Source organism: Magnolia sinica, chromosome 8 (genome assembly GCF_029962835.1).
Source record: "Magnolia sinica isolate HGM2019 chromosome 8, MsV1, whole genome shotgun sequence".
Lineage (NCBI taxonomy): Eukaryota > Viridiplantae > Streptophyta > Magnoliopsida > Magnoliales > Magnoliaceae > Magnolia > Magnolia sinica.
The window spans coordinates 4278875-4423053 of record NC_080580.1 but is presented as its reverse complement, the minus strand read 5'-3'; the positions used below and the strand labels follow the sequence as shown (position 1 = coordinate 4423053).

At 39.7% G+C, this 144179-nt stretch overlaps 7 protein-coding genes across 35 annotated transcripts in view; 2 read left to right on the top strand and 5 right to left on the bottom strand.

Moving 5' to 3' along the window:
* LOC131252651 (uncharacterized) overlaps positions 1 to 11306 on the bottom strand; it is a 14933-nt gene extending 3627 nt beyond the window's left edge. Inside the window, exons 1-5 of one of the 2 annotated variants that reach the window (XM_058253307.1) lie at positions 11121 to 11306; positions 9448 to 9531; positions 5086 to 5202; positions 415 to 608; positions 219 to 324 (exon numbers count right to left, since the gene is read on the bottom strand). In XM_058253307.1, coding sequence (XP_058109290.1) covers positions 219 to 324; positions 415 to 608; positions 5086 to 5202; positions 9448 to 9508 — 478 coding nt within the window. In that variant the 5' untranslated portion in view covers positions 9509 to 9531; positions 11121 to 11306. Of the gene's footprint in view, positions 1 to 218; positions 325 to 414; positions 609 to 5085; positions 5203 to 9447; positions 9532 to 10113; positions 10139 to 11120 lie in introns of those variants that run through there. The other variant, XM_058253308.1, reaches the window with a different exon arrangement.
* A 6377-nt stretch (positions 11307 to 17683) lies between these two features.
* On the bottom strand, positions 17684 to 26228 carry LOC131252650 (protein GRAVITROPIC IN THE LIGHT 1-like). 2 transcript variants are annotated; one of them, XM_058253305.1, is made up of 4 exons: positions 26100 to 26228; positions 24325 to 24426; positions 20024 to 20556; positions 17684 to 18689 (listed from the first exon to the last, which is right to left on the bottom strand). In XM_058253305.1, the coding sequence occupies exons 1-4, from the start codon at positions 26150 to 26152 to the stop codon at positions 17983 to 17985; spliced, it is 1395 nt and encodes a 464-aa protein (XP_058109288.1). In that variant the 5' UTR covers positions 26153 to 26228; the 3' UTR covers positions 17684 to 17982. The 2 variants fall into 2 exon arrangements, with proteins under 2 accessions (XP_058109288.1, XP_058109289.1); XM_058253306.1 differs by lacking the exon at positions 24325 to 24426 and having other exon boundaries at positions 17685 to 18689; positions 26100 to 26197.
* A 24327-nt stretch (positions 26229 to 50555) lies between these two features.
* Positions 50556 to 56323, top strand: LOC131252648 (uncharacterized). Of its 2 annotated transcripts, XM_058253303.1 has the most exons (4): positions 50570 to 50882; positions 52156 to 52248; positions 54313 to 54450; positions 55910 to 56323. In XM_058253303.1, exons 1-4 carry the CDS (start codon positions 50655 to 50657, stop codon positions 55949 to 55951), a joined length of 501 nt encoding a protein of 166 aa, XP_058109286.1. In that variant the 5' UTR covers positions 50570 to 50654; the 3' UTR covers positions 55952 to 56323. The 2 variants fall into 2 exon arrangements, with proteins under 2 accessions (XP_058109287.1, XP_058109286.1); XM_058253304.1 differs by lacking the exon at positions 52156 to 52248 and having other exon boundaries at positions 50556 to 50882.
* A 1888-nt stretch (positions 56324 to 58211) lies between these two features.
* On the bottom strand, positions 58212 to 71294 carry LOC131252646 (uncharacterized). 23 transcript variants are annotated; one of them, XR_009174623.1, is made up of 6 exons: positions 70756 to 71294; positions 62999 to 63065; positions 62029 to 62180; positions 60700 to 60817; positions 60485 to 60549; positions 58212 to 58735 (listed from the first exon to the last, which is right to left on the bottom strand). XR_009174623.1 is itself a non-coding variant. In XM_058253302.1 (5 exons), coding segments are annotated over exons 2-5 (255 nt in total). In that variant the 5' UTR covers positions 63045 to 63065; positions 64921 to 64939; the 3' UTR covers positions 58212 to 58734. The 23 variants fall into 23 exon arrangements, 2 of the variants coding, with proteins under 2 accessions (XP_058109285.1, XP_058109284.1); XR_009174614.1 differs by lacking the exons at positions 60700 to 60817; positions 62029 to 62180 and adding an exon at positions 64921 to 64973 and having other exon boundaries at positions 58848 to 60549; XR_009174624.1 differs by lacking the exon at positions 60700 to 60817.
* Positions 71295 to 74121: 2827 nt separating this feature from the next.
* Positions 74122 to 107047, bottom strand: LOC131252645 (uncharacterized). 2 transcript variants are annotated; one of them, XM_058253298.1, is made up of 26 exons: positions 106623 to 107047; positions 105191 to 105250; positions 105007 to 105099; positions 100275 to 100503; positions 97967 to 98073; positions 96416 to 96475; positions 94285 to 94385; positions 94056 to 94150; positions 92951 to 92971; positions 91687 to 91782; positions 91478 to 91598; positions 91166 to 91342; positions 90766 to 90962; positions 87474 to 87748; positions 80231 to 80332; positions 79531 to 79707; positions 79201 to 79389; positions 78840 to 79081; positions 78602 to 78748; positions 77682 to 77898; positions 77379 to 77507; positions 77129 to 77272; positions 75489 to 75575; positions 75242 to 75412; positions 74670 to 74729; positions 74122 to 74559 (listed from the first exon to the last, which is right to left on the bottom strand). In XM_058253298.1, the coding sequence occupies exons 1-26, from the start codon at positions 106887 to 106889 to the stop codon at positions 74485 to 74487; spliced, it is 3639 nt and encodes a 1212-aa protein (XP_058109281.1). In that variant the 5' UTR covers positions 106890 to 107047; the 3' UTR covers positions 74122 to 74484. The 2 variants fall into 2 exon arrangements, with proteins under 2 accessions (XP_058109281.1, XP_058109282.1); XM_058253299.1 differs by having other exon boundaries at positions 75242 to 75400.
* Positions 107048 to 114151: 7104 nt separating this feature from the next.
* On the top strand, positions 114152 to 123209 carry LOC131252644 (serine/arginine-rich splicing factor SR45a-like). 3 transcript variants are annotated; one of them, XM_058253297.1, is made up of 7 exons: positions 114152 to 114283; positions 119663 to 119685; positions 119810 to 119911; positions 120016 to 120130; positions 121562 to 121711; positions 122142 to 122205; positions 122296 to 123209. In XM_058253297.1, the coding sequence occupies exons 1-7, from the start codon at positions 114281 to 114283 to the stop codon at positions 122931 to 122933; spliced, it is 1095 nt and encodes a 364-aa protein (XP_058109280.1). In that variant the 5' UTR covers positions 114152 to 114280; the 3' UTR covers positions 122934 to 123209. The 3 variants fall into 3 exon arrangements, with proteins under 3 accessions (XP_058109280.1, XP_058109279.1, XP_058109278.1); XM_058253296.1 differs by lacking the exon at positions 114152 to 114283 and adding an exon at positions 114810 to 114830; XM_058253295.1 differs by lacking the exon at positions 114152 to 114283 and adding an exon at positions 114810 to 114830 and having other exon boundaries at positions 119663 to 119709.
* A 2629-nt stretch (positions 123210 to 125838) lies between these two features.
* LOC131252643 (probable anion transporter 3, chloroplastic) lies at positions 125839 to 137870 on the bottom strand. Its single transcript, XM_058253294.1, has 8 exons — positions 137123 to 137870; positions 132255 to 132481; positions 130750 to 131098; positions 129728 to 129772; positions 129238 to 129384; positions 128663 to 128800; positions 127469 to 127502; positions 125839 to 126169 (listed from the first exon to the last, which is right to left on the bottom strand). Exons 1-8 carry the CDS (start codon positions 137552 to 137554, stop codon positions 125997 to 125999), a joined length of 1545 nt encoding a protein of 514 aa, XP_058109277.1. The 5' UTR covers positions 137555 to 137870; the 3' UTR covers positions 125839 to 125996.
* Between the last annotated feature and the right edge of the window lie 6309 nt (positions 137871 to 144179).

Genomic DNA, 144179 nt, shown 5'->3' with positions numbered 1-144179 from the left:
AAGATTGGATGGCTACAATTCTGGAATTATTGGGGCATCCCCCATCCACAGTGGGACCCATTATATCAATGGCCTAGATGATTGAACCACGCTTCCTACTTGTATAGAATGGGCATTTCGGGAGACTATTTACATCTTGCAGGATCCAATAATTCCTCGTCCCAGGGGACATGCAAATCAGTGAAAGCAATGGAAGGTGGAGTTGGAATGAACCAGACCAGTAGTTGTTTCTTCAACATGGTCAATAGGTGCGCGGTACAACCTCCTAAGCTTAGTTGTGCGTGTTGCCAGCAATGAATCTGGAAAATGGCAATAGAAAACAATCTGGAGGGAAGTAGACTATTATAACATGACTTGTGCACTTAATAAACCTCTTAAAAAGCTCATAACAAAATAAAAAATAAAAAAAAATACCTTGGTTGACTTCTTTATTTTCACCAGGGGAATTACAACAGAGACTTGGTCTACCAGTATAATGTCGAAAGTGGGCCACATGAGTAGCACACAAAGAGCAACAAAGATGCATCGCAGATATGCGCATACAGCATGGAAACGGTAGAAAATATGCCGTGGCAGGAAATCACCATATACTGTAACCGGGAAAGGCCCTGGAGAAAATACACAGAGAAATACCATTACTACCAAGTGACCCAATACAATCCGGCATATCCTGGTTGGTATCAGAACAAGAAAAAGAAAAAGAAAAAGAAAGAGAAAAAGTATGCTGGCAACCACTTATTTTACTAAAAAAATATAAAAACCAGATATAAACTAAATGAAACACATTAAGTGCAGCAAAGGTTAACAAGATTAGTTCATAAGGTTTGACCACTAGCCAAAAGATGACTCGTGCTTTCTGCACATATATTCATCATCATCATAATCTCAGCATTTCTCCCAACAAGTTAGAATCTGCTTTTAAATGGAAGATTGGCAAAAGTTCCGCAACCAACTGCCAACTAGACATCAATCTACCTCTTTTACCCATGATCTTTGAACTGATATGGCAGAGACTGTAACTGATTTAAAAAGGCTTTGCAATTTCACAGTTTGAATTGGTGCCTACTCACATGTCGTCTAAAAAGGCTTCGCAATTTCACAGTTTGAATTAGTGCCTACTCACATGTCATCGTCGTCATATAAGCCTTATCCCAATTAATTGGGCTCAACTACGTGAACATGAATCCTGTTCTGCCATTCCACTCTATCAAGGGATGGACCTTCAGTTAGACCATAGGTCATTAGGTCTTTTCTTACTACCTCCATCCATGTCCTTTTGGGCCTTCCCCTTGCCCTCTTGGAGCCTACAACTTTTACCAACTCACTCCTAACCGGCACAGTTCTTGGTCTCTGTAAATGTCTACAAGATAGAGGAGGCGGCACTAGCAGCAATCAGGGGGCCCCAGAACCAGGAACAACATCAAATTGAAGTGGGCCCGAGGAGACAGTGCACGTGGTCCACACGGTTTTACCAAGCAGAAAATGGAAGGAGAGAGAGAGATCAGATGAGGGGAAGAGAGGAGGAAGGGAAGAAAGAGATTGACAAAAGAGAGGAGAAGAGCTGAGAGGGGAAGTGAAGAGGAGCAAAAGGGAGATGTTGGAGAGGGAGAGTAAGAGAGGGGGCTGTGACGTCTCTAACCCTAGATGTCCAGTCTTGCTTTTATTTAATTAACACAAAGGGACCCAAGGCCTATTACAATGAGAATGTCCAAGTGGGCCCAAGTCCAAATAACACCTAAAAAGAAATATCCACATATAATAAAGCTATGTAAACTCTTTAACACTTTTCAACACTCCCTCTCAAGATGGAGCATATATATTGATCATGCCCATCTTGTTGCTGAAGTATGAGCTTTGCAGACAAGGTAAGGGCTTGGTGAAGAGGTCTGTTAATTGGGCTTAGAAGAAACATGTTTCATAATGATCTCCTTAGAAACGATCTTCTCCCTAATAAAATGGTAATCCACCTCAATGTGTTTTGTCCATTCATGGAAAAATGGATTGCTAGCTATGTGAGTTGCTGCTTGATTGTCATAATAGAGGACCATTGGCCCACCATGAAATAGTTGAAGCTCTTGGAGAGGAGCTGAACCCATGATAGTCCGTAGACAGTGTGACCCATGTCCATGTACTCTACCTTTACACTCGATCTAGCAACCACCATTTATTTATTGCTCTTCCAGGTCAACAAGTTTCCTCCAACGAATATTTAGTAACCAGACATACTTTTTATTTGTTACCAAACCGACTGAATCTGCATTGTCATAGGATTCGACCATAAGATGTCCATTGGACCTATAAACAAGTCCCTATCCTGCTTATGTATAAATAAGCTCACAACCCCAATTGCAAAAAAGATATCGGGTAACCATTAGGTAGATTAGATTTCCAACAAGCCTCCTATACCATTTCAGATCGTCAAGTAAATCACATGTATCATCTAACAATTTTCGATTCAAATCCATTGGAGTATCACATGGTATACACCCCATTAATCCAGCTCTTTCAATAGGTCCAAGGTGTTTTTTCATTAAGATAAGTTTACCTTGATAGTGGATCAGGTTGCTTTGATCCCTAGGAAATACCTTAGAGGGCTAAGGTCCCCGGTCTGAAAATTATTCTTATTGTGATTCTTGGCTTCCAATATACCTTCCTCATCATTTCCAGTGATAATTATGTTGTCTGCATAGACGATAAACACCACCATTCCATTAGAGCTCTGCTTCACAAACATCGAGTGATCCAAATTTGAAGTCCACCAACACACAATTGAATTTCTCAAACCATGCCTTCGGAGACTAACCCCATAAATAGCCTTCCGAAGCTTGTACACTTTACCATTCCTCCTCCTGAGCAACAAACCCAAGAGGTTGCACCATGTATACTTCTACAGTCAAGTAGCCATTGAGGAAGGCATTCTTGACGTCGAGCTGGTACGGGGGGCCACGACTTGTTAGCTACTACAGAAATCAAAACTTACAATGAATTTAGTATGACATGTGAAAGTTTCCTCATAATCCAACCCAACAGTTTGGCTGTAGCCTTTAGTGACAAGCCGTACCTTCAGGCATTCAATCGAGCCATTAGGTTGGTATTTAATGGTGTAGACCCATTGACAGCCAACTGTCCACTTTCTAGGGGGCAGAGAGATAAGGATCCACATGCTAGTACCATACATAGCTTCAATTTCTTCTTCCATGGCTCTCCGTCACCCAGGATAAGCTAGAGCATCATAGTAAGAAATAGAGAATGCCTCCCGAGACAAGGCCAAAGCATGAGCACATGAGGTATGGCTAAGATAATGGTGAGGTATAAAATTAGAGATAGGATGTAATGTGCAAGAGCGTATACCTTTCCAGAGAGCAATGCATAAGCACAATATTTGACGATGACTGTGTTGATGCAGGGACCTCATTTGAAGGCGAGCGTAGAAGACATGAATTGGATGGTCTTGAACCTTGGACTGTTGGAGCAGGAGTTGAGAGCATAGAGACTATTGTGCCTAGCGGTCAAGGTGTCGCACCAGAAGGAGCTAATCCCAACTCCTCATCACATGAAGTAGGAAAGTAGGGAATATCTTCAAAAAGGTTTACATTATCGCTAGTGTATTGACAGCTTGATAAAGGACCAAAGCACTTATAACCTTTTTGTGAACGAGAATAACCTAGAAAAAAACACTTAGTTGCACGAGTATCTAACTTATCCGATGGTAGACCATTTTTCTGGACAAAGGTTGTGCAATCAAACACTCAAACTGGCAATGGAAATGGTAATTCATTTGGGAACAACACAAATGATGTTTTACCATGGAGGGTGGTTGATGACTGATGGTTAATGACATGACAAACAGTAAGGACAACAAAACTCCAAAAATGTTTGGTGATGTTCATGTGAGTCAAAAGAGACCTAACCACTTCAAGGAGATGATGATTTTTCCTTTCCGCAACCCCATTTTATTAGGGTGTGTAGACAATTTCTGGCTAAAGAGCATACAATTTCTGGATTTCAAATTTTCAACACTTTCAATGGACATTTATTGGCTAAATCACTTGATACGTCTTGAATTTCAGGCAATACTCTTTCGACATCCTTTCACTGATTATAAAAGATGGTAGTGGATTTCTCAAGGGCATATCTTGGTACAGACTGAGATTATGGAGATGGATCATTTGTTGCTTTCCACATGAAACGAACTTTGCACACCTAGAAGGTAGTAGAGGGCTATGATACTTGAGTACTTCAAAAAAAAAAAAAATTTACTGGATAAACAAGTTGGATATTGGGATAAGAGTAAGGATATGGGATCTCCCCCTTCGCAGGACTTGAAATAGAAATTCACTATATTTTGAACTCAAAGGGTCATTTAGTCACGAAAATTCCTTATAAATCCTACCAAGTGGGAAACAAATTCAACTTGTGATATTGTTAGGGAAGTATCTTTGAGTGATTCTCTCTATAAAAATAAATAAATCGGATGATTAGACTTCTGAGTTGAGTAGTAACCAATCTTTTGGTATCTGTATCCTGAGAATTTGAATTTTAAGAAAACCCAATCCTTGCAGTATCTGGATACCCATACTCAAGTGAGCATGGGTGGAGGGAGCTTTCAACTTTGGAGATGCTCCCATTTGTCTAATATTGCTTCTTCTCGATGAGGCAAACATTTACAGTATAGTTTTTGCTGGTACAAACATGACTTTCAAAACAGCATAGATTCCTCCAACCGACATGTCATGGCTACGGTTGAAAAGAGCAAGTGACATGATTTTCTAGTGATTGTACTTCTTCCATCAAGATTGTGGATCTTGTAATGCACAATATCCAACTACTTGCAAATAACATGCTTTAAAAAGATTTAATGATCATAAAACATGGCATACTTCTGCTTACATCTTAACTACGAAGTATAACAAACAAAAAGAAAGAAAAAAAAGAAAAAACTGTCCCAAAATTCATTAGCAAGCCATCCTATCATTCAGATTCTCCATTCGTTTCCCGCTCGTTACATGAGATGATAGTGAGTGATCCAGGGTTCAATACCTGGTAGCATTACCTCTTCAAAAAAAAAAAAAAAAAAATCCTCACCAGCAAGGGTCTCTTCAAAACATCGATTTCGGTCATGGTGTGCTGTGAAAACATGAACGTCATGCCCATGGGATGAAAGTTCAACTGCAGCATCGACAATTAACCTTTCAGCTCCTCCTACATATAGCCATCATAGACTTCAGCACACCATGCACAAGGAGCACGAGATAGAAACAACAACAACAATAATAATAACAGTAATAATGATAACGATAACCGCAGCAGCAGCAGCAACAGTAACAATAACAAGTTATTATTAATAAACAACATAAAAATAGTAGTGGATTGAGCAGAGATATATTCATGCACTCCGTAACTACTGTTGAAGAAGACAGGTAAATAGTGGAGCAAGACAATATCCCATTTCGTGCAAAATTAATATTGATGTAGAAACCTGAAACTAATCCTTAGTTTTTTTTTTGTTTTTTGTTTTTTGTTTTTTTTAAAAAGGCATTATATGATCCTTGACCTGAGGACATGCACATTATACTTGGGTCAGTATTTACAAGTGGGCCCGGTGGTTTAATAATCTAGATCATTCGTCTGTTTGGCTCCACCTAGGATGGACCATGCCCTGAACATTAAAATGACAAACCAATAAGAGAGACAGCAGATAGGCAGCCTCATGCATCCAAATTGTATATTTTGCAAGTGAAAAATGATTGTCATTTTTGCTCACCTTCCATTCATATTCAAGTTATCAATCCAAAAATGGAAAGCCAACCCCTTTGACCCCCCAGAACAGAGGTGATATTCCAGAAACTATTGACATGAATAGCAGGAGTGCCATAAAATTCATTTTCTTCTACAATTCTCACTACCATGACCATATCAATAGATCACAAGTGTCAGGATTTTTTTTCAGAGAAAATATTCGTAACTTCTAAAAAATATTTGTGTCACTACCAAAGGCATTTCATGAATTCCTCATATCAGAACTTACATAAGTACACACACATGTATGTGCATATTACCCGAACTGAATACATACAAAACTTGCAAACAAATTTTGGTAGAATTATTGGGTGAAAATTTTAGAGAAGCAAATCAGCGAGGAACCACATAATCATGCTCTTGGCACCAAGAAAGAAACTCTAGGCTTTCCTAGTAACTTGATATATGCAATCGATGAAGTGCATTCTTTGACCTCTTTTATATAGCAATTGTGAGCAGAATAGAAGAATGAAAGGTTACAAATCACAGAAAAGAAACAATCGCCAACAAACAAATGGATAAAATCGTACTTCACCTTAGTTGACCATTCTAATCAACAGTTCTCCTAAAAGCTTAATTGTGGTGGCTGGTGGGTAAAAGAATTACTGTCTCAAAGAATTTCACACATGTGGAAAGGAATTATGGAAATGATGAAGGTTGTGTCGCCGAATATTGGCTTTGTCCTTGGCAATGGTGACAAAATCAGGTTTTGGGATGACATATGGATAGGTGAACAGACGCTAAGAAGCAGATTCCCCTTCTCTTACCAGATCGCTCTTTCCAAGAAATCGTACGTCGTCGACAACTACAATGAAACGGATGGAAAATAGTCTAGAATGTGAATTGTCGAAGAGGCCGCCAAGATTGGGAGATTACGGACTTTACGGGTCTGTTGGAATGTCTATATTCGTCCGCTCCTCCTTCGTCTCAAGACTCTATTTTCTGGAAATTAGACAAGTCGTCTGCTTTTTCGGTTCAGTCTCTTTATAATCAGATGCACAAACTGAAGCACAATCTAAAGCTAAATCCCTCATTCCTTTGGAAATACGATGCTCCCCCAAAAATCATTGTTTTCGGTTGGCTGGCTGGGAAAAAGAAGATTCTTACGGTGGACAATCTGAGGAAGAAGGGGATGATCTTACCCAATATCTGTTTATGTTGTATGTGGGCTGAAGAGACAGTGGATCACTTGCTGCTGCACTGCCATTTTGCTAGATTGATCTGGGTGGAGATTTTAATCGCTTTCAGGTTACTCTAGGTCTTTCTGGGCGAGTTTAGCCAGTTCCTTCAAGCATGGTAGGGTGTGCATTTGGGCAAGGTGAAAACGATTATTTGGAGGATGTCTGTTCTGGCGGTCTGGTGTTCATTGTGGGGGGAAAGAAATAGTAGATGCTTTCAAAACATTTCCAATTCGGCTGGTGTTGTGGCTTCTAACGCTAAGCGTCTCATGATTGAGTGGGCCTCTAACGTAGATGACCTTTACGGTCAAGATTTCTTCTTTCTTGGGGTGTAATGGTGTTTCTTTTTCTTTTTGTCTTTCCTTTTGTCTTTTGCCTTTCCTCTTTTTAATGAAATCCTTCATCTTTCGAAAAAAAAAAAAAGAAGCTTAATTGTGGTATTCAGCAAGGTGACCCCTTTATCCCCTCCCTCTGTTTCTCGATTGTGGCACATTCTTGGTCAAGACTCATTCACAGGGCAGATGAGGTGGGGCTGATAATTGGTATGGTGATGGGCAGTGAAGATGTTACAATCACTGATGTGCAGTAAGCCTATGACACTATTTTTTGGCAATGAGTTGATGCTTGAAGCCAAAAATTCAAAGGCGTCCTTTTTTTTCTTTTTTCTTTTTTAATAAAGGTGGTGTCTGGTTTGAAGGTAAATCTCACTGAAAGTCTGAAAGTAGCATTACTGGCATAAATTTTGGGTGATGATGAGGTGCAATCTATTGTGGGGGAGATTGCAACTGTTTTACCATTCATTCTCTTGGCATTCCAGTATGCAAAGGAAGAGTGGGCAAAGAATTAGGAACCCGTTAGTGGAGAAATATGTCAGTACATGGGCAGTTCGGAAGAGTAAAATCATCTCTTGGTGGGAGAATTCAACTGATTATATCAGTGTCGTCCTCTCCTGGTGCACCTTCTTTCCATCCTTGGATATCTAGTGAAGATCGCAGAGAAGATTGAGGCAATCATCAAGCATTTCTTTTGGAATAATTGGGAGGGTTCTCCTAAATTCAATTTGATTGCATGGGAGATGGTGGTGTTTGCTGGTCAGGACAGTCTTGGGATTAGAAGTATTAAAACTGCAGATTGGCTTTTTTGGGAAACTGATGGTGGACAATGGGTAGTGGGGAGAGCTCTTTGCTGAGAGACGTATCAGTGGCTAAGTACAAGGTGGTCACAAATGGCTGAGATGCTAATCTACCCTCCATCAGATCAGGCTCCTCCTTTTGGAGAACAATCTCCTAGGCTCAGTCCTTTTGCTCGAACCATCTGCATTTTAGGGTTGGTAAGGGGGACAGGATGAGGTTTGGGGACGATACTTGATGTTGGGAGGTTCCTTTGGCAAAGCTCTTTGAAGGTCTGTTTTCCATAGCCATTTGCAAAGGTGCTCCTGTGTCAATTTTCTATTAGCTCAGGGTTAAGATGGTATGGTTTCCCTATTTTCAGCACAACAATAAAGAGTAAGAGATTGAAAGACTCGCCAAATTGCTGGCCATGTTACAAGTAGTGCATATTCTGTAGGCTGGCACCAAGAGAAGGTTGTGGATTTGGAGGCGAACGGACTATGGAGTCTTTTCTGTTAGATCTCTGGCTCACTACTTGGGATGTCTTATGGGGACTGCTCTAGGGCACCTTTGAATATTTGGGCATCAAAGATTCCCCCAAAAATAAAGGCCAAAAAAAAAAAGCTTTATTAACGATCGTCTAAAACATTGAGGGATGGCCTAACGAATCAATGTTGCTCTTGTTGTAGCCAAGAAGGGACAGCTAACCATAGCCTCCTCCATTTTTTATTTTTAAAAATAAAAAATAAAAATTTAAAAACACATGTACACACACCCCCACACACTCACGCTAGTGGAATTTCACCACCTATGGGTACTCGAACCCTTGACCGGGCGTTGAAACTCTTGAGAGTCTACCACCCGAGCAAGAGTAAGGACCCCATAGCCTCCTCCATTGTACATTCCCGAGTACATGGGCTGCTGTTTTTCCAAACTTTGAAATTATGTGGACTGTGCCACATTCTGTTCGGGAGTTGATTGATAGCTGGGCAATCTTAGCATGGGGCCCAAAAGGGCAAGTGTCTGCGGAATAAGGTGTTGCATGTCGTGCTTTGGTCAGCTTGAAAGGAATAGAAGAGTCCATGACGAAAGGTCCGTATCTGACCAACTGCTTGTTAGGGAAATATTTAGCCTGTTGGGCTAGGGCTGATTCTAGTTTCAAGAGTGTGGCATGATTAAAGGAAGAAATCTAATAAATTTGCTAGTGAATGATTTCAATGAACAATGTCTAGAATGATAAAAGAAAGAGACAGTAAATCACAGCTAAAACATCTCTGTGTGTGTGTGTGTGTGTGTGTGTGTGTGTGTGAGAGAGAGAGAGAGAGAGAGAGAGATGAAGAGATAATGTGGGAAGTGAAAACCTATCCCAAGATCAGGATGAATGATAGCGATCCTCAGCTTCCGGGTTCCCGTTTTCTCCATTCTCTTTCCAGTGATGATCTTAACTGTCCGGTCAGTGGCACATAAAACAAAAATCGGTTTTTAAGAAATGGAGCAGAATGGATTACAATTAACTTCAATAATTTCAGTACAATACCCAGACTTCTCCATAACTTCAAATATTCAAAACAATCTGAATGAATGACCACATGTTCCTTGATCAGCCCATTTTTCAGTTCTGCATTTCATCGTTCTTTTTTTTTTCTTTTTTCTTTTTTCTTTCTTTCTTTTTTATTTTTTAATCCTTTCCATAACAAACAAGTGCATAATTCTCCCAAGAGCATATGCATTTCACCAACAAACTGATAGGATTGTATTGTGAAGAACTTTTACATTAGATTGAAAATCTAACACATGTCTGGATGCACTATTGAATTGAATTGCAATATCTAGTTAAACAGAGTGGAAATAAATCAATAACCAATTCACAATTTCCTTCCCAAGCCTACATAACGAGGATAAGCCTCAAATTGCAGTTACATAATTTCCAAGTCCAACTTGAAAGTACCATAACTGCAATTCAGGGCATAGCCATGGTTTTTAGATTCAGTCTCAACTGTTCAGTCTCAAGTCTAGTCACAACTCGCCTTAGTTGGGGGTGTACTGTCCCAACTCAGCCTGGTCGGGGCAACTTGTTGTTTCGAACCAGATCGGATAGTACCGAATCCGCATCCACTTAGACGAGTCGTATCAGCCTCGTCCGAATCTTCAAACCTGCCCAAGCCCCTCTATGCGGAGTGCTAAGAATCTTCCACTTTGGATGCTCTATCAAAATGAATTCTGATTAATAGTACAATTAAGTTGAATTAACTAAAATGCAATTTCTTTAGGCCCTGCTTGGCATCCACTCCTGAAATGAAGCAATTTTTTACAAAAATCAAAATTTGAAAACGTAGTTATAGAAATCTAATTTTATGGGCAATTGTTGCTTGGATTACGTTGTCTACTTAATCTATTTTTCTTATAATGTTGTTTGGCCATCAATTTTTGAAGAAAAAAAAATAATTTATAAAATGATGAATCATGAGTTATTAACATAAAGTGCACTTCAAAGACAATTCAAATCAAATATTGGACTCTTCCATAATCAATGTAGACTGTTCATTTTCCCACCCATTTATCGGATAGCTAGAATCATCCAATCAAGGCCCATTAAAAAAAACCAGCCAATGTTAAGAACTTAACCAATATGCCAAAAGCCACAGGACTAATGGAATGTGAAAAGTGAAGCAATTAAACCCTTGGGATTGTAACAGCCAAGCCCAAATCCAATTAAAACCCATTAAAAAGACCAGCCAAGCCCCCACACAAATCCAATAAAAAACCAATGAAAAATCAAAACCGCATTCAACAAAAAAATCGAACAAAAACCAAATTCAAAGATAAATGAAAGACTAAATACACGAGACAAAGGAAATTCCATCATTCGGCGTTCGAAAACCAGAACCCAGATCCAAAATCACGAGATAAAGCAAACCCATATTCCCTTTTCCATTGAAACGAAATGAATGGGAGAGATCTAAAACCGTGCTCAATGAAATGATAAAAATGGAGAATAAAAAGGCAAAAGGAAACGAGAAAATTTTTTTAATACCTGGCGAAGATGGGAATCAAGAAATTGTGCGGCGAGAGCAGGCCAGAGGGTTTTAATCGATCGTCGTTGCGTTGTGCAGAGAGAGAGAGAGTAGCGGCTGCCGCGGCTGCAGAGAGAGAGGAGACTGCGATTGCAGGGAGGGAGAGAGCAGCGGCTGCTGCCTCCAATTGCAGAGAAGCGAGTCGCGAGAGAAAGGGCAAAATCGCCATTTCATGCAGGGAGACTATACTTTGCGGACAAGATTGCGTACGGAGTAAACTCTGTGGGGCCCACTTAACGTATGTGTCTTATCCACGCCGTCCATCCGTTTTATCAGACCACTTTTGGGCATGACCCCAAAATTGAAGCATTTCCAAAGCTTAAGTACAACACACCACAGGAAACGGTCCGGATTATAATTCCCACCATTGCGCGGATTCGGAACCCTGGATTTAAAATCCCTGGGATTTGAAATCCTCGTATTGGGTTCGGCACTATGATTGGAAATCAACTTTAATTCAAAAGTAGCCATGCATGGTATATTTACATGGTTTTTTAATTAGTAAATCAACTTTTATATCTTTAATTAGTGACACCTATGGGTACTCGAACCCTTGACCGGGCATTGAAATTCATGAGAGTCTACCACCCGAGCAAGAGTAAGGACCCCATAGCCTCCTCCATTGTACCTTCCCGAGTACATGGGCTGCTGTTTTTCCAAACTTTGAAATTATGTGGCAATCTTAGCATGGGGCCCAAAAGGGCAAGTGTCTGTGGAATAAGGTGTTGCATGCCGTGCTTTGGTCAGCTTGAAAGGAATGGAAGAGTCCATGACGAAAGGTCCGTATCTGACCAACTGCTTGTTAGGGAAATATTTAGCCTGTTGGGCTAGGGCTGATTCTAGTTTCAAGGGTGTGGCATGATTAAAGGAAGAAATCTAATAAATTTGCTAGTGAATGATTTCAATGAACAATGTCTAGAACGATAAAAGAAAGAAACAGTAAATCACAGCTAAAACATCTCTGTGTGTGTGTGTGTGTGTGTGTGTGTGTGTGAGAGAGAGAGAGAGAGAGAGATGAAGAGATAATGTGGGAAGTGAAAACCTATCCCAAGATCAGGATGAATGATAGCGATCCTCAGCTTCCGGGTTCCCGTTTTCTCCATTCTCTTTCCAGTGATGATCTTAACTGTCCGGTCAGTGGCACATAAACCAAAAATCGGTTTTTAAGAAATTGAGCAAAATGGATTGCAATTAACTTCAATAATTTCAGTACAATACCCAGACTTCTCCATAACTTCAAATATTCAAAACAATCTGAATGAATGACCACATGTTCCTTGATCAGCCCATTTTTCAGTTCTGCATTTCATCTTTCTTTTTTTTCTTTTTTCTTTTTATTTTCTTTCTTTTTTATTTTTTAATCCTTTCCATAACAAACAAGTGCATAATTCTCCCAAGAGCATATGCATTTCACCAACAAACTGATAGGATTGTATTGTGAAGAACTTTTACATTAGATTGAAAATCTAACACATGTCTGGATGCACTATTGAATTGAATTGCAATATCTAGTTAAACAGAGTGGAAACAAATCAATAACCAATTCACAATTTCCTTCCCAAGCCTACATAACGAGGATAAGCCTCAAATTGCAGTTACATAACTTCCAACTCCAACTTGAAAGTACTATAACTGCAATTCAGGGCATAGCCATGGTTTTTAGATTCAGTCTCAACTGTTCAGTCTCAAGTCTGGTCACAACTCGCCTTAGTTGGGGGTGTACTGGCCCAACTCAGCCTAGTTGGGCCGACTTGTTGTTTCGAACCAGATCGGATAGTACCGAATCTGCATCCACTTAGACAAGTTGTATCAGCCTCGTCCGAATCTTCAAACCTGCCCAAGCCCCTCTATGCGGAATGCTAAGAATCTACCACTTTGGATGCTCTATCAAAATGAATTCTGATTATTGGTACAATAAAGTTGAATTAACTAAAATGCAATTTCTTTAGGCCCTGCTTGGCATCCACTCCTGAAAAAAAAAAAAATGAAGCAATTTTTTACAGAAATCAAAATTTGAAAACGTAGTTATAGAAATCTAATTTTATGGTCAATTGTTGCTTGGATTACGATGTCTGCTTAATCTATTTTTCTTATAATGTTGTTTGGCCATCAATTTTTGAAGAAAAAAAATATATATAACATGATGAATCATGAGTTATTAACATAAAGTGCACTTCAAAGACAATTCAAATCAAATATTGGACTCTTCCATAATCAATGTAGACTGTTCATTTTCCTACCCATTTATCGGATAGCTAGAATCATCCAATCAAGGCCCATTAAAAAAAACCAGCCAATGTTAAGAACTTAACCAATATGCCAAAAGCCACAGGACTAATGGAATGTGAAAAGTGATGCAATTAAACCCTTGGGATTGTAACAGCCAAGCCCAAATCCAATTAAGACCCATTAAAAAGACCAGCCAAGCCCCACAAAAATCCAATAAAAAACCAATGAAAAATCAAAACCCCATTCAACCAAAAAAAAAAAAATCGAACAAAAACCAAATTGAAAGATACATGAAAGACTAAATACACGAGACAAAGGAAATTCCATCATTCGGCGTTCGGAAACCAGAACCCAGATCCAAAATCACGAGATAAAGCATACCCATATACCCTTTTCCATTGAAACGAAATGAATGGGAGAGATCTAAAATCGTGCTCAATGAAATGATAAAAATGGAGAAAAAAAAAAAGGCAAAAGGAAACGAGAAAATTATTTTAATACCCGGCGAAGATGGGAATCAAGAAATTGTGCGACCAGAGCAGGCCAGAGGGTTTTAATCGATCGTCGTTGCGTTGTGCAGAGAGAGAGAGAGTAGCGGCTGCCGCGACTGCAGATAGAGAGGAGACTGCGATTGCAGGGAGGGAGAGAGCAGCGGCTGCTGCCTCCAATTGCAGAGAAGCGAGTCGAGAGAGAAAGGGCACAATCGCCATTTCATGCAGGGAGACTATACTTTGCGGACTCGATTGCGTACGGAGTAAACTCTGTGGGGCCCACTTTGATGTATGTGTCTTATCCACGCCGTCCATCCGTTTTATCACACCATTTTTGGGCATCATCCCAAAATTGAAGCATTTCCAGAGCTCAAGTAGAACACACCACAGGAAACGGTCCGGATTATAATTCCCACCATTGCGGGGATTCGGAACCCTGGATTTAAAATCCCTGGGATTTGAAATCCTCGTATTGGGTTCGGCACTATGATTGGAAATCAACTTTAATTCAAAAGTAGCCATGCATGGTATATTTACATGGTTTTTTAATTAGTAAATCAACTTTTATATCTTTAATTAGTGACCTATATAAGGGTTGCAATAAGCCTGCTGAAATATATGTTTTGCTTGAAAACGATGAAATTCTAAGTCTCGAATAGACCACAAGCACAAGATTATGTCCGAGTTACTAATCAATGATTTTTAACCATTGATTTGCATGGACAATGTTTGAACGTGTTTATCATCATATTAAAGTAATTATAGCGATGCAATTGATAATCTAATTGTTTTGAGATATCATAAGTAGGCCATGTGCCCAGTAGGATAATAGTATGGTGACACACATGTTACACGTAGGAGTGCACATTTTTGGTTCTAGAGTGTACCGGTTCCGGTTCCAGTTCCAAAAATCAAAGAACCGGTGACATTAGTTCGGTTCTCGGTTTGAGGGTATGTAAAATCGAACCAAACCGTGAACCGATCCGTAGAACCAAACCGTGGATCCGATCCGTAGAACCAAACCGTGAAACTGAACCATGGAACCGAATTGATGTATTTTTGCACACCTTATAATTATTTTCTCTAGAACAATTATTTTTGTAAATGTATTTTTGCACACTTTATACAATATCTAAACCATTCATCAAATGGACCACAACATGGATGGACGTGGGCTTGCAATTGGGCTAGATTATAAAAAGCCCAGAACCGTGGAACCGATTCGGAACCAAACCGGTTTTAACGGTTCGGTTCCGGTTCGGTTCTAGGGTGCCAACGGTCCAGTTCCGATTCCGAATTTCCTATAATCGTTAGGAACGGTTCGGTTCTAGTTTCACCCCAGAACTAGACCAAACCGAACCGTGTGCACCCCTAGTTACACGTGCAGTAACGAAAGTATTTTACATGTAATCCAAGCTCTCATCGTGGATTTCAAACCCCTCGTTGGAGGAGATTTTGAAACCCCGTTGCTTTTATGCCACCAAACAATCGGGATTTGAGATCCCTTTGAATCCATGGTGCCAAACGACTCCTTAGGTAAGCTCACCATGATGTTTGTATGATATCCACTCCACCATTAGGCGTGTGTTTGATTTTAGGCATTTATCCAGAACTTAGGTGGGTCACACCACAAACACAACAATGAATAATGCATAGGAAATAAAAAATTAGAATCGTAGACTCTTTCGTGCCGTGCCTTTTTTTTTTCCGACAATTGAAAGCTTTTGCTATTAAAAGAGGTTTTTAGGGTACGGACAAACCCATAAATACCAAAATACCCTTGGTCTTTAGGGTAAAGCAGCTGGAAAAGGTGGGGGTATTTTCATCTTTATGGGTTCGTCCATATGAGTAGAGGTATATTTTAGGTTAATAGGTTTTGTTCGGAACGAGTAAAAAATAGTGGTTACTCCATCAGGTCTATACTAAAAACATACCCTAAAGAGAAATGCCACTAATTGGTTTGTATATACATCCCACCATGGTTGTAGATTCCATCGCTCATTAGGTGTCTTTTACCATGATGAACCTGCTCTCCAAGTTAGGAGTAGATTAGGTGTGGCCTCGGCCTCACCTAAGGTGGTATGACCCTTGCCATGGGGCTCACTTCAGTGTATTTATTCCATGTTCACGCTGCCTATCCATTTTACCATGTTATTTTAGGGCATGTCCCCAAAAATAAAGTAGATCCAATTTTCAAGTGGACTACCATATCATAGGAAACAGTGTTGACTTATCACTAGCTCAAGCCAGAATTTGGTTTTCCCCTTCATTTAAGTTTACGCGACCTTACCAACAAGTTAAGATGGAAAATAAGCATCACGGGACTATTATAGTGGGCCCTAGGAAGTTTGTAATGGTTGGGTGTTCAATTACCTCTATTTCCCCATAGCATGGTCTACTTAAGATTTGGATCTTCTCTATTTTCTGGATCATGTGCTAAAATGACATAGCAAAGTGGAAAAACGGAATATATACATTAAGGTGGGCCCTATGGTAAGGGTTGCACCATCTCGGTGATGCTGGGCCATACTTAATCTACTCCTCTTTAGGGGCTATTTGGCATCTCTACTAATAAGAGTTTATTGGATTATTTTAAAAAATAAGTTTTTATTTTGAAGATAAATTATTTAGTAAAGTTTTAATTTTATCACTTATTATTTTGAAAACTAGAAAAAAAAAAAAAAAAAAGTCTTAAAAAACAAGTGACGGAGAGGCTATTTTTTTAAGGAGTTTATCTGGCTTTAGCATGTACTCATTTTTTTTTATAAGTTTGTCCTTAAACTTTTTAAATAATTCCCATCTTGTCCTCTTCTATTCTCTCGACCATCTCTAAAGTGGGCCTACATGATAAATGATCCATATTGAAGGTGGGGGCAACATGATGAATGATCCACATCGAGGTAGGCCCACATAATGCAAGGTGACATTAAACATGAGACTCACTTGATGGACGGTCCACATCAAAGGTGAGACCCACATAATGGATGGTGAACATTGAAGTGGGATCACATGATGTAAGGTTGATATCAAAGGCGGGCCCACATGATGAATGGCCCATGTTGAAGGTTAGGCCCCATATGATGGACGGTCCACAACAAAGGTGGGACCCACATGATGGATGGTGGACATTAAAGGCGAATCTCACATAATGGATGACCCACATCGAAATGTGGCCCTAAATGATGGACTATCCACACCAAGTGGGTCCCACATGATGGATGGTGGACATCAAGGGTGAGCCCACACGATGAACAACCTACATTGAAGGTGGAGCCCCACATGATGAATGGTTCATATCAATGTGGGCTCATAAAATGCACGGTTCACATCAAAAGTGGGCCCCGCATGACGGATGATTCACTTCAAAGTGTGGCCCAACACAATGGACCATCCACATCAAGTGTGCCCCACTTGATGGGTGGTCCACATAAAGGGTGTGGGACCCATATGATGGATAGTTGACATTAAAGATGGCCCCATATGATGAATGAGAAATATTGAAGGTGGCCCCCATGTAATGAATGGTCCACAACAAGGTGGGCCCATAGAATGGATGGAGTAGGTGTGGCCCCTTGTAATGGACAACCCACATCAAGAGGGCCCCACCTAATGGATGATCCACATCCAAGGTCTTACATGATGAACCACCAATATCCAAAGTGGCCGAACATCACGATGGATGGTAGATATAAAAAGTGAGCTTCACATGATGGACAACCTACTGTAATGGTAGGCCCCACACGATGTACGCATCAAATGCGGACTCCATGCATGTGATGGGTAGTGGACATTGAAACATATTTAAAACAAAGATAGAGTAATTCTACTTGAAAAGTTCTTATTTTATTAAATTAGAGTAGAGATGCTAATTACCGATCTAATTAATTAAAAACCATATGGCCGTAACAACAATTGATTTACATTCATCCATACGGTCTACTCTACCTAAGCATGTATCGGCCCAATTTTAGGGATGTAGAGGATAATTTCATCTGATAGTCAAAGTAGATGTCACAGACACAACACGGTGGGCCCCACAGATCTAACGTGCTATACACACCCCATACGACAGGCATTGCATAGACGATTTCTGGTTTCACGTTCACGTTCTCGAGACAGCATAAACCCGTGCTTTAACCACATCGCCATTCCCGAGTTCAAACCCAGGGCTAATCGGAAACCCCACGGCCATCTGACCCACCGGCGTCCACTGGCCGGGAAACCTGACGACACTTTCCATGAACTCGGGATGGAACTCCGCCCCTTGATTCGCCTCGAACTGAGTCGGCGTCGGGTCGAGCGCGAACGCTAGCTGGTGCAACATCCACACCGATCTCGCCACCGCTACGAACTCGGCATAGAACTCTGTCCTCGGGTGCGTTCCTGCTAAAATCAGTCGCCGATGCTCGAGACTCCCGAGTAGCGATTCCTCCATGCTCGGGTGGATGACGGCTAAATACTTTTTCATGCAAAACTTGCCAAAATGGGATGTTGGTGGGGCCCCTATCAGCTCTGTGGGTCCCATGGATTTGATGACTTTGAACTCGGCGAAGCGGTCGTGGCGGACGGGGTGGTCCATGCCAAACGTCTCGTTGTGGAAGTTTCGGTAGATCGTGCGGTTGATGTAAGATTCGACGGCGTGGTGGGGCGATTGGACGGTCTTGATGGAGACGATGGATCGGACGGCGGCGGTGATGTCCCAGCGGGCCGAGCGCATGAAGGAGAGGAGGAGGGTGGTGAAGGACTTGGTATCTTCTCTTACTTCGCGCATGCACTCATGGAAGATCTCAGCCGTTGGAGATGTTGATACTGAAATGAAGGGACAGAGATGGGTCAGATGAAGATCAGACGGTTGAGATTGACCAAAAAGAGATACGAAAGCTTCTAGTGCTCGTTGGACGGTGTATTTGACATGAATTAGATTCAAATAGGCTCTCCCAAATGCACCAAATACTCAGGCGTGCTGAGTAAACTCTGTGGGCCCCACTACGTATGTGTCTTATCCACACCGTTCATCAGCTCTCACGAGCCCGTGGACCACACCACAGGAAGCGGTGGGAATTGATTGTCTACCGTTGAAAAGTTCCAGGGTCACAGAAGTTTTGGATCAAGCTGATATTTGTGTTTTCCCTTCATCCATGTCTACCTGACCATATGAACGGGTTGGATGACAAATAAACATCGGTGTGGGCCCTGGGAAGGTTTCAACGGTGGATGTCATTTTCGCTACTGTTTCTAATCCGTTCGATTATCAGGCCTACGTCTCGATTCACAAATCAAATCATCCGAAGGGCCACATGTAAATATGTTTGGATAATGAGAAGCGTCCGTTTGGAGGAACTATTTTGAATGGACTGTGATCCAATAACAGAAGTAAAAAATGATTCTGATCATTTATTTATTAGCTTGAATCTGAGCCATTGAAAATATAACTTCAGCGGTTCACATTCGGCTAACATATCAACGGCTAGAATCATCCATTGAAAGTAAATTTCATATCGCACGTTCCTATAGTGTCACCCAAAATACGAACATTTAAGATCAACCGAACATCTCGTCATGTGGGCCCCAAGCGACACATGTTGTTAATCCTGACGAGTATGGACGCGAATTGCCTGTGCCCTCGGCGTACAGGAAGTTTGTACAGGCAGAAGCTACGTGGGGCCTACCACGATGATCCGTGAAAAATCGAACCCGTCCATCAATTTTTCATGCTCGCAATATGATAAGAATGAAAAAATGAGGCAGACCCAAAAATCAGGTGGGCCACACTACAGTGAACAGTGGAGATTAAACACCCACCATTGAAACCTTCATGTAGCCACAAATGTTTTGGATCACGCTGATATGTGTTTTCTGAATTCATCCCACTAGGAATGACCCATTAATGTTTTGGATTACATCAAAACGTATGATGGGCTTCGGGAAAGTTTCAACGGTGATCGCTTCCATTCTCACTCTTTCCTGTCGTGTGGTCCAGTTAAGTTCTGTATATAACTTATTTTTTTCCATATGTCTATTGTTATAATTTTGAAACTGATGGACGGAGCAGATTTTTCATAGACATCATGGTGGGGCCCACATTGCTTGGAAATTCCTGTTGTAGGGTCACAGCCAATTCGCGTCCAGAATCCAGTCCGTACCTCGACCGCTGCAACTGATCCTCCACTGCGACGGATGGAACAACACCTTCTTCCCAACCGTCGCGATGCTTGGAAGCATCTCCTTAAAGTCCACCGTCGCTTCATAGGGCCCCACCACTCCCTCGCCGTACGGACCCAATCCCTTCCCTTCCCCAAACCTCTCCATTAGCCACGTTAGTTTCTTCAGCTCCCCCACCACTGCCACGTCAGCGGCAATCACCTTCTCCGTCTCCCACGTGCATTGCGCAGCCTGCAGGCTAACGTACGCCCTCGTCATGGACGACACGGCATCGAAAACCTGCGCCATCAGACCCTCCATGCCCCTCACTTTCTCCAGAATCCCTTCTTTGTCCTCTTCTTCTCTCTCTGTTTTTTCTTCCCATTCCCGAGTCACTGAGTTCTCTTCTCGGAGTTCATGGACTCGGGTGTGTGGACGCGATAAGCAAGATGCAGCGACTCGGTGAATCAGATGGGAGAAATTGGAGGCCTTGTTCGCCATTTCCCGCTTCTTCTGCCCTTTCTTCACTTCAATTCTGCAGAGAGAGAGAGAGAGAGAGAGAGAGAGAGAGAGAGAGTCAGAGAAGTTACAACCTTTCATGTTAGTTTGGAAACCTAGGTGGGGCTACGGTGATTTTTTGCGCTTATTTTAAGACTTCAGACAAAAAGTGAGCATGATCCAAGACTCAAGTCGGCCGCACTAAAGGAAAAGGTGGAAATGAAAATTCCTACCATTGAAACCTATTTGGGTGGGATGAACTGATAACACAAATATTACCTTGATTCAAAACTTCCATGGCCCCACGAATATTTCAACCATTTACATTTAATTGTCACATTTTCGACCCATTTGAGTAAGGTATTTTTGAGATTCTTTGACCTTATGGTTTAGACTATTGTCGAGCAAGAATGAACGATACTCGTGAAATAAGTTATGGTTGATGGTAAAACCATTAACATTATTAAAGATAAAGATAAATTGAGTATTAATAAGAGCTCGACATGCCTATGATGCCAACGCTCTCAATGTGATTTACTGTTCAGTTTTTTCCAATGAATTCAAACGCATTTGTATATGTAAAAAGAGAAATGAAGTGTAGAACATTATAGAAACCACTTACGGGACAGTAGCACGGTAAAACGATCAAAACTTTAACTCTTAATCACACAATTTGAAAATATAAAGATGGAAGAGTCTGAAACTTTCATAGAGTTTTATTATAAACTTAGTGGCATTTATAATTCCATGTAGATTTTGGGAGAAAGAATTCCAGAAAGACTTATATGTAGAAAAATATGTATGTATAGGGTGGATGGTCCACATTGAAAGTAAGCCCCGCACGATGAATGGATCACATTGGGCCTGTTTGAGTTTTCAGCTCAACTATGATTACCTTGTAAACGGGTAATAATTATTTACCTAGGTAATTATTTCATCTTTCCCGACGTAGACAGTGATGGCTTACTTTTTTAACACTAATATTCATAAATTTGTAAAATAAATGTGGGGTCCACCGTGATGTATGTGGCTTATCCTCACCGCCCATTCATTATGCCAATTGAAATTAGGGCATGAGCCTAAAAATGAAATAGATCCAAAGCTCAAGTGGACCACACCACAAGAAACAATGGGAATTAAACATCTATTGTTAAAAACTTCTTGGAGCCTTTAGAAGTTTTGGATTAAGTTGATATTTGTGTTTTCCTCTTCTCCATGCCTATGTGACCCTATGAATTGGTTAGATGATGAATAAACCTCAATGCAGGTCCAATGAAGGAAACTTTCAACGGTTGATGAATTAAGGTCACTCTTTCCTTTCTTGTGGGCTATTGGAGCATTGGATCTGCCTCATTTTTCAGCTCATGCCTCAAAAATGTTTTGATAAAACATATGAATGACACTGATATATCATATACATTATGGTGGACCCTTCAACACTTTGGGACCAGTTTCCAAGGTGGAATTACTCACCCATTTTCAAATCAGGAGAAAAAGTAATAATTACTTATTTTTCAAAGATTTACATGTATCCTAAAAAATCAAAAAACCCCCAAAGACAAAGCCAAGGTAGGCTCAACATGATGAATCGATTACATCTAAGGTTTGCCCTACATGGTGGACAGTGGATATTAAGAGTTGACCAAATGAAACTCAAGGGATGAGTATTCATGTGATGTTGAAAATCAATTTTACTTATTAGTTGATAAGTATATATGTTATTTATCAAATGAATTTATCTATGAATATATAGAAATAATGATAAGCTACTTATGGTATGAGTAGCTTATGTAAAGTAACTTACCATTTAAATGATCCTAAAATCTTTTAAAGTTGACATAGACCCGTCTCTAACCTAACTTTTAAGTGAGATAGAAATGAAACTCCACGGACCAACCCAAACTCAGTTTAGAAGTGACCCTTGAAGTCTCTTCAATAAAAGGCATAAGCTTATTAATGAAGTGTGAGAATTACTTAAGGAAACTTCTCTATGAATGCCTGACCAGAATTCTATATTAGGGAATTTAAGATTAGACCAACCCAACATAGAACAAATCTAAATCAAACATGTATAGATGGGTTCCAACTAAATCATACCTAACTTATATGGACTTGGACTCAACTTGAAATCCAGATTTGTTTAAGTGCGTTTTAAAACTTCCCTCGACTCAACCAAATCCAACCCATTTGCACTCAGGATTTCTTTAGGGAGTAATCATCTTATTTTTCCTTTGGTCTGCTCACTATTTCACTTTCAACCATTTATTTTATAATTACAAATTGAACGATTAGGATTTTCTTAAAATTATACTGACGAAGTACTAGTTCCCATCTATTTTGCCCTTGGAATAAGGTATTTGATCACAATCATTTGGGTGGTTGGGATTTCTTGATCACCATGATTTTAGATAATTGGTCCATCCACAATGTGCCCAGAAATTCAAATGGTCTGGATCACCAAGTAAAGGTGTAACATGTGAGGAGGATGAGTCATCACTATTATCAAAATGGCGGCAAGTTATCATAGGAGCTAGGTCCCTCGATGCGCTAGGCTCGCCTGTCAGACTTTTACACAGGGTTCGTTTTAAACTGGACTTGCAGCTCAACCCTTCGACTGATAGTGGGTCGCGGACAATTTCATGGCCAAGATGGATAAGAAAAATGCCCGTCCAACGACAGAAGTGATCCGGACCATTAGACCTTAAATCTAGCATATCTCGCAATCCGGAATGAGTTATTCTACGTATCAATATGATTTTGGGGTAGGACGAGCTATTTTAGCCATCCAACCCTCCTATGTCGGGTTTCCCACACCGAATTTGAGAAATACCATCAGATCGACTGTGGAATTCCTATTTTATTTTTGTTTTTATTATTTATAGTAAGTTTTAGTTTGAGTGTAATTCTTCATCCGTTGGGCTTTAGGAGTTGCGCCCACCATGAAAATTTCTTAGAATAATTAGGAGAACATGGTTCAACCAAATGAGACACCTACTATTTTTGGCCGAAAACCATGCGCACTAATAAACATCACAATCATCTATAAATAGTAAGTTTACTATTTAGAGTAAGTTGCGATTTCTAGGAGTTTTAGTTGTAGTTTGAATCCGAAACTTCTCCCATGGCTTAGTAATCCTATTTAAAGGGTCGTGGATTGGTATGTCTCATTCATTAATCAAATTACAAATTTTATAGAATTTATTTTTTATTTTCTTCGCTTTTTCCTCGTGGATTTAAGAAGTCACTGTGAAGAGTCCAAAGAAGCTCCGTGGACTCAGAGTAGTTATCCTTGAGGAAGGCTATGATCGACCTCATCACGTTCATCCCAGCCTCATAGACCCTGACTTAAAATTTGAGTATGTTTAATAATAAGAGCCAAGTATAGAGGAGCTAATTTATAGATGCGCTGGGCTCGTTTGTCAGACCTTTAAGCCTCATCTATACTTGGGTACTTAAAATTTGAGCTGCTAATGCCCGCCTACTCAAGCTTTGTTTAAGAGCTCGTCGCCCCTGTTTAGGATTTCAAGGATGTTTTTGTCATATATCATGATGATGTGGTACGCTTAATGAACAGCCTAGATCTTGCATAAAAGTGGATGGCTGGGATCAAGCGAATAATCATCACTGGTTGAAGTCAGGCCTATTGGTTTCGGCCTGTCACATAGATGGGCCGGGCTCAGGCCTATCAAGCCCGGCCCGTTGACAGCCCAAATAGAAGCTTATCTCATAAATTGTGATTCAATTCGATAGCACATCCAAACGTGCTCTTAGATGATAATAAATGAAGTTATGATGAGAAGCTGACCTGGTGTGGCTTTCTATCGGTTTCCGTTGGAACGGAACGGAGTAGTGGTGTTGCCTCTCTTTCATTTCGTTTTCAATGTTCCACCGGTCGGTATTTTCCTGCCTGAAAAACCAGGTTCATCTGTTAATATGAGAAAAAAACCGGGTTTTGGGAACAGTGAGGCCGTTGCCAAGGCTTCTGTAAATCTAGGCGTGCTGGATCAGGAATGTACGTTCATCTCTCATTACCTGATTCGCTGCAAGAAGGTCAGCCAATCCAAGCCGCTTATCTAGTGGGTCCTATCTTTGGATGGCTCATGGTTAAAAATTACACAAAAATAACAGCTACAGGCTTTAATGTATAATTTTTTGAGTTTGTATCTTACTTTTGCCATCTTTTTCAAGGCCACTCTTCTTGTGGCTCGGATTGCTGGTTTGATGTGATTTTCAATTGAGTGTATATCCATGAATGGGACCCACAAGGTGAATGGTCTAGATCCACTACCCCACTGCCACATGTCGGGAGCGCTACCAAGCAGCTTTTGGATGCTATTCTGCTGAATTTGGGCCTACCCCACGATTTACATGATTATCCTGGGCCTAATTTTCAGGTCCATTTATTTATTATCAAAATTTTACCGAAAAATCCTCGTAAATTCAAAATTTATCCTTATGTTTTCCATAAGGCAAATTACCAAAGTACTCTTTCATATTGATTTTCTTTAAAAAGTTTGATAATTAGAAAAATTTGAAGCCCACATAGTGTGTGTTTGACATCTTACTTATCAAAACTTCTTACCTAACCAAAATAATCATGCGGCTCAAAGCTTTTCAATTGAATCACCGTATGAGCTGCACATGCTTTTTGCTGTTTTGAAGTGGTATATGTTATTTTTTAAGGTGAAACTGTACATCATAATGAAATATATCTATTAGATAGATTAAATATCGTAAAAATATCACGTGAGTCTAATAATTCTCTACTTAAATCACATCTCAAGGAAGAAGTGCACAATTGTATATGATACTTTCACTGTTAGAATGCAATTTTACGGGGTTTTATTTGAAAAATTTCAAATTAGAGAGTAATTTTGCAAATAAAAAATAAAAATCCCATGATTATGGGGCTAAATGAGACAGAGTTTGACCAAGATAAGTTGTACATGTTTTGCTTACTGAGCAAGTTAGCTCTAAAATTTAAAATTGATACTTAATACGTGCATGTAGTACGTATGCATGTTTCTTACTAATCCACCCAATTAATTTGCTCGTGGGGTCCGCCATGGTATTTTTACAACCCATGTAACAAGGTAGTCTCGTTATGAAGATTTGATGCCCAAAAAATCAGATAGAGGTTGGCCGGCTCACAGAAGGCAATGAACAACCATAAATTTTTATTTTTTTTAAAAAAAAACCCACATTATCTAGGTCCCATCTAATGGTTAGATCAACCCATGGTGAAAGGGTGAGATGGCATACAAACATCACAATTAGGTCCCACACACCAACTAATTAGACATATAACCAAGTAATGCCTGAGGAATTTCTCTCTCTCTCTCTCTCTCTCCATATATATAAATATGTGTGTGTGTGTCGTGATACCCGTTGCTGTTAAAAATGAGATTGTTTAATCATTTTAAAATAATCTAAGGATTTCCAAATGTTGGCCCAAAAATAATCATTTTAGAAATCTAGGGAAATTAATAACTCGAATACCAAATTTCTCTATCAAGCCAACTCTCTATTCAATTGAAAGAAAAAGAGAAGAAAAGAGAGCATTATGATGATGGGACTTACTGCCATCTTTTGGGCTGCAACTTCTCCTTATGAAAACAAACGTAAGGAAACATCTTAGGGAAATTTTATGGAATGGGCAGTTCTCTTTCGTGGTTGGCCTGCTTTGATGATTTTGGAATTTCCAGCTAGAATTGTGGGGGATTTAAAGCTTTTCGGAGGGTACCAACCAAACATATGTGGGTGCAAAAAAACAAATGGGTGTTATCTCGAATGGCCACGTGGAAAGATGATAGAGGTCACATGCCATGGCCCCTCCAATGCCAGTGTTCTTGATTTGTTGCCTTTCTTGTGTTGGTTATGCACTATGGGAGGATACCATTTTATTTCAATTGTCATATAGCTACTTGAGAGAGGGAGAGAGAGTAGATGATCATCAACCCATGGCATGAATAGTATAATCTAATTTTTAGGTGGGGCCCACCTTCAATGATCAAGACCATAGGGTCTCACTATGGATAAATCATTCCCCACACCATGGGATGATACTATCTTATTTCAATTGTCATGTAGAGGTGTACACAAGTTGAATCAAGTCGAGTTGGGCATAACTTGACTCGGCTCGGTCACTTACTAACCCTGGCTTGAACTTGGTTCGGCTCAGTCCTCGAGCTTGATTGGCTAACTTAGCTCGGGCTAGTTTGAGCCAAGTTAGATCCAAGATCGAGCCGAGTTCGCCCGTGCAGCATTTTCACAAATACATGGATTGCACCTTTGAAATTTCACTGCATGTAAAACAACAACAGTGGTTTTACATATATTTCATCAAACACCTTCTAATCAACATAAAAATCAAGAGGAGAAAAAAAGGTATTTGTTTCATATACATATATTCTTTGCCACCAGCCACACTTCATTGAGTCATTTCATCAAACACTTGGTGAGCAACATCAATATGGAAGTAACCGAGTTTTGAAATTTTTTCAAGCTCAAAAAATCAGTTCAACTCGGCTTGAGCTCAGTTTCCAACCAAGTTGAATTGAGCTTTTTCGAGTCGAGTCGAGCAAGCTAACCGAGCTAACTCGGTTCGTGTACAACCCTATTGTTATGATATCAACTTGAGAGAGAGTGAGATGAATTAGATGATCATCAACTGATGATATGCATAGTACAGTTAATCTGATTGTTAGATGGGGCCTATGCTTCAATGATCAAGATCATCGGTCCCGCCATGGATGGGTCTTTCCCCAAAACCCAGGTTGCAAAATCTTAGATCATCAAACCTTTTCCTTTCTTCAATTAATTGTGGACCACTGCCATATTTTTCTTCTTAATTGCCTATTTTCAGACCACAAGTTCAAAGGCTAGGATTGGCTTATAATTGATCTAGACATTGGCCCATTGGGCCCTACTATGATGAATCGTTGCCGAAAACTATTCCCTGTTGGGAAATCCTAGACGATCGTCGTTTGTTAGACTGAATGTGGAACTTTGCTCTATTTCTTTCTTAACGCTCTATATTTGCTGGCCACAAGTTGAAAGGAGCTTGGGATTGATGTATTAAGGAGATTTTTGCGTCATAATCAAGCAAAGATCAATGGTCTTGATCACTTAACCATGGCCCTTGCTACTAGAAACTAAGAAACTTCATCGCACATAGGGGTGCGCACGGAACCAGTAGAATCGATAAACCGGACTGGAATTGACCAGACCACACGGTTTGGTTTGGTTTTGAAGCGTACCGGTTCCGAAAATCAAAGGATTGGTTAGTTCGGTTCGGTTCTTAGTTTAGGATTTCATAGAACTGATCCGGACCGTGAATCAAACTGTAGAACTGAACTCTAGAACCAAACCCCATGGTCAATAAATATTTAAATTTTATTTTTTTAAAAAATATAAAAAACTAAACCATTCATCAATTAGATCATAACATGAATAGACATTGGTAACAAAATTATTTTGGGAACACAAAAGGATCATAAAAACAAACCATGACAAGATTACTCTCTATGAAAATTTTCAATAGAAGAGCTTGAGCTGAATTATAAAAAAATCATGCAATTGGGCTGGATAATAAAAAGCCTAGAACCGTAGATATGAATTGGAGCTGAGCCAGTTTTTTACAGTCCGGTTTTAATTCAGTTCTATAGTGCAAATGGTCTGGTCCGGTTCTAGTTTTTCTGAAACCATTAGAAACGGTTCGATTCCAATTTCACCCCGAAGTCTAACCGAGCTGAACCTGTGTACTCGTAATCGCACATCCTTCGGGTGAGGATCATGGGCTTCACTTTCAAATGTCTTTTCCTACCCTATCAAAGTTCACCTTTATGCATTTGGAGCTTAAAGAAAAATTTGTATTCCTTCCGTGCTAATTTAAATTTGAGTGTGAATTGTCGGTGTTGAAGGCAAGGTGAATTTCCGTGCCTCCTCTTATTAGTCAACGTCAATATACAAGGCATAAGCGATGTCGGATGAAAGAATAAAAAATAAAAAAACATATGTATTTACACTTTGGTGACACACATATCTTTACATTGGGTGTAAATACATATATATTTTCATTTTTTAATTTTTCAGCCGACATCCTAACGTCTTGTGCAGTGATGTGGTCTAATAAGAAAAGGTGGCAAGGAATTCACTGTGCCTTCAACACTGATGATCCGTGTTCGAATTTAAATTAGCAAAGAATGCAAATTTTTCTTTAGCTCCAAATGCATATTGCCAAACTTGGATACGGTAGAAAAGACACTTAAAAGTGACACACATGATCCTCGCCCCAAGGATGCGTGACGGGGTTTCTTAGTTTGTAGTAGCAAGGGCCATGGTTAAGTGATCAAGACCGTTGGTCTTTGAATGATCATGACCCAAATATCTCCTTGATACATCAGTCCCAACCTTTCAATTTGTGGCCAGCAAATATAAGGAGTTAAGAAAGAAATAGAGCAAAGTTCCACATTCAGTCTAACAAAGATTGATTGTTTAGGAATTTTCAACAAGGAATAGTTTTGGGCATTGATTTGTTATGGTGGGGCCCAATGGGCCAATGTCATGATCAATTATAAGAAAATCCTGACCTTTCAAATTGTAGCCTGAAAATAGGGAAATAAGAAGAGAAATAGGGCCGTAGCCCACGTAATCGAAAAAAGGTAAAGGTTTGATGGTCTAAGATTTTGGAACTTAGGTTTTGGGGAATGATTAATCCATGGTGGGACTCGATGGTCTTGATCATTGAAGCATGGGCAATGCCTAAAAATGATAATGGCTAACGATTCATCATGGTGGGGCCCAATGGGCCAATGTCTAGATCACTTATAAAACAATCCTAACCTTTCAATTTGTAGCCTGAAAATTGGAGATTAAGAGAGAAATAGGGCAATAATCCATGATACATGGACCAATAAGAGAAAGCGGCAAAAAAATTCACTGTTCCTTCAACACAAACAGCCCACGCTCTTTAAATTTAGTGTGAAGATTCCTTCCGTACTTCTTATTTCTTAGTCTATGTATTATTAATGATATTTCAAAATCGAAGGAATAGTATCATGAGTTCCATTGATGTGATGATGAATTGGCCCGCCTATGAAATGTCAATGTCATCATGGTTGTTAGTTAGGTGGCCACTAGTACCTCGAGAGTTTAATAAAATATCTCTTAGATGAAACGTCATGACCATATGATTGTATTGACTAATGAAGTCGGTGGTGGCAATAAAAGTAGAAAAAGATAAAATGGTTTTGTAAAAGATGGGTCTCTTTTGGAAAAAGAAATATATAGTTTAATTTTATTGTGTAACAAAAATATCATTTTGATTGCTAGCATGGTTTAATTTTAATGCATAACTAAAATATCATTTCAATTGCTTAAAGCCTCTCATCATGTCCTTCTATGTTTATGATTGATTGGTAGTTGCATGTAATTTCTTACTCGTGGCATTTCTTAGGCTATCTTTTAAGGTAGCATGACTTCGGAACCAAGGGTGCAACCCTGACCATAGGACTGACCTCAATGCATGTAATGTATATATATGCCATCCATCTTGTTTTACCAGCTTATTTTAAGGCATGGTTCCAAAAATGAAGAAGATAAAAATTCCAAGTGACCACATTAGGAAACAATGGTTATTAACCATTAAAACCCTTTCGTGGGCAACAAAAGTTTTGGATTAAGCTGATATTTGTTTTTTTCCCTTTCATCCAAGTCTTTATGACCTTATCAATAGGTTGGATGGTTAATAGACTCTAGGAAGATTTTAATGGTGGTTGTTCAATGATCACTGTTTTCCGTGGTGTGGTGCTTATGAAATTTGTATCTTCTTCATTTTTGGGACCATGTCCCAAAATAAGCTGGAAAAATAGTTGGACAGTGTAGATATACATTTCATACATTGAGGTGGGCCCTAGGGTCAGGGTCACAGCCAAGTTATGCTCATTTTACAGACACCAAAAATTGATTAATAATTATTATGTATTAGAGATCTTAGCCTACAAGATCTCCAATACATCCGGCACAGTCAACTAAAATAAGATGCCTTAGCTATATATAGTAGAAAGGACTTTTATCTAATACCATATGTTATAAATCTTACTAAAAATGAGGTTGGCTACTTCCATATGCATGTGGAGCCTTGTCCGTTCAAACATAGGCACACGTGCCAATATGAAATATTTGTGAGAGATCTATGCTTTCCGTGTTCATGGAAACAAGGCTTAGATCTTATGCCTAAAAAATAATCTGGCCAAGTGGTCCACATAACTAATGGTTGAAACAAAATATCTGGCTGTCATCTGTTTTTATATGCTGTGGGCCTCTTTGGGGAGTGAAATGGATTATTTTCAAGCCATGAGATATAAATGTCATAGCTCATTTGTTTTACATGTTGTGGCCTATTAAGGGTTAGATGGTTGCAGGATTCCAAGGATTTTGAGCTTGCCTGTCCAAACCTAGGCACACGTGCCAATATGAAACATTTGCTATAGATCTACGTACTCTCCATGTTTATGGAATTGTAAGGCTTAGATCATATGCCTTGAGAGAGAAAATAAAATCTGAATATTACACTCCGCCAGTGGTCCACATAAGTAATGGTTGAAACAAAATTACTGGCCATCATATATTTTACATGTTATGGCCCACTTCAGGAGTGAAATAGCTTGTTTTAAAGACATGAAATATAAATGTCAAAGCTCATTAATTTATTTTTTACATGCTATGGTTTGTTAATGTATCTCTACATGGTTAGATGGTTGCAGGATTTCAAGGACTTTGAACCTTTCCTGCCTAAACCTAGGCGCCTAAACCTAGGCACACATGCCAATATGATTTTCCATATTTATGGAAACAAGAATTAAATCTTATGCCCTAAGAAGGAAAAATAAATAAATTTCTGGCCATTACACTAGGAAAAAAAATTCTAGACATTACACTCCATGAGTGGTCCACATAACTAATGACGTTGAAACACAATTTCAGGCCACCATTTCTTTTACATGTTGTGGCCCACTCGGGGGGCAACTCCATGGCTCAGTGGTAGATGGACTCTGTTTCAACACTGAGATCATGGGATTAGGTGCCCATGCGATATGGGGGTGTGTGTAAGTGTGTGAAAAATAAAAGATATAAACACCTTATATAGCTCATTTATTTTACATAGTGGTTTGTTAATTAACACATCTCCACATGGTTAGCTGGTTGCAGGATTTGAAAGATTTCGAGCCTTGTGCGTCCGAACCTAGGCACATGGCATATGAAACATTTGTGAGAGATCTGAGCTTTCTATGTTCATGGAAACAAGGTTTAGATTGTATGCCTAGAAAAAAAAATCTGGCCATTTCAGTGCATGAGTGGTCCACATAAACTAATGGTTGAAATAAAATTTCTGGCCATCATTTATTTTACATCTTGTGTCCTACTTGGGGAGTGAAATGGCTTGAAACCATGAGATATAAATATCATAGCTCATTTGTTTTACATGTTATGGCCCACTTAAGGAGTGAAATAGCTTGATTTTAAAAGCCACGATATATAAATATCATAGCTTATTTGTTATACATGTCGTGGCCCACTTAGGGAGTGAAATGGCTTGATTTTAAATCCATGAAATATCATAGCTTGCTCTAGAGATATAAATATCATAGCCCGATTGATAGAAACCTCCAAACGAAAACGTGTGTTTCACACGGCATCTTTGATTGCATGTGGAAGGGCTCCTTATAGATGCAACCTTTTCTTTTCTGTTTGGCAATGCCTTAGTACAAGTTTGTACCCAACATTTAAAAATGGGTCCATGTATCATAAATATCAGTGTCCATACATGCCTGCCATTTTTCTGTTTAAAGGAAAATTAATCATCCACATCCAAAGTAACACAACCAAAGTTTAAAGTATCACGTGGGTGTGTATGGTACTAGTGCCATCCATGAACAATATAACTGAATTAGCCCAATGCATGGTCTAGGGCTTAGGGTTTAGGGCAAGACTTATGTAGTGGTGAATGAAACCTCATGTCAAAACAGATTTTTAATCCTTGACAATGACGTGTGGCATTGTGCCGACATACTACTTTTGTACAACATCTTTATCAAGAAAATGGTAAGCCTTGTGGGTAAAGCTGGGCATTGAGTTGAGTCGGACCGAGTTAGGGATGACCCGACTCAATCCAGTTTTGAAATAGGCCTTACTCGAACTCGACCTAACTTGGTACTGAGTCCAGCATGCCTGACCCGATCAGAGTCCGAGTTTGGCCTGGACTAATTCAGACCAAGTCCGACCTGGTCAAAAGTATCGAGTCAGGTCAAGTTGGCACTGAATCGAATCGAAAGATGAGGGAGGGAGGGAGTGGAGAGGAGGAAGAGAGAGAGAGAGAGAGAGAGAGAGAGAGAGAGAGAGAGAGAGAGAGAGAGAGAGGGTGGTGATGATGGTGGGTGGCTGACCGCCGGGCTTGGAAGAGGAGGAGGATGAGGGAGGCAGAGAGAAAGAGTTTGGGATCAGGTTGGGGTCGGGTGCGGCAGGTAGTTAGAGATACTTAGAAATCACAATTTTTTATTATGTATATACTCGAATTTTAGTTGAGTCGAATTTTGGATTGAGTCGAGTCTGACCGGATTGAGTTTTGAGTTGAGTTGGATCGAGTTACCGAGTAACTCAGACTCAACTCGATTTGAGTTCAGATTGGGTAAAGTCTATTAAGTTCGGACTGACTCACCCATTTGGTTTGAATCGAGTCAGGTCTGAACGAGTCGGACGAGTCGAGTCAGGCAAGTCAAGTCGTCCCCTGCCCAGCTCTACTTGCAGGGAAGATTACCCAGCACAAACAATCCTATCAGCTCATCAACATAAATATTAACATGATTCGAAACTCTTGCAACTCTAAGAAAGCTTCAATGGTAAGTGTTCGCGTCATCATTCTTTCTTGTTTTGAAGTTTATTTGAGTTTTAAAGTTATATAATTTTATATATTACATTCTAACATAAATAATGATATTAATAAGATTGATGAATAGAGTAAATGTCATACCAATGTTAGTAAACCTTGTTGCACTTCTACTAATCACATTAGTACGTACCAAGTTGATGAAAGTGTGAAATGTAACAAATAGAGATTGGGATTTCCCAGTGACTGGACCATTTGGGGTTTGTTGTGATGTACATGTTTTATCCATGTTATCTATCTATTTTGCAAGCTTATTTTAGGGCATGAGACTAAAATTGGAACATATCTAAAGCTTAAGTGGACACTTCTTACAGTAAAGGAAATTAGAAGGTAGCCAAGTAGAGCTATAATTACCTTGCGTTATTCCGAAGGTCCCTCTCTTCTCGAGACAGACCGTGAAATGGAAATCGAACCCACGGGCAACGGTCACAATAATTAAAGGTGCAACCATGCGTTTTTGCCTGTACTCGGAGGCACAAACGCCGCTACGCAAGCACTAAAGCAAAAAGGTAGCGATGGAGATGGACGCGGTTTGGCTAGTGACGCTGCCACAAGCGAGGTGGCTAGTGGTCGGTGCTGCGTGGACTCTATCATGATGTATTCATTTTATCTACTCCGTCCATCCATTTTGAAAGATAATTTTAGACTTGATTCCAAAAAATGAGATAGATATAATTCTCAGGTGGACCACACCACATGAAAACAGTAGCAATTGAAGGTCCATCATTAAAAACCTTCTGGGGCCCACTGTAATGGTTTTTTGACATCTAACCTGTTGATTAGGTCATACGTACTTGGATGAAAGGAAACAATAGATATCATCTTGATAAAAAACTTTCGTGGCCTCTAAGAAGTTTTTAATGGTGGGTGTTCAATCAACACTGTGGTCCTCTTGAGATTTTTATCAACCTAATTTTTGGGCTAATACCATAAAATGGTATGGAAGAATGGGTGGACGGCATGGATGAAACACATACGGTACGGTGGGGGTCCAGAGAGCACCGATCACTAGCCATTGGCTAGTGGCAGGGTGAGTAGCCGATCCGTTTCTGATGGAGATAGAGACGGCCTTGTAGTGTAGTGGTGCTGTGTGCCATGTGGTGCTAGAAAAGCTCTGTCGGTTTGAATGTGTTTTACCAAAGCCGTCCATCTATTTTTTCCCTCTCATTTTAAAACATGAGTACAAAAATGAAGCTGATACGAATCTCAGATGGACCACACCACAGAAACAGTGGTGATTGGATGGCCATCATTAAAAACCATTTGGTGCCCACTGTAATATTTATTTGCCATCCAACACGTTGATAAGGTCACACAGACTTGAATAAAAGGAAAACAAAAATATCAGCTTGATCTAAAACTTTTACATGAAAGTTTTTAATGGTGGGCATTCAATCACCACTGTTTCCTCTGGTGTGGTCCACCGGAGAATTTTATCAGCCTAATTTTTGAGTTCACATACTAAAATGAGGGGGGGGGATGGATTGATGGTGCTGATAAAACACTTACATCAGGGTGGGGCCCACATAGCTTTTCCAGCGCCACACATGGGGACTGTGTGACACACTACGCAATCGGATTCTGATAGTGGTAAGGGTCCATACATACACATGAGAAAAAAAAAATATCCACATGTTAAAGTGCATGGTAACATTCTCGTGAGCATTGTTGCATTTTTAGTTATTATCATCCATGCCAGCTGTCAAAACCATCTTATTTGGTCTTGTCCACTCTTCATATGCTGTCGTGACGAAATCATACTAATTGAATGATATTCCAAAACATCCCATCAATGGCATGAAAAATGGACGGACAAAATTGTTACAAGAAGAATCATTAGATATTTGCACGATAGGGAAAGAAAAGTTCACATAGGTGACGTGGATACCAATGAGTCATACGCTTGGCCTCTGCACCGTTTCTCAAGAGGGGGACAATACAATAGACCATGCACTGTTGTAATAGCTTTTCAGACAAATAAAAGATGCCTAAATAATTTGATATGATGCAGGGAATGATGTGAGGTCGAATGCCATCTTCCTAACAGTATAACTGTTATGAATCCATGGTACTTTTCTAGACTCTTGCAGAGATTTTTTGAATACTCGAGAAAGAAAGTAAGCAAAATAAAAAATAAATTCTATATAATTTAAAATTGATTAATGAATAAAATAAACAACTTCAGAACCCTTTAAATATGGATACTAAATAATGGAAGAAAAATCAGAAGCAAAATACGACTAAAACTTTTAGAATTCATAAGTTACTATAAATAATAAACTTGCTATTTATAAACGATGGTGATGTCTAATAATACCCAAGGTTTTTGGCAAAAAATAGTATCCTATTTGGCCTTACCAAGATGTTCTCCTAATCATTTAAAGCTCTTTTCACTTGGCAGCAACTCCTAAAGCTAAATGGATAAAGAGTTATAATGAAACTAAAACTTACTATTTATAGTAAAAATAGAATTAAAACGGAAACACGGCGATCGATTTGGAGGTATTTCGCAAATCTAGGTTGGGTGGTTAAAGTAGCTCATTTTACTCCAAAATCATATATTTTACGTCTGATAACTCATTCTAGATTACGAGATATGTCCAATCTAAGGCCTAACGATCCAATCACCTTTGTCATCAACCGGGACTTTTCTGATCCATCTTGGTCATGAAGTTGTCCGCTCCCTCGTACTTATATTCGTATTCGGGACATTGACATGGACAAATAAAATGATGCGAGAATTGTATTTGCATTTATAAATATATTTTATCACGTCTTTCTTCGTCTATATGTCTTCCATGATTTCTGACACAAAATGGTACATATGCCTTTCGAATAATGAAGTGACGAATGACACGTGACCTTAAGACACTTGAACGGAACGGATTGGCTACTCCCCCAGACACCAGCCCTGTAGCTGGTGTTCGGTGGTCTATGGGCCCCACAATGATGTATGTATTTCATCCAATCCGTTCATCCATTTTTAAAGATCATTTTAGGCCTTCATCATAAAAATAAAGAGATATAAATCTTAGGTGGATCACACCATTGGAAAACAATAATGATTGGATATCCATCATTTAAATCCTCATAAGGCCCACCGTACTGTTTATCTGACATCCAATATGTTGATTAGGTCATAAAGGCCCAGATGAAGAGAAAAAACAAAGATCAGCTTGATCCAATACTTTTATGGCCCCCAATAAGTTTTTAATGGTCGATGTTCATTCAACACTGTTTCCTGTAATGTGGTCCACTTGAGATTGGGATATACCTAATTTTTTGTGTAATATTATAAAATGATCTATAAAAATAGATGGACGGCATGGATGAAACACATACATCATGGTGGGGCCCACAGACCACCGAACACAAGCCATCGGCTGGTGGCAGGGGGAGTAGCCAATCCGCTTCCCACTTGAACGAGTTGACACATGCGACGCGTTTATAAAATACCTACGTGGAGGCACAAACGCTGCGCAAGCAGTCAAGCAAAAAGGTTTCGATGGAGATGGGCGTTGTTTGGCTATGACGCTGCCACCAGCCAGGTAGCTAGTGGTCGGTGCTATGTGGACCCTATCATGATGTATGTGTTTTATCTACTCCGTCCATCCATTTTGAAAGATAATTTTAGAGGTTGATCCCAAAAATGAGGTAGATATAAATCTCAGGTGGAGTACAGTAGTGATTAATGTCCACCATTAAAAACCTCCTAGGCCCACTGTAATGGTTTTTTGACATCTAACCTGCTGATTAGGTCCTACGGACTTGGATGAAGGGAGAAAATATATATCAGCTTGATACAAAACTTTTGTGGCCTCTAAGAAGTTTTTAATAGTGGGTGTTCAATCAACACTATGTGGTCCACTTGAGATTTGTATCAACCTCATTTTTGGGCTCATAATATAAAATGATATAGAAGAATGGGTGGATGGCATGGATGAAACACATACATCAGGGTGGGACCCAAAGAGCACCGGCCACTAGCCATTGGCCAGGGGCAGGGTGAGTTGCCGATCCGTTACCGATGGGGACATAGATGGCCTTGCAGTGTAGTAGTGGTGCTGTGGGCCATGTGTTGCTAGAAAAGCTCTGTCGGTTTGAATGTGTTCTATCAAAGCTGTCCATCTATTTTTGCCCTCTCATTTTAAAGCATGAGTACAAAAATGAAGCTGACAGGAATTTCTGATGGACCACACCACATAAAAAGTGGTGATTGGATGGCCATCATTAAAAACCATTTGCTGCCCACTGTAATATTTATTTTCCATCCAACATGTTGATAAGGGACCTGAATGAAAGGAAAACAAAAATCTCAGCTTGATCCAAAACTTTTGTATGAAAGTTTTTAATGGTGGGCATTCAATCACCACTGTTTACCATGGTGTGGTCCACCTGAGAATTTTATCATACTACTTTTTGGGTTCATGCCCTAAAATGAGGGGGCAAAATGAATTGATGGTGCAGATAAAACACATACATCAGGGTGGGGCCCACACAGCTTTTCCAGCACCACACATGGGTACTGTGTGACACACTACGCAATTGGATTCTGATAGTGGTAGTGGTCGTTGTCCACGCCAGCTATCAAAACCATCTATTTGGTCTCGTCCACTCTTCACATGCTGTAGTGACGAAATCATACTAATTGAATGATATTCCGAAACATCCCATCGATGGCATGAAAAATGGACGGACAAAATTGTAATGAGAAGAATCATTATATAATTGAATAGTAGGGAAAGAAAAGTTGGCATAGGTGACGTGGATACCAATGAGTCATACGATTTGGCCTCTGCACCGTTTCTCAAGAGGGGATAATACAATAGACCATGCACTATTGTAATGGTCTTTCAGACAAATATAAGACGCTTAAATAATAAGATGCCCTGCATTTATAATCGCTTTCCGTGCATCGACATTGACTAATAAAATAACGCCATGTGTTAGCACTATAGGCTCGATACCGAAAGAATTTTATTTGCACTCAAAATATATAATTTATCAATATTCCCTTCATCAATACATCTTGCATAATTAATGCGGTGATATAAAACCATATGCATGCCTTTTAGAGTAACAAAGCAAGGAATGACACAACGCTAAGGCACATGACCGAGGTAACATATAAGACACGTTTATAAAAAGGCAAGGATCCTATCATAATCCAAGTATGCTTGGTAAGGTCGTCTCTCAGTCCTTCCAAAATATGAAATTTTTTAAAGAAAGTTTTGAGATCTAATAGCAATTATCAAGATTATGAAGATTTGTAGATCAAACCAATATTTGAACTGATTGGAACCCATGATTGGGTCTAGATCAATATTTGGATCTAGTGGATCCAGTCCTATCAAACTCACAAATATTCAAGAGCACAATAGGCGAAGGGGTGGAGATAGCTCTGATCGAGCCAAATTTGGATACAACAATGTCCCGAAGATCTGATCTATTGGTAGTATCTACGTAAAAGTGGAGACCTGACTAATGGTTTTAGATTTACAATGACTCCCTATGGGAAGATTACTGGTCGTAGCTGTGAAGGATCCTGAACTATCAAGGAAGCCCGACGAGGGTTTTGCTCCCTCCTAGAGCCTATAAAAGGAGAACAAAGGAAGAGCTCGAGGGCACACGTCAAACACAATTTATCTTCTTTACATTTACATTTACATTTATCTTAACATAACCTTAGTCTTAGCATAAATCGTATTGTCTAACACCACTATTACAGTGCCGTTGGAATAGCATAATCATCCACAAGCTTCCATTGTTGGATTCCGATCAACTTCGTTCTTACCTTCTGGTCTATCCTATTGACCGGTCATATGGCATCATCTCATATGTTGGATAAGTTGGTAAAATAGTAATTTTGGATAAGGAGATGGGTATTGAAGTAAATGCACCTCAACAACACACTTAAGATTCGAAAAAGGAGCAACCCATATACTTAGGGATGCTCCCTGAAAGAGGGGGAGTGTCACGTGGTCAGCGGCAACTTGGCTGCCATCGGTCCCCACTTGAACTCCTTGTTTTGGCAAGCAGCATCCTCCAAGCATATGGAGGCTTTGGTGTAAGGGTTGGTGCTTTGAGGTTTCGATCATTTCTCCGATTGGGCTTGGTTTTTGGACTTGACTAAGTAAGTTAACTAGGTTATGGATTTCGGTAGGCTGGTCGGGTCAGTTGACTTGCCAAGTTGACTCAAGGCTCAAGGGTTTTGGGTTCCTAGGGTTTAGGGTTAGGCGGACTAAATTGACTGGGTTGGATGTGCTGAGTTTTAGACTATGACTGGCTTTCCTAAGGTTTAAGCTTATAAGATTAGGGTTTAAGATCGAGGTATAGTTATCCATCCATCCGTTCAAACTCTATTAGCTTATCAGCCTGAGGTGAGGTGTCTATACTATTCCATCCATTTATTTTTCCAGATAATGTTATGAAATAAACCAAAAAATGAAGTAGATCTAAAACTCGAGTGAGCCGCACGACAGGAAATAGTGAGGATTGATCGTCCAACCTTGAAACATTCATGGGGTCGATAGAAATTTTAGATCAGGTTGATATTTTTTTGTTTGTTTTCAGTTCATCATAGTATGAATGACCTTGTGAACCAATAGATAACATATAAACATCATAGTGGACCTAGGGAGATTTCAATGGTGGGCATTTCTCAACATACTTTTTCTTGTCCTGTGGCCAACTTGAGTTTTGGATCTGCCTTTTTTTTGGCACACGTCCTAACATTATCTAGAAAATGGATGGATGAGGTGGATTTCTCACAAACATCATGGTGGGCCCTACCTAGCTTCCCATCATAGGAAGTTATTGCAAAAGAAAGGCTTTGATAGGAAATATGCATCCGAGAAAATTTGGAAAAAGCGATTCTCAACTCAGTACCCTTTTAGGGTAGTTTATAGTCCACCGTATAATTTTCCTTCTTAAAATAGATATAGTGATTAAAGGTGGTGATGGGTTGGGTAGCCCACCTGACTTGGCTTGTGGTAAGGCTTGATCCTCCTTGCATGTGGTTTGATCAACTTTTTGGTTAGGCTTACACTCAAGTCATTTAAGCTAGACTGGACCTAACCTAATCCAACCTAAGTTTCCTTGGATATGTGTTATATCTTACAAATGTCATTATAATCCCTAGTTAAACAATCATCTATCTTGAATATGAACTATTGGTTTCATTTTTATAAAATGTTTATTTCCATTGTGCATACAAGTCTTGCTTAATAAATAGATAGATTGGGAAAATTTAAAGGAGAACTGTTAAAATACATGTTTTGAGGAAGAGAAGGCTTGATTTCTTAGAGTCGCATACAACCAGTATTTATACAAGAATAGAGGAAGATTAAAGAAAGAAAACAATGAAGAAGAAGAATCTAAGAGATTACAGAGGAGAGAAATTTGTGATCCTATTCTGCAGACGAGCTGGCTGGATTCGGACGCGTTCCTATAACACTCCCCCTCGAGCTAGGTCTAAAGATATTCGAAAGGCCAAGCTTGGAAATGATTGCATCATGCTTGTCACGTGAAAGAGGTTTAGTGAAAATATCTGCCAGTTGGTCCCCAGTTTGAACATGTGGAGTTATAATTTCATGGGATTTAATCTTCTCACGAATAAAATGACAATCCACTTCAATATGCTTTGTGTGCTCATGAAACACCAGATTGTTAGAAATGTGAATGGCAGCCTGATTATCACACATCATCGGCATAGGGTTAGATGGAGAGAAGCCAAGCTCGGTCAAAAATTTCTTAAGCCAAAGTAACTCACAAGTTGTATGGGCCATAGCGCTATATTCGGCCTCAGCACTGGATCGAGCAACAACCGGTTGCTTCTTACTTTTCCAAGTAACCAAGTTTCTCCCTCACAAACTAGTAGTAACTGGTAGTAAATTTCTGGTCATCCTTGGCACCGGCCTAGTCTACATCAGAAAAAGTAGAAGGAGACAAGTGTCCATATCTGGAATAAAGAAGGCCCATACCAGGGGAACCTTTGAGGTAACGGAGAACACGATCGGCAGCATCCAAATGGGCAGCCCGTGGTGAGTGCATAAACTAATTAAGCATACTCATAGCATGAGAGATATCGGGTCTTGTAATAGTTAAGTAAATAAGACGGCCAATGAGTCGCTGATACGGACCGGATCTGAGAGAGACTCACCAAGGAGAGAGGTGAGCTGATAATTGATCTCAAGAGGAGTAACAACAGGCTTACAGCCCAGCATACCCGTTTCATGGAGTAAGTCCAATGTATATTTCCTCTAACATAAGGAAATACTAGAGCGAGAACGAGCAATCTCAATATCAAGAAAGTAATGCAAGGAGCCCAAATCTTTAACCTCAAAAGTACTATCAAGATGAGACTTAATACTAGATATAGAAGTAGAATCATCGCCCATAACGATGATATCATCAACGTAGACCGAGACTATTGTGAGCCCAGTGGGGTGCGCTTCCAAAAAATAGAATGATCAGAGCTACACTGGTAAAAATGTGCAGCATGCATAGCATGAGTGAATTTGTCTAACCACGCCCGTGGGGACTGCTTAAGGCCATAGATGGACTTGCGAAGGTGACAAACTTTATGTTCCTCTCCCTTACGACGAAACCCAGGAGGTAAGTACATATACACTTCTTCATGAAGGTCACCATGTAAAAAAACATTCTTGACATCAAGTTGATGCAGGGGCCAATCCAAATTCGCAGCTATAGACAAGAGAACCCGAATAAAATTCATTTTTACAACTAGAGCAAAAGTTTCCGTGTAGTCGATGCCATAAGTCTGTGTGAAGCCTTGTACAACAAGGCGTACTTTGTATCGATCAATGATACCATCAGATTTATGCTTGACAGTGTAAACCCACTTACGGCCCACAGCATGTTTATCGACCGGTAAATCAACAAGCTCCCAAGTTTGATTTTTTTTCTAAGGCATTCATCTCCTCAAGCATATCATGCTTCTAGTGAGGGTGTGTCATTGCTACATCCACACGTGTAGGAATAAATATAGAATCAACATTGGCAAGAAAAGTTTTATAAGATGGAGATAATGACTGATAAGAAATGAACTGCGGAAGAGGATGAAACGTGCAAGGATGAATACCTTTCCCCGGAGAAGCAGAAAGAGTCAGGTCAGGAGTAGATCTCAGAGCAGCAGATGATGGTGGAGCCAGGGATGTGGTGGCTCGCCCTTTTCTGTGCTGCAAGATAGAGGAGGCTTGAGTGCAGACATAGTCCTGAAAATGGAGAGGTCGAGTGTTGGGGCAAGCGGAACGGCGTGGTGGTGGTGGTGGAGTCGTGGAAAGTGATGGCGGAGAAGGTGAGGTAGGGGACGGTGAGTTTAGAAAAGGGATAAGAATAACATGTGGGGATAAGAGAAGAGATGAAGGTGCCGGAGAAAAAAAAAACTAAGAGACTTCAAAAATGTCGCATCTAGAGTGACATGGTGACGACCTGTATGCGGATCCACAAATTTATAACCTTTTTGGGTAGGTGAATACCTAACAAACATGCAAGAAATGGATCTATCTGATAACTTTGTTCGAGATGGAGGAAAGTCATGCACATAAGCAGTGCAGTCGAAAACTCGAAGAGGAATATCGGTGACATGGTGAACTGTCTTAAACAAAGAAATCAGAGTCTAAAAGTTCAAAGCAGAATGAGACAGTAGATTGGCCAAGTAGCATGCAGTGAGAATTGCATCTCCCTAATAATGTTTGGGAACATGCATCTCAGTGAGGAGGCAATGAGTGATATTCAATAATTGTTGGTTTTTTCTTTCTGCCATCCCATTTTGCTGAGGAGTGGAAGCACAATTGGTGTTTGATTCGATGCCAAGCTGACGAAGATAGGAAAAAAAAACAGTGGAAAAGTCTTCGCCACTATTATCACAGTGAAGGATTTTGACCTTTGCCTTAAACTGATTAATCAACTAAACATGAAAAGAACCAAAAGATCAAACACATCACTTTTATTTTTAAGAAGATAGATCCATGTTATCTTGGTAGTACAATCTATAAAAGACATAAAATACCGGAATCCCATGGAGGAGGAAATATGAGCAGGTCCCTAAACATCAGAGTGAATCACAGAAAACATAGGACCAGAGACTTTATTCAAGACTAAAGAAAATAAAATACGTTTCTACTTGGATAAAGCATAAGTATCACACTGAAAAGACTTAACATCTTTGTGGGAAGCTAAAGCAGGAAATAAATTGCATAAAATGGAAAAATAGGGATGACCATATCGATAGTGCCATCGAAAAAAATCCTCCTCAGTGACGGAAAGAAGATGGGCAGCTGTTCTAGGTTGAACATCAGCATCGAATTGGTAAAGGCCAGCATGTTCACACCCACCACCAATCATCTTCTGCGTCCTGAGGTCCTGAAACATACAGTGAGATGGTAGAAAAATGGCAGCACAGTTAAAATGTTTGGTTAGTACACTAATGGAAAGCAAGTTGGAGTCAAGACTGGGGATAAGAAGGGTCTTATCAAGGGATACAGTAGAGGTTAGAGGAACAGTTCCTGACCCCGTAATGGGAGTAAGGATGCTATTAGCTAACTTTAGTGAACCTAAAGTAGAACTATGATGAAAAGATGAAAAAAGGTGAGACATACCAGTCATATGATCGGTGGCCCTAGTGTCTATGACCCAGGGTTGGGAAGAGGGGGCAGGAGTGGATGTACCAGACATTGGAGAACTGGAAGTAGCCATGAATTTGGAGACTGAGAGGCCAGCCTTCTGGGCGATCAAGTTATCATATTCCTCTTGGAAAATCTGGACTATAGTAGTGGAGGAAGCAGATGGCGTCCCCTCGGATTCAGTAGCAGACAAATTGGCCCATCAGCCACCCGATGAATGACCCCGTCTACGAGCAAAGCCTCCCCGCATGGGAGGTCTACCATGTTTAATCCAGCAATAATCAACCATATGGTTGGTATGTTTGCAATGAGTGCAAAAAAGTGTACCACGACCTCGGCCTCGAGTTCCACGACCATGACCCCTATGATCAGAAAAAAGAACATTAGCCTGTAAGGTCGACTATGTGATCGAGGCATGTGGAACCATAACCTACTTTCTTTTTTCTTCTCTTGCAAGCTGAGCATAAACCTGATTCAAGGTCATCGTCTCAGCGTTGTGGATGATTTGTTGTCTGAGTAACTTGTACTCATTATTAAGGCCATCTAAAAATTTGAAGATCCGCCGTCGCTCCTGAAGTTTCTTGATAAAAATCACATCTTGAGAACAATAGGTATCATCCTTATCATGATAAGAAAGCTCCTCCCATAAACTCCGTAGTTTAGCATAGTACTCTATGAGGCTGTTGTCGTTCTGCTGGAGAGAGGCGATCTCCTTTTCTAATTGAAAAATGCATGACATGTTAAGCGCATCACTATAGAGTTCGTGGACCGTGTCCCAAATTTCTTTCGTTGTTTTTAAGAAAAGAAGCCACTTCGGACATTGTCGGCCATGGAGTTCCATAACCATGACATGACAATCATGTCATCATATTCCCATTCCACTCTCTTGGAATCTCCATCGGCAGGACAAGAAAGGGTTCCGGTGATGTGGCCTAGTTTCCGTTTGCCACCAATAAAGATGCGGACAGCTTGTTGCCACTGGAGAAAATTGGATCCTGTGAGAGGAGATGATGTAATCTTAAGTCTTGAATTTTCAAACTGTTTGAAATCCTCATCACGAGAGGATGAAATATCGTTAAAGACCTTGGACAATGCCATAAAGAAATAGCCAAACTGAGGGGAATCAAATTGGATTTTTTTTTTTTTTTTGTTAATGAAAACAATCCAAATTTAACAGAGGAGATTAGATTGTTAGGAAGATCGGATCATATTTATTTTATTTTTTTATAATGAAAAAGATCAACGATCCAAGTTTACAGATGAGATCAGATGGATAGGAAGATCTGATCAGAACAATTTGCAATACAAATAGAAAGAAAGAATCTGATCACCCAAATGCATGCCATGTGTGCAATGGACAGGACACAACAATGGACCAAACAAATCTGCTGAAAACAGAATTCTCAAAGTGCCATCTGATGCACAGGTTCCTCTAACTTTGATTGTGATTCCAATCAGAAGAACATCCACCGTCCATCTTCATCATCTGAAGCATCAGTGGACACAATCATGATATGCATGATCATCAATCGGGTGGCCAACATGATCATGAGTTGGGAAATGTGAGTCCAGTAAAAGGGTTAACAGATCACATTGATCTACCAGCCAACCACAATGGTAAGAGAGAGAGATGTGAGAGACGTGTGAGAGAGAGACGTGTAAGAGAGAGAGAGATGAGAGAGATGTGTTGGACTCCCCAACAAAAAAAAAAAACTTATCGTCTTAAGAGAGGAAGTCTTTGTACAAATCTGGCCACATTGCTTGTGTTGATCGGATTGGAGAGAGGAAGCAGCAAGCGTTGATCGGATTGGAGAGAGGAGTCCTTTGCTGCGTTGATCGGATTGGAGAGAGGAGGCCCTGGCCGAAGAGAGAGAAAAAAAGGCTAGGAGACTAATGGCAGAGTATTGATGAAAAGCATAGATGTGATTTAGGGATCTGGGAGACAGATCTGACCATCGAAAATCAGATCAGTGGCCCAGGTCGAAAATCGCTTTGATACCATGTTAAAATACATGTTTTGAGGAAGAGAAGGCTTGATTTCTTAGAGTCACATACAACTGGTATTTATACAAGAATAGAGGAAGATTAAAGAAAGAAAACAATGAAGAAGAAGAATCTAAGAGATTACAGAGGAGAGAAATCTGCAATCCTATTCTGCAGACGAGCTGGCTAGATTCGGACGCGTATTCGGACGCATTCCTACAACAAGAACAAAGGATTTGATCAATTTTTAGGTCGAGTCAGATGAGTCGAATCGAGTCTGATGATGATGAGGTGAGGAAGATCACTTTCTTCCTCAAATGATAAAAACCTTAAATCCGCGGGATATTTCTTAAATCCACAATGGGGAAAAAAAAAAAAAAAGAAGAAGAAGAAGAAAAAACTCAAATATTTTATTGAATAATGTCTAATAATGTCTAATGTTCTCAACTACACCATTAATAAATCAAAATTCGTAATTACCAAAAACAACAAAATTCTAACCCTAATAAAAGTTATAATTTTAGCAAAATACTTCTAAAGCCTATTTTCTAAAAATAAAATTTCTAGATAAACTTTTGCTCAAGGATTCCCAACATGATTACAAGTAATATGGAAAACTAAAACTTTAAAAATAAAGAAATACTATAAAATTTGGAATTATTAAAAAAAAAAAAAAATTTCCTGAAATTTCATTTTTGATCTAAAAGCAAACATTTTCTCACGAAATGGATAGATACAACTTAGTGAGTCAGTTGGCCTCAAATGACTTGTTTCAGTCAAAATTCATAGGACGTGCGTCTCATAACAATACCATTATTAAAAGTCAAGGCTAATTTCCGGTTCACCTTCTTTTGATCCAACCATGGGAAGAAAGTATTTATGCCACATCCTACATCAATTGAACCTGCTATGTTATTCCGTGTTGCAGGACTTTGGTGTGTAGGTTTTAAGTGTCAGATAGCCTGGCCTGGGCCAAACCCAGCCATTTCCACCCTTAGTAGTAATGAAATCATGAAAAAGATTGTGGGTACCCAGAGCCGTCCTTCATTGCTCAAAGAACCAGAGCCAACGTAATTGGATATGGGACTAGATCAGGTAGGTTTCAAGTCCATGGTTTTGGATTCTTTTAGAAAACTGAGTCGGGTGGGTCAGTGCCTGAACTGGTCAACTAGCCTGACCCACTTCTTAGGTGGGTTTGGGCCAAGATAAATGGGTAGTGGGTTGGGCTAGGTTTAGAAAATGCGGCCTATTTAGGTAAATGGGCCAGGCTCAGGTCGAACCCTACCCAACCAAACCAATCAATATACTTGGACATACGACTCGACTCAACCCGAAACTCAAAACATATTAATAAACAACATATATAGATATATGTGTATTTTATGCATCCACTAATCGGGCCAGGTGGTCTGGTCAAGCCCGACCTGATTGAGCTCGGGTTGGATATAACACATGTAAATGGAAAGTTGGGTCGGGCTGGGTTAGGTCTAGTCAGGCGAAAATGACTCGAGTCTTAGCCCAACCCAAAAATTGATTGGACCACACATGCAAGGAGGGCCAAACCCTGCCCAAAGCTAAGAGGGGCCCACTGTGATATCTGGGTGACATTCACTCCACCCATCATAACATGAGGTCAAAAATAGACCAATCCAAAACTCTAGTGGACCACACGTAGGCCTGGCAATGAGTGGGTTTGGTTTCTGTCGGGGGTGAACCCAAGCCCAACCCATTTTATAAATGAGTCAAGAAATCCAGCCCTAACCTAACTCGCTACCTCGACCCGACGCACTCAAAACTTTAAGAGCTCGAACCCAACTCGACATGACCCATTTAATTGCGGTCCAGTCGGGCTCAACCAATATACTAACTTTAATCTTTTATATTAGGCTTCTTCAAAGCTAGTTAAGGCACAAGTTCGAAGCTGTATTGTGGCAATGGGAAGACCCAAAAGGACATGGTTGGAGATGACCCATAGTCTAACTAAAGTTACGGCCTTTGATAGAGTAGAACTGCGGAAAACATGAGAGTAGAACAGCCAAGGATGAAGGAAAAAACCAAATATCAACTGGTGGGCCCCCAAGAAGATTTAAATGGTAGACTTCCACATCCGAACTCTTCCACGTGGCATGGCCTGATTGAGATCTGTCAGACACATTTTACATGGGCCCCACAAAGCTCTTTCCTTCCGTTTCAACCATTAAGGAATCCATGGTGGGCCCATTGGAGAGGACCCAAATTCGGGCCTTTCGGCAAAGGCAAGCCCAGATCTAGCATAGTCAGTAATCAGGCCCAACCATGGATGGGACTGAGGTCCATGTCAAACGGGCTGAAAGTGGGCCAGGATCCGGCTGGTGGGACCAGCCCACTTACAGGCATGTTAGTGATGAAAGAGATTACTACTAGTCCTTGTTCACTTGTCTTGGCCGTACACGTGGTTGTAAATTCAGTGAATCCTAGTTGTACATTTTGTGCGCCTTACTGTAGATGGCCCATTCCTAAAAAACCACAATGATAGGGAAACCGGAGCCTTTTCAATAATGGATTTCTCTATCTTGACCGTGGATCATTGACCACCGTCCATTTGAAGATATATCAGACGCTAATATGGATCGATTTATGTGGTTTTCCTAAAGTGGGCCATGTGCTGCAGGCCAACCAAATGGATAAGATTAGCGAATGGGGCAGTCGTTGTATACCTGTTTCAATTCAGATATAATACGCAATACGCTACATTTCCTTTAAAACAGCCCAATCAGAGTATCAAGCGTCGCACAAAGCCACAGTATCAAATAACTCCCCGAGCTCTTCCTGATAAGTGCACTGAAATTCGAACACGTGGAGTTCACGCACGTGCTGAAGTGCCACCGTCCCATGTTTTTCTCATGTATGGATGGCAATGGGTTGAATAGCGGGTCGCAGACACTTTTATAGCAAAGATTGACTAGAGAAGGCCCAACCTGAGGTGAAAACGATCCGGACCGCCGAGACCTTAGCAAACCATGATGAGTTTATATATTATATATCATTTTGAGGTAGGAGAAGCTACGGATGTTGCCCACAGAACATTTGTAAGATTCCACCATATCAACATTCAAAAGTTCTGTTTATTTTCATTTTTATTATAAATACTAAGCTTTGGTTCGAGTATAACTTTTGGAGTAGTGCCCAACATAAAAATAGTTTAAAAAAGCTAAGAGAATAACATGGTTTGGCCAAAATTATACATTAACTATTTTTGGCAGAAAGCCATGAAGTCCACTGGGTCCTTACTCTAACTCCGGTGGTAGACCCTCGGGAGTTTCAACACGTGGTTGAGGGTTTGAGTACCCATAGGTGATGAAAATCCAGTATGGTGTGAGTGTGTGGTGGTGCCTGTGTGTGTGATGAATGGAGGCCGTGTATGAATAATAAGTTGACTATTTATTGTCAGTCATGTTTTTAGGGTGTATGGATCGGAATCTAAGTCTAAAATCCCATCTAGGTTTGAGCTCATTATTTAAAAGGATTGTAATTCTTCTTCTTCTTCTTCTTCTTCTTTATATATATATATATATCACCAATAAAATTATTTTAATTTTATTAAGAATTATTTATGCTTTTATCTCATGTAGATTTGAGAAAGTTTTCTAAGTAGTGCAGAGAATTTTTTCAGTTATTCCCTATATAAGATAGTAATTGACCTCATCATGTCCCTCTCCACGGTCCATGTGTTAATTTTATGAGTTAATGGGTTGGATTTGGTTTAGAAAGTGTGACCCATATTTCAATGCGTTGAACTAGATTAAGCTTACGGGCACTAACCGATTTAGACTAGAATTCTTGACCCATTCAGTAAATGAATCTCAGCCTGACCCAAAACCGAGCCAAACCCATTGGTGGGTCCACCAATAAATGAGTGGACCAAAATTGTCTACAACACTAGTTTTATTTAGTGCGGAGAACACTCAAGCTATGTGCAATCAACCATATTGTATGTGTAAAATCGAGTGGGTCCACGAGTAAGAACCTTGATCTGGACGTATATGAAGAAGATAGGCCCGATTAAAAAGTCATATGGAGCACAAAAATGAAAATAATTTTAAATTAGTCTCAAAACTGCGAAGTTCATTATGTGTGGCCTGCTTTCGATTTGTATGAGGCTGATTTTATTATTATTATTTTTTTTTTTTGGTAAATTCTCTTAGTCCTGCTGGCTTACACCTGATCGAGGAGTATGACGAAAAGATTCACGCCATGGTGGCCCCACACGCAAACTTATGTCTATGTAGTGTGGACCATCTACTATGTGGACCTAACATCGAAGATAGATACTGAAAAACGGATTGGATTTCACAAATTAGATGAAGAATACCTGCCTGTTCGGTCTTAAATGAAGGATACCTGCCCGTCCGTACGGGCAGTTGATTTCAGACTTTTTGGATAAGGCTCGTGAGATATTTTCGGACTCAGAGAGAGTGCGTTGACAGGAAAAAAAAAATCTCAGACAGAGCTCTATAAAAAAATCTGCTCTCTCTCTCTCTCTCTCTCTCTCATCTCCCACCGGCAAAACAAGAGAGAGAGATGGCAGTGGTGAGACCTGCTAGAAGCGATGCCCATCTGACGTTGGAAGAAGAGGCGAAGATAGAAGCAGAAGCGCGCGAATGTTTCGAGGAGGTAGCACCGAAGCGCCACACCAAGCCTCAAAGGAGCGATTACTCTTCTGACTACAATGACGCCCTTGAAACCTCCGATCCAAACGCCACCATTCCCGAGCTCTCCAAGTTCCAAGATCTCGAGTCCGATTCCCAGGTCCTCTCTCTCTCTCTCTCTCTCTCTCTCTCTCTCTCCCGTTGAGTTGGATGGAGGATTTCATGTGGATGAGATCCACCCGTCCATCAGGTGCCCCACGCTCTGTCTTGATTGGGGCTAAAAATCAAGGACTCGGATTCGGTAGTGACCCCTGAAAAAGCTGTGGCCCCACCATGACGTAATTGTTTTATCCAAGCCGTTCATCCATCTTTACACCTCATTTTAGGGCATTTACCCAAAAAATAACGCAGATTCAAATATCAGGTGGACCACACCACGGTAAAACAGTGGTGATTGAACGCCTACCATTAAAAACTTCCTGGGCCCACAAAAATTTTTAGATCGAGCTGATATTTATGTTTTCACTTCATCCATGTTTGTGCGACCTTATGAACAGGTTGGATGACAAATAAACATCATGGTGGGCCATAGGAAGGTTTCAACGGTAGCGGCATTGTCGCTACGAAATGGATGGACGGTGTGGATATAACACATAGATCATGTGAGCCCCAAAACTTTGCCACGTCAACACACCACCGAGGTGGATAGTGTGTGGCACACCACTCAATCCGGTTCCGGCTATACCACGGGGAAGAGTTCAGATGGGAAGTCCCACCGTTAATTTGTGTATGGGATCCAACGTGGTCTGTACATGCAATCCAATCCACTCATCTGACTTGCCACACCGGGATGAATGGGTTCACCGAATTTCAGGACATTCCAAGACTCATGTGGGCCACACCACGTGAATTTAGACGCTTGATTTTACACACCGTTCCCTGTGGTGTGGCTTACCAACGTCTTGGATTGTACTTTTCTTTAAGGATCCATGGTTAAAATGTAGCGGCACTCGTGATAGTTGTAGGCACTCCCTCCGTAGTCGGGCCAGCGCAGTCCATTCCGGATTGGGAGATTGCAGCCACCGATCTTGGAATTGTTTTGGGAGGAAGAGTCATCCACGGTGGGATGCGACGGACCAACGGTGGGGATTGCCGAACCGTGGGCCCACTTGTCCGAATTGAGTGGCTGATCTGGATCATGGTTTTCAATTTATAAATCGACGGTCGTGGCACCATGGATGGCCCCATCCACCAAACATCTTCGATTTTTTTTTGGTTTTGATCTATGGTAGCTGATTTCCGGCCCCTTAGATTGATCTGAACCGTTCATGTTCTCATATTACGAATTGCCATTGCAATGATGCTTGGGCCATTTTCATTTTAAAATCCTAGCCGTTGCTGATAGAGTCTGTCTTTGTAATTTTGGCTTGAAGAAACTAACGTACACTGCGATCGAAGCAACGGAGGAATACGTAGAGACGGACTACTACAAAGATCTCAACTACGTAGACAAGCAGCACCATACGGTATATCTACGTCACTGATGTTCCTTTTTCCTTTTAATTTTTCAAAATTAAAGTTGGACGGTCCATCATCAACGTGGCCACTTTACGAATCCATCTCATATAACGATCGAACGGTTGTGATTAGATATATGTTAACAGCATGTCGTTCATCATGAGATAGTTATGATATAGTCATATAGACTTCTTTGCGGGGAGCGGATTCGGTCAGACCTGAGGCTATGACCGTGGGGTCCACCTTGATGTGTGTGTTTTATATCTACGCCGTTCATTCGTTTTTCCAGCTCATTTCAAGGCATGGGCCAAAAAATGAGGCAGATACAAATCTCTGTGGTGACTGTTGATTGAACGGCCACGATTAAAAACTTATTTAGGCCCATTGCAACACAAATATCGGCTTCATCAACGGTCAATCACTACTTTTTTCTATGGTGTGGCCCACCGGAGATTTGGATCTGCTTCATTTTTAGGCTATTGTCTTGAAATGAGGTGGCAAAACAGATGTACAGCGTGGATATACACCACATACATCAAGGTGGGCCACGGTCATGACCTGACCGAAGTGTTACCCGACCTGCCCGAATCCGCTCCCTTCTTTGCTGGAGGCCTGCCTGTAGAGCTTTGCATGAAACACGTGTATGAGATCTGAGCCTTCTGTAATGTAGGAAATAATTCAAAGATCTTCTGCCTAAAATTTCAGACAATTTCATCCTTAAGGTGGGCCACAGGGTATAAAGTAAACAGTTTATTTAATTTTATTTTTCAGCCATCCGTTTGTTTTGATATGCTGTGGCCCTACTCTTGAATGGCTTGATTTTACACCAGGAGATCTAAAACGTATATTCAAGTAATGAAAAGCTCAGATCTCAAACACGTGACAATGTGACACGTGCGCCCACGTGTGGCGGTGTTTGCCTCCCACACAGTACCATTGTGGAATTAGCAAACCTCCTTAGCATGTTTACCCATAGTTCTATACCCGTGTGTCAATCCAGACCGTTGAAAATGTTGGTCCCATTGAGAACGTACCATAGCATGAAAACCACAATTTTTTTACCATCTCAACCATCTGATTATTGTGTCTTCCAGGTGGGCCACATTGTTGTCCACAATTTGGATGGTCCATGTTTGTAATTGCAATATTTGAAAATCATCCAACTATAGAGCTGGCATCGAGACGAGTCGGACCGAGTTAGGGCTGACCTGACTCAATTTGGTTTTGAAATATGCCTGACCCAACTTGGTACCGAGTCCAGCATGCCCTGGACTGATCCAGACCGAGTTCGAATTGGTCAAAAATACCAAGTCGAGTTGGCACCTAGTCGGATGGAGAGATGAGGGAGGGAGTGGAGAGGAGAAAGAGAAAGAGTAGGGTAGTGATGGTGGTGGGTTTCCACCATATTTGGAAGAGGAGGAAGATGAGGGAGGGAGGGAGAGTAAGAGTAGGGTAGTGATGGTGGTGGGTTTCTGCCATATTTGGAAGAGGAGGAAGATGAGGGAGGGAGAGAGAGTAAGAGTAGGGTAGTGATGGTGGTGGGTTTCTGCCATATTTGGAAGAGGAGGAAGACGAGGGAGGGAGAGAGAGTTTGGGTTCAGATCGGGCTTAGGTGGGGCGGGTAGGTTTAGAGATATTTAAAAACTAGGGTTATGTATATACGCACACATGGATCGGGGACGAGTGCAATGGGTAGGTTCAGAGATATTTAAAAACTAGGGTTACACACACACACACACACACACACACCTGAATTCGAGTTGAGTCTAATAATCGAGTTTCGGGTCGAGTTACTGGGTAACTCGGTCTCGACTTGGTTTGAACTCGGTTTGGACGAATCCCATTCATTTTGGACTGACTCACCCATTCAATTCAGATCAAGTCGGGTTTGAACAAGTTGGACAGAGTCGAGTTAGTCAAGTCAAGTAGACGTCCCGTGCCCAGTTCTATCCAACTATATGGAACTGAAACTGTACTGAGTCATACCGAGTCATACTGAGTCAAACACGCATTCTGAAACCACTACTTAAAATCCATGCTTTGAAATGCTTACTAATCTTATATTTCTGCAGACTGGAACGGGCTTCATCAAGGTGGAAAATGCGAATGACAGTTACTTAAGTTTGGCGCCGGATTCTGATTCCTTCGACTGCCATGCTTCTTGTAAGGGAAATCCGGCAACAAATGAATGGATTCCTGCTGCCGATACTGTAAGCGGAATGCTTGTTTAAGCCTCTAAATGCTTGTTTGGGTGATATTTAAAAATGGGTTCGTCTATTTTTAATTAGTTGTAATTATGTAATATAGATCGTATTTTTTATTTTTTTTAAAATTATGGGTTGTTTGGCACCTCCTTGAAATCTTGAATTTTGGACAGTTGACTATCTGATGCTTGGAATTACCTTATTTTATAGCTGACATTATTTTATAATGAGTTCGTATGATTACATTTTGAATTGTTAAGTGCATATATTAAGTTAAAATATTAAAGACGATTTCACTTATCATATTTATTGTTATGTGAATATCTAGAATATAATACTAAATATTACTAACAATAAAATTTAAGCTCCCAAACATAATTTTTGAGGCGTGAGATTTTCAAACTTTAAAGTGCCAAATGCAATTGAAAATTCAAGATTTAAAATTTAGGGTTTAAAATTCAGGATTTGAGTCAAAACGCTCAAACAACCCTTTAATGAGTGCATATGGTTGCACCAAATATCATGAAAATTTGAACTAAATTAGACAGATCAATTATGAAATTTCATGATGTTGGGTGAAACCAAACGCCCCCTTAATGATTAAAAATAATTTTGTAAATCTCTAATACATAATTAGGATGTAATAATACGAGAATAACTCATTTTTCAAGGGGTTGTCTAGTAGTATTGGGCATGTGTGGGCTCAAGGATGTGTTCTGGGCCATCAATGGGTGGGCCGAGGGTTAGCCTCGGCTAGGATTTTTAATTGTTCGGATTGGACCTGATAGGATGGAATTGCCTGGCCCATTGACAGCCCTTATCGTGTTAGTAGAATCCAATCCGTCCATAAGATATCACCTCACCTCAGAAAACATCACGGAATCCAATCCATCCATGAGATTTGTCACCTCAGAAATCCTCCCAGGTCTAAGAATCGGCCTGGTCCAAAACTTGTTATGGGCCACAACACGGGAAACATAACCGTTGATTAGTATGGGGTCCGCTCTGTTGTGTTATATATAATCAAGGCCATTAAGACCCTTCATCCAGTCCATATGAAAAGTCAATCTAAAAATGAGGCTGTTTTGAGACTTAGGTGGGCCCCTGTGAAATTCAAGGTGTGTGTACCCTTTGTGCTTGTTTCCTTTTTTCTGGCCCACTTTAGTTTTGGATTGGCTGAATTTTGGATCCTATGTGTTTTCTAAGGTGATGCATCAGATTGATGGGTAGGATGGTGTGAAAACATCATGCGGGCCTCACATTGCCGGACTAATTTGAACAGGCTCGGCCCAAACAGATTAAAACCGGGCCAAATCGAAATCCAGGCCCGGCCCGTTGAAAATGTGTACTTACAGTGGTACTGGTACCATTCAGAGAGTGCCCCTTTAAGTGACATCCAAACGGGCCCTAAATCTATTCTGATTGCATTTCATATGAATTGGGTACATGGGTCTTTCTGTTTCAGGTAATCCCTCCTTCAGACAAGCCCAACAGGAGCGATAATTGAACGGTCAGATCTTTTTCCGGCTATCAGCACGGCATTTTCCAGTCATTGGTTCTTAAATAACAGACGTCAGATGTTGATTCTTAGACATCAGACGTTGTTGAGTGTGGCAGATGATTGCAATTACTAAGAGTTTCTCTCTGAAAAATCTCCAGCAATTAGCATTGGATTATGTTGCATGTAATAGAGTTTAAGCTGAGTAATCTGTGCTTAAGCATGCGAGCTAGCACGTGGGTGTACTCACGTGGAACAGCAAGAGATTCGCATGCTTGTGAACTTGTCTATGTATTATTGTAGCTATGGTAGGTTTGTTTTGGAGTTGGTACAAATACATGTGATTTGAATATTTTAAATAAGGTTGTTTGGAAGCTTGCATTCCGTGGTAATTGGCATGAATCAATAAAGTAAGTGTGTTTGGGAGAGTGTATTTGGTATGAATTGAAATTCAATTCACACCAAATACACCAAGATCTTGTGATTACAATTGGAATCAATTCCAATTTGCATGGATTGCAATTCATGACAAATGCATGCTCCCAAACAACCCCTAATCGCCTACAGGAAACTGAATCAGGAACCTTTGGTACTCTTACCATCTTTTCTACCAACATGCCACTTGCTTAGGTAATCAGTGCCGAAGAAAATATAGGCCCCGTCAATTTAGGGGTGTACACCAATTCGAGTCGAGCTGAGGCTAGCTCAACTCGGCTCGGCCACTAGCTGAGCCCAGCTTGAACTTGGCTCGGCTCGGTCAGCAGCTCGGCCAGTTTGAACCGAGTTTGAGCCAAAATCGAGCCTCTACGGCATTTTCACAAACACACTCAATGCACTTTCAATTTCTCATTGTATGTAAAATAGCAGTAGCTGTTTACTAGTATTTCATCAAACACCTTGTAGGCAACATCAAAATCAAGGAAAAATGGTATTTGTTTCATATACATACCTTCCTTGCCACTAGCCGACACTTCGTTGAGTCACTTCACTAACCACTTGGTGAGCAATATCAATATCAAAGTAACAGAGTCACCGAACTAGTTCAATCCAAGTTCAATTACAGTCGGGGTTCGATCTGAATCGACTCGAGTCAAGCTTGGGCAAGCTCGAACTCAGTTCGAAATTTTTTTGTACTCAAAAAATCAGTTTGACTGGGCTCTAACTCAGCTTCGAATCTAGCTTTTTCCAGTCGAGTCGAGAGCTAACTGAGCTAACTCGGTTTGTGTACACCCCTACCTGCCATGAAGACTGTTATTCCTGAATATTAGACTGATCCGCTCACTAGGTGGGCCACATGTCTGTTGAGTCGGACCGTCCATTGATTCAAGATGGTTGCCCACATTATGAGCTGACTGGATTGATTTTCATGATAGGTGATCTTCATAGTAGGTCCTACTGTTTTCATGTCAATGACATCTTACAAAAGTCTAATGTTGGCAAGAAAGATCATGTGGTGCCACATGTTGTGATGACTAAGATGATCATTTCTCAATTTCCAGTACTGTCTAGTGTCTACTCCATCCCAAAATCAGAATGTTTGGACAACCTTACCACTGATGTTTAGATACTTGTACATTGTGATAGGACCATCCCAAAATCAAATCAGATTGGTTGGACAATTGGCAGATACTTGTCCATTGAGATAGGACCATCCCAAAGTCAGGTTGGTTGGACAATCCTAACCACTGATTTGTGGATACTTGTATGTTGAAATAGGACCATGGATATTTTTCATTTTTAACCATCTAACAAATGTCCACCAATTCAATGGTCAAGTAATTAAATGGTCTCAATTTTTATTTCATTAAACATTTAAATTTGGACCCACAATTTGGACATTATTTTATTAAGTAAAATAATTTGTTGCTTTCAAAAATACTAAAAACTAAACTCTTTTAAGGATTTTTGTGAATGTTACCATCCACGTTTTGAGATCTTTTTTATTTTAAAATACAATTTTCCATTATACACTTTTTGTATTTTACAACTTTCTGTCCAATCCAGACATCCAACATGACATGACTGAATGTTGTGTCAGAATCGGAAGTTGGTGACATGCCTTCTATAATCGAAACAGAATATTTTATTACCAACCAAAACAGGAAATGAATATGATTTCTTATACTCTTCGCTAGCTTTTCAAGATATATACTGAAAATTTTGTATTCAGATAAATAGAAAAAAAAACTCTAGATATATGTTAAATGTCTTGTATTAAGATAAATAGAAAAAAAAAAAAAAAAAAAGAAGAAGAAGAAAAAAAGCAACAATTATTCAACACTATCTAAAAAAGAAAATTCAGTATTCAATACAAACTGTATCTTTCACCATGCAACATATCACTAGAACCGGGATCCGGACTGTCACCACCAAAAAAATGTTGACATGCGTTTATCGCTATAACACCTGTCATCAGAATTGAGTGGGCCATTGTCATGTCTGCCCTCATAATCTGATATTATAAGTGTGACTACGCGCGAGCCTTTGATTTTTTCATATCGTAACCTTCGCACATATTTTCCAAGCATGTTTGTTATTGTTGATGCCACAACAAGGGCCACGGGCTCTGATGTGTGGGTTACATTGACCTCTTTGCCCAGCTGGGCGAGTAGCTGCAAGATTCTTAAGAGAATTTCTCTCGCTTTCTTTCAATTTATTCTCTCTCTACCTCTCTCAATCAAGAGGATTCTCTTGTTCTCTTCCAATTCATTCTCTCCATACCTCTGCCAATGAGTGGTCTTATACATCTTCACTTTCTCCTCTGCATTTCTCTTCTTGGCCAGTTTTCAGCCTCTGCAATACAAATCAAAACATCCATCAAAACTCAACAAAAACATAAGATAGATAGATAGATATATATATATATATATATATATATAAGAAAAAAGAAAAATGCAAAGCATACTTTCAATATTCGCCGCCTGTTTATATAAATCAACTCATGATCATGCAGTTTTCATGGCCAGGCACGTTTTGTCCAACCATTGTGATGCAATGCATATGAGATCTGAATTAGCCGGAAAGTACCACTATATATGCTAGGTGGCTAAAAAATCAGACCGGTTTCGGTTGGACAGTCAACCACCAATCCCATTTTTAAACCTTCCACTCTAGTGGTCTGAATTATACCATGGCCATTGCCCACTTCCACTCCAGTGGTTTGAATCGTCCCATGGCCATTGCCCACATATCATGTGACCCACTAGATGAGCTTCCAGATCTTACTTGATTTGTCCCAAGAGTTCCCATGTGCCCCAAGGAAACTCAAGTGTACAATTAGCATTCGAAAGCTGGCTGATTAACTAATAACACCCAAGCTGGTCGACTTTAGTTTGGATGGGGCCCACACGTCAACACCAGACTCTAATCCTTTATAAAGTAGGTGAGCTTTCATTTGCTGGGACTCAAGTAAGGGTATTTAAACATTAGTAGAAGAAGTCTTCAAGAAAGATGCTAAGCTCATTACAAAACTGATATTTAGATGTGTCTCACCAACACAACAGTTTCATATATAGGAACTTCTTAAACAAGAAATCTTGATAAAGAAAGACGGATTATTTATGAGAGAATAAATATCCAAAGCATTGTAAAAATGAGACATGCAAAATTGCAAACACAAGTAAAATGTTTATGACCTTGCTTGCTAACCCCAATACTAACTGAAGGAAGTTGATGAAAATTCAAAGTTAAAGAACAAATCTAGTGATTCAAGTGTAAAATGTTTTAATAAATGCAAGTGCATAGACCTACTCTAAATATGCAAGGACAAACAGCTTACCATTCATAAAGCTTCTATTTTTGAGTTGTTATGTAATATTTCAAGCACAATTTTGTTTGTTTCCCATAAAAATTTGAACCATGGAGTTACAATCAAACGTAAATTGCATCCTACCCCGCTCGTCTCTGCCCACGAACGGGCAGTTCTGTGGGCGGCAGGCCCACCGTGATGTATCTATTTATCCACGCCATTCGTCCCTTCTTTTAGACCATTTTAAGCTATATGCACAAAAATGAGGCAAATCCAACGCTCAAGTGGACCACACCAAATAATAAGCTTGGGTTGCATTAAATGCAAGAGTCAGCTGTGGTGTGGTCCACTTGAGCATTGGATCTGCGTCATTTTTGTGTTCATACCTTAAAATGATCTGAGAGAAGGGATGGATGGTGTGGATAAACAGATAAATCATGGTGGGCCCGCCCACAGAACTGCCCGTTCGTGGCTAGGGATGGGCCGGGATAGGATGCAATCCACATCCATTACAAGCTCCTGGTCAGACCTATCTCAGCCTTTCTCACCACTGACATGACTTAGCATTATCTAGGCCTTTTGTCTGCTTGCAAATCATCAACATCCAAAGCATCTTCCAAGGATTGCGCCTGGCTTCAAGCCGCTCTGCGCTCTTAGTGGATAGCTGCCTAATATATTTTATGACTTCTTCCTGGTGAAAACAATATGATACTGAATCAGGCCATCCTTGGTAAACCTGCCGCTTCACTTAACTTGGCATAATCCTTTCTGGGGTCTTCTGTCATGCCCTATACCTCTTTGAAATGAAGATCATGAATCGCTTGCAATGCCACTTGTTTCTGACCAACATTGATTAGCTCTGCAATCATGCAAAAAATAGACTTAGCAATGGTTCCAAAATAACAGGATAACAGGCAACTGCACTCCATGTGAAGCTATTTGTTATAATATTGGTAAGTAGAAACCAATAGATGAACAAAAAGTCATTAACATGTCAACAAAAACTCACTCATCCATTTTCAAATGCATCCCGGAACAGGATTTTTGTATCCAACCCTAATTAAGATAAGGCTTAGATGACGATGACGATGATCCCCAAGACAAAGAAATAGAATAAGATCTACATGCTGCGAAATTGAGATTTTCCTTTTTAAGGTTTGAAATTGTAAATAAATGAAATATAAGAAGGAAAAAAAAAAAAAGGCACAGACAAAATACATTCTTCCCTTTATGTGCACGAGGGATGGATTGCATTACATCCACTGGCGGTTGCAAATCAGCTGGGTTGAGCAAGGCAGGGCTACATATAATATGTAAGAACTTTATATACTAATAACCAAGGTATTCCGTATCGATAACAGTGGTTGTAATGGTCACCACTGTAACCAATACGAGTATCAGTCGTAATGGTTCAAAAAAATTGTTTGCCTGAAAAATTCTGGAAAATTATCTAGAAAATATAGAATAATGTAAATATTCCAAATTTGTAGTCCCTTTTCTTTTCTTTTCTTTTTTTCTTTTTTTTTTTTTTACATGTTTATGATAGTGTAACAGTCCACTCTTTGGTGAGAGAGTTGTATTGGTTGTCTGGTGAATTTATGAACATGGTTGTCCCTAATGTTTACACATCACAATCAAGCATTAGAATTAGAAATAAATAAATAAATAAAAAGCATATATGCCACTTTTTTTTAAGGCCTTTGGAGCTTTTATTCGCCCAAATCACTTCAATCTACAATTTTAATTCTAAAAACTATAGTACAAGAGGTCAAAATCTAATGTAGAATGATGTAGAAAGTTTTTTGGAATGAGAAAAGTGAAAAAAAAAAAAAAAGAAAATGAGGAAGAAAAGGGATTTACATAGATAAAAGAAATGGTCGTTTTTCGACTGTTACGGGAGTAACGGTCGTTAACAGCACCTTTAACGGCCGATGCGGTCCAAAAAAACCAATTGCCATGTTTCATCCTCGTATTACATAACGGTCATGGCCATTACCTATACGTATCGGCCTTTACAGGTATATCGTAACGGATACGGAACAACTTGTTAATGACTAAAAATTCCAATCCCTGGTCCAATGACTTCATATGATAGGTAAGAACTTTTATATATTAACAACTTAAATACACTGATAATGGAAATAAAAGATAAATAGCCTGAAAAAATGCTTCGAGGCCAGCTGAGCATTGGGAATAGGCATGTTAGACACAAATCCAGCCCAATTAGCAATCTGCTCAGTTACTCAAGGCTCAAGTCTAACAGTAGACAACCTGCACAAGAGGGATGATTTTGCCCAACGTCTGCTTGTTATGCAATAGTGAATTATCAGTGGAGTACCCTTTTATCCATAGCTCCTTTGCTTCCGGGGTTTGGGATAGTATTCTGTTGCCTTTTGAGGTTCTTTGGGTCATGCAACTTTCTCTGTGGGATCTCTATCAGTCCGGGCTCAGGCCACCTCAGCTGACTTGCCGCACATATCCACCAAAATGCTGAAGCAAATGAAACAGAAATGAAATGATTTGCCAATTTGGAATGGTGGAAAACATGATTCCACTGTGAAAAAGAAATCAATTTCCTTGGATGTTATGTTTTCCCCTGTTTTCCCAAATACACCTAGCTGTGGAAATCAATTTCCATTTCCACAGTTTTCCTCGAAAAATGGTGATTTCCATTTCCTCAAAAAAAAAAAAAAACCTGTTAAATCTTGGTTTCCATGGATACAAGAGATGGCTCTTACATTTTGCTGTTGAGCTTTTAACATTATCATGGAAATCACGCATTCTTTTAAAAAAAAAGGCTAATGCAGATTGTTTTCCACACATTTCCCTTGCATCTAATGTGATGTTTGGTTTTCCATATCCACGTTTTGGTTTCCACCAATCCAATAGGCCATGACTTCAGAAAGTGACAGTGATACCACCACTAAGAACACTCAAATGGAACTATAAACACAGATACGGCCATTTCAACAAAACACCAGAAAGCTGGAAGGGGTAAGGAATAAATGTCCAACTCACATGGTCCATCAAGAATAATCATATTTTATGAAAACAAACAGGCCCAGAAAGCATGGAGAAAATAACAACTTGGTCAAAGTTCTCACTAAACCAAAAGAACCTAACAACAGGCAATCCAAAGCAGCACCACAAATTTGAGAAACAAAAAAGAAAAAAGAAAAAAAATTGTCTACAAAAGGTCAATATGGATAAACCCACATGCACGAAGTCCGAATTTGGAGAGCTATCAGTTAACTGAGAATTTATAATTTTTCATAAAATGAACAATAAAATAATAGAAAGTCATTAACCTTCAGCATGCTTCGGAGCTTTTTCCGGCTTCGCAAAAGTTGCCATGATTGTAAATCAGCTTCCAACCTGCTCAAAAGCCATGATAATAAGCACCTTAAGTCTGCGCAATACACTTTGATTATTGCAAGTTTTTTCATTTCTTTTTTCTTTCCCCCTTAATGATATGATTATGTGGGTCAACATTACAAAAAAAAAAAAACATCATTAAATTTTCTAAATGGGAATTGCAGTTATGTAAAGTTCGCAGCTTCGCAGGACTCCTTAACCCACAAAATCTCACTAAAGACTGGTCATTTAAAAATAAACTACCATTGTTCATTAAAATAAAAAAAATAAATAAAAAAAATCCTAAAAGATGTTTTTATACAATAATTACCAATTTCAAATAATCCAAGGAAAACAAGATTTACAAGTGCACTGTTTCTTTCAGTATTTGTGTTACCGTCCTATCTAATGTGTTCATTCCTAAATCCTATAGTTATCATCGAAGAGGTTAGTCCCACTCTTGTGTGTACATGTGCTTGTGTGTGCTCCCATAGACAAATGCACCTAGCACGAATGAGGATTTATCCAAACTTGGCAACAGGTCAGCCCCACCATGCAGATGAACTGGCCTAAAAATAAGGTTGCTCCACTAATCAGGTGGAGTGCACATATACATCGACTGCAGACAATCAGCCCAACTTCTTGTCCATCAAGTTATCTTGGGTTGTGGGCCTTGTGGCTAATTGATAGGTGGAGAGACCAGATTTTTGGGCCAGGCCATCTATCACACAATCAGCACCACCCATTGAACAGCTTGGACATCCCATGGCAGGCACACACATGCATGTGGGATTTGTGAACATCAACACTGGTCATGGAATCTAAACAAAAGATTTTCTTTCTAGGAATCGCTTGGCACCTTGGATTTGAATTTTAACTTAAGAATAAAAATCCATGATTTTCAAACCCTGAGATTTTTATTCTATCAGTTGTATTTGACAGCCTGGATGGTAATCAAAAAAGAAAGAAGACGAGTTCTTCTTTCTTTTATCACTTGGGCACCGTGCGAGATGAAAGTCTCATGCACGGTTTTGAATGAGAGAAAGAAGTGAGGAATCCCCTTTTCGACTCCGACTCTCCCACTCTAGTCATTGCTTTTCTTTCTGTTATTTCAAATGTAGTTTCTTAAGAACTTTCAATTGGAACCGATTCTTTCAATTAGTATTTTTTCTTATCCTTGTACCTCGCAGAAATACAAACTTACGTAAGTGCTTTATAAACATGTGTATTTATAATGATTTTTTTTATTTTTTATTTTTTAAAAGCGTGTCTCATTTAGTTCCTTTATGGTATTTATGAAGTACATGCGGATATAGCTATCTAGCTATCTACATATCCCATCTTTTACTGCAATTCCTATTGAGGCAACATAGGTCGTTCTATATCCAAATTTCAATTTTATATTCAATATATTCAATGCAAAATTCAAGCATGATGATTCCCTGTAGGGATATGTAGAACAAATAAGATACTTGACTAGGTATATTTCAATTGGAACCGATTCTTTCAATTAGTATTTTTTCTTATCCTTGTACCTCGCAGAAATACAAACTTACGTAAGTGCTTTATAAACATGTGTATTTATAATGATTTTTTTTATTTTTTATTTTTTAAAAGCGTGTCTCATTTAGTTCCTTTATGGTATTTATGAAGTACATGCGGATATAGCTATCTAGCTATCTACATATCCCATCTTTTACTGCAATTCCTATTGAGGCAACATAGGTCGTTCTATATCCAAATTTCAATTTTATATTCAATATATTCAATGCAAAATTCAAGCATGATGATTCCCTGTAGGGATATGTAGAACAAATAAGATACTTGACTAGGTATATGTGTAACAATTTCGGTTCTAGGGTTTACATATACTAACCAGTGAAGTAACTCCATCTCCAACTGTCCAAAGACATAAATCTTTGTAATATTCTGAACCATTCATGAACATCACAGCAAATATGATTAAGACATTTACGGCTCCCAAGTAAACAAGTTGTGCAGCAGCTACAAAAAAGGAGTTAGATGGAATATGGTATAAGGATATACAAACAAGAACCACTCCCATTGAAATGGCAGAATAAATTGGATTGGCAAGTAATAGTACTGCATCTTCAGAATTGTAGCCTTCCCATGGCACATAAGCTACTAACACGTTTTTTTTTTCCCAAAGCAAGTTCACCACCAACTGCAGCACACCGTCCACAAAATTTGCCCCATTAATTGGAACAATGGAGTAGTAAAACTTTGGTCTGTGACTTGTCAATTCATTATCGAGATTGGGTATTATCTAGAATATCTGTCCTGGGACCAAAAATATAAATAATGAAACATGAGTATAACCTGTAGTAACATAGTAGTACTCTTAATATAGAATCATTTGTTCCTTTCATTTATCTGCAGGTATTCTCCTCCTACTTATGCCTATTATCTATTAGAATTTAATTCTATTTAATTCTATTAGGTACAAAAAAAAAAACTATTGATGCATTACATTGCATTTACAATCTACCAATGGAAGGCCTGGCATGGTCACAATACTCCAATTTTGATTGAAAAAAAGGAGGGATCAAGTAGTCTTCTTCGCAATATACATACTGTTACTAGGAATGGTATACAAACTGGATCCTTTTCTCCGATTTTTCAACCCACTCCATTCCTTTGTTTCTGATGATGTTATGGAAGAACTGAATCCAGTGATTGATTCATAGAATCTGTTCCTTCCCAACAAAAAAGGCACCTCATAGAGAAGAGAGAGCATGACAATCAGACATGATTGAAAACCCTAGGATTTTGCAACCCACATTTCAGAGAAGAAGAAAAAGAAAATGACCTTTTTGAGGATTTTCAACCCTAACAGATTTGAAATCCACCCAAAATTCAGGTGGGCAAACAAAAGAATGCAGTGGTTTTTGGCGAGCATGGCTTTTTAGCACCTACTTCGATGAGTGGATGCATTTGGCTAAAAACAGTTTGCTGTCAAAAGGCCCCTTTTGAGGGTGTATCCAAACAGACCCAAAAACGTACCATGGTCTATAAGAGCATTTAGGAATCGAATGCCTTGCCATTTTCCTATCTTATGCATATAAAACAAAAACACTTGCAGGCTCACTTATCTAACGTGGCCACGTGGGGTGAAATGAGTTAACTCGCATGAAATCCACCCTGTCCATCAGGTGCACCATTCCTTGTCTGAATTTGATCCCAAAATCAGGTTGATACAACACCCAGATGGGCCATAGAAATCAAATTATACCTAAAATCTTTAAATTCACATGGTTCAGCCAACCTAAGTTTTGGAACTGTGTGATTTTTGGGTAATTCTTTCATCGTGACAAGGCTCATCAGATGAATGGATTGGATGGCATATAAACACCACGGTGAACCCCCAAAAACCTACAGGACTGGAGTGTTTGGGAACATTATTACAGTTTTCCGTGTCCTCACTTCAGATTCCTCCAAAACAAACAGGCCCAGGCAGAGTGTTTGAGAACATGAAACCCCTGGACATGAAATAGATTGTCAAAAACCTTCCTTTTCTATGTTTGAGAGACAAAAGAGTGGAAAGAAAAAGAAAAAAGTAGAATTGGAAACCAATTTCTATTTCCCAGTTTTTCCATTATATATATATATATATATATGGATGTGGAAATTCATTTCTCCTTACCAAAAAAAAAAAGGAAAAAAAGAAGATGAAGAGGATGTTAAATTGACTTCGAGGCAGAGAAAACATATAAGGCGACCATATGAGGAATCCATGTAAAATTGGAATCTAAAAGTTTGGAATTTATATTTACAATGTAGAGATTCATACCTTTATTTATTTACTTAAAATATAACACTAACCATGCAGGGTCTATAACAATAACATTCATCATTACATATATAAATTGCAATATGAGTTATATTGCATACACGGTGTATGTATTGGTGTGATGCACATGATTCTACCCCCAGTGTACTATTAGAGGAAGTAACGCACCACGTATCTGTTCCTGTACCACATACCAAAGCAATCAACGATCCAGGTAACCTTGGTTCATATCACCCTGTATCAAGCAGTTTCGTGCCGAAATGGGCGTTCATGGATGAGAATGGTATGTATTGGGCAATACATACCAGTTTTGGACAATACTTTCAAACCATAGTTCTAAATATCACTGACTCGACTGGAAAATCATCCCAGTCAACTTGATGAGATTTCAAGCCAAGTCTCTAGGAAACCTAGTACTGAGCCTGACTTGGAGAGACTCATTAAGTCAACTAGATTCCTCAGTTGACTCAACACGACTCAGCGTGACTTGAACCGAGTCACTTGCCTTAAGTTTCAGGATCTTATTTAAAACAAAGTGTGTTGGGAGCGAGATTTGGACCCCTAATCTCAACTAGGGAAGCAACGACCTCAACTAGTGAGCTATCGACAGCATTGTTGCTTTGAGTTAGGATTTATATTACTTATACAAGATCTGACTATTTTAAATATCTATTAATGATCCTAATATTTTCAAATTTATAATTGATTAAATATTGAGTCGAGTCGAGTCTTCAAGCCAACCCAACCAGCCGAACATCAAGTTGAGTTGTGTTTTTTGAACTGTGCTTTAAACTTTGAACACAGCCCAAAACAATAGTAAAATCAGTTGCCTAAGATGCCCATATGCCAAGTGACTCCCTTTAAATTTCATATATAAGAAGATTAAGAAACCATCCAACTCGAATGAATTTCCATGAAATCCTACCTACTGAAGAAAAAGGCATCCAGCTTGAAAAGTTCCCATAGATTCAAGGATCCCGTTATAGTTGAAAACACATAAACGGAGTAACCATGTTGTTGTTCCACCACTTTCAATTAACAAGATCCAATCCATCAAAGATTTCAGTTAAAATAACCATTCTCAGAGTTGAATCTCATAAATCCAATGGTGGTGGATACAAATACGCTGACACTGTAGGTGTATTTCACACCATGTCAGAACCCAAAATACAAATATCCTCAGCAATTACCTTTTTTTTGAAGGATCACAGAGATATCCTCAGCAATTACCTTATGAGTCCGTGCTTTTGAAATCTATCTTAATATTCATAAAAGGTAACCAAAAGCATTACATGGCATACTAAGTACAGAAACAATAAACGCCAAACAAGAACTTTATAGACTTTGAACTAAACACTATGGAAAGTATTTGAACCCAACCCAAGTTGCATAACCAGAAAACTTGCTTTTATATATATATATATATATATATATATATATATATATATATATATATAACACGCACACACACCCCACACACTCACGCCGTAGTGGGATTTCACCACCTATGGATGCTCAAACCCTTGACTGGGTGTTAAAACTCCGAGCAAGAGTAAGGATCCACCAGAAAACTTGCTTATTTCTCTGAAATTCACATTCATCGTAACTTAATAAAACCACATAAAATAACACAACCAAAAAATTATAAAAGCACACCCGAGAAGTCTAATGCCAGTAGGAGATTTGATAAGCCCACGCAAATGTGCAACAATGCTAATGCACATGTCACCACGTGCTAGTGTGGCTGACCGGTGGACTATCCAAGCAATCTATAAGGTGGCCCTGACCATGTCTATGTTCTCTCCCAAAAATACATCTGGCCAATTAAGCAGGTAGGCCACAGTATCAGAATCATTCAGATGGTTAAAAAAACATCATACGAGCCATAATTTTATTTTGTAAACTGTGGCCCATCTGACGATTGGACCGACATAATTCTTGGGTGAAAGCATTTAAATAGTCATACGCCTCTAATGAAATCAGTATGCCATGTTGGCAAATGTAGTAGTGTGTGAATCAGCATTATTTATCCTCATGTGGGCTTAGCAAAGCTCCACCAGTAGAACTTAAACCAAACTCATAACTACAGAGGATGAAACTAACCTAGAACAATTACGAGATCAATAGCTTATGAAGTCCATGCCATTAGAAGCTCCCTCAAAATTTGGTATACAACTGAAATAATCAGATCCGGAGGAGATCCACTCCACCCAGGAAAAAAAAAAAAAAACCTCATCCTACAAGGTTTTTACCATAAACACGGCATATGTGGATGATGATTTGAAATTTTCATTTGTCATGAGGCTCTATAAATTCATCACACATCAAACATCACAATAATTAGACCATGTTAACCATGTCAAAACTGCCGGACAAAAATCACTGGCTGGATGCCTTTGACTTTGTAAACCATTTTTTAAATAGTTAGAATGGTTCAATCATTTTGATTTGTGGTCAATGACCATGACGCTTGTCCCCGATGAATGAATGGTTCATATCACCATACGGATGGGTGCAGTAGGTGGAAGGATTTCCACCCAATCAGCGTAGGCCAGCAGTAAAATATTCCAAACAGGAGGTGTTACCATAGAATTAGTCCAACCAACATATAAACTTACAAGGAACTTAACCCAGATACATTTCCAATTAGTATTTCATTATAAATCCATACAGTCAGAAACTCCCCTTAAATTCCACATATAACAGACTCGTATACATAAGACGGCAAGATTAAGGGCAGTTCAGATGCATATCCATTCGTTGAATCCTGTCTTTATCAAAGCTGGAGGCATTTTCTGTCTAGAGAAGTGGTAGAATTCTGCTTTTTCTTCTGCTTATTCACAGTATCCAATATAAAATAATGTCAGATTGGATTTTGTAGTGTTTTTTTAATTATTTATGAATATTACATCCAAACGGGTGCAAGCAAAATAAAACAGCACACACACAAACAAATACAAAAGAGTCAACAATCAAGTCTATACATTCTGAAATCTGACTTGAAGTTAATAAAACAGGTCTGAAAAAAATCACCAAATAGAAAAGAAGAGGTTGAAATGTTCAATCTGAGAGTTTTTTTGGGCATCCCCCATCCCATGGGAACCCTATCAAATAAATGGGTTGTATCATTGAAAAAGGCCCAAATCCAATGACTATAGTCCCAAGATATCTTATTGTAATACGTCAGAATGTATCCAAGCAAACCTCATAAAAAATCTGGTTCTCCAGATTTCAAACCAAGCACAGATATATTGACATGTAATCAAATCCAATCCAGAATCAATCACAACAAAACATGCTTATCAACTCTGACTTTTAGATTCACCTTAAAGGAACTAGATGAAAACAACCGATAAGAAAAAATCCGGATAGACTTCCAATTGTGCCAGATTCCAACGGAACCGATTTCAAATTACGTTTTGCAACAGTATGGGCCTCATCATGGATGGATCATAACCCAAAATCATCTGACTTCATCTGTTGACTTTCCTTTTCAACCATGCATTTTGACAACCATTGATCAGTCATTAGGGGACCAACCATCTCGACTGTCTGGATTGCATACATGCATGCACGCATATATGCTACTGATGCTTCCTTGCATCTAGCAAAGTGACACATGATCTGTAGCTGGAAATTTGGAAAATACACCCACTATGTGGAATTTCTACATAATTCTGACCAAACCCAAGTAGAATTTTACATGGAACCAGATCGAATTATAAAAGTCCAAATACTGTGAAATTCCTCTTAAATTCAGTACAAACGATCTATATACATAAACGAAGACAAAACTAAAAATACACCCAACAGGAGTCTCTACAGGATCCAAACCAGACCCAATTAAAATTACACAGAATCGAATCAAACCCAGAAACAAAAGCGTCATTAACAGCTTACAAGTATTCAAAAGGCCTGCAAGACAGGCCTCTTCCCGAGCCGTTTGATCTCCTTATCCATCTGACCGGTGATCATCAATCCAAACATCTTGAAATCGCATACAAGAGACCAGAACGGGTGGCCGAACGTGGCAGGGACATTTCCTTCAACAAAGAAGTGGCTATACCATGCAAAGCCGTAGCCAAAGAGGGGAACGGAGAAGAAGACCCACCAGTTGAAGAGGAGAGAGTAGATGAATACGAGGGAGGCGGAGAGGGTACCAATGAAATGCCAGCGGCGAGTCGATCGCTTCGAGTGCTGGGTAACGTAGAATGGCCAGAACTCTTCCAGGCTTCTGAAATTCATCTCCTTGACAAAACCCAAGTCTTCTTTTTTTTTCTTTTTCTTTTTCCTTTTCTTTTTTTTTTTTTTTTGCTTTTTTTTGGGTGGGTGGAGGGGGGAAGGTTGGGTCTTGTTGGAAGCTCTAATCAGGAAAAATCAAACGTGGGGTTTTTTGTTTTTTTTTTGTTTTTGAAGTTGGGATGTTGTTGTTGGAAGCTCTAATCAGGAAGGTGGTTATTGTTGGAAACTCTAATCAGGAAGCTCTAATGAGGAAGAACAGAAGGTGGTTATTGTTGGAAACTCTAATCAGGAAGAATCCAAGGTGTGTTTTTTTTTTTTCCTCCTTTTCTGAGATTGGTTTCTTGTTAGAAAGTCTAATCAGGGAAAATCAAGGTGTATTTTTTTTTTTTTTTCAGAAGACCCTTTTGGGAGAATCAAAGGTGAGGTTTTCTTCTGATCTTGTAAGCTGCTTTGGGTTTCCCTTCTGTCTACCGGTTGGAAGGCTTCCATCAAGAAGAAGAAAGCGATGGTTATTTGTTGTTTTTAGGAGGAATGCATTGTTTCTCTGTTAGACTGTGACCAACCATATGCATGCACATAAATATAAGAGTAATGGTACAGGTTTGCGTAGATCCAAACCGTTCTAATCGTGGATCCTGCTTTATATGTTTAGTGAGTAAATTTTTATATATGGATCACCGTAGGATTGATAGAAATCGAATGGTTGGTTTTAACAGTTTTAGTCACAAGCAAGTGTCCGTTAATCGAAGATTGTCCAATAAATGAGATTTTGTTCTACGCCCACGTATAGAGACAGGCCCACCAATTGGGCGGCGTGAATTGAGGACGTTTTTGACAATATATTGGCAGTGTGAGTATGGAAAATCATACTCTGCCATCTCATCAACGACTCTTCTACGGTGAATACTGTGTCGTTTTCTGGGGGAGCTTCCGTGAGTGTTAGGATTTTGATATTTCTGGGCCCACCTCGTCATTCCTCCTGTGCAGAGAGACAGTTCTACTATACACGTGCGACATGTGGTCAGAACCATACACCATGTGGGACCTACGATGGATGGCTCATAGTTCAAAAATTACTAAAATTGGCTGATCCAAAGTGAGATTACCCGATCAACACCGGTTTTTACCAGTGGGCCATTCATAGTAGTTTGATGGACGGTCCCGATCCACCAATCTCATGCCATGGGAACGGTGGAGGAAGGTTCCATCACGACACTATCACAGAGAGGAGCTCTTATCCTGCCATTTCACCGACAGATGGGAAAGTTTTGGATAAGCTGGCTGGTATTTGTTTATGGTTGATGTGACCTTATCAACATGTTAATGAAAAAAAAAAAAAAACATTACGGAAACCTTACGGTTGGCCCTAGGAGGTTTTTAATGGTATCACATTTGTTTCCTTTGGTATGGTCCACCTGAGATTTGGACCTTCTTCATTTTTGGGCCATGCCTTAAAATGATCTTAAAATTCCTTTGGTATGGTCCACCTGAGATTTGGACCTTCTTCATTTTTGGGCCATGCCTTAAAATGATCTTAAAAAAACGGAGGGACGGGCGTGGACATAGAATACATTATATCAAGTGGGCCCCACGGTAAGGGCATCTTACGTGAGGCCGGGGCTGCACCTTATCCGCTCCCCAGTTATCCAACGCATAGCCTACTTGTGGCCACACACAGGTGCCAGCACATCCCTCTCCCCATTCGCCGTCTTCATCAGGTGGGCCCCACTGATGTTACTCCGCGGCCCACCTGATGAGCGGCCAGCCTAAGAGGGAGTCACCTCGTGAATAGTGTAGATTTCACACGTGTCATGTTGCTGCATCATATCCTAATTGGAAGAGTAGCCCCGGGGCCCGTTCAACCCGGATGCGGATCAGATGGTGTTGCCCAGGGTGATGTGTTGGGCGCTGTGGGGCCCACCGCAGCATATGAATTTTATATCCACGCCATCTATCCATTTTTCCAGCTCATTATAGGGCATAAACCCAAAAATGAAACAGATCCAAATCTCAAGTGGACCACCAGACGGTAGGGATTAACTGGCCACCATTAAAACATCTTAAAAGGCCATAAGAGTTTTGGATCAAGCAGATATTGGTGTTTTCCCTTCATCCACGTGACCTCATAAACAGGTTGATAGCAAATAAACATTACGGTGGACCCCAAGAAGGTTTCAACTGTGGGTGTCTGTCATTGTCCCCATTGTTTTCCTGTGGTGTGCTCCAATTGAGCTTCGGATCTGCTTCATTTTTTGGTTCATGCCATAAAATGAGCTAGCAAAATGGATGGACGGCGTGGATATAAAACACATACATCAAGTGGGGCCCACAGCGCCCAACAACACCTAGATGGCAGTGGGATCACCACCCAATGCACTTCCAAGCTAACTGGGCCGATTTCAGCCGGGCCCACTGTCCAAATAGGTGAGTTTGACAATGTTAGGTGCCATGCTAAGCTACTGTGCAGATTAAGCTCCAAAAAAGTTCCCCACCTTTCCCTCAAGGTACACGTGGAACGTCTGGTGATCAGGACGGTTGATCTGGTGGGCTACCATGTGGATTGGCTACATGCCCAAAATCGCATTGATCAGAGGACTCCCAGCCTCCGATCATCCATGTTTGCGAGTTCAATGGTTGACTGTAGACTGCCGCTGTAAGTCCTCAGATGTCTACTAACATCCGCTGCCCTTGATATATGGGATATGGGTCCATCCACGTGGTGGTGGCCCATGAGAACAATGGTTGCAATCACGCGTTTAACACATGGAAAATCCACCCATCGTATGGTCTAGATTTTTTGGAGGGCATTTCTGTAGCATGGCCCATTCGTGATGGGGCCACCTGATGAATTTTGTGGAACAAGAACGTGGTGGGCCCGCCTGCAATGCTCTCGGCAGGACAACGAAAGCCAATTGCTAGAATCCAGTTCTTTAGATCCAGACGCTGATAATCCAATCAGCCGTAGCCAAACAACACATACAAAGTAAGCCGTGACTGGTAAAATCTCAGACCGCACACAAGAAATGGCCGAAGACAGAATCTCATACCACACAAAAGAAAACGGCCAATGGCTAAAAAAGATCGGATTACAGCAACTCTTCCACATGCAAAGACAGGGAATCCGATACAAAAACCGCCAAAGTACCCAAAATAATGGAAGCTCCATGCACCTGAAAGGAACTCACGCGAACTGACTACAGCGCCAACGACAAATAGAAAGAATATATGGGTGTTGCTGCGGTGGGACGTCTACCTCGCTGATGGCAGCTGAAAAGGCAGTGGAAGGCTCGGAAGGGGAATTGCAGATGAAGAACACCGAGCTTGAATCAAGCAACTCAAGCAACCAACAAAGCAGGAGGGGAGGGAATCGAGTTTTTGAAAGGGGTGTCAAGATGAACTGACATATAGAACAGGGACCAGCCCAGCCATTTTCCCATCCCTCCCCGGACGTTTTTTCTTCACCTGCAGAGAATTTACAAAATGCCCAAGCACCCGTCAAATAATATGCTGGTTTGCATGACTACCGAGCTGTGATTGAAAATTTTCAGAAGAAATGGTTTGCGTATACTTACATAGTACCAACCATCGACCTCATAATCAATTTCGACTTCCTCTCCTGCGGTCAAGTTCAACTGCGAGAAAGAAGAGACGTTAAATAAAAATCTATGTATGTGCATTTGTTTTAGCAGCAACCACAATCTAAAATATTGGTTGAATGCTATGCAATGGCAACCTGCCCGAATCCCAATTTATTGGTTCTAATGGGAATGATCCTGCACAACTAGTTCGCACCGTATTGCGGTGCAAAGTAGCTGTCTTGGACACATGGACAGTCCATGCATGGACAGTTCGTCCCATCCAACCCACCCTTCAGTAGCCACCAGGCCAAATCGCACTGATCAGACAATCATGACCATTGGATCTACAGCTTGCAAAAATGGACCATCCATTAATGATAAAACCGGAAAATGGTCAAACTAGATAGTGTATCCAGTGGACCCCATCTTGGTTCAGATAAGATGCCATTTTTATTTTTATTTTTTAAAAAAAATAAATAAATAAAAATATGCCATAAAATTTGTCTTCGATCATCCACCGTTTTCTATGGGCGCATATGCCCATTCAGTGGAAGTGGACTCATTACCTCATCATCACCGCCAGCAGTGAAGTCGTATAGTGCTTTCCCGAACTGCGGATTTTCAGAAGCCGGTTGTTCCTCGTCCTGGGAACTGAAACTCTGAGGATTCTCAAAAGACTCGAACCTCTGCATGGTAGCAGCCGCATATGATGGCGGTTCTCTAGGCTGAACAGACAACTCATCAGAACTTAGAAATTTGATCAGATAGCAAGAAAAAACAGAAATCAGTCTGGCCTTAGAAACGTGAGCTAACCGGAGATCCTTGCCCCTCATAAATTGATGATGAAGCACCTATAGAAGTGTTGCTAAACCTGCTTGTGGCTTGTGGCGTCTTGCTCTCCTGTTATGTTCAAACAAAGTCATAGAAGTACTTTCCCTTTCAATTCCAATACACCACATGATTAGATTTCAACCGTGCCATTCATGGGCCAGCACTATCAGCAAGTGTGGCATACGTGGCTTACGTGGTTCTTGAAGCTGAATTGTGGCACATGTGAGGTGCTTGAAGCATACAGTGACACGTGGCACAAGACAGGCACTGGCACATTTGACACATATGGGCACCTGAAGCTAGATGGCAGAAGTTGTGCACTTCGGAACCATTGGCATATGCAACATATTTGGAGCGATTGAAGATGGACGATGGCACATGTGGCACATTGGTGCATCTGGGGTGCTTTGCACATGTGTGATGCAAGAGTAGTTGCATGGTGGTACATTTGGCACATTAGCACATGCAGGGTGCAAGAGAAGATGGATGGTGGTGCTTGTCTTTATGCATGTTCTATATAATCTTTAAAGGTGCATCAATGACAAATAAATAAAAATCCAACAATTTATTTTTATTTTTTTGTTTTTGAAAGGTTTAAAAAAATAAAAAATAATAAAATAATAAAAAATAAAAATCTTTGCATCTGTGCATCAATGACAAAAAAATCCAACATGGCAACATCATTAAGGACTTGAAACAATGGATAATGAAACCCAAGACTGATTCTACTTTTCAATTTTTATTGTTATTTTTATTTTTAAAAAAAGACTGATTGGATTCTAATCAAAATATAGATTGCAGCTCAATAGGTTGTAAATGGGCATTCAAGAAAGCATATCGGTTTTCTTTTCACTGTATTTATTTCATGAATTCCAAGGGCGTTTGCAAGTTGCTATAGTTGCATTGGGTGATGTTCATTGCCTCAAGTGGCCATTGTGTTCATTTCTTTTATTCGATGAGGTAAGCTCACTTGCCATTTGTATTTGACGGATGCCCACTCATTTCCTCTATTTGTGCTATTTTCAAATTTGTCACTTCGATATAGAAATGAAAGAAACCTAGCAAACCCAAGGCCAACTGTAAAGACCTTTGGCTAAGCCCAATAGATCACATAAACAAGCCTCAAAACCTGCTGTTCTACCGTTTTTGTTTTTTTTTTTTTTTTTTGAAAGGTTGCAAAAGCATAGGAAAACAAGCCTCAAAACCTGCATTTCTACATTGAACAATCATGGTTGGTAAAATGGCAGGATGCACAACTATATAGGGAAACAAACCTCAAAACTTGCATTTAACACTGAACAAAATCATGGTTGATAAATGACAGGATGCACAAGCATAGGAAAACAAGCCTCAAAACCCTCATTTCTAGATTGAACTATCATGGTTGGTACAAATGACAGGATGAACAAGCATAGGGAGTCTTCAGTCATAGTACTCTGAAATTCTTACTTTGGCATATTGGGTTATATCATCGTACAATCCAAAGAAGCAGCTTCCATGATAAGTTTGTAATAAAGATCAAATGAAATTACTCGGTCAAAAACTTAAATGGCAAATTTGAATAACTTTAAGTTGATTAAGGAATCAAAATGGAAGAATAGCTTGAGTTTGGGTTAAAATACCGATTGTTGAGAAGACCCATAGACCGTTGGACGTGAACTGAACAAGGATGGGTAGTTCATACCACCAAAATGAGATGATATGGAAGTTTCAACTGATCCAGTCGACTCTGGAGAAGACGTTCCAGATGACCTTGCATCATCTTCCTGGAATATCAAAACATATCCACATTCAAATGTCTGTGCTATTCCTCAATGCCTATTGGTATGAGATACTGGGAAGGCTCCTGTTACATGCAATCTAATATTATACCTCTATTTCCGTAGTTTCTAGAAGTGTTTTGGCCCACATATCGTCATAACTAACTGATTGTCTAGAGGTTATGTTCTCCTCTTCAACATCGGGAGCATCAGTTCCAGCACCTGCAAGAAATTCATTTACCTGCCACAGTTTGTTGGACGAGCACTCATAATCAATGTGAAAAAAAGGATACCAAACCATATACAGGTAGGAATCAAATTCACACAGGTTCCAATCAGAACCATTCCAAAGGGTACTACATCTTGTTGGAAGTTCCATATAGGATTAACATGATGAAGTGGGTAAATTTCTCACCCTGTTCATTGCTGGCGCATTGTTTTCCCACAAACCATCATCTAGCTGTGCTGCCCAAGCACTTGCCAGATCAGCATCAATTGAATTGGAGGACTCTTTAGGTGTAGCTTTAGATTCATATACAAGGTCGGAAATCCCTGTAGCAACAGCTGGATCATTCAAACCGGTCGATGCGCTTATGTTGTGCCGGTTGCGGTAGATATCGATAAGTTTTGCACTGGTCGGATCACAACACAACCATGTGATCAGAAATAGGAACCAATTGATTGCACAAAAGATCATCAGAATGTCATCTTTGAAAAAAATTTCATCAAGGATGGGGAGTGGATGAACTGAAAAAAAAATGTCATTAGTTATGGCTTCAGAACGATCAGATGTCCATGAACAACAAATCTTTCATGATAAAAAATAAATAAATTTATAAAAAGATATCCATGAAAAACAGAATGCTAGAAGTCATGGTTTCGGAACAATCAGTATGCCTAAGAACAAATTCTATGGCATGTGTATATGTAATAATCAATGATGAGAGAGAAATGTAAAATATACGCAAATAAGGAGGGTGAGCAGTTGATAGCCTATACCAAAATTATTATTATTATTAGCAGTATTTTCTTTTTCTTTCTTTCTTTCTTTCTTTTGTTTTTTTTTTGGGCAGCGGATGAAAGTCTTCCCTCTCAGTAGAAAAGAAAAACACGAAAATCAAGACATGTTAGATGAGTTGAAGTTCAGCTGTAATGACGAGAAAAGGGTTTCTTCCTAATTTGATTTAACTTGAACCTTTTTCTGTCATTTGATGGATGTTGGCCAATTTGGAATTAATGGGTGGCCTTAGGTCCTTTTATTTCTGAAAAGTAGTTTGACATTTGTCCACTTGAACTTTTAACAGCAGTCTACCAATGAAACATTTACGGACTCACCTAGTTGGCCCCAGTGGTAGATATTTTGCTCTTGGAACATAACAGAACAAGGAAACCTGATCAAGAAGTTTCTCATGGGTCTCATAGAGTTTCTTAAGCTCGTCGTCAGTCCATTCCTGTTTGTTGTTGTCGTGATTGCGCATATCTCTGCATATCCACATGCAAAACAAGCATAAATCAAGGTCAAACATGGAAACAAAAATCGAACACAAGCATAGTAGTAGGTTTCAGCTCATACTTGATCAGATCATCTTGTGCTTTGTACATTTCATCAAGAACCTTTAGCATCGGACTTATTAAAGACCCAAGACCAGTACCACTAGCACCTTGATCTTCCCCATTACTTAGTTGCATATCTGAAAATTGAGATTGCACGCCACCTAACGCTAAAGCATGTAAAAATTCATAAATCTGTAGTCGAAAAGGCTCCCCAGATCTGATTGCCATTGTTGTCAGAGCTTGAGCAGCAACAATCCGGACCTGGAGTGGTCATTTCACACAGAACGAACCAGCAAACAATGAGGTATATGTATTAGGTAATAAGAGTGTATAGACATACCAGAGTCTAGGAAATGAATCCGTTAGTCAGAAATTCATACCTCCCAGCTACCGCTGAAAGCACACCTCTGAAGCCGGGTCAAAGCACCCGCAAGAGTAGGATTTCGAGAACTAGCGGCAGCCACCATTTTATCTGCATCTAACATCATCAATGCTGTACCAGGAGGTGTTGCAGATTCCCAAGCATATTCAGATGCGGCATAATTTGCATTTTCTCCAAGGAACCATACCTACATGCATTATTAATTCTTAAGAATATTCAATCTTACATAGCTTATTCTTTCATTAATAGAAATTCAATATAATATGTATAACAGGTACTCTCGTATTGCCAGAGAGAGAGAGAGAATGTATTCAAGTAGGATCCTTACTGCTGCCTGCACTAATCTCTGCAATGCCAGAGCCGACTTGGGATCAGATGCAGATACCCTATCTACTGACATGAGCCCCAACATTGATCCAGGTTGCGGTGGTGGTAAATCAAGGACTATCGTAACTGCTTCCAGAGCTGTGTGCTTCCCACTTGGTCCAGCTCCAACGAGGCATGTCTAAAAGAAATACGGATGGGATATGAATAAAGAACCTTTTAGAGTCAAATGGCAAGCTTTCACAGGCATTACAATTATTCTAGAGTGTATGACAAATACATCTGAAAACCCTCGTTGAATTTGAATTAGAAATTCCTAAGCCAACATCTGGAGGTTTCTTTTATAAATGCAGATTAACATAAATTTGACAGGCAGTTGAAATATGCCTCATTGAGCAAAGCTGATCAGTAGAAGTGCAGTCATACATCAGAAGCACCGTGCCTTTATGATGAGGAATTAAAGCTCCAACTTTTAAAAATATAACTTAAAAGAAAATGCAAGGAAAAGAGATAAGAAAGAATCTGTGGGTAGACTGTTTGATGTTTGAGAATAGAAAGAATCTGTAGCCATACTTGAAACAAGAATAGAGAAGCTCATTGTACCGAATTGCTAATAACAGCCAACTGACATAAATAACAAATGAAAATCATAAAAGGGGGGAAAAAGAAGCTATTATGTGGTTGTGAATAAAGTATGAGCCCACCTTCCATAGTAGTTGCAACACATCTGCATCAATCTTTCCTGGAACTTTAGTTGCAAAAATTCTTGCAATTTCAAGAAGTGTGACTGCCATATCTGGAGATGCCTGATAAGAGACCAATGAAGCAAACATTAGAGGCAACGGCAGCCTTAGAGTGTAAGAATTTAAGGACTGAAAAGGACATTTAAATGACGGTAATGCACTGTAAAGGAAAATTGAATGGTAGAACAGAATTCTCTCTTCCGATTTGGAAGCTGCTACCTGTCCAGTAAGAAAAATGAATATTTGATAGTCATCACATTCCCAAGTATAAGCAGATAAACAGATCTCCCAGCTACCAACGAAAGATACCTAGCTTTAATACAATATGGTGAATAAGTTGAAAGAGTGCGGTAACAGGAACCAACCCTGACACCAACCTATGAATACAAATTTTCAGTAGGGGAGTTTCAGATCTTTCTTTCAAAAGAAGCAACCCAAAAGCAAGACTTTCAAAGATTTTAGGTTTTGCTTGTTTTAGGCAATAGAACACTGTTTTCTTCGACAGTGGAACTAATGAAGAAGATGAGAATTTAGAAATAGAAAGTAGCTCTAATATTGGCCATTGAATTCATAAATATCAGTCACTAGAGAAGACATGTCTGTTTGCTAGGTTTTGGCACTGGCTTTAAGCTAAAATAACATTGTTGAATTATTGTTGTGGACTATGAATGACAGTGTAGCATTATGTGTCTTAGTCTTAGAGAATCTGAGCCTATTGATGCATACAGTCACTGGCTTCGCTATCCAAAATAACATTGTTGAATTATCATCACAGATTATGAGCAGCAAATGGTTTTTTTTATGAGTTCTGCTTGTAGTTATATATTGCTGTTTAATATTGTAATGTCATGAACTCATGATGAATGTTAAATAATAACCACTACTAAGAAAAATGTCAAATAATGAAATTTTATTTTTCATATGCTTTTTTTGAAACATAATATTTCCTTTTAAATAAGAAATATCATATTTTCTATACCATAGCAATATTGATGAATGGTGATGTTTGTGAAGCAGCCATGTCTTTTTCCTGTTCCAATTTTTCTTTTCCAAATCTTTCCCTTGTATTTCTTTATTTTCAATATGTTTATATTTTTCTTTGTCGCTGTCAAGCTCGGGACAGTTTTCAGTGTGCTCCTTTTACAAGTTGCTTTCAGCTTCTTCCTTCGCCTCTAGCTGCTATACCGGTTCCATTTGGTTCTATGGAGTTCCGCTTAAAGTCTCAGCATTTGGATGGCTTGTGGGAAGGAATAGAGTGCTAACCGTGTACAATCTCAAGAAAAGAGGAATGCAGATCCCGAACGTCAGTCTCCTTGTATGCAAGCGGAGGAATCAGTCAATCATCTTTTCTTAGTGGATTGTCCATAGGCTGGCAGTCATGTCTTAGGTTGTGCCGCATTCTATGGACGACTTGTTATGTGGTTGGCACATGGATTCAGAAGGAGCTATGGGAAAAAGGAAGTGGAGAATTCTCCTCATGGCTGTGCTCTGGGCTGTTTTGGCGGAAAGAAATAACTGTTGCTTCTGAAATAGGAGCGTTTCGGCTGCAAGGGTCTTTTCGAGAGTCTTAGTAATGTTCAGAGATTGGGCTCCTTAGGCTCTGTCTTAGCTCAGGTTTTGGGCTGCTGTGGAGTAGTCTCTTGTATTTAGTTTCTTTTTTCCTAGTTTTCCTTTCAGTTGTTTGTTTTTCTGTTCCTATTCTCTTTGTTTTTGTCTTTCAATAAAATTTTCAACTTCCAAAAAAAAAAAAAAAAAATCCTTTTTCTATGGTGACCATTACACTTCATGCGTCAATGCTTACAGTTATTTTTTTTTAACTTGTTCCCATCACTTTGATTCTCATTTCCATGGTGATTTTAAACAGTGTAGTTAAACTCGCTAGACATGCCTGAGGCACAACTACCACTGGAATGCCCGAAATGCTTTGGCACGCACCTGAAGATTCTAAAGGCAATTTATTAAAAAAAAATAAATTATTTTAGTATTGTATATGTTATGTATAGATACATATCGATTTTTTAATAGTTTTAGCTCTAAAACTAACTTACCACAATGAAATAAACTAATTCGAAAAGTTATTATATATTTTAAATAGAGTGATAGTTAGACAACACTTCGAAAAACATACACCTACTCAAAATACCGATGAATCCACAAAACCCTAGAATTTCATATTTCCCCAATTTCCCAAACCCAAAAATCCTAATTTTATAAAATTCCCAATTCCTCTTAGCTCAACCCACATCCGCATTTTTTCCTAAATTCCCCCAATTCAACCATAATGTTCCAATTTCCTCAAACCCTAACCCTAAATTTCCTAATATCCTCCACTCTCCCAAATTCCCCAATGCAAAATCATAATTCTGCTAAAATCCTTCAATTTTGCAAACCCTAAGGGCCCGTTTGGACAGGTGGATTGGAAGGGATTGAATGGTATTAGGGTGGATGGCATGGATTTCAAGGCAATGATGGTGTTGTCAGTGGATTGTCTTAAGATCCATGGGATTGATATATCCCGGGATTGCAATATCGAGTCTGTTTGGCACGCCTAGCCAATCCCGGGATTAAATCTTCCCATCCCTTCCGATCCCTCGAACCAAGCACGTCCCAGGCAAATTTGAATGGATTAGGGTGGACTGGATGGGATTTAAAGGTAATGATGGTGTTGTCAGTGGATTGTCTTAAGATCCATGGGATTGCTAGATTCCAGGATCAGATCACCCAGTCTGTTTGGCACGCCCGGCCAATCCCGGGATTTAACTTCCAATCCCTTCCAATCCGCCCAGCCAAACGAGCCCTAAAAACCCAAAATTTCAATGTCCCAAAATCCTGTAACCTAAGGGCCTATTTGTCTTTGCTAACGCAAGTTTTTTTTTTTCCTTTTTGTGATTTTGTTTTGAAAATCACTTTTTTAGGCTTATTAAGTATGTTTGGTTTTAAAAAATTTAAAAAAAAAAAAAAAAAAATTTTAAAAAAACAATTTTACAAATTTGCACTTTTTCTATAGTGCCAAGCCCCCCATTTCCTACTATCATTTCTACTTCTACAAATTTGCGAAATGCATATAGATAAAATTGAAGATCTCTCTTTTTTGTTGGAAGGTTTGTTAATTGCACATGAGTTTTGAACCATACACCTCCACACATGTGCCATCATGGCACGTAGGTCCAAAATCAAATCCATTCATCAAATGATCCGACCATGTTTTCCATAAAATTAATCTGGTCCACTCAGAAGGTGACCCCAATATTGGAACCAAATGGATGCGTTAGAAAACTTCAGCCAAGTGTTTTAGAGCTGTCCGTTTGCTTTGCAAACTGTGGCACACCTAACCGGTGGATCAACCTAATTCTTGGGCTAGGGCATCAATATAGGTGCGTCTTTCTAATGAATGGATAGGACCTCAGACCTATGTGCCATGATGGTAAACATGTGGCGTGTACACAAGTTGTATTGCACATGCAGGTGGGCTTAGAAAATCTCATCTTTGGAGAAGCCAAACTGGCGCGACTTTCCTATAACCTCCACCTGCACCATTGTGGGGCCCAATGCGATGATTCTGCAACATCCGCTCCATCCATCTGTTTCACCATATTATGCAATTATGTGACTCCAAAATGAGGTAGATCCAAGGCTTAAGTAGGCCACGCCACAAATATAGTGAGGATTCAATTGTCACCATTAAAAACTTCCTGTGGATTTTTTTTATTTTTTTTGAAAGATGATGCAATTTATTAGGGCCAGAGGCCAAAAGAAAACGAAACTATACACAACAAAGAGGAACAAAGACAACTACAGAAAAAGCTGAAGAGAAAAGATGATACAACTCCAAACCCAAGCTCAACGAGATCAATGAGCCCACTCAAACACCCCATTGACTACCCCACCCGAAGAATTGCGGAGATTCCGAAAGAACACGACTATTTCTCTCCAACCAAAAAGACCAAAGTGAAGCCAAAAGCGCCAACCTCCATTTCCGAGAGGAGAAGCAACCACCCGAATCGTCATGCCAAGACAAATACAAGGAATCAATCAATGCAAGCATAACCCAAGATTCTTCTGAAGATTGGAGAATGTCTTACCAAACAATTCTAGAGGAGCATTGAATAAAAAGATGATCCACTGATTCCTCCGCTTTGAGGCAACGGATGAGAGCATTAAGAAGCACCATGCCTCTTTTTTAGAGATTGTCTATCGTCAAAATCCTTTTTCTCCCAACTAGCCAGGCAAAGGCAGCAACTTTCGACGGAGAACCAAGGGACCAGACGAGAGAAAAGCAGTGGCTTTCAACCCTGACTCTGAATTAAACAAACACATAAAGAGAGGATCGAGTTCCAAACCAGAGAGTCATTTACTCTCAGCAAGATTGAGAAATCCCGTAGACGAAATAAAAGAATAAGCAAGCTATCAAATTCAAAGTCTAGGAGATTCCTACGATAATGGGGGGCCCAGGCACCAGAACCATTCTCGAAAGAGAAGTAATCAGCAACAACGATATTAGCTAATGGGTAGAAGACTACCAGGTTTGGAAAATCTAAATGGAGCGGGGTGTCCTGTCCCCGCACCAAATATCATCCCAGAGCCTGACCATGGAACCATCCCCAATAGCAAAGCTGACCCCATTTAGCACCTTAGGGGCAACCCGATAGATTGCTATCTAGATAAAGGAGGCACAACAAAATTAGTCTTTAATCCACCACCTCATAGTGTTAACCCGTATTTTGCAACGATGATACTACGCCACAAAGTTGGCTCCTCGACACCAAATCTCCAAACCCTTTAACCCAAAAGAGCATAATTAACAAGGTCTAGCCTCCTGATCCCAGCTCCCCCTTGAAAGGATGACAAACTTCTTTCCAATTCAAAAGGTGATATTTACCGATAAGGGCTCCATCTTGCCAGAGAAAATCCCTTCTGAGTCTATCAATACTCTTGAGCACTACTTTGGGGCATCTAAATAAGGACATGAAATAGATAGGCAAATTGGATAGACAATATTTCATAGGGGTTAAACTTACCCCCTAAAGAGAGCAACCTACTCTTCCAGAGGCTAAGCTTCCGCTCCATTCTCTCAACAACTTTATCCCAAACCCAAAGATGACCCACAAGTTTGCCCAAACGTAAGTGGAAGGAAAGGCCCCTAGCACACAACTGAAAATCTTCTTAAGAGAGGAAAGCTCTTTCATAGAGGTGTGAATCCTGAATCACAGACTTGAATAAATTGATTTTCAACCTAGCAATAAACTCGAACCAACAAGCTGAGGATCTCAAAATTGGCCACCATAGAGTCCTTAGCGTTGTAAAACAGAACAATGTCATCCGCAAAATACAAATGAGGAATCTGATGTAGAAAATTGGCCATAGAGAAGCCTCTGAATAAACCCACTGCTTGCCTTCCAGATAGCAACCCGCTAAGAGCTTCAGACACAATCAAGAAGAGGATAGGGAAAGGGGGATCCCCCTAATGCGGGCAGTAGAACTTGAAAAAAAAATGGAGATCCATTGATTAGAACTGAAAAGGAGGTCGGGAAAACACAACAATGGACCCATTGTCTCCACTTTTCTCCAAAACCCATCCTCCTTAATACATAGTCAAGAAAATCTCAATTGACATGGTCATAAGCCTTTTCTATATCCAATTTACAGACCACACTTGTATTCCCCAATTTATGACAAGAGTCTAAGCATTCATGGGCAATTAGGGGTCTATCAACGATTCGTCGGCTTGAGATGAAGGCACTCTGGAAAGCCGAAACCACTTTAGGGGAGGCTAATCTAATTACTTAAGATTTTAGACACTATCTTATAAGGGCCCCCGATCAGGCTAATAGGCCTAAAAAATTTTGGCCATCAACACCTGAGCATTTGGAGATACGGACGAGAAAGGTGCATCCCAACTCGGAAGAGAACCGAGTCATATCAAAGAATTCCACCAAAAAATCAAACAAATGCTTATGAACCCAATCCCAAAAGGATTGAAAAAACAACAAAGGGAACCCGTCTGAACCCGTCACGAAGGCATCCAATCATTGAACTTTTGCCGAGAAAACATGAGAATTCCTTTTTAAACTTTGAATGATTGGTGAAGGACTAGTAAAGCCGACCCCCAAGCATGAGGCTATGATGGTGGTGATTTAATAGAGTGGATAAATTTATTAATGGATAAAAGAAATTGATTCTTCATTAATTGTAAAACTTCAATTGCCCAATCATTAAAGGCAAAATGTGTGGTTAGAAATGTAATGGTTGTGAGGAAAGGGAGGAATCTGATTATTGATTTGGGGGGTGGCGCGGTGGAGGAGAGAGAGAGAGAGAGGGTTGGTTTCTCTCCATGTTCATAAGGTTGAAGTGAACATTGAAGCAGATTTGTTTTGGTTTATTTCCTCTTTTCTTTTTTTTTCATTGCTACTCTTTTCCGTATTCTCTTTTTTATTAATAAAATAAATATTGATAGAAAGGAAATGCATACGTCAAAACACAATTACATAATGGAAGGCACTTAGAACAAATAATGAAAGGCACTTCTCACTGCACCAAGATCACAACTACACATTTTTATTGAAAAATCCAATTTGTATTACCATTTAACATGAATGAGAAGTATACTGTGCACAGATACAAAATTTTCTATCCAACAATCTTTCATTGAATAGGCAAAGGATTGCTCCCAACTCAAATAATTACAAAACCCATACTGCAAGCTAAGTTCCTGTACCAAAGGACACTAGAAAGCTCAAAATGAAGCCAAACTCAAAAATCATGAATAAATACTAAAATATCCAACGCAAAGTATTGAGTAATAGCATGTCCATCAGATGTTTTGTTTCTTTGTCCATCTCCCCAACAAAAAATTGCAAAAGGCTTCAAATCTCCAACTCCTAAACAGTCTAAAACAGAAAGCCAACCAATTGAGAATTACCCCTAAAGAAACCCAGATAATAATGGTCCCTTACAAACATGCTGATTACAAATAAATAAATAAGATGTTGCATTCTAAAGACGGATAAAAAATTAACAAGCAAGATAGTTTATGCCTTACAATGCATACCACAAGACAGTCAATAAAGATGGAGACAGCTCTGATATTACTTGCTTGCATTTGTGAAAGAAAATGCATTGAACTTGAGGCTTTTTTACGAACATAGTTCTAAGACAAAAAGAATACAAAAAAAAAAAAAAAAAAACTATCACATTTGAGAAATACCTTAAATCGTGCGTGCAAAGTAAGCAAGATATCATTCAATAATGTTGACGGCCAAGCTGGATCAGAAAGCTCACATGCAATGATAGATCCCAGTTCCTCAAATGATTCATGCGGACTTTGCATCCAGATCAAAGCCTTTATGACCATCGCTCGAACATAAACACATTCACATGCTACAGTTGTGCGCACTACTTCCATCAGTGAAGCTAGTAAGCTTGCAACTGTATCCTTTCCACCAGTTCCGTTAGATAACAAAGAAGCCTTTGTCCGGGTAGCTGCAAAGTGAAGATAGCGATCACATCATGACATTTATTGTATTGAAATATATAATATCCATCAGGTATAATGCACAGCAATGTCCTACTATTCTTCGCCAGTGAATACTTTTAAATCATAAGCGGAAAAAATGATAACACTGCAGGAAGGCGGAGCTAACGTCAAAAATTTGAGGCGAATGAATCTGGCTCTTCTAGGCAAATGGACGTGGTGTCTAGGGTCTGAACCTGAAGCTTTGTGGACGAGGCTAGTCAAAGGCAAATATGGGCATTCTAAGGGAGGATGGTGGACTAAAGACTCTTCTCGTTATAGGGCATCCCACCTGTGGAGAGGAATTCTCAAGGCTAAACAATCCGTTCTCGATCACATCAGTTTTGAGCTGGGCAGTGGGTCCGCTGTCCGATTTTGGGAGGATCTCTGGATGGGTGATTCGTTGTGGAAAGATTGATTCCCCAACACATTCCGTCTGGAACCTGTCAAAAACAGATTCATATCTGATTACTATTCCCTTTCAGCCAACAATACTGTCTGGGATATGAGATGCACTAGGAACCTTAATGACAACGAGTTCTCTGAATTCGTGGACCTCATGGACTGTATTTCTAAAGCAGTGCCACAGCCCTCAGCCCCTGATACACTTATCTGGAACATTCATCAGTCAGGTTCTTTCACGGTAAAATCCCTCTACGCCTCCCTATCCCCCTCCCTATCCTCCCCAGTTTGTGCTTCCCCCTTCATTTGGAAAACCCCGGCTCCTCCTAAAGTTATTTGCTTCGGTTGGTTAGCGGACCGTAATCGTATCTTAACAATGGACAACATCAGAAAGAGAGGTATGCAGATTGTGAACATCTGTTTGTGTTGCATGCAAGACGCGGAAACGGTGGAGCATCTTCTGGTGCATTGCCCTTTCATCTCCCAAATATGGATAGACTTCTGTCAAAGATTCAGCATTTCCTGGTGCCTCCCTCAATCAGCTCATCTCCTTCTGGCTTATTGGCCAGGTTTCAGGCTCGGCAAGCAAAGATCTTCCATTTGGAAAATGGCTATTTTGGCCATTTGGTGGTCTGTGTGGCTTGAAAGGAACAAGAGATGCTTTAATAACACCTCTTCCCCTCCTTCAGCTGTTGGGTCTAGAGCCAAGAGGCTTATAGTGGAATGGGCACCAAATCTCAAGGGGTTAAAAGATGTTGATTTTTGTTTTTTAGGGATTTAGAGCTTGTCTGCTATCTCAGCAGCTTTGCTCTTTTTCGCCTTCTCCTCTTGTTCTCCTTTTTCCTTTTTTAATGAATTTTCTCGTTACCTTTTTAAAAAAATAAATAAATAAATAAATTTAAAATAAAAAAAAATGATAACATTGCGAGTGTATTAAAACAACAATGGTTTTCCAATTGCTAATCTGTTTATTGCTAAAATTTGCTAACCTAAGTTGAATGCATCCAAAAAATACAGTATAAGATCACAAGGCGATGACATAATTGTGACATTGCAAAATGATGTCTGAGCTTCCAGCTTTCCAAACATTATCTTCGAATTGCAATAGCTTGTTAATTTGTCGATGCTACAATTGAATCGTAGCATAAACCTAGAAGAAGAAGAAGAAGAAGAAAAAGAAATGCGGCAAAATGGCAAGAATGTATAAGCTATTTTTTCATACTTCCAATGCACCGAACAGCTAAAAGAACCCTTCAGTTTGCATGTTACTAGGAAAGTGCACAGCAATAAAGAGGTTCAAAGATCTCATATATCAGAATCCTCTAAATGACTTCACCTTCTACTATTCCAATTTTTGTGCACTTCACATTACAGCCTTCCCTTCGCAAGGGATAGACAGATTCATGAACCACACACATATTCATTTTGGCAAGCATGTATACGGAAAACATGATTCTGAAAAGGCCAATGGCCCGGCAGAAAAATTCTCAAACCATCTCACTATTTGCTAGCAGTCATATCAGGTCAGATCAGACAATGCATGGTCTGTTCAGGGTCTGACCTGATCTGTAGTTTGGACTCATATATGCAGTGCCTAGATCAGACACATGCAGGGTCCAAACTACAGATCAGATCTATTCAACTATCCCCATTGAATATATCGACCACATGAAAGGTCTTGGTTGAGCTGGTGGACCATCTGGATCAGATCAAGGGCCTGATGATAGATCTGCATGAAATCAATAGTCGGTTTTGACTGCAGGACCTACAGATTCAATCAGATGGTTCTATCTGACAGAACAATCGACCTGTGGCACCCCTAGACCCCAGGATCAATTGGATGTCTTTATAGTGCTTTATATACTAACTGTATGCAGGTTTTGAGGTTTTGCAGAAACCATATGGCCTATCTACACCATATGGCTACAGCTCCCATATGGTTGGTATATAATAAATTCTGGATTATTTGAACTCTCATTTCAGTTTCATTCTTTATGTATTCTGTTTCATTCCAAGTTTTGAGACAATATAGGGAGGGTTATTATTTGGGCCAATAGACTTCAAGCCTTTGCTTCTTTGGCTTAAACTAAAGACTATACATAGCCATGCATATGGGATGGAGGGATATTATTATGGGATTTTGATTGATGTTTTTCCTAGTGAGAAATTTTGCCCAGAGGTAAGACTCCTCTAGGCCCCTATGGTGAGACTACTTAGAGTTATTGCTTGGTGGTGGTATTTTCTTTCCCTTCTTCTTTCAGTTCTTTTCTTTCCTATTTTCTGCTGCAATTGAAAATCTTATTAATCTTGGGGCACAATCTTGGAGATTTTATCTTCTAATTGGTATGTGATCTATCCTATTCAAAACATTCAAGTTGTACTACATCAGACTCGGCCATGACAGTACCTCTGGTATGTTAATTAGACAAATCAAGAGTACTGTGCCACCAGCCAAAATTACAAAAATAAAAATGCATCCAATCACTTCCCTCATAGAAAACATCAATTATCAGACATTCAAGGATGAAGCACAAAACTGCACAAAGGGCATTAAACATGTAGTAGTACTTCTGAAAGAGACTACCTTCAGGTTGTGAGCTTTCGTTGAGATCTGGGTCAATTGAATCAGTGTTTTCAGAATATCCTTGAAGATGGGCTCCTTCATCCATGTCATAGACACCTAAAGCAAATGCCGCGGCCCTACTTTTCCCTATCTCCTGCACAACTCTTGCTGCTGCATGAAGGACAGGCCGAGAGAAACTTCGGAAAGAAGTCTCAAGTCTAACAAAGAAGGCAAAGAAAATCAAAAGGATGTCAGAATAAATAAACAAATAAATAAAAGCACAAGCATACACAACTGTAGCTTTGACAATAATCAAACTCCCCAAAAAAAATGACAAACAAGCATGGCTCTAGCAAAGTTCTGATAACAGAAAAAATAAAATAAGATAAAATAAAATACACAACCGATGAACTACTCAAACCTTCTCATTACAAGTTTGATGAGAGGCTGCGGACGCCTGAGTTTTGAAGAAGGTTTTTCATTGGGAGACTTTGGTGGGAGGCCGTCTTTTGATTCCTTTGATGCAACAGATGGTGCCTCAGGTAACTTCAGAATTTCTCTAGTCAATCTAATCCATCCAGCAGCTCGCTCTTCAGCCCTACAATAAATTCATGTCAGAAAGAAGAAACGGGTTATGAAGCAAAAATACTGGACTGACTGAATCACAATCTTCATGCTCCACGCAGAGAGCGTCTGCCAAAAAGCTAAGTACAAATCGAGATAAAACAAATACCTCTCCGTGTTATCAAATTTGCCCAAAACGCACAGTATTGCCTCAAAACAAACTCTGTCACTGGGATCCAGAAGAAGTTGATATAGCACAGAGGTGAACTGAGATTTAATGTCAGGCCTTTCTGCACATATATATAATATTTAAGACATCTAAGAAATCCATAGTTACAGACTATTTGGGAAGCTAAGAAAATTTAAAGTTCCACTTACCATCTAATGCACGAGCTCTAGATAATGTATGGCACAATCTAGCAAGCGAAACCCTAGCAAGAACATCATGCAAATGGAGCACATCCTGCAAAGCACCTGATTCATATAACACCTATCACCGTTCAGAGGCTGTAAAATACAAGACTTTTAAATGTACATAATCACACAAAAGTAGATGCATAAGCACCATATCACAGGTTGGACCTACAAACACCATACAATGTATGAACTTGTTACATCCTGTTTTGGACATAAAGACAATTTATAGATCGTTCACAGTCACCTATCGAGTTCACAGGGTTTTTGGTTTGAGTCACCATGCAATGACCATGCAAAGGCAGCACCCCTCACATGTTGAGCCTATTCGTAAGTAGTAAAAGGTTCCATGTCAAGTTCAAAATATGTTCAACTTCAGTCACCATGCAACAAACCTTGCGAAGTCAGCTGATGTCATATTTCGATATCATAAAGTTTATTTATATATAGAGCAGTAGTCACGTATCAAGTTCACAATGGGTTCAACAAGGGTCACCAAGCAATTGCCACATATTGATTTCACAATTGGTTCAACAAGGGTCACCACATAATATCTGTGCAAAGTCAATATACCTTGCATCTTGAGGCTATTCATAAATGCTCCAAGGTTGCACCCCTCGAATGCAACATGCAATAGTCTAACATAAATAAAAGGAAGATTTTGCTGTGGATTCAATCCAGTATAGGTACGCAACTACCATGATCAAAACACTCTCTTGGGATGAAAAATCTGCACATTTCTGTTTCATATCGGGTTTTCATATAAAGATTACTATATTTAATGAACTAAACAGTTAAATCCAACAGGATGCATTTTGTTAAAAGATGTTGAGAAGCCAGCAGTGCAGATATTGGCAATCAAAAGCCAATATCTGCAGTGTTGGATGCAGACATTGGCACAGCAGATCGGCAGAGTTAATGAGGTCCCATACTTGGTTAAGCCCAAGTCATGGCTAGGTATAACCAAGAGCATAATATCTAATTTCTCTGTCCTCGGAACATTTTAAGCATAAAAGTTATCAATCGATCTAGGAGTCATTTAAAAGATGCATTCATAATTAAATCATTTGCTAGTGGCCCAAGCATGTTGTGTGCTTTTTGCGAATTGTGCATATTGGCTGCTCTGCTCATATTACACCAAACTAGAAAATGACCGTATCTGATTCTACTAAGACAGCATAGAGCTTGAACATAAGGGCCAAAATATAACAAAAAATGAAATGCATACCTCCAGGAAGAGCAAGCTTTCCTGCACGCCAAGGAAGAAAGAAAAAATGTTAGTGGAGGGACTGAAAACACCCAAAAAAAATAAAAAACTATGGGGGCAAATATGCAGATATGTTTGGGTTTCTTGGTGTAAATGAGAGGGGCTGCAAAACCACGCAACTGCATGCAAATTATACATGCACTTGAAGGTACCTACGCATGCATGTGAAGACAATTTAAGTGACTCACGTACATAATGCAGTACTGTGTATGGCAGGTGCAACACACATAGAGGGAGGAAGCGTTTTGCAAGATGTGGGAGAGCGGTGGAGTGGTTGTAAAAGGGGAGCTATTTGATACTCTGGCAATGTTTGACCATGATAAACAAGACCTAGTAATTGTACAGGTGGCATATACTGCTCAATTTAACAGTACAAATTGAAAAACCTGCTGCAAATGGGTCATGATCCAAAAATCATAGTCTGAGAAATCCTAAACCATGATTAGTAGACTGATGTTTGGTAAATTCAGACCATTGGATATTTCTCACTGAACCATCCTTGAATGTCCACCAATCAGGCATTAGTTAATTAAATCAGTACAATATTTTGATTTATAGTCCATCAAATTATGGATAACAATTTGAATGGTTTAATGTGAGTTACTTGTATGCGAAGTATACAATTTATCTGTACCTGTGTATGAACACTTGAACAATCACTCCTTGCCTGAGTGTCAAGGGTGTCCTCTATGTAAGAATTAGATAGGTTTGGCGGCAAGCATGGATTCAACTCAATTTTACCTAAATGCCCTTATATTTAGTTTAAAATCATTCCATGTCCTTAAATAATGCATAGTTTTAGCAAATCAATAAAACTAATTGCATGACGATTTTATCCCCTATGGGTCTGTCTTCTCCTCTCATTACATACAGCTTAGCTTATGCTTGCATAGTGTGCTTTACTACATACACAGGTATGCATTAAGCAAGCTAAACGGCAACATGTGTTCGGGTGAAAAATGCCCCAGGATGATCCCATAAGCCATTAGTGTAAAATATTTTTTTTTCTTTGAAGTTTGAAAGGTATAGTGTAAAAGAATATAATATGCCAAATTAACAAACTGACCTAATGCCATTGCAACTGAATATGGATCCCTTGTAGCCAAATCAGAGATAATTGCCAGCGCATGTCTCACTGCAACTGGATCAGAAAATGAAACCCTGTAGTAACCAATGCTCTCAAAGTGAAATTAACCAATTTAATATTCATTTAATTCAAAATTGATACTAAAAAATGTTAGACCACTCACTAATGTAATCCATTGTCAGAAGGAAAAAGTAAAAGATCTTCCTACCCCTGTATAGCTCGATGGAGGAATGCTGGATTTCCTGGATCTAGAGGAAGTCTTCTCAGACCACTAAGTGCAGCATATTGCAAGTTGCTCCGAATAATGGACTGTAAAAGATTATAACGAGAACATTACTATGTATTATGCGAAAAGAAAACATTACTATGCATTACGAGAGACCAGCAAGGATGGCTGATTAGCACAAAGAATAGTTGTACTGATAAAATGCATCACAACAACAGCTTTTAGTACACGCTTAGAGAACACGAGAGTGAAAATCATATCATTTAAGAAGTTTGGATTCAGATGTGTGGAAAGCCATCAATCCACAATCTCCGCCAACGTGGAATGATTCTTCCAAATGTCTGCCTTCAATGCTATAAAGATGAAGAGTTGATGAGGACATCTGACCGTTCAGAGTGTACCGACGGGGGAGGATAGCGACACAGCCTTTTTTGTGGCTAGACGAGTGTTACATGGGGCCCGCGGGGTCTAGTTCACATCCCTAGCCATCGTAGAAGACCTCGCGTGCATGGTTTGTGCATCTTTGAAGATGCATGTGGGCTGCATATTGTGGAGTTCCAGACCATTGGATCAACTATACACGTCAAAATTAGAGTGTTTGTGATGATCATTTCATCAAGTACTCCTAAATACTTCAAAATTAGTATTAATTAACAGCCGGTTGAAGGAAATTTCAAAAAAAAAAAAAAAACATGGAGAACATGAAGAACCAATGAATATCGAAATCAAAGCTTCGACTCCATAATTTTTCATGCAAAACATGAAGAACCAATGGATTTGTAACCATTTGACATTGATTAAATATAATTTCAACAAAAAAAAAAAAGGATCGGAAATTGAAAATGCTTACTAGATCGAACATGTGAGATATATCGGCACTACCGGTACGTTTCGTATCGCACAGGTGGGATACAAGATTTATCGTGGGATATATCGGCCGATATCTTTGATATTTAAAACAATGGGTACGACCAAGTATGGCCGTACATGTGCACGGTTAGGGAGATTGGTTGGATGGGAGTTTGAGACAGGTTAGGTTGCGGGTGTAAGGATTGGCAGAAGGAAAAATTAAGGATGGAGACGAAGATGATTTGTTGTTGGAGAAAGAAGAAAAGAGAACTAGAAAGTAAAAGAAAGAGATGAGAAGAAATACCTTTTGATGGAAGAGAAAGTAAGAGAATGATAACTTGGATTTACTCCATGGCATCACACCAAATCACTCCAATCACGAGATTTGCTTCATCTCAAAGCAAAGAGAAAGAAGTACTTTTTTTTCATATATTCAATAATGGGCTAGGGCACCTGTTGTTGTGCCTCAATGGTAGACTCTCTGAAGTTTCAACGTGAGGTCACGGATTCGAGCATCCCTTGTGGTGCAAGTGCGCGAGAGTGTGTGGGGTGTGAGTGTGTGGGTGGGTGTGACGTGTGAGTGTGTTTAAAAATAATAATAATAATGGGCCAGAGTGTGCACATACAAGCCTTTATAGTCTCAGCAAAGACTTTTTACAAAAGACGCTCTCAGATAAAAAGTTTTACATAAAGACTCTTAATAAAATAAAATTTGTTCCTAACTCCCTAAACTCAGCGAAAATATAGTTAAACCAAAAAAAAAAAAAAAACCAAACATATAAACAACTAAATAAACTAAACTATTTCATGGCCCACAATCAAGATGTCCAATGACGATGATCCAATGGTCGGAATGGTCCAACTACATAGCCCACATGCATCTTCCGAGTGCGGGGCCTTCAAAGATGCATAATCATACATGTGGGGTCTTTAACAGGCTAGACACTCGAATTGGGCTCACGGGGCCCCATGTATGCATCACCTAGCCATAAAGAAACAAGGGCTCTCCTCCTCCTCTAGTATACTCTGACTGGTAATTGGATGTCCTCATCATATTTGCAGAATATAAGATTGATCGCAGAAGTGAATAAAAGAGTGGTTGTACTTTCTGATGTTCATATTCAATGCCAAACAGTCATCAAAAGAAAACAAGTTGATGCCATTGCAGACAAAACAATGTAAATGAGCATGGACAGAAACTGAATTTGAATGTGAGGAAACAGTTACTCTTCCAAATCCCCAGTAATGGTTTAATTAATCTTACCTCCTTATCGCCACCCTGTTTACCGAATACACCTTTCTTGCGCTTTTTTGCATCAGCTACCTACAATTCAAATGCAAAGACCTTTAGAACTCAACATGCATTTCCTAAAGAGCTTAAATAAGCACTGCTACCAAGTAACAGTGTTCCAATTATCGACAATATCGGCGATAATATTGATATCGCCAAGGTGCCAATACAGATAAGGCTGGAAAACCAGAAATTTCTAGGTATTGGCGATATATCGCCAAATATCGCTTGTATCGCCGAAATATCAGCAAAATATGGTTATCGCCACAGTCCCGGTACATATATTCCCAGGTATCAGCGATATCACTGATTCAGCTGGTCCGGGAAATTCGTGCAAAAATAGAAGAAAAACCAGAAAAATAAATAACTTTTTATGTGAATTTTTTTGGGGGGATTTGTTTATAGAATAGATTTTGACCGTTCTTCTTCATTTTTAGTGAATCAAATCTTAGATTTGGGGGAAAATCAGTACTTGCAAGCAAAAGTAAGCCGGAACTCAAAATGTGAGAAAAAATCAAAATTAACCTTTTTATTCTTTAGATCTTGGCATGGATTTCACTACAAATCTATGTCTCTACATGATTGACATAAACATGAATTCGAGTTGAAATTTTCAATATTTTGAGTAGAAATTGCCAAAAAAAAAAAAAAGAACGGAAAATCCTAATTTTCTCTATTTTCTACCCTAAAATTGGATGGATTTTGATGAGTGATGTGTACCATGTGTTGCATGTTTTAAGAAAAAAAAAAAATTCAATGATCTAGAAATTATGGAAAAAAAAAAAAAAAAAATCTGTTTGCTTTAAAAAGAAAATAATTATGTTATTTCATAATTATGCATGCATGTATGGAAGTATCATATATAAATGGATTGGTAGACGCGTATGAAACTATGAACACATGAATGCCTGCAATCATGTATGTATTTATGCATGGATGGATGGATAGATGGGTAGATACATGATGATGGATTGTGTATGTATCTGTGTGTATGCATCGATAGATGGAGGGATGGATCATGCATGAATGTATGTATGCATGGATGGATGGATGTAATGTATGTGTTTGCGTATGTGTGTATGGATGGAAACTTATTGTGTATGGTTTTTTTTTTTTTTTTTTTTTTTGCAATATTTTGATTCCTAAATATGTAAACACGTGTCTTTTATTATCTCCTAAAGTTTTACTGAAAAATTGCACTCTTTTCTCCATGCTTCCCCCAGTCGGCAATATTTTTCCAGATATCAGCAATAATATCAACAATATTAATCCATGTTTTCCTATCCCTGGTCATCGATGTGTAACGATACTGATACACCAAACACTGCCAAGTAACTATGCAAAATAATTTTCTTTTCTTTTCTTTTTCTTTTTTTTTTTTGGAAAGACGTAGCTTTTTTAAAATTGCCAACGGGTAAATGAGAAAAGAATCTTTTTTTTTTTTAGAATCAATGAGAGAAGAATCTTTCTCAAAGGTTTCATCAACAGCCAATAAAGGCCAAACGCCAAAGGTAAAGGACAAACCTTCTCAAGAATGCCAAACACAATTTCATATAACTTGGCCAAGATTTCAGAATTGCCTGATGGAGCAAAAGTGAGGGCCTTCAAAGCCGCAAGTCTTCGTGCATGAACTTCATGAGATATATAAACCAAAGTCAAACAGTATTTCATGTCAATTTAATAAGAATTCATTATTTAAAAAAATAATAATAATAATAATAAAAGAGTCTAGTTTTTCAGTCAGTTGATAAGTACAGAAGCTGGAAAGCATATTGTTAACAGCTTTGACTTGAAGGCATTGTTTAATTTAGATAATGCAACTAGCTTGAAGATATTTTTTTTCTACAATGATTTATTCTATGTACTTCAAAATTTATATAAGGAAGAAAGCAAAACTGTAAGCATAAATTGTACTTCAGCCTGCAAGAAAAGAAAGACTCAAAGATGCCTCAGGAATGCATACTGCTCAAGCTTCAATTATGGTTTAAAACTAGCTAATCGATAAGAAACTCAGGGGAGCTAACATGATTTAGTGATGACCTGAGTTTTCCCTGCAGCTCAGTTATGTGGTGACTTGGCCAAGAGCTAACGAAACTCAGGAGCAGTGACAAAGAACAGAGCCAAAAATCCAAAATTTTCAAAAGTCTCCGAAACACTTGGCAGAAACTTTCTAGAAACAAATCAAAAGCTTGAAAAACTCAACAGACTTGTGGCTTAACTAATTCAACTCAATCTTCCAGCAGTTCGACACTTCAACTCCAAGTCTCAAGTTTCACACCTTTTTCTTATAGTTAATTTTCAACTTTAAAGATTTCAACAAGCATATACATGGCTCTGTCAGTTATGATTATATCAAGTGCTAGAAAGAATGGAAAGGAAGCTCTCACCTTGGAAGAGTAAGCTTCTTTCTCTCGGGGGCAGGTTTAACTCTCATCAAGTCATCCTTGTCCAACCTTCCCTTGTATTTTATGTCCTTATTCCGGTGTCCCAAATTGGTGATCAATAGGATTGATGAGGTTAGAAAGGATTTTCTCTAGCAGGGTGGTGCTTCTTCAGGTAAATTTCATCTTCTAAATTGGAAGGAAGTATGTCTGCCTTATTCTTCTGGTGGTGCTGGGATAAAGCATTTGGATGAGGTTAATTCAGCCTTGTTGGTAAAATGGGCCTGGAGGTTCGGAGTCCAAGAGAGTCTGTGGAAGTAATTATACTTGGCAAATACAGTTCCTCTCCCACAGGCTGGTGGATCAACATTTCTTCCCTTTACCATGCCTCCCAAGTTTGGAAGGCGGGTGCTAGGGTTGCTCCTAAAGTGTCCAATGGGTTGAATTTTGCTGTCAAGGATGGTCTCCGGGTTGGGTTCTGGGATGATGTCTGATGTGGAGAGTCCTCTCTTCACTTGGAGTTTCTGAGATTAGCTTCGATTTGCCCCATCTCTAGTGTCTTTGTTGCCCGTGGTTTTTCATATGCGGGAGAAAGGGAAGTGTGGGTTCCCCCTTGCTGGCACAATTTGTCAGATGTGGAGATTGATGACTTGGTCCATCTCCCGGGCCATCTGCAGGGGCTCCAGCCTTCCCTAGTGTTTCTGACCCACTAGTCTGGAGATTTGATAGGTCTGGGATTTTCTCTGTGAAGTCCTAACTTCTAATTTCCCATTCTTCGCCTCAGATGCAGATTAGTCACACCAAGCCTGTTTGATCTTATGGCTCTCCTAAAGTTGTTGCCTTCACATGGCTCGCTGGCAGGAACAAGATTCTGACAATCGATAATCTTCTCAAAAGTGCTTTGGTGCTTCCTGATGTCTGTCTCCTCCGCCTCAAATATGCAGAATCGATGGATCACTTATTTATACACTACCACTTCACTTATGAAGTCTGGAGCTGCATTTTGCTTTCTTTTAATGTTGCCTAGGTGATGCCAAATTCCATAGAGGGGAAGGGGGGAATGGCGATGCTTTTTGTCCTTTGGTTTATTTGGGCAGAGAGGAATGACTGGTGCTTTCAAAATCAGAGTTCCACTTCTTCTGGGATTTCTAACAGGGTTAATCTTTGTATCTGGGATTGAATGCCTGATTAGTCTAATCCCTTCTTTCTTTTTCTGGGTTGGGGTCTGCCCTTTGTAATTGGGCCGGGGTTCTCCCCTTGTCTTGGGGCTGGGCTTTCTCTTGTTGTTTTTTTTTTGGCCTTCGGCCTTGATAAAATCAGTATCTTTCAAAAAAATAAAATAAAGAAACAGAAAACAGATAATTGAAAAAGCAGGAACTGATCCTCATCAGCAGAAAACAGATAATTGAAAAAGAACCCAAAGAATAAGTCAAATCCAGGGGGCACCATACATTCCGCATCAGCATTTGAAGCCTCTGCAGTAAGCTGCCCTACTATTCGAGGTACAACATCTGCTCTTGTCACCCCTCCAACAGCGTCAATGTCAGCAAGAGCATCCCAGTTTGGTGTGGGGATCCCGCCACCTGCACTTAAACCTTGAGAGCCATCATCGGACAGAATTCTAGCCAAGTAGTAGTAAACATAGCGCAGAACATTCCGATCCTCGCATTGCTGATGAAGCTGCAAAAGCACAAAAGTACATCAATCCACCTAGCTTTATGGCATTTCATAGTTGTTCATTGTTCTTTTACTGGAATATTGTAAGTTCTATGTGTGCGTAATCCAAATCAGGTGTGAAAACAGCGCGTAGGTGCATGTGTCATCTCCAGGAAAGCATTCTAATGGAGTCACCATCATTGAGGACAGGCGCTGTTGACCTGTTTTCAGCTCTGGATTTGTAGCTGTTTGTGGGAATCAGTTTTCTGATATTGGGGCTTTGATTTTTCTGTGTGCAGCATTTGAGCTGCCGTTCCTTCCTATATCTGTCTCTCTCCTTTTTTTCCTTCCTTTCTATAGAAATCACTTATTGCCCATCAAAAAAGAATATGCAAAACTCGAACCAAGAAAGCAGAAATAATCAAGCCAGTGAATCATGAGGAACTTTCCTGTGGTGTCTACATGTCCAAATAAAAAACACTTAATGCCATGTTATGACAAATAAGAGGCCCAAAATAAATCGGTTGTTAAGAAAAATGAAGGAAAACAGTACAGAGTGAGCTCTCAGCAAGAAATTATGATGAAGCCACTACTAGGTTTGTCCAACATAAGTTGGTGTCATCATCAACACCATTGTAGCCTTGTCCCAGCTATTTGGAACTTTACTGATCCCATTTTGCCAAAAAATGGGAAAATTCATGCCACCCAATAGTAGACAACTTTGCCATGGTGTAAATATAGCAAAATAAAAAGATTAACTAATCACAAAATAGCAGTTGGTCTCATGAGCTGAAGATGTCTGAAGTTTGAACTTTTATGACAATCCAAGAGACTCCCTTACATAAGTGACATGAAACATTGTAAGAATTTGGCTATTAAGTAAGACTAGGTCCAAGCTCCCAGTTCTTGAAGTACAGTTACAAACAATTGATAGGGTGCGGAATAATTTTATTTCCTCCCCCTGTATAGATGGCGTTCTTTTGTCTCATAAGAATTCTATTTGTAGCTCTATGGTAGACTTTTACTCGAAGTTATTGTCCTTTAATGATGTCTCTTACCCACGAATTGATGATTTGTCTCTGTTCAATTTCTAATGAAGATGTGGCGATTCTAGAAAGACTCGTGGAGCTTGAAGAGATCAAAGACGTAGTTTGGGGGTTAGGGAGGGATAAAGCTCCTGATCTATATGATTTCCAATTGCTTTCTTTCAAATGTTTTGGGAGCTAGTGAAGCTGGACTTGTTCAGATTCATTTCGGATTTTTTTAAGCACGCCAGTTGGCCACTGAGATGGGAAGCACCATATTAGCCCTAATCTCCGAATTGGAATGGGCTCAAAACATCAAAGATTTTTGTCCTATAAGCTTGCATGGTAGCCCCTACAAAGTTCTTTCTAAAATTTTGAGCCAAAGATTAAGGATGGCAATCCCTAAGATTATCTCACCCTTTCAGTTTCCCTTTGTAGAATGAAGGCAGATTCTAAATTGTGTGCTTATTGTCCATGAATGTTTGGACTCATGTTCGAAAGCTAGGAGAGCAAGTATCCTTTGTAAGCTTGATCTTGAGAAAGACTACAATCATGTTGACTAGTCTTCTCTTGATTACATGCTGGAGAGGATGTGCTTTGGTGTTAAGTGGTGGACTTAGATTAGAAACTATGTTCCTTCTCCAAAATTCTCAGTTTTAATCAATGGATCTTTGTTTGGTCTCTTAAGGGCCTCCAGGGGCCTCCGTCAAGGTGACCCCCTGTCCCCCTTCCTTTTTCGTGCTGGTTACTATAGCCTTAAGTCATATATTGTCCAGGGGACAGGAAGTGGGCCTCTTTAGGGGTTTCCAGGTGCAAAACTTCCCCCTTGGCATTTGTTATCTTCAATTTGTTGATGATACCCTTCTCTTTTGTAAGGTTGATGAGAATATTGTAACTTTTTTTAGTATGATTATTCGTTGATTCGAGGTAGCCTCAGGCTTGAAAGTTGATCTCTCAAAGAGCAAGATCTTTGGAATTAACCCCTGGATGTAATTTCTTCTCTTGTTGAATCATTTGGATGTAAGATGGGTTCTCTCCCTACTCTTTATTTAGGTTTGTCCGTTTGTATAAGAAACCCCCCCTTTATACCTGTGGGATAAGATTATTGAAAAAATGGAAAGGAAACTCTCCACCTGGAAATTCAATTTACCGTCTTTGGGTGGAAGATTAAATTTGATTAAGGCCTCCCTCTCTAATTTGTCGATCTACTTCGTCCCTATTCCATTGTCCAAGTTTGTCATCTTGAAGATAGACAAACTTGGAAGAATATTTTTGTGGCAAGGAGGATTAGCTGTTATGAAGTTTCCTCTATTAATTTGGTGGGAGGTATGTGCTCCCTATAATGAAAGGAGAGCGGATATTAAGAATTTGGAGGTTGTTAACGAGGCTCTCCTCAGAAAATGGATTTGGAGATTTGGAAGCGAGGATGAGAGTCTATGGCGTTAGATCATTACTGCTAAATATGGTCTATCTCCCGAAGGCAGGTGAACCAAATCCTCATCTCTTTATCTTTACAGTGCTTCCTTTCTTTGGAAAGGTATAGTCAGGGTGGCCCTAGTAGTCTTTCATAGGATGTCTTTCTCCCTGGGTAATGGATCCAAAGTTAGATTTTGGTTGGATTTGTGGTGTGGTTCTCCCACCCTGGTTGATCTTTCCCTGGTCTCTCTGCAATCAGTCCTAACCCAAATATTATGGTGGGTGAGTGTTTAGTAGAAGAAAGAGGTGGAGGTGTTTGGTTCACCCCCTTTTGTAGAAACCTCTATGATGCTAAAGTCCAGGAGTTTACTCAACTTCTCTCTCGTCTGCAGGATCATTTGTTGTCCTCAAACTTGGAAGATTCTCTACGTTGGTCGTCGGCGAGTTCTGACCTCTTCTCTGTCCGTTCGCTTTATAGATCTCTCACAGCCTCTTCAGTCTCTTCTGTCTGTCATCACACAGGTTCTTTGTGGTTTTACAGAGTGCCCCCAAAGGTTGCGGTGTTCGGATGGCTTATGGGCATGAACCATGTGCTAACAATCAATCATTTGAGAAAAAGCGGAATGTCTCTTCCAAATGTATGTTTGCTTCGCCTCAAGGCGGAGGAGACAGTAGATCATCTCTTCATTCACTAACCTTTTTCCTCGGATATCTGGTGGAGTGTTCTTCGCATGGCCGGAGTCTTGTAGGCTATGCCCAATTCTATTGATGATCTTTATTGCACTTGGCATGCGGATTCAAGAGGAGACTTGGCGAAAAGGAAATGGATGGTCCTTCTCTTGGCAATTCTTTAGGTTGTGTGGGCTGAGAGGAATGACTGATATTTCATAAATCTTAGTATATCCTCAGCTGGGGTGTTTTCTAGAGTCCTAGTTCTATTCAAGGATTGGGCACCTTAGTTCGTTCGTTTTTCAGGGTTTTCTTGTCAGTTCATGGGCTGGTTGTTGTATTTGCTTTCTTGTTTTTCTTTTCTTTTTGTTTTGTTTATTTTTGTTGTTCTTTGTGGTCTTTTCTCTAGGCTTCTGCTTAATAAAATTTCACATCTTTCAAAAAAACAATTGGAATAAAAAATTAACTTTTAAGGTGTAGACACAGCAGTTTATGAGAATGTCCTCTGTTGCAGTGTATTTCCAAGACACTACAAGAATATTACAGGCATATTTATAAACACTTTCATGTGTAATATGCTACCTGCTTTCCTTCACGTGTAGTACATTGCGGGTCTGCAATTGTTACTTTCTATAGCAATGGACACAATAACATATGCCTCAAGCATATGAAAAATCATCACAAGAAAGCATCTGGGTTATAAAATAAAATAAAAATAAAAATAAAAAAGAGCACCTTAGTTCTTCAATTCTTAAGACAATTACTTCCAAACAGGTTTACCTGCCTATGGTATCATTTCAGTGGGAAACAATGCCTACACACAAATTACTGTCGGAGTAGATGAAATGCATAAAACAGCCCTCTCAATAATAAAATTGATCATACATGCACTCTTCAGTCACCTAAAGAATGAGAGAAGCCAAACTTGCAAACCCAGTAAGGTTTATGACATAACAAAATGCAGCCCCTGCATCAGGATGTTGGAAATGATTCTCAAACTGGGATCAGACAGTTTTAAAGATACTTCAACCACCATGACCAAAACCTCACAGCTCTTGTACACTCATATATTGTCTATGAAATGCCTACTTCTGTCCAATCAGCTCATGAACCAGCTAAAAACGAATAGTAGAAGCACATTCATCAATCTGTGCCTTCTAATATAATAATAAACTGTAAAGCATGTATATCACCATTTTCAATAGCAATGAACTCATCCACATGGATATCACCAGCACCTGGGATGCATCACATGCACACAGCACAAATGTTGTACTTTTTATATGAAGTTAATGATGAATATATCCAACATCCGCTTGAGTGTCAACCTTGCAAGCCAGACCAGTAGAAAGCATGCAGAGAACCGTGTGAATACAATAGAGAATGAAAGAGAAGGATATGATCCATAACATCATACCATGAGAAGAGATGGTGCCAATGAAGGATCCACTGAATTGTATACAGCGAGTTTGGGGAATACATTATGCACTAACTGCTTCTGGGAGCTTTTCTACACAAATAAAAGCAGAGTTTGCAGATTATAAGCCTTGAGAAAAAAGCATGCACTGACTGAGAGGCAGTTGGAAGGCAACTAAAGATACCTGATCTGATGCGGCGGCGAGTTCGTGAATACTCCGTGCAAGTTGTGCATATGAAACCGGCTGCAGAGAATCAAAGAAAGGACATTAGAGGCACCATAAGAGCTGCAAAAGTAACTTATTATCACATTATCATGGGCCGTCGGGAAAACATATATGTGGCGAAAATATGTACATGTAAAAACATTGCAACACAGCCAAACACTGTCCTGTCAAGAGAAAGAGAATAGATCACCTACAGGCAACGGCACCACAAGTCATACCATCTTTCACACCAGCATGCCACTTGTGTAGGACATCTTACCATGAAGATGGCAGGCTCTACGCCTCTACCATGAAAATCTACTGAAACGAAAATCAGGCTGGTGCACTCATCATGCCATTGGAATCAATGAACAACCAGTGGTGTAACTCAATATACAAATGTACCCGTCCACCTAGCAAATGGATCAACCTGAATTCCAAGAAGGGTAATTTTCATGGTGCAGAAGTGGCATGTTTAGACAAAAAATGGTACAACACCAGAACTCATGGTGCCAAGCCCAACTATCACACCCAGACAGGCCAAAACACGATTGGTTTTGCTAAAATGAGGGCAGAGCCAATCCTGATCTGAGCGGGCATCCAATCAGGCCCTCGAATTGTACAATTAACGTGCAACAGGTATCAGTCATGTAACTCAATTTCACTATATGAACAATACTATCATGATTCTGAGAAGGGTAATTTTCATGGTGAGGCCTACCGTTTCATGGTACAGACGTCCTACAAAAGTGGCATGCTTGCGCGAAAAATTGTACAGCGCCAGAACTTGTGGTGCCAAGCCCAACTAACAGACCCAAACAGGCCAAAACATAATTGGTTTTGCTAAAATGAGGGCAAAGCCAATCCTGATCTGGGCAGGCGTCCAATCAAGCCCTCAAATTGTACCAATTAACATGCCACATGTATCAGTCATGTAACTCAATTTCACTATATGAACAATACTATCATGATTCTGAGAAGGGTAATTTTCATGGTGAGGCCTACCATTTCATGGTACAGACGTCATACAGAAGTGGCATGTTTGCATGAAAAATGGTACAGCACCAGAGCTCATGGTGCCAAGGCCAACTAACAGCACCTAAATGGGCCAAAACATGGTTCGTTTTGCTGAAATGAAGGAAAAGCCAATCCTGATCTGGGCGGGTGTCCAATCAGGCCCTCGAATTGTACAATTAATGTGCTACATGCATCATTCATGCAACTCAATTTCACTATATGAATATTACTATCACGATTCTGCATTATTAAATATGCCGACGAGACTTGCAATGGATGAATTTCCAACTGTTGAAAGATCGTAACTTTTAACAGTCCTCATATCAAAATTCAAAATGAAATTCAACCATTTCAGTCAATCAAGATCCTGAATTGAGAGAGAGGGAGAGAATACCCTTTTCTTCTGCTTCTGCGGCATGATGTTAGTCCGGACGGGATGGAGAGCAGCTTTGGCGACAGAGATGGTGTCGCTCTGGATCTGCATCAGGGTGCTCCTCTTGGTCTTCCGATCAGTTGGGACCGGCTTTCCAAGGGTAGAAGAAGGAGCCGCTGCCGACGACGATGATGACGGCGCCGATGTAGTGGTGGATTGGGAGACGGAAGACGGATCTGCTGTGATGAGATCCATGAGCGTCGTTCCTGAGTCCTGGCCGGACGCCATCGCCCCAGATCGGAGAAATTAGGGTAAGGGTTTTTCGATTTTCACATGAAAATGGCGTTGATTCTGGGATCAGTAGTGCTTTGAATGGGGCTTTTGTTCCCGAGTGCGTCAGGAATGCAAGGAAGAGAAGCAGAGAAGAAACGGGGTTTGGAGAGGAGAGGGAATGTTGCTGACAGTAGTGGTATTTCAGATCAGATGCAGCAGCTGTATTGTCTTCTATTTTCCCATCTACGTGTCAGATACATGGAGTATCGTGTCCGTACAAAAGGTGGGCCACACTATCATGAACGGTTGGCACGGAAAGGATTCAGATATAAACATTGATGGGCCACACCGTTCATTGATAAATGCCACCGGCTGCCCATTGCAATTGGCATTGTCTCCCGCTGTTTGTGTGGATTGTAATGATACTCATATCAGATGATCTTAATGGTGTTGCCCATCTTTTTCTACGGATATGATATTCTATATGCTTGACACGTGGGGTGAACGTAGTGATGTATCATAACTTGTGGTACATCCACTGATGTATCTTCCAATTCGGCTTCTTACTTCCGATCAGAGGGAAGTTCCTGGCTTCAGAGGCTACATGGGACCCACCGATATGCCTACGATAAATCTACCCCGTCTATCAAATTCTCAAGCTTGTGTTAGAACTTAATCAGAAAAATGAGGCAGATCCAGAACTCAAGTAAACCATACTAAGGGCCTGTTTGTCCGGCAGATTGAATGCGAGCGGCTGGTATTAGGGTGGATTGCACGGATTTCAAGGTATTGATAGCTGGGTCATTGGATTGGTGCAAGATCGATGGGATTACCGTATCCCGGGATTGCTACATGGGGTCTGTTTGGCACGCCCGGCCAATCCTGGGATTGAACCTTACAATCCCTTTTAATCCCTCGGACCAAACACGTCCCAGGCAATTTTGAAGGGATTACGGTGGATTGGATGGGATTTAAAGGTAATGATGGTGATGTCAGTAGATTGTCTTAAGATCCATGGGATTGCTATATCCCGTGATCAAGATCCCGTGTCCCTTGGGCACGCCCAGCCAATCCTGGGATCTATCTTCCAATTCTTTTCAATCCCATCCAATCTGCCCGGCCAAACAGGCCCTAGAGGATTCAGTGGCAGTGGAATGCCCATCGTGAAAACCTTACGGGGACGTAGGAGGTTTTGGATCCTATTAATATTTTTATTTTCAGTTCATCGCAGTTTGAACGACCTTATGAACCGTTGGATGGCATATAGACGTCTCCGTGGGACCCGTGTAGCTACCGTTGGCGTGGGTCACGAGTCATGAGTGGCAATGGGTTGTGACCAGACCCTACAGCCCTTAGGCCTTGGGCCTAAACCTAGCCTAATGGCCAAGTTGATCTTGAAATTTAAGCCCGGTATTGTGCCTGGTCAATGTTAATGACGAATGGCTGCGTGACCCATTGGCCTGGTCCACTCATCAAACGGGCCACCACTGTATAGAAAGATAGGTAATTTAAGGACACGATAGTTTCATTCAGCTTGGAAGTACAGTTTAGAGATCCTTGTTTGATTTCATCTAAGGTTTAAGTGGTTTAAGCCGTTTATATATTAGATTTTCCACCACGAACGGACGAGGTTACCAAAAAAAAAAAGAAGAAGAAGAAGAAGAAGAAGAAGAAAACAGAATGACTCTATTTTAAACATTTTAATCAGTTGAACTCGTTTTCCTTTGAGAGTTGTATTGCATAGAATGCATTGGATTCTGCCAACCTACTGCACAGAGAAAATTAAGTTTGGTTGTACCAAAGTGATTTATTATTGGACACAAAAAAAAAAAAAAGAAAAAAAAAAAAAGAGAGAGAGAGATTTATTAGGCCGACCGTCATGATGTTTTTGGTCATTTTCGATTCTATTGAAAATCCAGTCTGTTCAATTCCATTCTACCTAATGGTATATTTTGTCCAACCAGATGTGTTCATGCAAAGTTGTGCAAATCGGCCTATTCAATTCCTAACTGCTTTTACAGTAGGGAAAATCGAGAAAAACAATTGTTTTCTCTAGGGGGTGTGGATTTTTGTGAAGTGAGAGGGTTTTCAAAACTAAGGGGCTTTATTATGGGTCATGCATATCAAAAGGAGATCATATACATGCACAATCAAATAAAGTATAAAATTATGAGGTTTTTATTATAGTAAATCTTTGTTACTTTGTGCCATTATTTTTTCCCGCAATGATTTTCCATATAAAAATATCATTGAGTTCTGTGTATGATTGATTTATTGCTTGTTATACTTTATTTAATTATTATATTTTTGTTGTACGTGCATTCGCAAAGTTAACATATTAATAGTGATATTGTATCCGAATTTTCAATGTACAGGTAATTTGAGTTTGTTGGGGGTTTGAAACCCAACAAATTGGCCTTGGGCTAGGGTAATGGCTTAATGGATCGAGGTTGGGCTAAGGTGCCTTAGCCAAACCCATTGCTGTGCCTAATTCTATCGTGTATCTAATGCACAGAGAGTGTGGTACGCATCGATAGATGGCACACGGTGATCACTTGGTAGCATTTGCACACGAAAATGGCTCGAGCCCACCATCTTCTTCCTCATTTGTCATCAGGGTGAAGTAGTCTCCTGGTATTTTGGGCAGGGCTTTCAACTAAACTCCTTAGGGACTAAACAAACCATGGGGAGTTACACTATGTACAATGACAAGCTAGTTCACGTGTGACATTCATGTTGCATGTGAGTGGCACAACTAACTCTTTTGCAGTGTGTATAACATTTCACAATGCTCCATGGTCGTGAATCAACCAAGAGGGATGACGTGTTGTGGGTGAACCAATATGGCAACCATGAAAAGCACTTTACATGCATGGGTGCAGTCATCTTCTCAACCAAGCACAAACTCAAGAAACCATTAAGCGACAGGCCCAATGCACGACAAGTTTGGTTTATGCCACCCATTTTTCACCCTACAAAGTGAGTGGGTCGGTTGACTATAACATGGAGAGGTGGTTTGCAAGCGTAGGAGAGAGGCAAGGGGGGTGAGGAAGTGTTAAAGTCCTTTTATATATATTGATACACCATCCTTTAACAACTCGAGCTTTTAAAGAAATTTGTTGCTTGACATGGTATGAGAGTGAAAAGTCATGTGTTCGAATCCCAGGGACAACATATATGCCTTTGGAATATATTCTCCCACAAGGGGTTGGGAAAATGAAGTCTAGCCTAGAGACAGGGTTTGGGCAAATGGTTAGCCTCATAGGTTTGCTTCCCATAGATGTGAGTTCGATTCCTTTATTTGGGATTACCCAATGTACATAGTTTGATAGTTTGATGTTGAGCACGAGTCTTGAATATCGTAGATTCATGAAAATGGCACGTTTCTTCATTTCTTAGAAATATTATGTTGGGGAACCGTGGAAGCAATTCACGAATAAGGATCACACGATAATGATTAAACACAAGCAAAACATGGACAAGTACACAGAAATTTTTATATGAAAAATTCCATGTAAGAAAAAACCACTATACAAAGTGACAACAATTTATATGAAAACGAAAAATACAATAAGTGCATTCACTTATAATAATAATAATAAAAAAACCCTCGTTTTATCTTCTTCAAACTCTAAAAATATTAAAATACCGTAATCCTACAATTACACTCATATACATAGCATAACACTTGTAATAAGAAATTAATTATGCAATCATGTAAAATAACGCTCGCTGTTAATATAACCATTGATTGATCGAGCATTACATGTTCGATTTCTCAAACACGCAAAAGTGTCAAGGGATATTATATTACAAGTATTTTTCCGAATTTTGTCGATCTATCAACTCGGCAATTCAATCAATCGAACTGTCTAAAATTGTCCAGGACCAATCTATAAATTAAGGGTTCACTCGATCAATTGACTATGTTGTTCGATCGATCCAAATCCCATTCCATGTACTGTTTGAAGACATCCGACAACATTCGCAACAATTTGGTGAGGGTTCAAAATGAGCCCTCTATGATATTTGAATTCACATGGTATCCATTCTACATGAAATATTGGGTGTGAAGCACACAAAACCTCCAATTTACCATGTATTCGCTACAAAATGCAAGCTTCCAAACAACCTCTTATGAGATTTTTTAGATGGTATCATATATATTTTCAAATCAACTTAACATTTCGAATTCTTAATTGATTGTCACCTTGGATTACTAAATGTTTAACTTAGCCATCCTTTAAATATCTACCAATCGACCATTTTATCAACTACTTGGAAAATCAAACAAATGTATGTTTATACTAATATCCATCTTAATGAAATATACAATTTGTGTATTTTTCTAACACTGGTGCATAAACCATCTTACCATGCCAAAAGTGCTGAAGTTTTAATCGTTGCAAAAGGGAGCATATAATCGAACACTGACAAGTCAGTCATATTTTTCAAAAATACCTGAATGCCCTTTAGTTTTACTAAAAACCATTTTCATGCCTTTAAAATAAGAAAGAGTTTATCTCATAAAGGATTTATATATGGGCAAATTTGTCCTTGGCTACTTGTGTTATATGTCGTAGGGATTAGATTGAGTGTGTTTTAACAACAACGTCACGAGTTTGAGTGCTCGTGTGGTATGAGGGAGTTGTGCCAATGTGTAAAATAAAGGCGTACACACTTGCCTATGTTTTATGCATGTATATGTACTTATGTATGAATACTGTATGCATGCGTGTGCTTTGCATTTTAAACAGGTGATGGATCAAAGCAACATGGATGTATGTTTTTTATTTTTTATTTCCTTTAACATTGAAAAAAAAAATCAATATTTTTCATCTTTCCATTGGTATATAGAATAAAATCTTTTAGGAAAATGAGGGAATATCTTTTTCCCCTTAAAAATTTTTAAAATAACAGCTCCAGTACCTGACACTTTTGATGGGCACAAGAACATGGGTGCTGAGAGTCAAAATAACAGTCTCGGAGCCAGTAAGCTTTTATCTTACTAGGAAACTATGTTAGGCCCACTGTGAATGTACCTAGTTTATCCATGTCAACCATCATTTTAAAAAAAAAACTCATTTTAAGGGTAAAACTCAAAATTGAAGCATATCCAAGTCTTAAATGGACCACACCCCAAGAAACAATGGAAATGTACATAGATCAGAACAGCTCAAGACTATTGTCACAAAATTTGAGCAGGTCAAAAATTCAAGTGGACCGATTCACAAGAGACAGTGGTGATTGTATACTCACCATTAAAAACTATTTATGAATGTGGGTACAAGCTTGATGAATGTGTTATATATCTATAATATTTATTGTTTATTCCCCATCATTTTAGGACTTGGCCACAAAATTTAAATAAATGTGTCAACGAGCACGGTCAAAATTAGAATTTAGTTTGGCCGGACAGCCTCAGACCACATTACAGGAAGTGAATGAATGCCCCTTATTAAAGAATAACCAAGCCTCCACTTGCAAGGTTAAATGAATACAGATAAAGGGAAAATATAAAAAACACCTTCATCTAAAATTTTTATGGCCCATAATAAGTTTTCAATGGTTAATAATTACAGATTTTAGTCGTGTGGTCCACCTGAGATTTGGATCTACTTAAGTTTTAGGATCAAGTCCATGGAAAACAGATGGACGCCATGGATATATTAATAGATTTATCAAGGTGGCCCCCAGACGGTCAGGGTAACGCCTAATAACGTGTTGCCTGGGTAACGCCAATCCGCTCCCATGCTCGGCCGAACATAAAGCTCTGGCGGTCCACCGGCATGTCCATGTGACATCCCATCCATCCGTCATTTTTGCAAGATCATGTTAGTTAACTGAGCTAAAAATCAGGACGATAAGGCACTTAAGCGGCCCAAACAGCAGGAAAAAATGGATCCACGAGTTTGATTGCATACTGACAAGAGGGTGGGCCCTGGGTGGGTGTCTCCATCTCAACCGTTCCCTTTAGTGTGGCCCAATGAGCTTGGGTTGGCTGATTTTTGGGCTCAGCTCCTGACATGAAAGGGCGAAGATGATAGACGGAGCGGATGTTACACAAACATCACAGTGGGCCCCGCAGACTCACTTAAATTTGCGTCATTGGAGAGCCTTCAATCGACCATACACGTGGAGAGGGCATCTAGTTCCTAATTCGGATGGACTTTTTATCTAATCACGCACTTCTTGTTGTCCCTACCCGACACGTGACTACGAATGTGTGTGAACCGCGTTTCATCAACGAAAATAGCCAGTTCGATTGATAACCGTGCACGTGTACGGCAGGAGATGACCGTACCAGATCCCGTGTCTTTCGGGCCCACCAGACCGTCCACGGCCTGTTTGATTTTCCATAATATAGGTAAATCATGGTAAATAAATAATTATTACTTTTTTCACTTTATTTGAAAATGTGAGAGTAATTTTACAAAAATATTGGCTTAATTTCGTGGACACCACTGATACATCCACACCATTGATCTAATTTCCCAAAATTGATTTTATAAATTTCACAATCTAAATGTTAAAAAAGCAAGTTGCCATATCTGCATAGGAAAAGATGAGCCCCATGTAAATGTTAATTACAGTTGGGCCGAAAAGTCAAACAGGCCTTATGCATCGTCCATTCATCCGTATTAACCAGATGATCTTAGGATTGCCTGCGAGCCCATGGAACATGCGTGTGGGGCCATCGCGCTGTTTATGAGAAAGCTATCCCATCCATCCATTTCCTAAGTCTTGGATCTCCATGTTCGTCATCTAGTCATAAAATAACGGAGGAAAACGGATGGACGGACTGGATACAACGGAAGCATCACGATGGACCCCACAGAAACTGAGGTTAGAAAAGATTCGTGGACCTTCCACGTCGAGATCACAGGGTTGAGCTAGAAGAATCGTCCCAGCATGCAATTTGGGTCCACCGTTACATTCTTTTGTTTTTTGATAATCTTTCCCTGCATATTTCGTGATTAGCTGCTTTTATATTTTTCGATCGTCAGATTAACGGACATGCTGAAGATGGATAGGATTGTCTAACAAGAATAGTTCCTGAGATATAAACCATCCATGCTATGGCCCAGAAAAATAGCGGACCTGATTTACGGATAGCCTTGATGGGCTGCGTCATTACTCTGCCATGTTACAGATCTTCCGGCTCCACCGAGTATCATATCCAGAGTTGGAAATCCAGACCTCCACGTGGACGACGGTGACCCAGACGATTTCACATCCGTATTTCAGGCCTGGGAACTGGACGGATTCAACCGATTTTAAGAGCTCTTCGCGTCCGCATCTCCAGAAGCTTCTCGCTTCCCCTCGTTATATAAGGATTATAAGCCCCCCCACATCTCCTTGTTTTATCATTTTCTGCAGAAAGAGAGGTTCTTCCTTTCATAGCTATGGTAAGCTTTTGTATTTCTGCCTTTTTATTTTTTTATTCTTCGTTTTCAAGGGTTTCTTCGTTCGGCAGATTTAAGCCTCATGTTCGTTATTCGCTGCAATTTCATGTATTTGTGTGGATTTCTTTGATAGATAGCTGCATCCGCTTCGATTTTTCTCTTTATGTTGATTTCTTTGATTGATAGGTCGATCCGTTTTGATTTTGATTTTTTTTGATTTTTTTTTTTTTGTGGTTCCCTATGCTGTTGTCATGCCTTTTGATCGTATATAGTCAGACACATATCCAAAGATCGCCTTTTCTTTTTGCTGTCTGTTCCGTTCTTGATTTATTTTAATCAGAAAAATCAGTTCGATGATTAATAGATTTTGTTATGAAAATTGAACCAGAACATGAACATAGGTTTCAATTGGATTTTTATTTATTTATTTATGGAAGTGATATCTATGCCCGCTTTGGTTGACAGGCATTGCCTCTTCTTTAGGGTCGTTTACAGCCTGTCTGTTTGGCTTTAAGTTGTAAATGATTTATTAGGCAGCGTTTGAATGCCTGTAAGTTTTTTTAAGTTACAGGTGTAAGTTACAGATAATCATGTTTGGATGTAAGCTGTAATTTACTTACAGGTAACTTAGGGGTGCGTTTCGATGGTGGCAAATGTTTTACGTTGTAAATGATATACCAGTAAATAAAGGCTGTAAATGATTTACAGCCTGTCTGTTTGGCTTTAAGTTGTAAATGATTTTTACAGTGTTTGGATAGCCTGTTAATGGTAAATGAAATCTGCTTTACAGGCTTTCATTAAAAAAAAAGAAGAGAAAGAGCCGTTGTCCTCTCCTCATTTACTGGTAAATGAAAAATCGCCTTTTTGCTGGTAAATGAGATGGGGGCTTTGCTGGTAAATCGTTTACAAGTAGTAAATCATTTACTAGCAAATTAGAGCATCCAAACACAAGTAGTAAATGATTCGCTCGTAAATCATTTACTACTTGCCCCATTTACCACCATCCAAATGTCCCCTTAGGTTTTGTGTTTGGGTAACCTGTAACTTAGTTTTAAGTAGTAAGCTGTATATTCACACCACCTAGAGCTTTGTGTAGGGAATCGTTTAAAAATCAATTTGACTCATAAAAAAGCTTAAATAAAAATATACCATCTTGTTGAGACCATCTAAATGAGTTGTTGGGCCAATTTTTAGGCTAAACAAATAATCAGTTGGGCCATAAAAGTGGGTCCATGTATGCAAAATACCTTCATAGAAGTGGGCCACGTATTCATCAGCTGGAAGTTGTGTTTTCCCTTCATCTAGGTCTATGTGACCAAATCAGCAGGTTGGATGTGAATAAACATGACAGTGGCCCCCATAAAGTTTTTATTGGTAAGCGTTATATCACCACGGTTTCCTGTGGTGTAGTCCACTTGAGAGTTGGATCTTCCTCATTTTTGGGATGATACCCTAAAATAATAATCTGAAATAGATTGACGGCATGGATAAAACACAAATCATGATGGTGCCCACAGGGAACAACCATCAAGTAGCAGTCGTGGTTTGGCTTCTGACGTTGCGGGTAGCCAGGTGCCTACCGTCGGTGCTCCATGGGCCCTGCCATAATGTATGTGTTTAATCCATGCCGTCCATCCATTTTTTTAGATCATTTTATTGCATGGGCCCAAAAATAAGGTAGATCCAAATCTCAAGTGGATCACATCACATGAAACGGTGTTGATTGAATGCCCATCATTAAAAACTTCTTGGGGTGGATCAAACTGATTTGTTTTTTTTTTCCATTCATCCAGGTCCTTATGACCTAATCAACATGTTGGATGTAAAACAAACATTACAGTGGGCCCAAGGAGTTTTTTAATGGTGGACATTCAATAACTACTATTTTCCTGTGGTGTGATCCACTTGAAGTTTAGATCTGCCTCATTGTTGGGATCACCAACTAGTAGCTACGTGGCTATTGCAGTGTCATAGCCAAACTACGTCCGTCTCAAGCCTGCAAGATAAAAAAAAAAAAAAAATCGATGAAGAGGGAAAAAAAAAATCAAGAGAGGGTTGTAGGCCATACCTCTTTTGGAGCTGGATGAGAGAGAGAGAGAGAGAGAGAGAGAGAGAGAGAGAGAGAGAGAGAGAGCCTCATCCTTCAATGGGTGCCGCAACGCACCTACGATTCTCCTAAGAAATTTTGAATTCAAAATTCAAATCATTACCTGTAAGACAGATATGGGTAAGTTGAAAACGACCTCTCCCTGTGAGATTTTTGGATCCTTGTAAAAAAGTTACAAGTTTCACCTGTAACTTTTCTCCCCCAATCACCATCTGTAACTTACTTACCTGTAACTTTGTTACTTTCTACAAAAGTTACAGGCATCCAAATGGCCCCTTAGTAAATCATTTACTGTGTTTGGATAGCCTGTAAATGGTTTATCTCCTGTAATTGGGTATTCACACATGAGAGTTTAGAGGAGTAATTCATTAAAAAAACATTCAAATGGCATGTAAGAGAGGATTTTAAAGTGGATCATTGGGTTAAGCCCATCTCACTAAAGCTTAGGGTTGATTGTCACATAAAAGCAAGCAGTAAATGATTTACAAGCATTTTAGGGCAACCAAACAGTACATAATCATTTATAACAGTACATAATCTAAGGTATGGTTGAAAGTAGAAATGACGCAAATCCACCTTCCTTGCTTTACACATGCTTTAGCCAAGTAGAGAAGCCTTAATAATAGAAATTGACCAAACTGTCCCAAAATCTCATCACTACTGTATGGGCCTCATGTAAATGTGCTATAACTCAGAACCCCTTTATCTTGGGCTTGTTTAGAAACTAATTTAACATTCGGACACTGTCTGGTGCCCAAAAAAAAAGTGGCCCATTAAGAAAGTGCTGAAAATACAAACGATGGAAAATTATTCAATACTTGGTAAACCCTAATAACTAAAACAAATAAATCCTAGAAATATGATGACCATCTGATTGATCCTCTGAGTCCCACAATGTAATCTGACCACTGATGTCATTGGATTGATAAACTGACCACAGATCTGGTCCAAATCATTAAGCAAGACAGCTTGAATGGTTCGATTCTTTAGGCCCTGATCAATTGGCTTTTGTGGCCATTTGGTTGCATTAAGAAATCCTGTACCTTTTCTAAAATCACATGGCAGTAAGGGTTATATGGAAACTAGCATTAGACATTGACCCTACAATTGCATGGCCCTCGCTTGAATGACCAGGGGCTCATCTTCTATCTTTGCTTCATATGTTCAATATCTAACAATTAAATGGGAAATCCTATGGTAACTGTCGCAATGGGCCCATGTGGTGTGTGAATGATATCTGGCCTGTACGTCGGGTGCTCCCAAATCAGTTTGTGGGGGCTCCCATAAAAGCAGACTGATCCAGTCATTAGGCGGCTGCACAGTGTGAAGCAATTAGGGGGAGGGGATGTCCACCACAGAAAAGCCTCAGGTTCACTGTGGGGCCATCCAGGTGTCTATGTCATTCAAGTAGTGCATTAGGTGTGCCCCACCTTGATGATGCGATGCTGGGTAAGATCAGCCCAATTCAGCGTACTGATTGAATTTGCATATAAATTGGCATTTCTACAGTCTTCTATGATGTGGAGCCCATCGTGGTATATATACTTTCCAATGTGTGTATCAGTTGCATCTACTTGGTGATGGGGTGCCACCTAATCTAATGATCAAGTGGGCTGCATCACGTGAGTTTCTAGGTTTATGGTTTTTTATTGGTTTCTATGGTATTGTGTGGCATACCTGGATGTGAATCCCATGTAAACTGGTCTTTATTGGTTTCCATGGTGCCACATCACTTGAGTTTCGGATAGAGGTTTGTGGGATACATTAGGGGTGGCAAAACGTAACTCGCCTGCCTGCCAACCTGACCCGACCCAAAAGTTAAGGTTTGGGTTGACCTGTTTCCCATATAGTTTTGGGTTTGGATTGCGTTTTGTCAACTGAAATTAATGGGTCGGGTTTGGGTTTGCCGAGTTGGATCTGCTGTCATGAATATGGTCTTGGCCCTTGCTTCCTCACCAAATGCTAACTATATATGTGTGCATCATACATTATAATATAATTAAGTTAAAAAATCCTAAATTTGGTTTTGATGGTTGTAATTTGGATTATAGTAGGGGTTTTGCTTTTTATTAACGAATATTTCTAAATATATGGTTGATATTTTTATATAAAAATGGAAAATGAATTCTAATTTTATATTGTTTAATTAAATGGTTTAGGTCGGCTGGGCTTGGGTTTGACTCATTTATAAATGGGTTGGGTTGGGATTGAGATTTTCAACCCGTTTAATAAAATGGGTTGGGTTTGGACTCATCCTTATTATAAACCCAAATCCAACTTGACGAGAGCCCAACTCGACCTGACCCATTGCCTCCCTTAGGCTACATACATAGAGTTGGTAGGTGCGGGCTGCAAGCAGCGAGGGAGAGGGTGGTGTGGGCTACTCGCCTACTCCCATAAGAAAAAGGACAAATGTGACGAGTGGCTAGAATCACCATCGCTCTTGACGGGAAGTGGGTAAAATTTGAGGCGTAAGTTGATAAACATACAAAAATATAGAATGAGAATGTGCCCCCCATCAAAAAAAAAAAGAAAAAGAAAAAAACATCAAATCACTGTCAATTTCCCTCTAAATGTTGAAGTTCATGACTCTCACACTGCTTATTATTGTGTGGGTACAAGACGATTGTTCAAAGCTGAAGTAGCTATTTGCATTGATGGGTCAGTGATCTGATTTCCATTAGGCATTGTGAAATTGTGTTTGACACCTGATGTTGACATGTTTACATGGCCCTGGTTATGTAGTATGTCATACTGGTGTAATGTGTGTTCATTTTTTTTATTTTTTATTTTCTTTCTTCCATTTTTTATACAAATTTCCAATGATTTTGATATCTTTGCTACTGACTGCTATGTGCTTACAAGGAATTACAATCCATTCCCTCTGGGTGTTCTTGAGATGTATTCATCGTTGAAAGTAACTGGTGATATACTTGGAATTCTCATTGTTTAAAGTATATGTGCATGTATTTTTGCATTGGAATTCTCTAAAGGAGAACTTATTTTTGTTGCTGACATTTGGTCTATATGTATTCATTGATAACAAGTGACTGGGTTTACATAGGATTCTTAATATTGAATGTATGTGTGTTATGTATTGGTGGTCTGAGTAGAAGACCTTTTTTTTTTTTTGCTACATATGGTCTTGAATATATTCAGTCATAGGAAATCATGGATTAGGTTGTTTTTATTCAATTTCTATTTTAGTAAAAATGACTATGTTCTTCCATTTAAATTTTTTGTTGGTTTCACTTATCTGTGGTTCTGTGTTTCAGATGTCGTCGTCCAGAAGATCAAGGTGGGTCTCCACTTACCTATCCAGGTTTCCATGTCCAGGAGTTCTTTGGGTGGAATGCTGAACAGCGACCTGCCTATCACAACATTATGTATGATAATGGATTGTCTTTTCCTTTATATTCCAGGTATTCATCTCGCTCCCCTTCTCCATACCGGAGAAGATGTGCCTCTAGTTCGTTATCTAGGTCAAGGTCAATGTCAAGGTCAATGTCAAGGAGCCGCTCAAGGTAAATTACCTTTACCCATCTGATATATATTTAGGATTCTCGGTTTGATATTTTATCATGATTTTTGACAATTCCATTCTGGTGTATTTCGCAATGTTTTGCAGGAGCCGTGATTCTAGTGATGTTGGAAATCTCGGGAACAATTTGTACGTCACGGGTCTTTCGCCTCGGGTTACGAAGAGAGAACTTGAAAAGCATTTTTCAAGCAAAGGGGGAACGGTAAGGACACTGGGAAAATAGTCACTGATGGTTTTCTGAGTACATTTTGCGTAAGTCAACATATGAATTGATTTAAATGTCCTTTAGATTTCTTCCAACTCTAATGTCCCCACCAATCTTTCCTTCCACCCAACCCGAAACAGTTATGATGATTTTCTTGGACACCGACTTATAGTGACACAGACTTGGATCTTGCACGACTCCACTATACATGTTGAGACAACTTAGGTGTTATTCTTTTCCACCACACCACAATTCCTATCAAAATTTCATCTCATGAGTCATGCTTAGCTCTTGATCTCGCTCATGAAGGACACCTTCTGAGAGACTTACCTGACCTTGGTTCCAACCCTTATTACAACAGTGGACATCATCATCATCATCTAAGCCTTATCCCAGTTAATTAGGGTTAGCTCCATGAATCCTGTTCAACCATTCTCTATCAAGGGTTGTAACTTCAGTTAGGCCATAGGTTATCAAGTCTTTTCGTACTACCTCTACCCATGTCCTTTTGGGCTTCTCCCTTGCCCTTTTGGAGCTTTCAACTTGTACTCACACACTCCTATTTCATTTCTTGGTTTCCGTTGCACATGACTAAACCATCAAAGTTGACTTTCCCTCATCTTAATTACCTATATATTCTACTAAGTTCCTTTGAATGCATTCATTTCCAAGTTGCCAATCGACCCTCAAACACATTCATATTTAATCCTAATCTTGCTGCTCATGCATCTGTTGTCCTTGTTTCAGTCTTTTAGCTACACTCAAACCTATGAATGCGCTGTTCCTTAGTTTCCCATCATTCTGCCCCATAAAGCTTGAGTGAGTATATGGCTATCCTGTAACACGACAGTCACATAAACCCTATAGGCAGAACTCCATTTCCTCCACCCCACTTAAATTCCATGGGCAGCAAAGAAGTCTTTTTGGGAAACTTCTTAGTCGGCAATCTTAACTAATTTATTGTCTCCACTCTTGTTACTAAAATTGCAATCATATACTTTGTTTTGGTATTTCTATATTGTTTAAGATTTTCCTCATTTATAGTCCCCTCACCATTCTACTGTATCGGTGGGTCATCAAGTCTTTTTGTTCTATATCCATCCACATCTTTTGAACTTTCCCCTTGCTCCCTTTGGAGCGTTCGGCCTGTACCAACTCCTTGAATGCAGAAAGATGGTTGTTTTCCTTTTCCTCTTTTTTTTTTTAAAAATTTAATTTTTAATTTTTAATTTTAAAAGCTCGTAACTTAAACACTTGTAGAATGCCTGCCAGTAAGTCAAATTCCATATCACCTATATGTGATAGGATGAACCTTTGAGGGACTTGTCACGGGTCTTTCTGGAAAACTATGTATATGAAAATTATATTTTATCCATCTTTTACAGAATCGATGCAGCCTTTTCTTACTCGTCAGTTTCCCTCTGGCAGGTGATTGACATCCACCTTGTGATTGACCCATGGACAAGGGAGTCCCGTGGTTTTGGGTTCGTGACGATGGCCTCTGTTGAGGAAGCTGATCGTTGCATCAAGTACATGAATCGATCGGTACTTGAAGGCCGAGTCATCACAGTGGAGAAGGTAAATCAGCATCCATGCTTGGTATTTAATTGCATCCAGTCGGTTGGAAGTATTTCTTATAGTTTTAATGAGTGTATATATGATGTTCACATGAGGAATTATTGATAGCTTTAGCTATGGTGTTATTCGCCTGAAGTGTTTGTGGCAGCAGGGTAGCTGTGTGTAGAGCAGCTCTTCACCAATCATCAAAAAGCCTTGCCACAACCCAAACAACAAAATCAAACTCAAGCAAAAATCAGACTTTAAACTAAAGGGTTGTATGCCCTGGCATTTCTTCCTCTCTTCAGCAATTAATTGGCTTTTGTTGTGTATCTGCCATTATATTTTCCATTTCCTGAATATTCTCTATCTGCTTCTTGTGTCCTCCGTTCATGCCGAGTGATGATCATTTCTCCCTCTTTAATTTTTGAGATGCACTGATTCTCTGCAGGCAAGAAGGCGACGGGGACGGACACCGACCCCAGGCAGGTACCTTGGTGTGAAATCTACCCATGGTAGGTGATTGATTACAGCCTCTTTTGCTTCTCTGCATGTGATCTTTTAGCTGTTATGTTATAATATCGCATTTTGTTGTCTTGGTTCAGTGCGACGTCGCTCTCCAAGCTACTCTCCCTATCGCAGGGGCCATTACAGTTCTCCCCGTTACTCATCTGAGAGGGACCGGGACCGGTCCTACTCCCCCTATCACAGCCGGCACAGGTCACCCTACCCTTCTGAGAGGGACTGGTCCAATTCTCCCTACTACAGACGGCGCCGTTCCCATTCACGTTACAGCCGGTCCCCAATCAGCAGGCGGGACAGGTCCTACTCTCCCCACTACAGCCGGCATGCGCCTCGATCCCGTTACAGCCAGTCTCCGATCGGCAGGCGGGGCCGATCATACTCTCTATATTACTCCGGACACAGATCCAGATCCAAATCCAGATCATACTCCTCCCATGATCGCTCTGTCTCACCTTACTACCGGAGGGGATACCGCTCGATATCACGCAGCCCTTCTCCCATGGTTAGAAGAAGCTCGAGGAGGAGCTTATCTCGCAGTGCCACACCCAGGCCTAGGGGCTTCTCTCAAAGTGTCTCACCCAAGCCAAGGAAGAGCCATGCAAGAAGCCCTTTTCGCAGCCTCTCCCCGAGGCGGAGGAGCCATCGTAGCTACAGTGGAAGCAGTGGCATGAGCTCACTCTCAAGATCTCCATCCAGGTCTCCCTCCCCGTCCAAGTGAAGGGGGAGCCTGAGATGGCCCGGATAAATTATGGGCTGGTGTTTTTTCTGGATTCCATGGCATTTGGGTTCTCTCAGACTTTTCTACATATGATTGTTATCTGGATATGATGATAGATATCACGCTGCACTCCTGTTGATTGTAAATTCACATCTCACCAACTCTCTGTGTATTGGGTATTTACTTGTTATGATTCTTCCTGCTGAGGATGGATCTGAAGTGTTCGATCCTGTTTAATTTGCATGGTGATGATGAGTACGCCCTGCTTTGGCTTCATGTGTAGCTGTAGCTCTGCAAAGAGCTATGGGTATTATGCATGGGACTTTTATATAACATATGGGCCCCTTACTAAACAAACAATGTTGAATTGGATGGCCCCCCTGGGGTCCAGGGAAAGCTCTTTATTTATTTATTTTTGTTGTTGTCGTCGTCCTTTGATATTTTGGGCATGAAGAGTCATCATCCAGTGCAAGCTGTCTTAGTGGGCGTAACTTACACTTACTAGGAACATTAGAAGATTTGTACAACTGCCATTGACAGAAGATGGCCTGGAAATCAATACCTTAACCAATCAGTTTATCACGTTGGAAATGAGAAATTTTTAGGGAGATGGGTTACGTTGTGGTCCACCCTGATGAGGCAAAGTTAGATGAAATACGGACACCACGGTGGGCCCTATACAAAACTGAAGTTGGGCATTCCATCCCAACTGTTGTTTCCTTATGGTGTGGTCTGCTCGAGTTATCGTTTTATGATGACTAGGGTGAATGTGATCCGGCATACCTCCTGATGAATGCATTAGATATCAGGGAAATTCTATCCACGTGGCAGTAAGTATGCTTCCCACTTATCTACGTCAGTCAAGCCAGCCGGTTCCAAGCGGACCTAATCGTTTCAATCCATAGTGTGTTTTTTTTTTTTTTTTTATATGTAATGTAATGGGGGCGTCTTTGATCGTATATTAGTGATGCTCTATCAGGCCTTTCGAGTTTTCGGGCCCTGCCTTTTTTAGTTTGACCGTCATAAATAGCGAGATTTTCGTGTGACAAGACGAACACTGGATCAATTCTCCATGACATAATTGGTCATTTGAAGCAAACAACAGAAGAGCTTATGTGATATGCACGTGACTTGGGACAATTAGTGGGCTCTCTGCTATTTCAATCCTACTTAAATGCTCCTCTCTAATGAGTTAGGTTCGATTGTGTTGATACATTTAAAGAGAAAAGCTAATATAAATTTCATGTCTTGAATGATAGGCCGCCATTTAGATATTACATCATAGATGGTGAATGGTCCAGTAGCATCGACCTCTGTGGGCCCCACCTGGTATGTCGTCCATCCACTCCATCCATCATATGTGCCACCTCACGTTCGCCTTGTGGCCCAAAATTAGGTTGATCCACAGATCAGGTGGGCCACACTAGAGGGAGAGATGTAAATCATACCTAAAACCTCTAGATTCAAATGGTCTGACTTTGGCCCACTGGAGTCTTGGAGCGGCCTGATATCTTGTTCCTTTGTCCTACTGAGTTTCTGATTGGACTCCTAGCCTCCTCATGGCATTAACATGGGAGGGAAGGGAACCCCTGATGGACGGAATGGATTATGCACCAATCGTGATGGGTCCACAAAGGTCAATACTGCTATAAAACACTACTGTAAGTGTCCCTTCCTCGTGGTGGGGCATGTCTGATGAATGGATCAGATGGCACACAGACATCTTGGTGGCTCCACAATCAATCTGGAGGGTCTTATTGTTCGGACATTCCCTCCCAACCGTTCATGTCGTATAGCTTACCTGAATTCTGATTGGACTGCTTGCCCAATGGCATAACATTGGAGGGCACGCCTGATGGACAGAATGGACCATTGGATCATTCTCCGTAAAAAAAAAGATAATAGAAACAAGAAAATTGTTAAGTACTGGTAGCACACGTCTAGCACAAAACCGAAACAACGAATCGCTGCCAAGAAACGGCTGTGCGTGACTTGGGTTCATTTCCTTGTGGCTAAAACTCGACCCTTTGGCCACTAGTCCATGAAGATAAGCCTTATTGGACACGGTTTGACGACCTATCGACTTGGCTTTGGTGGTGAATAATGAGCCACCGGTACCATGAGTCACCTGAGTTAAAAGCCATCAACTCGCCTGAGTTGGACAAGCGGTCTTATTAAAAACCATAGTTGTGGAGGACATCCAAATTAATGATCGAGGTATTGTTTTGAATTCAATCCTGACCCAACAGATCCAAATTCAGATCTAGTGTGCATCAAATCCAATGGCCAATTAGCTTAACCTGACCCACTAAAATCCCAACTTAGGCTGGTCAATCAACAGGCTGGGTTCCAGTTTGTTTTTTTTGTCAAATGTTTCCCTGTTGAGAATTCTATTTATCACCACCACCAGCTCTCCCATCTTCAATACAAATTTCAATATGTAGTAACACATAAATACATTTGTCCAAACACAAACTACATTGTAGACTCGAACATTGTATGCTTATTGATGCCGTGATTGGGGTTCCAATCTTCTTCTTCACCCGATCATCATCAGCCAAGGAAATCATAACATGTAACAAGCCAGCGGTATCGAGAACTTGCTCATCATTGAATGCACCATGTTCCACACATGTGCTCATGGTTAGGTGATCCAAACCGTTGATTCGGTTCATTACCATGGATGGGGGATGCCCAAAAAAATATACTAGATTTTATAATACTTTGTACTATGATTTTTGAACTGTTTTCAGCTGAATCTGAACCATACCTTTATTCTCCCCTAAACCATTTATTTTAAGGTCATTTATTGAAGGGTTAGGATCTCCCAATCAGGATCCATCAGAGCAACAGCTTGGATCACAGAACAACAATTCCAGGCATATAGAATACGCTCATTAGAGAGCAAACTGTACAATGCCGATGAGCAGGATGTTATAGTTCTGATACATTGTTTTTTCTCTCCTATCTTGCGTAAATAAATGAACCTACCTCACTGCTAATTGAGAAAATAAAATACTCATTCAGATTTTTAAAAAAATAGAACAAAAAGAAAAACAAAATCTAGTAGAAAACACGTTCTCCAGTGGCGTACATGTTCCAGAAGATGGTGGTGATGAAGTAGAGAACTGCTGTCACTGTTAAGAAGGCTTGGAAAGATCCCAACCATTGAACGAAATAACCCGTCCCGATGGTGCTGATTATGGCTGCCCCTGTCCCAATTGAGTTTGTAATGCCTGTTGAATTAGATGGAAAAAGGGCGTTAGGGTTTTACATAGATTTTGTAAATGTGGCCCAGCCTTAAGTGAGTTTTGTACCTCACTAGTTGGGCCATGCATATCGATTCGAGTTCAACCATGTATAGGCCATGGGCACAGATTGAGTTGCTACTGATAATCTAAGCCGCTCAATCTGCGGTAAAGTCTATTTTCGAATGGTTAGGATCATCTTTACAGAACAGGAGGCCTGTCCATGTCCTATCCATGGTGGGACCTACTCCGGAAGTAGGTATTACACTGATCCAATCCATCCATCAGGTTGGGACCGACCTTGTACATGTTGGAAATCTGGTCCGCTCAGCATGTGAGCCCGTGGATTGGTTAGAAATCTTCAGCCAAGTTTTTCAGAGCCATACATTTGTTTCACAAACTGTGGCCCCACCTGACCAGTGTATCAACATGATTCTTGGGATAGGGAGTCAATATAGTGGTGCTATTTTGATAGATGGATTGGCGATAGTTCTGATGGATGGATGGATGGCTCGGATTGGATCAGATCTGGGACATACCATGCCATGCTCGCAAATGTCGCACATGCACAAGTTTTATCGCACATGTGTGAGTTGCTCGTGCAGTGTGCAGGAGGGTGTGTGGGAATGTCCATGTGCAGGCAAGGCACTTGGTAATAGGGGTGTACATCCGGCCAAACCGAGTCGAACTGGTCTCAACCCGGCCCGCCCCGGTCACCGGGCCAACATGTCCAGGCCGAACTCGGCCCGGTCAGCAATCGGGCTAGTTCGGGCTAGTTTCGGACCTGCTCTATCTACAAAGGGACCCACGATTTGGACAACCTGGATTGTTGTAAATCTATGACACCTGTGAGGTGGATGAGTCACTGTCACTTCAAAGATAAGCGGTGAACTATCCCAAAAGTTAAGAGAGAGATTGAGAGAGAGAGAGTTTTAGGGTTTAGGGTCAGGCGGTGTTCTCACTTCTGTCTTAAATGGTTAGGGTAAGGATTTAGAATATATATATATATATATATATATATATATATATATATATATATATATATATATATATATATATATATATATATATAAACAGCCAAGTCGGGCTGAACTGGGACCTGTTTGAACTCAGCCTGAACTTAGTTTTGGGTCGGTCCGAGTCGAGCTTTTTCGGGCCGGGTCGAGCGAGTTAACTGGGCTAGCCCGGTTTGTGTACAGCCTTACTTGGTAATTTTCTTGAAAATCTTAGGGTGTTTCGGTCATTTCACAAGTATGGGCTTGATTTGCAAGAGAAATGAGAACATACCATGAAGAAATCCTGCATATTGAGGGGCTATGTCCTGCAAAACAACCATTATGTCATACATTAATATTCATCCCATTTGGAAAATCAAACTCAAACACGGGCATCGTATTCTCTTAAAAAATACCAAATATGCACATGGACAAATACACTATCATTGCCTGCAAGTGAGGTTATTTTGGTAATTTCATGCATTTTTCACATAAAATTATGAGAAAGAATCCAATCAAAAGTTGTGCATTGGAAATTGATAAATGCACCATTTCTACTGTCAGATGGATCAGCCACATCTTCAGTACTGTTGTTCGATGATGAATAAAAGCTCAAGCAATGGTAAGAAAGTTTCAATTGATTGGTCAGGTTTGCAATTTTTGGGATTTGGCCCACCAAGTTGTGCGTGGTGGATTGATTGGGTGGTTTGGATCCAAGAGCACATGCATGGATTGGGTGGTGTGGATGGTCCATGCACTGAGTTAGTATGACTATATTTCAATATATGACAGAGCAATTTCCACAACCCAAATGGTAATAAGTTGTTTTGCAGCTTGGATTTGGATTCTTAAGTTAAGAATCCAAATCCAGGATTTGCAATCCTTGAGATTTGGAATCTACCAGTTGTGTTTGGTAACTTGGATTTTCAATCATGTGGAATTCAGAAATTTTGTTTGGCATCTTGGGGCCAACTGTGATCAGAAAAATGGCATCTAATCCATTTATCATATGCACCCTCTCATGTTTTCCTTGGATGCCACAGATTAGGCCAATTGAAAACTCAGGTGGGCCACACCAGAGGTCACAGCTGGGACGCACACACACCATTAAAATCCTTCTTGATGACCTATGGCCCACCTTTTGTTTGTATGCCATCCAATCCATTCAGAAAATGCGTCTGACAAGAATTGCATGGACACTCCACAAATCAGGTCATTCCAAAAGTCAGGTGGTCCACACAGGAACATTTCAAAAATCTATTAGTTGGGTTGGGTTGGATTTGAGATCCTTGGATTTTGCAGCCCAGCTTTCAGAAAAAGAGATAAAGGTGGCTTAAAATCAAGATTTGAAATCCACCAGGATTAAAACAAAAAAGAGGCTTTCAAACTTAAGAAGTGAGGTCTTTTGGATTTGGATTCCAAATCCAACCCCAAATCCGTGAGGCCAAACGACCCTTTAAAGGAATCGAGGGATGAGAGAGCTTACTTGCATGTTTAGAAGAAATCCAGCTTGGCTGAATGAACTCAGGCTCAGGGCTGCCGTCATATACCCAGCGGCTGCAGCCGGGGTCTTGGCGAAATTCAGGCATAGCAATGACACTCCCGGACCGATAAAACCGATCGACTGTCACACACAAACACATAATGAATTAGATTAATTTCACGACATGCAATTTTAACTAGAAGAGATTTTGCTGCCCCTCAATCTCTATTTGTCATTATGTTGCCATTGGCAGGAGACGTGGGCATGGATTAGTGGCTTGCCCGAGTCAACTCAGACTCGGTCAAGCCTGATCTGGGCCAGCATCACGAGTCAGTATTGAGAATAGAGGGTGAATTGGCCCAACTCAGCCAAGTCACAACTTGACTCAGGATTGGACGAGTCAGTCTGAGCCACTGACTCAAAAAACCATGGATGTGGGTCCCACCTAAAAAGTGATGGCTCCCCCCTATTTCAGCCAATAGAATAACATAAGCTATGTAACCCTCCAAGCATATAAATCGCATGAACTGTTCGAGTGGAGTCAGGTAACAAGCGCCTCCAATAAATTACAAAATTACCTGCATGATCTTTCTGACTAGGGTCACAGAATAACCCGATTTGATCAAGAAATCAGATGCAGCACCTGCAATGTAACCCGAAATCGCCATCATTCCCCATGGGATGGCACTGAACCATGAGGCTTGTTTCAAGTTCACATTAAAAACCTGTTTTTGTAATTGGAACATTTCATTAGTATTTCAAAATTGAAGATGCATAGGTATTTTAGGCCATAAAAAATAGCAATAGACTCGTCTTGGATTTTTGGTAATTTTCATCAGAACTTCATGCATGGTGGCACTATGCCCATTGAGCGCCAATAGCTACATGTGCACGTTAGCAGGATAGATGATGGAAAAAAAATTGGCCATAGGTTGACTATAACAGGTGATTTGTGGCCATGATCTTTGCTTCTTGGTAGCCCCATATATCCAATGGCTCAAGTGTATGTTAGCCAAGACACCTCTATAAATAATTTCAAATTTTAGTTGGGTTTAGTGGTCCACTCACAGTTTTGAAGTACACTGGCATCCACGACAAAAGAACAAAGTACCCCTGCAAGTTAAGAGAGAATTTCAGATTTATTTACTATGGAATTCAAAAAAAAAAAAAAAAAGCTGCAACAAAAATATGGGGGCTGTTGGGTCATTTTGAGAGGTGTTTTGATTTTAAAAAAAATCGGTATGTAGGATCAATACCAGCTAGATGTATGGATCTGCTTGGTATGCTCCACCATCTACTCACCATGAGATCATGATCATCTCAAATCGGGCAGTGCTCTATAGGTACAGGTTCAACCATAAGTTTTTTTTTTTTCTTTTACACACACGCAAACACACCCCACACACTCACGCTAGTGGAATTTCACCACCTATGGATACTCGAACCCTTGACCGGGTGTTCAAACTCCAAGAGTCTACCACCCGAGCAAGAGTAAGGATCCAGGTTCAACCATAAGTTATTGGTGGTGGTAGTACCAGGTCGATGTGGGGCCAACTTGATGTATCTGTAATGTTCAACCCGGCTATGAGACATGTCACCTCAATAAACCCATGAGGCCCAAAAATCAGGCCGATCCAAAACTCAAGTGGGCCATAGCAAAGGGAACAACTTGGGAGGAGACAATTGATTTTTGTGGGGGCCCACCAAGTTGAGTATATTGAATCCTGGCTGTTCAGACCCTTCATCTGACCTGGATGAACTCAGGCCAAAACTCAGGAGATTTTGCAACTCAAGTGGGCCCTAGTGGAAATCAAGATGGATGGATCCCCTCCCAGCATGTTCCATGTATTGTGGGCTACATGAGTTTTGGATCGAGCTGATTTTTGTGACCTCTTAGTTTATTGAAGTGCTGAATCCAATGGACAGATTGGATGCTACATAAACATTAAGTGGGTCCCACATCAGCCAGGCACCACTGCAAGCTTATGATGGTACCAGTACTACTAGAGAGTGCACCATCGCAATATATGTCGATGATGGATGACGGTGAAGATGATGATGGGTTGTTTGGGTTACTTGGATAAACATACCCAGTTGTTAGTTACATTGGCAGCAACAATCGCCCACGTTGGTAGCTTGGAGAACAATTTGCGGATGGGTGGAAGCTTGCCATTTGTTGTCGGAGTATTGGTTTTTCCAGCTTGAATTAGCCGTAGCTCTGCTTGGCTAATAAAACGGCTATCTTGAGGATCGTTAGTAATTCCAAGTGCCCATATCGACAACCATAGGAACCCAAGAGTCGAGAAGAGAGCAAAAGGGCCGGAAATTCCAATCCGCGACATGATGATTGGGGTTGCAAGTAAGCTTATAACATTGCCAAGGTGAAATCCAGCCATCGAAATTCCAACCGCACTCGCACGTTCGCTGCACGGAAACCACCTATTGGAAACAAAAATAGCACGAGATATGTTAAATTCTAAGTACAATTTGGTGGGTCCCCCCATTGTGGTGTGTGTATTTGTGGGTGTGGACGTGAGTGTGAGTGTGTGTAAAAATAAAAAAATACAAAAAAAGAAAGTACAGCAATTTGGTCATTTAAGTAGTGTTGAATCTCAAGTTTGTAACAGGTGTGTGATACTTGAGGTGTTAAGAGTAGCATGAAACTCAAAAGTTCACAAAGAGAGCTGAATATTTCATGATACTGTCAAAACATGTGAAGGCAATTCAATTCAGAGTAAGAGGCGAAATATCGTGACTAACCTGTCATGTTTGGATATTTCAATCATTAGAATTACCGTGGAAATGCCGAAATGGTATAGATTTTCATGGAATGTTGCAGCCTCTTTTTTTTAAAATATTTTTTAATATTTTTTAAATCTGTAATATGTTTCATTTCGTAAGAAACAAAAAGAAAACAAAATATTCCTACTGCGAGTAAAACAATCTTAATCACAAGAACTGAAGTGGGGAATTTTTTAATCTCTTGCATCGAACTCCCGGGATAAGAAATTATAACCATTTGATCTTGATCACCACTTCAAGCCTTTCAGGTGTAGGCCCACAAACCTAGTAACTAGAGGTTCCTGTGAAGGACAGCCTTTGATCAAGATCAGATGGTTGTTTGAGTTTGTCTTATACTAAAACTTAATGGAGGGAATGTCACGAAATCATTCTTCTTAGAAATTCCTTAAAAATTTCATATGTAGCAGTAGCATACAATTAATTCAAATTAAACTGTCCAAATCATGGGTCCCAGTCTAGATGTATCGCCACCCAAAATTAAGATTATTTGATCATTTGACTGTCGGATTGGTGGACATCTATTGGATGGTTAAAAATGAAAATTATCCAATGGTCCAATTTGAACAAACAAGCATCCACAAGGTTGGGATTGATCAGCCAATATGATTTTGGGACTGACTTCATGACAGTGGTGTCCATAATTTAGTGAGTTTAGTTTAAGCTAATGTATGAAAAGCGCATAATTCCAGGGTGACTGTGTATCATGCATCATCTGCTGCCAGAATATCAAATAACTCCATGTATCTAAATCACGGCCTGCTATTATCTGGCAATTGATGGTTTTATGTCTCACCTAGACAAGAGAGTGTTCATGGAAGGCAGAGCTACACCTTCGGCTAGCCCGAAGAGGGCGCGGGCCGCTAAGAGCATGCCGGTCGAATGATTAGCAGCCCATGGCGTCAAGAATGTCGAGAGTGACCACACGGCAACCCCCCACGCCATGACTCTCTTCCCTCCATATTTATCGGCCAAGGCACCTCCGACGATCGATGAGAATATATATCCCCATAGAAATGATGACTGCACATAGTTCATAGAAGAGATTAAGAAAGATTAGCCCAATGTTGATTAAGACCTTAGTAACTGATGACTTGTGTTGCATGTGAATGACGTTAGAAATAAATGAAAATTCTAAAACATTGACAATGCCATGATCCATGATCATTATTATTATCTAAGACATCCAAACTAATTGGGGTGGGCTGCACAAATCCCGTTCTGCCATTCCATTGCATCAAGGACCATATCATTAGTTAAATGATAGGTCATCGAATCTTTTCCTTCTACCTCTACCCACATCTATATGCATGCAAATGGCCATGGTATATGTGTCATACCTGCAACTCAACCAAAACCGTCCAAGTGCCGGGCTCAACCATAGATGGGGACATAACCCAAAATCATGGTGAACAAATGATCCTAGCTGGCCAATTGGTAGACGTCTATTGACACTTAAGATGAAATTGATTCGATGATCTGAATTCAACAAACTAGTTGGATGATAAGATTTACATCGATAGAATCTGCAAATCCAAATCCTGTTTAACGAGAATAGGGTTTTGTCAGCATCGGGCAAATCATGATAAGGTGGGAGAATCAACCAATTGCTGAAAATCTGCCTCAACCTAATATGCAACCAAACACGTCCCAAAAAGGATCACTAATTTGGAATCTAACTTTGGGCCTGTTTGGTTGCCACTTAAAAAAATGAATGCATCTTATTTTAGTTAACTGTAATCACGTATTAGAGATTATGGTAAGGAATAAAAATAATCTTAATAACCCATAATTTATATAAACCATGATGTCTAATACATAATCATTGTTAGTTAATACAAGCAGGGCCTTTTGCATATTTACAAGCTGATGAGTAGGGGCATTATAGGAATAAATGGGACAATAGTTTTGCTGTAGTGAATGTATCTCTTTTTATGAGATTTCTCGACATTCATTAGGTGGTCGCTGTGGCGAATGTATCCCCATCAGACTGGCCAACCAATCAAGTGGGCCTAGCATCTTCTAGGAACATGGACCATTGGCGAACAGTTTATTTTCAGTACATGTATGGCCCACCTGATGAGTGGACTGGCTGGATTAATTGGGGAAGGAATATTCAATGTGGTGCTCATCTGATGAATGGGCTGGATCTTGCACACATGTTCCACATTGGCATGTGCAGATGCATGCTTGCAGACAGAATTCATTCTGTACATTAGGAGAAGATCCAACCTGTAATGACAGTTGTGTTTTGTTCAAGGGAATGATATGATTGTCATGGCAGAACCCAGATATGATCCACCCCCCTCTTCATCCTAATTGTGGCAGGAATGTTCAGTAATTGAATCAACCACCTAGTGGACCCTACCATGGATGGTCCATCGTACAAGCCACATGGATTGCCAATAGGGTGAATTTAGCCATCCAATGAATGATATTTAAACCAACAGTGCAAAAAAAAAAAAGGGTCAGTGGCCACCGGCAGGGACAACGATATGGATGGTCCTGATTTATGAGTTTCTATTCCATGTGCACAACAAGAGGACCTCTGTCTTCCACTGCCGCTATCCTATAATTTCCCTTTTTTAATACCAGTTGTTTATAGATTTATACTAATCAAAACACCTAACATCTGAACTCCAAAACTTCTGTGCACAATAAGTGAATACGCCATATGGACAGTCCAAAAATCGACGTGGACCATCCATTTCATCCAGCTCACCATGAGAGAGAGAGAGAGAGAGAGAGAGAGAGAGAGAGAGCAACTGTTGTACTCTGAGCAATTGTTGTACTCTGTACCACTTGAGAGGTTTGGTGGCCCAACATATGGAGTTTTGCTCGGAATCATTGCAGCCGTGAGGCATCTGATCCATCATTGATGTGGGCAACATATGAACATGAGATGTCCCACGTATGGGCCAGGTTGGCACTTGTGCCATATCTAAAGGTGCATGTGGGGCCACCAAACCTCCTGATCAAGATCAGATCAGGTCTTCAAAGAGCTAGCGGCAGATGTCTAAATTAGAAAGATTAAACTATTTAACTTTGGATAAATGTGGTTAGGTGAGAGGTTGATAGCTACTCATGATCTCACACACACTAAAAAAAGAGCACAAAATGTAAAAAGAATACATCCCAAAAATCAAATAGAAAAAATGAATTATATAATCCTATACGGAGAGGCCCGACATATACTTGCTGTCCTCAGGCCTGATCTGTAGAAATGGGGCCCATGATTCAGGATCGAGATCATTGATTTGATAGTGCCCACCATGGATGGACCATGAACCATGAATGAGTGGTACTACACAAATTTCAAATTCAACAGAAAAAGATGAAAGATTGGATGGCTAGGATCTTCCATTCTGGATGATTTTTGGGGCATGGTCCATCCATGGAAGGTCCCATCAGATCAATAGCCTGGATAATCATTGGATCCTGAGTCTTGGGTCACTGAGTTTTGGAACTGAATATTTGCCCCTACACTTTGGGTTAGACTTGTACGTTGGTTTTGCACAACTTAAAAAAAGGTGGAAGCAATAATGGCATGGTGACCCTCCACCACCGTCCGTGGTGACCTGACGTGACTGACAATTGATAGGGCCACGTGCTCCTGTTAGAGATGAGACCCACACAGAGCATGTTTGTAAGTCATCAGGACCCACACAGATCATGTTTAAAAGTTGCTAGGTCAAGTACGTACTCAACCAGGCCTCATCTCCGATAGCGGCACCTAGCCCAATTATATCTCTCCATGTCATGTCACCATAAAAGTCGGCGGTGGCAGGGTCACCATGCAATCCACGTCCTACTTCAATGGTATAGTTCTACAGCAATTCAGGACTGTCAAAATCCTCAAACCAGAATGTGGATAAGAGCATAACCTGAAAATTATATTGAGAAGATAATATTAACCATATGATTTCCCCCCTTCGTTTGGAACACTCACTATTTTACTTTTAACCATCAATTCGATATCTGATGATTGAATGGTTAGGATTCCTTGATCAGTGGAATTGGATCGTTGTACGTTGTACATGAGTGCCAATGGGTAATGAGCATGAGTCATTGCCAATTCTAAATTGTGCAAAACTAACACCAGAGTCCACCCATTGGTTATTTGATACTCTGGCAGAGTATGACTTCTTGATACTCCCTCACTCAGAAATTGCATGTGGAGTACATTAATTCAAATTAAACTAAATGATTTGTGGAATCCAATGTCGCTAAGCGTGGTCCCCAAATCAAATTGGTTCACCAATCTTGACCTTTGATTCGTCGAAACTTGTTTGTTGATATGGGATCATTGGATTCTTTTCATTTTTAACCATCCAATAAGCATCCACTAATCTAATAGTCAGATAATAAAATAAGTGTAAATTTTTGTTCAAAACGCACATGCAATTTCTAAGCGCCTGTGTATCATCAATCATACTCTGCCGGAGGATCTCTCTCTCTCTCAAAATAAGAAGCCTGCATAAACTGGCCTAAATATAAAAATACAGGGTCTAAATATCAATCCTATAGACAACAACAACAACACGTCAGAATCACAAGAAAAATGAATAGCAAGCACCAAACAAGGACCACTTTAGGTAAGAAAAAGTAGAAAGAATATGTGTGTAAACATAAAAATACAAGGTCTAAATATCAATCCTAAGTCTACGACAACGACAACAACAACTCATGAGAATGGCACGAAAAAATGAATAGCAAGCACCAAACAAAGACTACCCAAAGCGGGAAAACTAGAAAAATGTGGATGTAAGCATACAAACAGAGGGCCTAAATATCAATTGTGAAGCAACAACAATAACACATGAGAAGAACAAGAAAAATGATTAAAACCAAACAAAAACTACTAGTGCCAAAAGTAGAAAGAACATGGATGGCAACATGAAAATACAGGCCCTAAATATCAATTCTCAAACAAGAAAAATGAATTTGACCAAAAGTAGAAAGGATTCAGGTGCAAATACAGGGCCTAAATATCAATTACATGGCAATATAAGTAGCACATGAAGAAAAGTGAATTGCATCATACACAGACCACCCACCCAAGTATCAAAGTAGAAAACATGTGTATGAAAACACACAAAAAATAGGGTCTAAATATCAATTCCATAATAACAACAATAACACATGAGGAGAATCAGAAAAATAATTATCACCTAACAAAAGGCCACCCCAAGTACCAAAAATAGAAAACATGTGGGGTGTAAAGTATAAAAATATGCATCTAAATATCAATTCCATAATAACATCAATAACACATGAGAAGAACAAGAAATATAATTAGCACCAAACAAACCCCAAGCACCAAAAGTAGAAATATGTGGGTGCAAACACAAAAAATATAGGGTCTAAATATCAATTCCATAATAACAAAGAGGAACAAGAAATATAGTAAGCATCAAACAAAGACCATCCAAAGTACCAAAAATAGAAAACATGTGGGCGTATGCATAAAAATAGAGGGTCTAAATATCAAAGAAATATAGTCAGAAACAAACAAAGAGTATCCCATCCCAATCACCAAAAGTAGAAAACATATGGGCGTAGGAATAAAAACGTTGGGCCTAAATATCAATTCCACAAGAGCAAGAAGGATCTATGATTTCTACCATTCATATAAGAATATACGGTGGAGATCTTCTCTTTTACCTGGACGATTCCTAAGAAAGAGCTACTCCAGCCATATCTCTCAGCAAGGGGGACAACAGCAACGGACATCACCACCCTATCTGCATTGCACAAGCACATGGCAAAAGCCATCAGGCCCACCACCTTCAATCTCTCCGGCAATACCAGCCCTTCATCTCTTCCTGTCAAAATCCCTCTCTCTATGCCCTCTGCTCTACAGGAAATCACCCCAAATCTCCTCCCCCTTTCTTTTTCCTTATTCCCTTCAATGCCCTTCACCACATTCCTCTGTTTCAACTCCTCTGTTCTTCTTCTGCCCGCATCGCGTACTCCGAATTCACGAGAATTGATGGGCTTTGCATCGATCTGAACGCGAAATCTCTGTTGGGTGTTCCTCAAACCGATCGAAGAACGTGAGAAAACCGTTGATTTGATTGGGGAGGCCAGCGCCATCGGTAGGATCTCGGTCTAGGACAAAATGGGTATTTTCTGGATTCTGATGGGTTTTTTCGACCTGGGCACTGTTTTGCTTCTTATTCCGAAACGGGATTTCGGGAAAATGGAAATTGTTGTTGAATTTGAGGTTGGTGGGGTGGCAGAGATGGGTAATATCCGAGTATTTGAAGGGCTTTTTCGAACTTTTGTACTGATTTTTTGCTAGTTTTCCGCCATTTCCGGAGCTTGAGATTGCTGCAGAGGAAATGGGTTTTTAAAAAAGAAGAAGAGAAGTGGGGTTGTTGGATTTCTTGGGTTAGGTTGGTTAATATCAGCAGTAGATGAAAAGAGTTTCGATCGAGGTAGGACTCTTGAAGGGCATTTTCGTCATAGTCAAAACTAATTCTCGGTAGAGTAGCCGCGTACACGTTGCATCGCAGAGGAATGGCCGCATGACGGGCGCCAACTACCCCCAATGTGCTTGAAATGACTTAAATGCCCTTGCATGCTGTTGGAATTACGAAATAACCGTACACTCTGGATTTGGAGAGTAGGACTTTTGCTTGAAGAACGTGGGATTGGACGCAAAGAGACACTTTTCATACTCTGTCTGACTATGATAGTTCATACACGTGCAGTCATAAAAAGGCAAGCATAGCACTGACGTAGATCAAATTAGACCGACCAAACCATGGATTCCACTTTCTTTGGTTTATTGATCAAAATTAAGAATTCAGCATAATCCGATTGGTGGGTATTTGATGAACATTTGGATAAAAAGTATTCAACGTCTTAAATTCAACAAACAAATGTGCACTGATAAGAGAATTATTATTGTCCAATATATTTAATTTCAGATTTATATGTTAAATAAAGTGGGCCACTCAATTTGGACGGTTGATTTTGATTTTCTCACATACCCAGTTTGCAATTTCTGCATGCATGTGTATGAACTACCACAGCTTGCCGGAGGATAAAATCTTTCCGGGATACGAATACCCGTCTCTCCCGCTTCGCGCGTCCTTTCTCCGGGAGATGCAAACTGCATTCTCGCGAGTACACTTTCAGGTACTCGCAGCTGAGTCGTGGTCAAGCGAGTCAGCTGGCAGGTGCCACCGTGTAGATTCTCATGAAATGATTAGGATGGTCCCATCTGATTCACCAAAAATTCCCTAATTTTAAAATATACATATATAATAATTACACGTTTCAAACTCCATATATTTCATAAAATAGAAACAAAATTTAATTTATACAATTAAATAAATTTTTTTTCTATAAATACATTTCATTTCATTAGAAAAAAACTTTCAAAAGGCATTATATATATATATAGCCACTCGCAAGTTCAACCTGTTGGATGGTCCAACCGGCTTGGATGCCGTTCCAGTCAGGTGCATTTAATTTCCGTATAAATAAGACAGAGCTACCACTTGAATGATGTTATCTCTGCGCTATCTTGTGCATTTATTGTAATTACTATTAAAGATGGACGACATTTGCTACTCATAGCGTCAATAACGAGGTGGCTACTGACAGTGCTATGCATGCGGGCCCTACTAAGGATGTATTTGTCTTATCCATGCTATCCATCCATTTTTTTCAGACTATTTTACGGCATCAGATGATAAATGAGGAATATACAAATCTCACGTGGACGACATCACAGGAAAGAATGGTGATTGAACACTCACCCTTAGAAACTTCTTAGCGGATACGAATGTTTTCAATTAAGTTGATATTTGTGTTTTCTCTTCATCGAGGTTTAGATGATCTAATCAACAGGATATATGACAGATAAACATTACACTGAGCCCCGGGTAGATTTTAATGGTGGGCATTCAATTGCCATTATTTTCTTGTGACGTGGTTCACTAGAGATTTGGATCTCTCCCATTTTTATGGTACTGCTATATAATGATACGGAAAAATAGATGGACGGCTTGGATAAAACACATATATGTCATTGGGGGCCTGCGAGGCACTTATAGTGGGTCCAATGCAATATTTGTGAGAAAACAATCCATCCGTTATGCTATTTCATGCCGGGGCATGACCAAAAAATCATTATACCACTGATAAGGTTTTCCAACTTAGATGAACTGAAAGCACAAAAATATTATACTGTTAGAAAGCTTTTATAATCCTAAAAATAATTAAATGGTGGACGTTCAAACAACGACTTTAGTTGTTTATCTACCTCATTTTTTGGTTAATATCTTACCATGGTATGGAAAAATATACCAATGAGGTGAATTTCTCAAAAATATCACGGTGGCTCACCTACCTTTTCATGGACGGCTTTTGCTGGCAAACTGATTTCTTAAGTGAAAAAAAATAAAATAATTCGACCTCTTTAGAGGCCTTTAACATGTATGGCCCTTTCTGAGTATACTTGATTGTGGGATCATGTGATAGACGTCCTTTATATCCATGCCATCCATTCATTTCGGCAGCTCGTATATTCAAATCTTGGATCCTTACTCTTTCTCGGGTGACAGACTCTTAGGAGTTTCAACACCCGGTCAAGGGTTCGAGTATCCATGGCTGGTGAAATTTCACCAGTGTGAGTGTGTGGGGGTGCGTGTGTGTAAAAAAAAAGAAAGTATATCCAAATCTCATGTGGACCACCCTATGGTAAAGAGTTGTGATTGGAAGCCCATTATTAAAACCTTATTTGGGCAACTCATCGTTTAGTTGCCATCCAACCTGTTAATGGGGCCTAGCAGACTTGGATGAATGGACTATACAAATGCCGGCTTTATCCAAAACTTTTATGACACCCACGAAATTAAGGGCAGTCTTCTCTCCCAAATGTTTGTGTTAGTGTAGCCCACTTAAATCACAAGTTATCTTGATTTTTTTGGCGTACAAGATCTCAAGCATACATCATTATATGACACATTAGATACAAGATGGGCATCCCATAAAATTTCATTATATGACACATTAGATACTTAGCGCTCATACAACCATAGCCTATTCTACTAAAAAAAACTTCATAAGATTGATGTATGTTTTATTTATATTCATTTATTTTTCTAGCTTGTTTTAAGGCATAAGCTTAAAAAATGAGCCATATCCAAATCTTAAATGCATCACACGGCATGAAAAATGGTGATTGTTGCCTACCATTAAAATTTTCATAAGGCCTACTATAATGTTTATTTACCATCCAATTTGTTAGTTACGCTCTGTAAACCTAGATGAATGGAAAGTACCAATATCAATTTGATCCAAAACTTTTATAGCCTTGAGAAGTTTTTAATGGTGGTTGTTCAATCACTACTGTTTCTTATGTATGCTTAATCACCATTAAAAACCTCTCTTAAGCCAAATAAGTTTTGAATTAAACTCATATTTGTGTTTAACCTTCATCTAGTGACGTATGACCTTATTAATAGATAAAATGGCAAATAAACATTGAGTCCGCCTTAGTAAGGTTTCAACGAAGAGGTCTTGTCGCAGCTGCTTTATGTGATATGGTCTACCCATCAAATACTTCCAACACGTGATCTGTACGTGTGCAACATTAAACCTGTCTAATTGGTTGGCCCTATCACAAGGATCACCTTTAGCAAAAATCAGCCACATCCACTGGTGATTAGCTATTTATCAATGGCTAGAAATTGTTTCCTATGTTGTGGTCCACCCAATGAGCAGATGGGGCTGATTTTTTAACCAGAAAATTCTTATGATTGGGCCAACCTATCCAAGGGGTTTGATTTCAAATGCTTTTAACTGGTTGGAAGTTATTTTCTAGGTGGACTATAACTTGTGGTCCAACCCTGTTGAACTTGAGAGTTACTAATCCAGATACACACACAAATTATCTAATTATATTGACTAAGGTTTTTATTTTTTTACCTCCTTTATATATAATATAATATAGGGATTTTTACTTCAAAATTCATTGAATGCTACCAAAATAATGTTGTTAAGCAGCTATGCTTTTTTAACCCTCCATTATTTTTTCTTTATAAAGTGGAGAATCAAGAATTATGGGGCCCACATGGCATTGACACCAGCATGATTGTTAGATTAATCCCAAAAAATTAAAAAAAATGCAGATACAATCATAAGGTGGGCCAATCTATAGAAAATTAATATACACCATTTAAAATATTCAAATTCAAGTATGGCCCATCTACTAATTTGGTTATCATGATTTTTTTGTTAGCATTGTCAGCATAGTAGATTGCATACGTTGGATGAGTTAGATATTATGCACATGTTGTGTGTGCCTCAACGGTCTTGACTTTCAATAAACTTTAGAGAAAAAAATTTATAAGAGGGAATTTTTTAATATATTGGCATATGCGCACAATATTTTTTTTACTCTATTTTTAGTGCAAACCAGATTAAGTCTGAACCTTTTATTTTTGAAATCTTTGCATTTTAATTTTCTACTGAATTTTGACCATATTTTCAATGATCAAGATTGAATTAATTAAACTTGAAAATTTTTAGAACTTAATTCATTTTTCTTTACACCATTTTGTGAACTATTTGATAGAATATGTCTGAATGTTTTACAACAGGGGACATCGACACTTTAGCAGTTGGACCAAGGCCATTTTTAGTTATCCAAACCCTTTATGTAGAAATTATGATTTTGAGGTTTGGACCCATTGGAGCCACTTCACTCCGGCTGTCTCGGCTCAACTTGAATGAGTCAATTCGGCTCAATGAGACTTTGAGCTAAGTCACCATGAAACTAAATCAGAAATTTTATTTTATTTTATTATTATATTATATTATTATTTATTCTTTTACACACATTCACATTATTAGGGGTGTACACTGAGTTGAACCGAGCTCGACTCAGCTCGACCACTAGCTGACCCCAGCTCGAACTCGGCTCGGCTCGGTTCGATCAGCAGCTCGAGCCAGTTCAAGTTTGAGCCTTTGCAGCATTTTCACAAACACGTGCTGTGCACTTTCAATTTCTTACCACATGTAAAACAACAACAGCTGTTTACAAGTATTTCATCAAACACCTTGTAGGCAATATCAAAATCAAGAAAAAATGGTATTTGTTTCATATACATACCTTCCTTGCCACTAGCTGACACTTTGTTGAGTCATTTCATCAAACACTTGTTGAGCAACATTAATAGCAAAGTAATTGAGTCACCAAACTAGTTTGATTTGATTTGGGGTTTGATCCGAGTTGAGTCGAGCTTGAACTTGGTTCGAAATTTTTTCGAGCTCAAAAAATCAGCTTTACCCGGTTCGAACTCAACTTCAAACCGAGTTGAATCGAGCTTTTCGAGTCGAGTCGAGCGAGCTAACCGAGCTAACTAGGTTCGTGTACACCCGTACACATTATAGCAGGATTTCACTACAATGGGTACTCGAACCCATGACCTTGTATTGAAACTTTTGTGAGTCTACCACCAGGCATGAGTAAGGACCTTAATCCATGACCTTGACCTTGTGTTATATTAGGAGAGTTACTAGGCCTGGTCTCTATGTGACTTGATGACTCAGCCAACTTGAGGTCACTCGTCATGATGTTTAGAATTTTTTTTTTTTCCTTTTTTTTCCTTTTTCTTTTAAGGGGTGTTTGATTTTTCAATTACATTGTATATACATATAAATAAATTATCATTACTTACATGTGTAATGACAGCATCAATGTCAAAGTTGATGTTGGTAAGGAGTTTGTTTGGGTGGAAACTGTCACTAAAAATGAGGTAGAAAATGAATTTGAACAAAAGCTGTGGGCCACTATTATGTATGTGGGGCCAATATTATGTATGTGTATGATCCATACCATCCATTCATTTTCCCAGCTCATATTAGAATATGAGCCAAAAATGAGGCAGATCCACAGCACAAATGGGCCACATCACAATAAATAGAGGAAAGTGAGTGCCTATTGTTGGAAACTTCTTGGGGCTACAGAAGTTTTGGATCAAGCTGATATTTGTGTATTCCCTTTGTCCATGCTCGAGTGATCTCATGAATAGGTTGGATGATAGATACACATCCCTATGAGCCCTAAGAAGGATCCAACTTTCAATGGTGGATGTCATTTTGGGTGTTGTTTCCTGTTGTGTGGTCCATCTTAAAATCTATTTTATTTTTAGGCTCATGCCCTAAAATGAGGCATTAAAATGGATGAACGGTTTGGATCAAACACATGCATCACAGTGGGTTTCATAGAGATGATGTGTATGCAATCTCCAGTGAATCTCTTGCCTGAAATCACATTTTTCGGAGATGTATTTCCACTGGTATTTCACTTTCTACCAAACATGGATAAGTTCTATAATTGCCTATTTACAAATGTTTTTAAGCAACACAGATTTTCCAATCACCCATTCAGGCCGTTTATTCATATGGTTGGCAGCAAGCCATGGTGAAAAAATCACACGGGTCATATGATCCTAAATACATGATCAATAGCTTGAAAAATGGATCGTCAAGAGTTTAAGTAAAGAAATAAAATAGGTGTAAGCATTATCTTGAAACATTTATTCAATAAATCTAACTTTGTACTGCTTGTAATTTCGAAGTAACACTTTGGTTTGATGATTCTAACCATGTGATCTATGGCTTATAAAAAAATGGGCAATTCTAGTAAGTTAGCCCCATTAAAAAACCATTTATATAGATGTCAAACAGATATTAAAGT

What these genes read in the sequence shown, in the direction of transcription:
- LOC131252644 (XM_058253295.1), top strand. An exon ending in TTTCAAGCAAAGGGGGAACG is followed by an intron (nt 120,131 to 121,561) that starts GTAAGGACACTG and finishes TCCCTCTGGCAG; the next exon opens with GTGATTGACATCCACCTTGT. An exon ending in TGGTGTGAAATCTACCCATG is followed by an intron (nt 122,206 to 122,295) that starts GTAGGTGATTGA and finishes GTCTTGGTTCAG; the next exon opens with TGCGACGTCGCTCTCCAAGC.
- LOC131252650 (XM_058253305.1), bottom strand. Translation starts at nt 26,152, where the DNA reads ATGTTTCCTTACGTTTGTTTTCATAAGGAGAAGTTGCAGCCCAAAAGA. An exon ending in TTGCAGCCCAAAAGATGGCA is followed by an intron (nt 24,427 to 26,099) that starts GTAAGTCCCATC and finishes CTGGTTTTTCAG; the next exon opens with GCAGGAAAATACCGACCGGT. An exon ending in GATCAGTTGCAGCGGTCGAG is followed by an intron (nt 18,690 to 20,023) that starts GTACGGACTGGA and finishes CCTTCATTTCAG; the next exon opens with TATCAACATCTCCAACGGCT.
- LOC131252648 (XM_058253303.1), top strand. Translation starts at nt 50,655, where the DNA reads ATGGCAGTGGTGAGACCTGCTAGAAGCGATGCCCATCTGACGTTGGAA. An exon ending in ATCTCGAGTCCGATTCCCAG is followed by an intron (nt 50,883 to 52,155) that starts GTCCTCTCTCTC and finishes TTTGGCTTGAAG; the next exon opens with AAACTAACGTACACTGCGAT. An exon ending in TAGACAAGCAGCACCATACG is followed by an intron (nt 52,249 to 54,312) that starts GTATATCTACGT and finishes ATATTTCTGCAG; the next exon opens with ACTGGAACGGGCTTCATCAA.
- LOC131252643 (XM_058253294.1), bottom strand. Translation starts at nt 137,554, where the DNA reads ATGGCGCTGGCCTCCCCAATCAAATCAACGGTTTTCTCACGTTCTTCG. An exon ending in CTTTCTTAGGAATCGTCCAG is followed by an intron (nt 132,482 to 137,122) that starts GTAAAAGAGAAG and finishes AACTATGTGCAG; the next exon opens with TCATCATTTCTATGGGGATA. An exon ending in TAGTCAGAAAGATCATGCAG is followed by an intron (nt 128,801 to 129,237) that starts GTAATTTTGTAA and finishes TGTGTGTGACAG; the next exon opens with TCGATCGGTTTTATCGGTCC.
- LOC131252646 (XM_058253301.1), bottom strand. Translation starts at nt 71,100, where the DNA reads ATGAATTTCAGAAGCCTGGAAGAGTTCTGGCCATTCTACGTTACCCAG.
- LOC131252645 (XM_058253298.1), bottom strand. Translation starts at nt 106,889, where the DNA reads ATGGCGTCCGGCCAGGACTCAGGAACGACGCTCATGGATCTCATCACA. An exon ending in CTTTGCACGCACGATTTAAG is followed by an intron (nt 80,333 to 87,473) that starts GTATTTCTCAAA and finishes GTCTCTTATCAG; the next exon opens with GCATCTCCAGATATGGCAGT. An exon ending in AGAGATTAGTGCAGGCAGCA is followed by an intron (nt 79,390 to 79,530) that starts GTAAGGATCCTA and finishes TAATGCATGTAG; the next exon opens with GTATGGTTCCTTGGAGAAAA.